At 45.2% G+C, this 144,179-nt stretch overlaps 1 protein-coding gene across 1 annotated transcript; it reads right to left on the bottom strand.

The window, feature by feature from the left end:
* Positions 1-33,660: 33,660 nt before the first annotated feature.
* Positions 33,661-136,175, bottom strand: SLC26A7 (solute carrier family 26 member 7). The gene is made up of 18 exons (XM_069728980.1): positions 135,947-136,175; positions 124,761-124,871; positions 124,459-124,628; positions 121,543-121,707; positions 121,196-121,348; positions 112,946-113,028; positions 95,347-95,494; positions 90,750-90,863; positions 89,447-89,524; positions 89,264-89,359; positions 75,176-75,282; positions 54,852-54,918; positions 53,691-53,804; positions 49,113-49,161; positions 46,432-46,529; positions 40,329-40,383; positions 40,148-40,254; positions 33,661-35,062 (listed from the first exon to the last, which is right to left on the bottom strand). The coding sequence occupies exons 1-18, from the start codon at positions 136,146-136,148 to the stop codon at positions 35,018-35,020; spliced, it is 1,962 nt and encodes a 653-aa protein (XP_069585081.1). The 5' UTR covers positions 136,149-136,175; the 3' UTR covers positions 33,661-35,017.
* Positions 136,176-144,179: the final 8,004 nt, after the last annotated feature.

Here is a 144,179-nt window from a genome sequence, read left to right as displayed (position 1 = left end):
CCACGCAAAGGGGGCAAAAAGACCCACCGTGCCGAACTAACGGCACGGCGGTACACCCTTTGCGTCTCAGAGCTTCCAGCAAAAACGAATAGACAAGCTGGACAGAAAAAACAGCAACAAAAGCAAAGAAGCACTTATCTAAGCAGAGCAGCAGGCCACAGGAAAGATCCAGAAGCTCAGATCCAACACTGGAACATTGACAAGGAGCAAGGAAGACAGAATCAGATGGAGTTAAATAACAAGGCAGCCAACGAGCTCAACAGAACACCTGAGGGAGGAAGCCCAGAAGCTGCAGTACCACTTGTGACCACAGGAGTGAATTCAGCCACAGAATTCACAACAGCCCAAGCAGAGGGGGAGCAGGTGGAGGTCATAAGCCAGGAGAAGTACTGTCGGCAGCAGGCACTCCAACAGGAGCGGGAGGACAGGGAGCAGGAGCTCCGAAACCAGGCCGCAAAAGAGAGAGACTTACAGGCCAAAGCTTGGGCCAGGAAGGTGGGACATGAGGACAGGGGCCCGCCTAGACAAGGTACCATGGTAACATTCCGCCTTAAAGCTGAAAGGGGGTTTATTAAAGAAGATGATCTTTTTCCGGAGGTATTTGCTACCAGACAGGATGTGGAGGCTCACCTAATAGAGGGACACCCGGACAGCTACCTCTACCCCAGTGACCGTGTCACCTATACTAGACATTGGGGAGACAAAGGGTGGTACGCCCTACACGTACACAGATGTGTACCAAAGGTTCTGGAATCTCCCGCTCACGACCTTGAGCCCTCGCTACCAGTGGCTCCACGTAGCCCGCCAATGCCCTCACCTGGCAAGGTGAATTCCACTCCCCACAGAGCACCCATCATCCTGTGCTCAAGATGTTCCAGAACAGTTATTGAGCATAAATCCAGGGGCACTCAGATTCCCATACGGAGCGTGGATGCGATCTATGTGGTACCTGGTTGCCGCCCACCTCCGCAGGGGCTACCTTGGACAATGCCACAGCTAAAGTAAAGTGAAGATTTAAGCCTAACTGTGAATAGTTAAAAGTTAAAAGTTAACTCTTTGCTGCAAGTTCCAAAAATGACTGTTGTAAAAAAAGGTTGTTAAACCTGACCAGGGTTTCTACTTAAACTGGTCCCACGTTTATAGGGATCCTATGTTTACAAAAGCTGCATTCTGCATAAAGAAACTCGAGTCATGGACAGTGAATGGCTCACAAGCTCTCCATTGTAAATAGTTTGCACCTTCTGAAAGGTGCTTCCTACTGGTTTTACAAAGAAGTTTTGAAAAGACTGCTTCTAACATTCCTGTGAAAGTTGCTTTATTTTACAGAGACCTGAAGAAAAACCCTTTTGGCGTGGCAGGATTCCAGGTCTGGATACACGCCTTGTAGCCCGCCTAAGACCAATGTTGGGGGTTAATGACGGGTCCCTCGCTTCGTTGCTGCTGTTCAAAAGTTAAGGATTGACTTGAGTATTAATTGCATTGCCTCAGTAATGAAAGACTTGAATGTTGACTTGCCGCACTTTGCTAGTTAGAATTATATGTTGCATGATAGAAAGTTAATATATTAAATAGTTAATATAGTGAATAAAAATAAAATTGAGATTTGAACTTAGATAGTTTTGTATACAGATAGTTATGAAAAAATCTCGTGATGCACTTTGAAATAAAACAGTGAGCCCGTGGGGGTTGGTTGAAAGTTTTGCACTTGAATAAATAAAATGTTTGCTTTGCACTTGAAGCCTTAAGATAGTATACCCGTAGCGGGTTATAGAATTTCATAATTAGTTAGTTATTATACGGTTTTCTATTCTCAAAAGTATGCATACTATGTAAATAAGTTATTGTAACGTTCAAGTGTTCTCACCTCTCATAAAGGGAAGCTCTAGTTTATTTAGTATTAATTTGTTTCATAGGTTTATAGCATTCCAAAAATTGTATGTCTTTTTGCTAATCTGTATTGTTGTTTTTCTTTTCCCTGTCTGGGAGCGCTGGATTTAACGGGGGATAGTGTGGCACCCCAGGGTCCTTGTCGTCACAGTAGCATTGCTTTCCTCACGGGGAGAGTGATGTTACGCTTGTGGGCAAGAAGGGATAACTGCAACCAGGTACCACAAACATGCAACACATTCACACTCCAGGCCACCAGGGGGAGGTTTTGATCCTACTTGCTTGGTAACTCCCCATATATATATAACTGGTAGTCTGTAGGGAGAGTTAGTTCAGTCTTGCCAAGAAACAGACTGGATCAGTCTGAGGCAGTCTGCCGCAGTGCAGCAGTTCCTGGAAAGAGACATTTAGAAAGCTGAATTGATTGCAGCGAACGTGCAGGAGCGCAAAGCACAGGAGTGAATACCAGGGAAGACCAGCCCTGAGCAGGCTGCCGCCTTCTGAGGCGCAGAGACCGGTGGCCGGAACACCGAGGTTGCAAAGACCTCTGTTATGGCTGGCAATCAGGCAACACAGCGTGCAGTAATCAGCGCACATACAGAGATCTGGCAATAACCCAAAACAATAGGACGAGCTCTGAGACGTGGAATCTCTGTAGACTGCAGTACCTGATCTATCCTCACACAACTGGAAGCAGCAGTGGATTGCGCCTATCACTACCTATGCAACTCGGCACTGCCTGAGGAGCTGACTAGCCTGAAGATAGAAATACAAGCCTGACTTACCTCAGAGAAATACCCCAAAGGAATAGGCAGCCCCCCACATATAATGACTGTTAGCAAGATGAAAAGACAAACGTAGGAATGAAATAGATTCAGCAAAGTGAGGCCCGATATTCTAGACAGAGCGAGGATAGCAAAGAGAACTATGCAGTCTACAAAAAACCCTAAAACGAAAACCACGCAAAGGGGCAAAAAGACCCACCGTGCCGAACTAACAGCACGGCGGTGCACCCCTTTGCTTCTCAGAGCTTCCAGCAAAAGATAATAACAAGCTGGACAGAAAAAACAGAAAACAAACTAGAAGCACTTATCTAGCAGAGCAGCAGGCCCAAGGAAAGATGCAGTAGCTCAGATCCAACACTGGAACATTGACAAGGAGCAAGGAAGACAGACTCAGGTGGAGCTAAATAGCAAGGCAGCCAACGAGCTCACCAAAACACCTGAGGGAGGAAGCCCAGAGACTGCAATACCACTTGTGACCACAGAAGTGAACTCAGCCACAGAATTCACAACAGTACCCCCCCCTTGAGGAGGGGTCACCGAACCCTCACCAGAACCCCCAGGCCGACCAGGATGAGCCACATGAAAGGCACGAACAAGATCTGGGGCATGGACATCAGAGGCAAAAACCCAGGAATTATCTTCCTGAGCATAACCCTTCCATTTGACCAGATACTGGAGTTTCCGTCTAGAGACACGAGAATCCAAAATCTTCTCCACAATATACTCCAATTCCCCCTCCACCAAAACAGGGGCAGGAGGCTCCACAGATGGAACCATAGGTGCCACGTATCTCCTCAACAACGACCTATGGAATACATTATGTATGGAAAAGGAGTCTGGGAGGGTCAGACGAAAAGACACCGGATTGAGAATCTCAGAAATCCTATACGGACCAATAAAACGAGGTTTAAATTTAGGAGAGGAAACCTTCATAGGTATATGACGAGAAGATAACCAAACCAGATCCCCAACACGAAGTCGGGGTCCCACACGGCGTCTGCGATTAGCGAAAAGCTGAGCCTTCTCCTGGGACAAGGTCAAATTGTCCACTACCTGAGTCCAGATCTGCTGCAACCTGTCCACCACATAATCCACACCAGGACAGTCCGAAGACTCAACCTGTCCTGAAGAGAAACGAGGATGGAACCCAGAATTGCAGAAAAATGGAGAGACCAAGGTAGCCGAGCTGGCCCGATTATTAAGGGCGAACTCAGCCAACGGCAAAAATGACACCCAATCATCCTGGTCAGCGGAAACAAAACATCTCAGATATGTTTCCAAGGTCTGATTGGTTCGTTCGGTCTGGCAATGCTAGAAAAATTACAGATGAAGCGACGATAAAAATTAGCAAAGCCCAGGAATTTCTGCAAACTCTTTAGAGATGTCGGCTGAGTCCAATCCTGGATGGCCTGAACCTTAACCGGATCCATCTCGATAGTAGAAGGGGAAAAGATGAACCCCAAAAATGAAACTTTCTGCACACCGAAGAGACACTTTGATCCCTTCACGAACAAGGAATTAGCACGCAGTACTTGGAAAACCATTCTGACTTGCTTCACATGAGACTCCCAATCATCTGAGAAGATCAAAATGTCATCCAAGTAAACAATCAAGAATTTATCCAGATACTCACGGAAAATGTCATGCATAAAAGACTGAAAAACAGATGGAGCATTGGCAAGTCCGAACGGCATCACCAGATACTCAAAATGACCCTCGGGCGTATTAAATGCCGTTTTCCATTCATCTCCCTGCCTGATTCTCACCAGATTATACGCACCACGAAGATCAATCTTAGTAAACCAACTAGCCCCCTTAATCCGAGCAAACAAGTCAGAAATCAATGGCAAGGGATACTGAAACTTAACAGTGATCTTATTAAGAAGGCGGTAATCAATACACGGTCTTAGCGAACCATCCTTCTTGGCTACAAAAAAGAACCCTGCTCCCAATGGTGACGACGATGGGCGAATATGTCCCTTCTCCAGGGACTCCTTCACATAACTGCGCATAGCGGTGTGTTCAGGTACGGACAAATTAAATAAACGACCCTTAGGGAATTTACTACCAGGAATCAAATCGATAGCACAATCACAATTCCTATGCGGAGGAAGGGCATCAGACTTGGACTCTGCAAATACATCCTGAAAGTCCGACAAGAACTCTGGGATGTCAGAAGGAATGGATGACGAAATAGACAAAAATGGAACATCACCATGTACTCCCTGACAACCCCAGCTGGTTACCGACATAGAGTTCCAATCCAATACTGGATTATGGGTTTGTAGCCATGGCAACCCCAACACGACCACATCATGCAAATTATGCAGTACCAAAAAGCGAATAACTTCCTGATGGGCAGGAGCCATGCACATGGTCAGCTGGGCCCAGTACTGAGGCTTATTCTTGGCCAGAGGTGTAGCATCAACATTACTCAATGCAGAATCTCCTGGTGCAAGAGAAAACGCCCAGTCCTGTGGGTCGCCGCGCAAAAAAGAAATAATAATCAAAACCTGTTGAATAGGATTACCAGAAGAATGAGGTTTCAAGGCCAAAAATAGCTTACAATTATTTCTGAAGCTCAGGAACTTAGTTCTGTCACCAAAAAACAAATCAGGAATCGGAATTCTTGGTTCTAGCATCGATTTCTGATCAATAGTATCTTGAATCTTTTGTACATTTACAACGAGATTATCCATTGAGGAGCACAGAGCCTGAATATCCATGTCCACAGCTGTGTCCTGAAGCACTCTAATGTCTAGGGGAAAAAAAAGACTGAAGACAGAGCTAAGAAAAAAAAATGATGTCAGGATTTCTTTTTTCCCTCTATTGGAAATCATTGAATGGCTCCTTGTACTGTTATGGCTGGCAATCAGGCAACACAGCGTGCAGTAATCAGCGCACATACAGAGATCTGGCAATAACCCAAAACAATAGGACGAGCTCTGAGACGTGGAATCTCTGTAGACTGCAGTACCTGATCTATCCTCACACAACTGGAAGCAGCAGTGGATTGCGCCTATCACTACCTATGCAACTCGGCACTGCCTGAGGAGCTGACTAGCCTGAAGATAGAAATACAAGCCTGACTTACCTCAGAGAAATACCCCAAAGGAATAGGCAGCCCCCCACATATAATGACTGTTAGCAAGATGAAAAGACAAACGTAGGAATGAAATAGATTCAGCAAAGTGAGGCCCGATATTCTAGACAGAGCGAGGATAGCAAAGAGAACTATGCAGTCTACAAAAAACCCTAAAACGAAAACCACGCAAAGGGGCAAAAAGACCCACCGTGCCGAACTAACAGCACGGCGGTGCACCCCTTTGCTTCTCAGAGCTTCCAGCAAAAGATAATAACAAGCTGGACAGAAAAAACAGAAAACAAACTAGAAGCACTTATCTAGCAGAGCAGCAGGCCCAAGGAAAGATGCAGTAGCTCAGATCCAACACTGGAACATTGACAAGGAGCAAGGAAGACAGACTCAGGTGGAGCTAAATAGCAAGGCAGCCAACGAGCTCACCAAAACACCTGAGGGAGGAAGCCCAGAGACTGCAATACCACTTGTGACCACAGAAGTGAACTCAGCCACAGAATTCACAACAGACCTCTATGACTTGCATCAGAGACTGACAGGACAGCTGAACTCCAAGTTACCTGTCCGACCTAACACCCAGGAGGCACGGTGGCACCCCTCAGAGGCCGGTGCGTGCTAGAGTCCCTATAAACAGCCTCAAGCCACCAGTCATACGGGTTATGTCCTATCCTATCCAGGGGACAGAGAGAGATAATATCTGTGAGGACTTTATGTGAAGCTTTAAGCAGTAAGGGACTACACCACCACAGTGCTAGAGGAAGGCTTTTGATTTCCACCTTGGTAAGGGGACTCCTAACTTGCCTTCAAGCCGGTCAGACCCTGCCTGCCCTTTGATCTGATGCTCTGGACTGTGGATGCTGAAGTCTTCAGTAAACCAAGGTAAAGAGACTGCAACCTTGTGTCCTCGTTCTTTACTGCACTTCTCACCATCTTCCATCTACACCAAGGGAGCCCTGGGGATATACTTCACCTGTGGGAAGTTATACCATCTAGCTACCATAACATCACCCCAGAGGATCCCTTAAAGCAGCGTCGGTCCCCATTGACCGAACACCAGAGGTGGCATCACGAACATAAACTTTATTCCCTTTAAAGACCTTCCCCTTTCAACGTTGATACCCAGGGCCACGGACCGGGTCACCACCGTGACATCCCCTGTGAACTGCAGGAACCGGTACCGAGTACCCCACGGTCCAGTATGTGCGTCACTTTTATATGTCAAAGTGACGTGTCTAATGCAATATGATAAAATGTATTGTGGTGATGTACAGTATATATAGTGTATAATGTGAGTATAGCATAGGATAGGCTTAAGTCAGCAAAAAGTATATAATAAGGATAATAAGTTACCATGTGTGACGCCCCAGGGTCCTGGTCATCACAGTGGCATTGCTTTCCTCACGGGGAGAATGATGTCACGTTGGAAGCGATGAAGGATAACTCTCACCAGGTAGCACAAACATGCAACATGTTCACACTCTAGGCCACAAGGGGGAGCTTTTGATCCTGTTTCTAGGCGACTCCCCTGCATATAGAAATATATTTGGCGGTTTGGCGGTGGTTTGGCGGGAAATTTAGTCAGATAGTGCCAGAGAGCAGACTGGAGCAGTCTGAGGCAGGAAGAATGTATGATGAGCCATGCAGCTCTGAGAAAGTGCTGCAGCTCCTGGACAGAGATAATATCGAAAGCCAAACAGATTGCAGTGAGCATGTGAGAGAGCGAAGCACAGGAGAAGGACACTAGTGGAGCAGAGCAGTGAATTAGCTACCTCCCTGGCTGGCGCAGATAACCGGTAGCCGGAACACTGAGGTTGTGATGGACTCTAAGACTGACAGCAGAAACCGGCAGGACAGCTGGATTACATATCACCTATCTGCCCTAATACCCAGGAGGCACAATGACACATAGAGCCCGGGTCATGATAGAGATCCTGTAAAAAGGATCGAGTCACCTGCCATACAGGTTTATGTCCCACCTTTATGGAGGACAGAGAGAACTGTGAGGACCTTATCAGAAGCCATAGGCAGTAAGGGACTTCAACACCACCGCGCTATGAGGAAGGCTTTTAACTCCACCTAGGGAGTCTGAATTCGCTTCCAAGCTGGCCAGACCCTGCCTGTCCTGTGATTTGGTGCCCTGGACTGTGGCTGTCTGAAGTCTTCAGTAAACCAGGTAAAGAGACTGTAAACCTGTGTCCTCGTTCTTCACTGCACCATTCACCATCTTCCATCTACACATCGGGAACCCTGGGGATATACTTCACCAGTGAGAAGTTATACCATCTAGCTACCATAACATCACCCCAGAGGACCCCGTAAAGCAGCGTCGGTCCCCACTGACCAAATACCACAGGTAGCGTCACAAACTTTAATCAATTTCCCCTTTTACATGGGCGCCCAGGGCCATGGACCGGGTGGCCACCGTGACATCTCCCTGTGAACACCAGACCCGGTACCCAGGTACCCCACAGCCCTGGCGGGTGGCTCACATGTAAGATAGGAAACGGTTAAGGTTAGGATGAGCCCAGTGGGAGGGCACTAGTGCTGATAAGAAGGGGGGCTCTTCCTGGCTATATACAGTTCAGATTCAGCCAGTGAAGTGTGGAGTGGGTTCAAGTTCAGCTGCGGTGGGTTGCTTGGGGTACTATTTGTTGCTCGTTCCAGGCAGTGGAAGGTATTAATGGGATCCTGAGCATTTTCTCCTGTCATATCCAAAGCCTAAGGTCTTGCATAGAAGCTGCTGGACACATAGTTTCCTTTGGAGCGCGTGGGGAAGATGGACAGGGACCCGCATAGATGGAAGGTGATGGCTTCATCCTGGGTGCACTTGCCAGGTGGAGGAGAATCTCGGAGACTGATAGAATCAGTGGGCTTGGGGGTAGTCCTGGACAAGCTAATGACAGGACTGAAGAAGAACGGTGCTAAGAAGGAGGAAAATGTGAATTGCTGTGCCCTATCCCACTTTTACCCACCTGATGAACTTGGACTGTTTAGTAAAAGTTTGACTGTTTCAAAGAACCTGGTGTCCCATGCATTGTGTGCAGCAGCTCCTGAGGATGGAAGCCTGGAGGCAGCTTTTGCCTGGGGACTACAAGTGAGCACAGTAGAACTGGGACACCCATTGCCTATAAACCAGACAGCAGCTCGCGACTACCGCTCTGCAGCACTTTACATTTCACGCAGCCAGCAGGATCGATCCATGCATCAAGAAAACTTGACAGATGTGGGGAAGGATCCAGCTGGAACAGAGATGGTGCTGAACACCAACGACAAGATGGCGGTAAGTGGCGAAAGGGCTAGATGGACCTGCCTGTTGTGGGTATATCCGAAGAGAAGTGGCGCAAAAATCCATCCAGCCTAGGAAGAGGCTTGACTACAAGATGCCCATGGCCCATGGTGAGCAGTGCCCACCCTCAATGGGCACTACGAAAGAAAACGAAATCTCGCCCGTCGCAGCAAGTCAATGGGGAACAGGCGGAGACTGCCATAAATGGGCAGGACAACTGAAAATGGCCCCACCAAAAGAAGAGCGGATTCCTGGAAAATTACACCTTGAGGAGAACAGCCCAGCATCATTGTTGGTAGGAGAGAGTGGAAGCAGATAAGTCAACATGGAGAGGTTCTACAATGCTGTGGTGGGCCCTGATGTGGCGAATGGTAGCAAAAGCTGCTGGAGCTGGTGATGCGGCCCAGAGAACTGAAGGCGCTGATGGGTCTGGCACAGCCTGTTCGGATTCTCCAGTTCCCGGAACTACACCTCAAGGCTGAAGTTTCCTTGTCAGCCCACAAACACAAGCCTGGACTACCAAAGGAAAATGCCATGTCAGTGTGGTCGAAACCCTGTGGCCAAGCAGTGACGTTGAAGGCTCTGGGGTGGCAGCCATAAGTACACCTCGACTCCCTACCAAAGCCAGCAGCTCAGTCGTGACTATCGCTCTGCAGCACTTTACATGCTTTGCGGTCTAGATAGTCACCCGGTATAAGCCTGCAGCTGTTGTATAATACAACTAATACAACTCGTATAAGTGACTCTCTATTCTGGATCATAGAAAGAGATAGTAAGCAGAGACCCCACTTCCTTCAACTTCCATATGCCCAAAAGGCAAAAATGATTAGGTACATTCTTTGGTGCCACTTCAGCTCCATACCCTTAAAGGGGTTGTCCAGCGAACAAAGTGCATTTTAATCAGCAGTTATTGTAGAATTGGATGTGTAAAAAAATTGTCCATGTGCCAAGATATAGTAACATAGTAACATAGTTATTAAGGTTGAAGGAAGACTTTAAGTCCATCTAGTTCAACCCATAGCCTAACGTAACATGCCCTAACATGTTGATCCAGAGGAAGGAAAAAAAAACCATGTGGCAAAGAGTAAGCTCCACATTAGGGAAAAAAAAATTCCTTTCCGACTCCACATACAGCAATCAGACTAGTTCCCTGGATCAACGTCCTATCAAGGAATCTAGTATATATAACCTGTAACATTATACTTTTCAAGAAAGGCATCCAGTCCCCTCTTAAATTTCAGTAGGGAATCAATCATTACAATCTCATACGGCAGAGAGTTCCATAGTCTCACTGCTCTTACAGTATAGAATCTGCGTCTGTTGTTATGCTTAAACCTTCTTTCCTCCAGACGTAGAGGATGCCCCCTTGTCCCTGTCTCATGTCTATGATTAAAAAGATCATCAGAAAGGTCTTTGTACTGTCCCCTCATATATTTATACATTAAAATAAGATCACCCCTTAGTCTTCGTTTTTCCAAACTAAATAGCCCCAAGTGTAATAACCTATCTTGGTATTGCAGACCCCCCAGTCCTCTAATAACCTTGGTCGCTCTTCTCTGCACCCGCTCTAGTTCAGCTATGTCTTTCTTAAACACCGGAGACCAGAACTGTGCACAGTATTCTAAGTGTGGTCAAACTAGTGACTTGTATAGAGGTAAAATTATGTTCTCCTCATGAGCATCTATTCCTCTTTTAATGCATCCCATTATTTTATTTGCCTTTGCAGCAGCTGCCTGACACTGGTCACTAAATGTGAGTTTGTCATCCACCCATACACCCAGGTCTTTTTCATTGACGGTTTTGCCCAGTGTTTTACAATTAAGCGCATAGTTATACATCTTATTACTTCTACCAAAGTGCATGACCTTACATTTATCCCCATTAAAGCTCATTTGCCATTTATCAGCCCAAGCTTCTAGTTTACATAAATCATCCTGTAATATAAAATTGTCCTCCTCTGTATTGATTACCCTGCAGAGTTAAGTGTCATCTGCAAACATTGAAATTCTGCTCTGAATGCCCCCTACAAGGTCATTAATAAATATGTTAAAAGGAAGAGGGTCCAATATAAGTGTGTCCCAGCTATACACTGTGTAATGGCTGTGTCTGACCATGCTGGAACATGGTCTGATCATACAGCACCTGGGCAGGGAAGGACACAAAAGAGTATACAGACATTTCTATATTTCTGTCTTTCTATAAGGAAGCTATTTTACTGCCTGTTTTTAATCAATGTTTTACCTGAAAGAATGAATCAGCTGTGATCCCTTACTGTCATGTCTGCATACTCTCTTTTGTTTTCTCCCCTCCCCAGTAGCTGTGGTATGATCAGACCATGTTCCAGTACGGTCAGACACATTCATTACTCAGTACACAGCAGGGGCACATATATAAGATTATCTCAGCACAGGAATATTATTTTTAAAAACATCCAATTGTGGAGATTATTATTATTCCAAGATCTATTGATGAAAAATGAGACAACCCCCTTAAACATAAAAGGTTAACCTTTACTGCCAAAAGAATATATCACAGGCGCAGTCAGTTTCAATTACATGGTGGCAAATAATTGCCTATTAGAATCTGCGACTATTTACAAATCCTGTAAAATATTAACGGTGATGGTTGACACATAAGAATAAACTACACATCAGCAGTATACGTGAAAAACGGAGGTGAGAACATCATCCTAATTAAAGCCGTACACCGGGGTCTCCTAGTGGCTTTTAACATGCACAGCCTCAGAGGTTTACGCCAGAAATTGGGGCCTACATGGGATCGTTCTAGAGCATGTATGGCCTAGGGAAAAAAACAGCTGTTTGAAGACTGGCAAAAACAACTACTGTACTTTCAGTCAAAGCTTTGAATGTGGATGTTAGATTTAATGGAACAGATGTTGTGTCTTAAAGCTCCAGAGTTGCCTAAGACTTTGTCTGGTGTCAGCTTTTCACTGAGAGAGGATTTTTTTTTCCTTATAATGAATTCAGTCATTAATAAAAGCAATTAAACCTAACGGTTTCTCTGTGGCTCTACAGCGCAGTCATCCTGTTCTGTTCCGTTGGATGGCAGAAAAGCTTTTTTTTGTGTCTCTTTTTTTTACAAAGCTAATCATTTTCTTTTGAAAATTGTAGAATAAAACCGCTCAGCGCGTAGAGATGGAAGCCAATGCCCCGTCTTGTTTTCAGAGGTACAATTTTAAATCGGTATAGTCTCTTTTGCAGATGGTAGATATTGAGGAGATACAATCCTAGAGGAGTTTTATATACCGGTAATTATTAATTATGCTAGGCGGAAATGGAAATGAAAGTTCAATCGAATCGTCAGTAATTGTTGGAATAGAGTAGAAAGCTGGATATACAGCTCTGGGAAAAATTAAGAGAGCACTGCAAAATGTTCAGTTTGTCTGATTTTTCTCTTTATAGGTATATTTTTGAGTAAAATGTAAATGTTTCATTTATTCTATAAACTACTGACAACATGTCTCCGAATTTCCAAGCCATACATTTTGTATTATTTTTCTGAAAAGGAGAAATGGGCAAAATTACAAAAAAAAAACCTCAGTGTTTTCAGACCTCAAATAATGCCAAGAAAACAAGTTCATAATCATTTAGAAACAACAATACTAATATTTTAACTCAGGAAGAGTTCAGAAATCAATATTTTGTGGAATAACCATGATTTATAATCACAGCTTTCATGTGTCTTGGCATGCTTTCCACCAGACTTTCACACTGCTTCTGGGGCAAAAATGTAAGCAGTTCTTCTTAGTTTGATGTCTTGTGACTATCCAGCATCCACTTGATTACATTCCAGAGGTTTTCATTGGTGTTCAGGTCTGGAGATTGGGCTGCCCATGACAGGGTTTTGATGTCGTGGTCTCTTAATTTTTGCCAGAGCTGTATATGTATAGCATGGTATGAAGCAGTGCTGATCGTGAAGGTGACTATAGTGTGATATTTATGAATTTTTGGCATCTGTCTATTGTGAAGTACTAAAGAGAGTAGAAAAAATGTAAACGGACGTATTACACCTTCCAAAAATGTAAACTTATACAGAGCTGGCTACTGCCAACCATGCGCCCATCGGGCAGTGATTGTGGCAGTGGTAGGTACACAGATTGGCACAGTGTCACTGTAGGTCAATGGATAAAGTGTTCAAGACCACCACATGGATAGTGCTGGGAAGGAGCAAGAGATATAGCTTACTCACTACTTATTTCCTGCCTTTTTTGATAAGGGCTTGATTGCTGTGACCCCCACAATCCATTAAATTAAAGAGCTTCAGCCCTGTTGATTGCAGCCTTATTGAAGACGCCAACCTCCACATCCACTGTTGAGGTATATTAGGAATCCGCTAATAGTGCAGTAATCTATACTAACAAACCTTCACCAAATAAAAAATTGCCTACATGTGTCAGGCGCAAGCACACACACACAGTTTGCTGACATACAATATGTGTGTTTGGACTATGATAGTTGGGAAGCCAATGTCAGACTGGGACTCTTTGGACCAAATGCCATAAGTGACTAATTTAGTACAAACCACTTGCTTTAATCAGAACATGTGCAGATCATCATCCAAGTGCATAGCAGATTTTATTGTTATTATCGTACACACATCATCAAGACAACTGTATCAGGTTATTTATGACCTAATAAGAAATGGGTCCAAGAGAAATAATTAGGAGAGAGACCTCAGATTTCCAGAAGGGTCAGCAAATACATGAAATCGATGAAGAGAACTTCCCTGTCAAATTACTTATTTTACAATTTTCTTTTGGCATCTTAACAGTTTTTAAAAACCTATGGGAAGGCAGCGCTTCTGGAGGATTTCACATATGCACTGCCAGAATAACTACGTCTTTAGATGGTACCGCTGTGTTCACGTGCAAATCCAGCATGGAGGGGCATGGCTTGTAAAACCTGTGGTTATGCAAAAGATTTGTGACCATACTGCACTAAATCCTGTAGACCTATTGCCAAAAGTTGGAAACCATGTAAAAAAAAATTGTCTCTGGGGGTCAATTCAACCCTGATTGGTACAGTGTCTTTATAACAACTATATGCTTACATATTTGACATCACATCTCTTCCAGGACCTGCTACTTTAACGTCTGAAACCAGATGCCACCATATTAATTCTGGTGTTGAAGGAGATGTCAGGACCAGAAACTCTGGGCGGCACAGGCTCCGTATAGCCAGTGAGACTAGGGTAACTGGGACCTGTAGTGCAGCATATCTGTGTGCTCTGTCCAGTCTAAGTAATCAGCTCTCTGTTTTGCCAATGGGACATCAGCACAACCTACTAATACTCCAATCTATCTGCTGTGAACTGCCTGAAAAAGTTTATCTGCTTTAGTTCAGTCTTGTGCTTTCAGCTCCAGCTTAGCTTCTTTGTATTCTTGTCTGACTGTGGTCCGTTTTCTAACCATTTTTTGTGCATTATAATTTTGTTCCTTAAAATTTTTGTTTCCAATCAGTATGTCTTTAGGGTGTGAGAGAAAACACACAAAGGCCAGTCTCACACGTCCAGATAATTCCGGTACCGGAAAAATCGGTACCGGAATTATCCGTGTCCGTGTGCTCACGTGGCACATCAGTGTGGCACACGTGCGGCATCCGTGTGCCGACTGGGTACCACACGCACCGTGCAGGAGACAGCGCTACAGTTAAGCGCTGTCCCCTGCATCTGGTGCTGAAGCCGCCATTCATTTCTTCTCTCCAGCAGCGTTCGCTGGAGAGAAGATATGAAAAATCTTTTTTTTTTGTCTGGTGTTTAAAGATAAGATCCCTGTCCCCCTATGGGAGGTGGAGCCGCATATTCATCACTGTAATGGGCGGCACCACGTGACCGCTCATACAGGAAAAGCTGCGGCGAGGAGAAGAAGCAGCGAGGGAGCCGGGTAAGTATTTTATTAAGGGGACACTGTCACCTGAATTTGGAGGGAACAATCTTCAGCCATGGAGGCGGGGTTTTGCCTTGTGCAGGCATGTACTACGGAGGACAGAGAATGAACTTCAATCCAATATTGCAGCCAGCATGCAGCCAGCGGGTAAGGAAAGGGTGAATCAAAAACCCCAAAACCCCGCCACCATGGCTGAAGATTGTCCCTCCAAATCCAGGTGACAGTGTCCCTTTAACAGCGGGGGGGCGCACAGGGGGTGGGAGGGGGTTGGGGACAGGGATCTTTTTTTTAAACACCAAACAAAAAAAAGAAAAGATTTTTCATATCTTCTCTCCGGCAAACGCTGCTGGAGAGAAGAAATGAATGGCGGCTTCAGCACCACGCTGGAAGGACAGCGCTTACTGTAGCGCTGTCTCCTGCACGGCACACGGACTGCACATGGACAACATCCGTGTGCGGTATGTGTTTTACACGGACCAATTGACTTTAATGGGTCCGTGTAATACGTGCGCTCCCACGAACACTGACATGTCTCCGTGTTTTCCAAACGGACACACGGTCCGTGAAAACATGCTGACATGTGCAGAGACACATTGATTTTAATGTGTTTACGTGAGTCAGTGTCTCCGGTACGTGAGGAAACTGTCACCTCATATACCGGAGCCACTGACGTGTGAAACCGGCCTTAGGCCTGTTTCACACGTCAGTGTCTCTGGTACGTGAGGTGACAGTTTCCTCACGTACCGGAGACACTGACACACGTAGACACATAAAAATCAATGCATCTGTGCAGATGTCATTAATTTTTTGCGGACCGTGTCTCCGTGTGCCAAACACAGAGACATGTCAGTGTTCGTGGGAGCGCACGTATTACATGGACCCATTAAAGTCAATGGGTCCGTGTAAAACACGTACTGCACACGGACGTTGTCCGTGTGCAGTCCGTGTGCCATGCAGGAGACAGCGCTACATTAAGCGCTGTCCCCCCCACTGGTGCTGAAGCCGCGATTCATATCTTCCCTGCAGCAGCGTTTGCTGCAGAGAAGATATGAATAATAGTGTTTAAAATAAAGATCTATGTGCCAACCGCCCTCCCACCCCGTATGCGCCCCCCCCCCCCCCCGCCCCCAGTGCGCCCCCCCCCCCCGTTCTGAAAATACTCACCCTGCTCGCTCCCTCGCCGGCGCTGCTTCCTTTTCTGGCTGCATCTTCTCCTGTATGCGATCACGTGGGGCCGCTCATTTACAGTAATGAATATGCGGCTCCACCTCCCATAGATATTTATTTTAAACACTATTATTCATATCTTCTCTGCAGCAAACGCTGCTACAGGCAAGATATGAATTGGGGCTTCAGCACCAGATGCTGGTACGTGTGGTACCCAGCATGGTGCGTGTGGTACCCAGTGGGCACACGGGCAGGACACGTGTGCCGCATGTGTGCCACACTGATGTGCCACAGAAACGTAGGTCCACACGGACACGGATAATTCCGGTACCGATTTTTTCCGGTACCGGAATTATCTGGACGTGTGAAACCGGCCTTAGACAGGCTGAACATAAAAAACTCCTTGCAGATGTCCTTGGTGGGATTTGAAACCAGGACCCTACTGGCCTACTGCATTAACATGCACCCACTCAAAAGCCACTAGTGAGCCATCAAAAGTAGAGTGTAAAATAGGTGAAATATATAGTATATTCCTGTACGTACAGTGGGGCAAAAAAGTATTTAGTCAGTCAGCAATAGTGCAAGTTCCACCACTTAAAAAGATGAGAGGCGTCTGTAATTTACATCATAGGTAGACCTCAACTATGGGAGACAAACTGAGAAAAAAAATCCAGAAAATCACATTGTCTGTTTTTTTAACATTTTATTTGCATATTATGGTGGAAAATAAGTATTTGGTCAGAAACAAAATTTCATCTCAATACTTTGTAATATATCCTTTGTTGGCAATGACAGAGGTCAAACGTTTTCTGTAAGTCTTCAAAAGGTTGCCACACACTGTTGTTGGTATGTTGGCCCATTCCTCCATGCAGATCTCCTCTAGAGCAGTGATGTTTTTGGCTTTTCGCTTGGCAACACGGACTTTCAACTCCCTCCAAAGGTTTTCTATAGGGTTGAGATCTGGAGACTGGCTAGGCCACTCCAGGACCTTGAAATGCTTCTTACGAAGCCACTCCTTCGTTGCCCTGGCGGTGTGCTTTGGATCATTGTCATGTTGAAAGACCCAGCCACGTTTCATCTTCAATGCCCTTGCTGATGGAAGGAGGTTTGCACTCAAAATCTCACGATACATGGCTCCATTCATTCTTTCATGTACCCGGATCAGTCGTCCTGGCCCCTTTGCAAGAAACAGCCCCAAAGCATGATGTTTCCACCGCCATGCTTTACAGTAGGTATAGTGTTTGATGGATGCAACTCAGTATTCTTTTTCCTCCAAACACGACAAGTTGTGTTTCTACCAAACAGTTCCAGTTTGGTTTCATCAGACCATAGGACATTCTCCCAAAACTCCTCTGGATCATCCAAATGCTCTCTAGCAAACTTCAGACGGGCCCGGACATGTACCGGCTTAAGCAGTGGGACACGTCTGGCACTGCAGGATCTGAGTCCATGGTGGCGTAGTGTGTTACTTATGGTAGGCCTTGTTACATTGGTCCCAGCTCTCTGCAGTTCATTCACTAGGTCCCCCCGCGTGGTTCTGGGATTTTTGCTCACCGTTCTTGTGATCATTCTGACCCCACGGGGTGGGATTTTGCGTGGAGCCCCAGATCGAGGGAGATTATCAGTGGTCTTGTATGTCTTCCATTTTCTAATTATTGCTCCCACTGTTGATTTCTTCACTCCAAGCTGGTTGGCTATTGCAGATTCAGTCTTCCCAGCCTGGTGCAGGGCTACAATTTTGTTTCTGGTGTCCTTTGACAGCTCTTTGGTCTTCACCATAGTGGAGTTTGGAGTCAGACTGTTTGAGGGTGTGCACAGGTGTCTTTTTATACTGATAACAAGTTTAAACAGGTGCCATTACTACAGGTAATGAGTGGAGGAAAGAGGAGACTCTTAAAGAAGAAGTTACAGGTCTGTGAGAGCCAGAAATCTTGATTGTTTGTTTCTGACCAAATACTTATTTTCCACCATAATATGTAAATAAAATGTTAAAAAAAACAGACAATGTGATTTTCTGGATTTTTTTTTGTCTCCCATAGTTGAGGTCTACCTATGATGTAAATTACAGACGCCTCTCATCTTTTTAAGTGGTGGAACTTGCACTATTGCTGACTGACTAAATACTTTTTTGCCCCACTGTTTCAGTGCATGTCCAGACTATCTACCTAAAAATATTAAAATACTAAGGACAAGTTAAAAAATCGAATCCATCTGATTCTTATATACTTGTAGCATTCGTGAAAAAGCACAATATAAAAGTTCATTGTTGGAGGAGGGTCGTTGAATATTTTTCTTAATTAAACAGATAAATTCTCTAACGGGCATCAAGCATCTGATTTTTCCTAATGCATATTGCTTCATAAGAGACATATGGTAATTACACGAAAAACACGAATGGCTTTGAGAATAATTCTCGCAATGTGCAGAAATCTTTTGTAGACTGTATCCCACTGAGGGCAGCTCCGTTATTTTTTTGTTATTTATGTCTCATTTTCGATGTTTTGTTAGCGCACATTTGCCATACAAGTAACCATATGGACATGCAAACATTAATGTGGTAATTTTCTGATGATAACCAAATTATTTATTGAGCTAAGATGAGGATATACAGAGGGAGACTGGGACAACATAAGGTATATCCTTCTGGACAGCTAATTGTGAATCTGAGCACATTTGCCCGTCCTCCCGGGAGAGGCTTGTGTCAGGATATGTACAAATCACAAATATTTGCTCGGGGGCATATTATGAAGAAAACACAGGACAAAGACAAAAAACATACACCTAAATAGCGAGCCTCCCTAGGCAGCAGGGCGCAATTAAATTCTGCGTTCCTCCACGTTGTATTCCCATTATAAGCCCATTGTTTTCTTACATGCTGGTATCTTTTAGCTTTTCTTCTCTGGCAGAATTTTTCTGGAGGAAGAATTATGGGAAATAACATCAAGCTGAGCACAGAGAAAAAGAGAGTACCAAGGTTCAAGGAATATTTATATTCATTTATTATGCGTGTTATGCAGATTAATCTTTCAACATTTTTCTTATTGTTTTTAAATCCATCTAGAAATAATGGCTCGGCTTTTTTGTTATTCAAGCCGCTATGAACAATATTTTCATTATTTATTCTTCTACACTAGTGGAATATTGTCATAGAGATTGTAGTTCCTAGAATGTATTTAGTAGCATTTTTATGAAAAACGGAAAAAAAAAATTGTGTTTTTCTTTTCTGCGTATTTTCCATCAGTAGAAGATGTACGATCAGGTCCCTTCAGCACCCAACTCCCTGTTATCACCATGTTTCTTCACACCAACATGGCAAAAATTGAACTTTACTTGACTGTAAAAATCTTGTCTTGTTTTTGTTTTGTTTTTTTCTTTATTGATGGATGTTATATTCACGTCTGTAGGAAAAAAATGTGCTATTTTGGGAGGTTCTGTGTTTTTGTGGCATGTATGGGTTTTGGTATGTCTGTAAGACTTGAAAAACTATAGAATAAATACATAATACAAATGTAATAAATTAAATAAATGTGATAAAAAGTTAGTAAAAAAACTGAATGAAAACCACTAACGCCCCCATTCATTATTGCATTTGAATCTGTTTTTTGTTTAGTTTTGTTGTATTTTTAGCCTGTTTTTCGAATTCAAGTTTTTTAATTTTTGTATTTAGAAATGACAAGAAAATACAATACAAATAGTACAGGGGGTAAAATATAACTATAAATCTACGTATAACTTCAGTACATTGGGGTATAGGGAGGGTTTTCCATCAATATCCTGATTTTCGCCTGTTTTTCATTTGTATCTAATTCTTCTTATAACAGGAAACAGAAGTATATTCAAGGACTCGGATGAAGGTAAAATATCAAACTTTATACTTCAGTAAAAAAAAACCTGACAAATATGACTAAGGTCTCTTTCACACTTCATTGTTTCCAGTGACAGTTTTCACACGTACCGGAGACACTGACACACGTAGACCCATTCAAATGACCCACTGACCCACAAGTAGACATGTCCGTTTTTGTGCAGCTGCACGGATCACACGGACCCATTCAAGTCAATTAAAATACATACTGTGCATGGATGCCATCCATGTGATGAGTCGGGATCACACGGACCGCCGCCGGGGAAGAAGCGCTACCGTAACTGCTGTTCCCCGGCGGCTGGTGCTGAAGCCTGCTCTGCCGGTGATCGGCGCAAGCAGAGGAGAATGATGTCCAAACTATGACAGCAGGTGGGGGCTTTTGGAACTCTTACCCCCCCATCATTCGACACCTGCTGCCGCTAATAACAGTGACAGCAGACGCGGATGATAGGGGTATTCCACAGCTGCCACCTGCGATCTAACTAAGTAAATGAATGAAAAACCAGATGTGGGTTCCCCCCTATTTTCTTGAACCAACCAGACAAAACTCACAGCTGGGGGCTGCAACCCTCACTGTCAGCTTCTGCAAGGTTGGTTATCAAGAATAGAGGGGTCCCCATGCTGTTTTTTTAATTTAAATAAATAATTTTAAAAAATGGAGTGCCCCCCATATTTGACAACCAGCTGGGCTAAATCTCACAGCTGGGGGCTTCTATTCTCAGGCTGGTAAGGGGCCATGGATATTGCCCCCCCCCCCCCACAGCCTAAAAACAGCAGCCCGCAACTGCCCAGAAAAGGCACATCTATTAGATGCACCAATTCTGGCACTTTGCCCGGCTCTTGGGGTTCATATTTGTCGGGTTGTTGTCACCTCTGTAATGTCAGGGTAAAATCAAGCCCATGACTAATGGAGAGGTATCCATAAGACACCTATCCATTACTAATCCTATAGTTATATGTTAAATAAAGACACAGCCAGAATAAAATCCTTTATTTGAAAAAATGACACAGACACCTTTAATATTCTAAATTAAACCATACTTACTGCAATGCCTAATTCCCCAAAGCCCTCGATCTCCTGTAATAAAATTAAAATAAAAAAACGATATACCATACCTGTCCATCGTTGTTTCCCACGCTGTAATCCCTGTCTTGGAGCTAAATAGTTTTCAACCTGGACGGTGCCAAGATGTGACCGTCCAGGCTGAAAACCACTGGTGAATGAGCTTCTGAGAGCTCAGCATCATTCACCAGCGGTGACATCATCACCGGCATTTTCCCACGGTCCTGAGGTCACCGCAGTTCAGCCCGGCCTCGATGATGTCAATAAAACTGTGTGTGTGTGCATAGCTTTAAAATAGATGGTTGTTAGAAATATTGCACTTCAGAGTTTCCCAGATTAAAAAATACCAGGCCCATGATGAGATTAAATAAAGTTCTCTGGGAGTATGCTATCAAAAATGAATGACACCCTGTGTAGTTTTTTAGTTTATACAGTCTGAACATATCAGTATTTCATCTAAACACTTTTTAATTTTTCTTCTTTCATTTCATTTCTCTTCTTCCAAGAGCCACTTTTTTATTTTCGTATTGACACGGACATATGAAGGTTTGTTTTATGAAGGACGAGTTCTAATTTTTGTATGACATCATTCATGTTCCCATATAATGTATTGAAAAATGAGGAAAAAAAAACATTCTGCAGAGAAATGGTGGGAAATTACAACGATACCAAACATGTATAGTTATTTTTTATAATATTTTGGTTGAAACATTTCAGAACTTTGTAAAAAAAAGTTAAACATGTTTGTGACACCGTTTTCTGAGACCTGTAACTTTTTTTTGTTTTCCGTCAGTGGATTTGAGAACTTGATGTTTGGCAAGCCGCAGTTTATATTGGTAACATTGTTGGTTATATACAACGATTTGTTTAGGTGAATCAAGGTTTTTCTAGCACCCGATGAAAGAATTCAGTTTGATGCCCCTCCTATACATAGCTCAGGCAGATTAAGTAGTCGTCATCTGACCCCTCAGATGCGTTTTGCACTCTTACAGTCACATAACAGAAAGCTGCTCATCATAATTCTCTCAATGGTCAGTGAAAATTATAGCCCCCCCCCCCCCTCGCTTCATTAAAGGGAACCTGTCAGCAGTTTTGGCCGCTATAAGATGCGGCTACTGTCTTTCAGGGCTTACCTATGGCATTCTGTAATGCTGTAGATAGTGAAATCTTTAGACTCATTCTCACTGTTTTTTTCTTCATCTTGTCCAACTGGTCGTCTCTGCAGACTTTCATCTTCTTTGGTCATCTGCAGCATATCCCTATTCTGTACCCTTAAAAAATAACAGCGTGATTATAAGGCTCATCTGCCCTATGCTGTGCCCCTGAATAAATAATTGCCCCTCACTGTGCTTTCTGCCCATAATATAACACCCACACTGTCCTTCTAATGGTACATGCCCTTCACACTCCCCTCTCCTTTCGATACTGGGCCCCCTCTTTACATGCTCCCATCACACTGTATCCCCATACTGCCCAGTCTCTAAACTGTGCCCCTCCTCACACTACCCCTTCTCTGTATGCCATCATTTCTCTATACTGCCACTCACACACTATCCATTCTTTATACTTTGCAGCCTCCTTACAATTCCTCTTCTCGGCATTCTGCCCCCACTCTATACTGCTCCCCAAAGCACACACTACCCAGTCTCTATAATGTGCCCACACACTTTTCTCCCCTCTTACTCTCTTCTTACACTATTTCCCTTAATCCGGTCTCCTCACACATTTCCCCTACCTCCTGATATTGTCTCTTCACATATTTCTACCCTCCCCATATTGATTCCTTACTCATTTCCCCCATTCACCTAACTGTCTTCTCACACTTTTCTTCCCTCCCTTTCCATACTATCTCCTCATACATTTCCCCATTCATCATACTGTTTCTTCACACATTTTTCATTGACCCCTTGCTCTACATACTGTTTCCTCACCTATTCCCCAATATGCTGTATGCTCACCATCAATGCCCCCACATCATATTAACATCTCAAATATCTCCTCCTCCCCGACTCCCCTTATACTGCCCCTCACACACTATCCAGTCTTTATACTGTGCACCCTCCTTACACTTCCCCTTCTCGGCATTCTGCCCCCACTCTATACTGCTCCTCGAAACACACACTACCCAGTCTCTATAATGTGCCCACACACTTTTCTCCCCCCTTACTCCCTTCTTACACTATTTCCCTTAATCCGGTCTCCTCACACATTTCCCCCACCTCCTGATATTGTCTCTTCACCTATTTCTACCCTCCCCATATTGATTCCTTATACATTTCCCCATCCCCCTTACGGTCTTCTCACACTTTTCTTCCCTCCCTTTCCATACTATCTCCTCACACATCCCCCATTCCTCATACTGTTTCTTCGCACATTTTACATCCACCCCTTGCTCTACATACTGTTTCCTCACCTATTCCCCAATATGCTGTATGCTCACCATCAATGCCCCCACATCATATTAACATCTCAAATGTCTCCTCCTCCCCGGCTCCCCTTATACTGCCCCTCACAAACTTCTCCATTACATCTTTGGTTTCTTCAGCTCTATTGGAGCATTTATCAAACTGACGTTCATTACGCCTATGCTGTGCTAGAGAGACTGCCGAGTCCCGCGATAATATTCTCCCACAAAGTGACGCCACACCAGAAAATTCAAACTAATAACTTGTTTATTTTATGAAATAATTTTGTTCCTGTAACGTGCATCTTTTCTTTTGGCTTAAGATTTGGGTCGCAGCTTAAAACCGGCAAAATTTGCCAAACAGTCGGGTGTAGGGAGATTGACTGCCTTCCGGACTCCCGGTGCAGGTATCCTCACCACCATAATCTCCACCCATTCCGCCACGGAGTAGCCCGTACCACGAGCTACAACCCACCCAAAGAATGGAGCGCCTGAACCACCCCTTCTCGAAGACCATCCAGGAATATATCCAGGCCGGCGTCATTCAGATGGACCCCATCTGGCAGGAGAAAACCTGAATTATCCCCTTCTAGCCGGTGGTGCCTCACCACCACACCATTCTTGAACCTAATGAATCGGGATATCCGCTGGTTTAATGTGCGTCGAGATCTTTCCATGGCGCTCAGCTCCCTGGCACCACGCCAGACCAATCTGGGAACCACCTCCGACCACACTAGACGCATTGCTGAAAAGAAACCAGGAAATTTGTCCAAGTCGGCTCTCATCAGGGTCAACAGCTCCGCAAGAGGAAAAGAAGCCAGGTCATTCCCTCCGGCGTGAATAACCACCACTGTCGGCGAAGATGCGACTCTTGCAATACGCACAACTTCCGGAAGGACTTGAGACCAGGTAAGTCCCCTTGTACCGCGCCAGATAACGTCCATTCCTTCCAACGATCGACCTCCTGGTCGCAGCTCTGCACGCCGTGCTGCCCAATAGATGAACGAATGGCCCACCAGCCATATGCTGGGCCGCATACCATCTAAAACAAACAGAACAACATTAATGTCACATACAAGCTTTGTTAGCTAGGGTAAGCGGCGATAAAAACATACGCGACATCCTCAAAAGTGTTATCTTAGCCACAAAAATCTTACATGACAAGTTCAGGCCTGATGTACCTGGTAAAACAGCGGGACCTCCATCTACCAACCCTCTGAATGTCCGCTTCGAAAAACCCCGCCCTAGAGGCTTCGGTCGCTGCGCCGATTCTAAATGAATGGGTACCAAAGTCTGCCGCAGGCAACCCCAGACAAGACAGAGCGTGCCTGAGGACCGCCAAAAACTGACATGACAAAAAAGGGGAACCGTTTTCATGAATGAACAGTTGCGACCCACTACTCCTGACCTGCATGAAGTTTTTAACCAGTGCTAAAGGGCAGACCGCCCCTCCGATAGCAAAAAGAGGGAACCAAGTGCCCCTGCCTTCCCGATCAGTTTTGGATTTGCGCACCCTCACCCTCAATCCGTCGTTGCAAATCACCAAGTCGTCCAGCTGCAGGCCGCCAGCCCTGCAACGGGACGAGGGAAGTATTTCGCTAACCCGCATGGCCCCGAAAAACGCCAAGCCGCCGATATCAGAGTGGCTTCGTAAACAGAGTCGCAAACGTCAACTGAAACCTTGATCAAATTAGATAGCAATTGAAAAGAAATGGGCCTCCTTTGGTCGTTCTGCACACGTTCCCGGCGCCAGCCCTTCAGTACCTGCCCAATCAAAAAATGTTTGGTCGAATCGGGCCACCCACGTAGCTTAAAATGAAAAGCAACCCCGGATAGACGATTACGAGCTACCACTCCCGAAACCCCCGAGGCCTGTAACCGAGCCAGGAAAGCCAGCGTAACCTGAAGTCTCATAGAGCTTGAAGCACCTACCGGTTTCTCCGCTGCCAAGCTGCATCATTCATCCCATGCATTACCATATGCTCTCCAGGTTGAGGGAGCGATGGAAGACCTTATCAGGGGAATCAATTCTCCGGGACATCCCAGACCAAAGGAGGGCATTCCAGGATTCGCTGTAGCTCCTTCGGCTGCCGGCCATATCGCACCTGTGGATCAAACCGATGTGCAACATCCGTAAATTCATCATTCATAGAGGCATAGGTGCTCGCCTTTATCCAAGCGTTGTACTCCAAACATTTTAACACCGTGAAGCCTATGACCTTTACCGCGGGTAAGGAGGAAGATGACAGACAATTAATGGCATGTATAGCCTTCGCTGATCTGAGCTGAATTCTGATACGCTTGTTGCATAAAGACAACTCAACTAGAACCGGATCCTGATGCCATGCTCTGGAAACCCAGGAATCAGGCCACGAACCCGCGCACGTCTGCTCCCCAAAACTAATGCTGAAGCCTGCCGAGTCCGCCAGCCCAAACTTAAGCCCCAAGCTGTCGCTAATGCATTCCTCTTCCTGAAAACATGTTTTGCCATTGTAAGAAATGAGGAAACGCTGCCATATGATCAGATCTCTGCGCAGCTGAGCAGTGATTCTAATCCTGTGGTGAGGTTGCCTCACGCCTCTCGTAGCCAATATCAACCTGCGAGAAAAAATTCTGCCCATTGGCATTATCTTACAGGCAAAATTCAGTGAACCGAGGAGAGATTGCATTTGGACTAAGGAGACCTTACCGACCGATAAAAAACCGTCGATTAGATCCAAAAGCTTTACAATCTTATCTTGGGGCAGCCTGAGCTCCATGGCGACCGAGTCAATTTCAATCCCCAAGAAAGAGATTACAGGAACCGGGCCAATCGTTTTTTCCGGAGACAGGGGAACGCCGAATAGGGACATGATCTCCTTAAACTGTGCCAGGGCCTGGGAACAAGATTCTGAATTGGCCGGGCCTACCATCAAAAAGTCGTCAAGGTAGTGCGTAATTGATGGCAAACGCGTGACCTTACGAGCGACCCATTCCAGAAATGTGCTAAACATTTCAAAATAATGGCAGGAAATTGAGCATCCCATCGGGAGGCATGTGTCGTAGTAGTATCGCCCCTCGAACATGGCTCCCAACAGGTGGTAGCAATCTGGGTGAACCGGAAGCAGCCGGAAAGCGGATTCAATATCGGACTTAGCCATAAGGGCGCCCGGGCCCGCTTTTTTGACCATTTCGACAGCTCTGTCAAAAGGAATATATGTTACCGCAGTGTCGTCACCCGGGATACCGTCATTCACCGAGCTGCCTTTGGGGTAAGACAAATGGTGAATCAGCCTGTATTTTCCCGGTTCTTTCTTTGGAACTTTGCCCAATGGGGAAACCCTCAAGTTATAAAATGGGAGGGCGTCGAATGGCCCCCGAAAACGTCCTGCTTGAATTTCCTTATTCAATTTTTCATAAAGAATGGCTGGAGAGTCCCTAGCAGATTTTAAATTAGGGGACGACTGGGGTTTACTCGAGAAAACAAAGGGAATGAAAAAACCAAAAGAAAAACCAAAACTGAGTTGGGCCGCCGCCGGTTTATTGGGGTATCTGGCCAGCCATGGTTCCATGTTTTTTGCGTTCACCGGTGTCAGATGGTTCACCCCCCGCGGGAGTCTTATTGTTTCCCGTTTTTTGAGGGGGTCTGGAGCATTTTGAAGCCGAATGGGTTCCCCCGCACGCAGAACATTCGTGTTTATATTTGCATAATCCGTAGAATTTGCAGTGACCCTCGTTGAAGAGCCAACAGGTGCCTGGTCTTCGAACCACCGATGACCCTGAACTATTGGGCGGGCCGGCGGGGGACCCGGGAAAGGGCTGCAGAGTTTTTTGCGCCATCATCAAACGCAACCATGAATCGGTGGCTTTGACCCCCCACCCCAATTGTGGGTTAATGGCTAGCCGGCGGCGGAAATCTTCGTCATATTTCCACCACGCCGAGCCGCCGTGTGACTTGTAGGAATTGTATATACTGTCTAGATAAATGAAAAGCTCGGAACAACGTTCCGGATACTTCTCCCCCATAACACACCCTAGAACTGCAAAAGCCTGAAGCCAATTGTTAATAGTGTTGGCTACTTTCGGTTTCCTGTCGTACACTTTTTCGCCTACCCTTCTCTCCTTGTCCACCGAATGCTGTTCGGTGGATACAAGGGACCAAATGTCGATGAATTCGTTAGTCCAAATCTGTTCCTTCACACTGATATCTAAGTGCGACCCTAAGGGTGGAACACCGCAAAAAAGTCCATCCTTGTAAATGTCCGGGCGGGGAGGGGGGATAGATGGTCTAGGCGGTGCCGTTTGCAGTAACCTGGGATTTACAAAAATCCTCCCACTGCCTGAGCCAAGCTGGATTGCATCCGTTAAATTCAAGGTCGTACCCCTGTCGCCACCCCAGGCCCCCGTAAAAGTGTACTCACCGGGTTGCATGCTAGGTTCCGGGCGACTCTGCTCCTGAACTCCTTGGGTATCTGCATTTCGCCGATCCCCCCGGGATGCGGACCTGCGTCGTGATGAAACATGTCGGCGAGATCTGCTGGAAGAACTATCCGACGATGATGGAGATCGCCACCTCGATGACCTAGACCGCCTGCTTCGGCGACTGGATTTGGGCCTGTGGGAATGCCCCCTGCTAACGTAGTGTTCCCTACGTCTTTTTCTGCGTCGTCTATAGTGTCCTGATGACGAGGAGGAGGATACGCTGCGACCGGGGCGGTTACCCGCACTCTGAACGCCAACCAGAGCCGAGGTGCCAGCACCCTGCGTGGGAGGTCCAACACCGGTTGCCACCAGCGGTATAGCTGCTGAAGCGTTCTGATGTTCTCCCGCTCCTACAGATAAATGCGGTGTCACTACTTGTCCCCCGGGGGTTAAAGAAGGTGGTGTTGTGAAAATCACTGGGCAAGAGGGAAAGCGGGAATCCACTCTAGCTCCTGCGTGCCCTCCTACTATTTGCTGCCCTAGTATTGACGCAGATTGTATCTGTTGCTGGGCTGTTATTAATGTCCCCCATCCTCTCCCCGTGTCATTGCTGCTTTCCCCCATTGGCTGTGGTGTCGGGGAAATTAGCTCCTGTGAGCCTTCTACCCCTTCCACCTCTTGTGACGATGTGGATGACCCCTGTGCGCCTCCCATGTTAATCGCAGTTGTGGGACCTGACCCAGCTATGGTGCTCAGCGTCTGCTGCTGTGAAGCCCCTTCCCACACAATACTAAACGCTGAAGGAGCGGCGCTGGAATAGTGTCCCAAATCCCCCTCCCGCACCTGCCCGACTGCAGCTGCTGAGCCGCGCTGTCTCCTGCCCACGTGTGAGGAAGCGCGCGCACTCGCGCCGCGCGCGCTCCTCTTTGCTACTAATGGCGGGCTCAGGCGAGCCGGCGGCCGGGAGGCTCTGCCAGAACGCCGCCCGCCCGACGGCATCGCCTGGCTCGCTGCAGGGAGGGAGCCGCTCGCAGCCAGTAGTGCCGCTAGCCAGTCGCTACCCTCCCTGCTGATTTTTTGTCTCACCGCCTCCTGGAGCGGGTCCATAGCGCCGGCAGCCCCAAACAGGTCCGGGTCCAAGTGAGAGGATCCGGAAGCTCAAATCGGCGCCAACCCCCTTTTCAAATGAGGCCCCGCCCCCCGGCGGCGTGGCCTCCAATCAAAGCGCCGTCACCCTGTGGGAGACCGGGGAGGAGCCATACAGAGGCCCCGCAGTCAGGTGACAGCGGGCTATGCCGCAGTGTTCCTCAGTCACGTCAGCAGCGTGATGCCAGCAATGTATCACTTAATTGGCTGCTCGCTGTAGTTTTGATAAACATCACTCTTTTCTCTGCGTGAGATTTACCAGTTATCTGAATGCTTAGCACTGTATAACCTGCTCACACCATTGATTGGCTGCTTTCTAGGTACACTGTGCATATGCAGAAAGAGGCTAATCACTGGTGGGGGTGTGGTTGGACTACATGTCATCAAGTTTCTATTCATATAGTGATAATTTTCTGCGGCTAAAACAGTGTTTTTTTATCAAAACAACAGCAAGCAGCCCAGTAAGTGACACATCGCTGGAATCAGGGACTCTGTGTCTACATCATGCTGAACTCAGATTAAGTGCTGACAGATTAATTTTAAAAGGCAGATGCTAGAGTTCTAATATTAGTTACAATGTGATAGGCTGTAGTATGTGTAGGAAGGAAAGCAGCAGGCATAGCTAGAAATAACCTGGATGAACAGAGCCAGACTGGATTCTCTCGTGCCCAGAATGATAGTACACAGCAAATGGAAGCAAAGTCAGAAGTGCGGACAGGAGGACCTTGTGACCGAATAGTTGGTATTGAGAGACGAGTGAGGACCGGGCGGGTTCTGGAAATTTCGGTGAACACAGAAGGGAACTCTCACTGGTGTTGGAGGCTTCAGCCTGATCTTCAGCTCATGCACTCCTTGCACATTTTTGAAATCCATACGAATAAGAAAGACACGCATGCTCGGCCACCTCTCCGTACACCTCTGTGCCACAAGGACCCATTCTCCACATATCAGACATTTATGGCATTTCTTGTGGATAAGTAAGAAATGTACGAGATTACAATATCCCTTTATTCCGGCATCAGTGGGATATTGCTGACAAGTGTCCTGCTAAGTTACAGTCTAAAATAGGGTGACTTTATACTAATCCCTTAGCAATTAGGTAAATGCAGCAATTATGAAGGACAGACAGTAAAAAAAACTGTAATTCTAATATATCTACTAATACTTTATCAATGAACGAAACGCTTTTGTCTCAAAATTATAACGTAAAATAGAAAACGATGAGGAAATCTTGTGGAGCCTCGATATTGGAGAGGACCAATGGAGACATCTGCTGACAACAACAAGGTACTACACCCAAACATGATATTACATTATATTTTTTTACTAATGTTTTTTATTCTGATTTTTATGAACCATATAGAAAATATTTAAAACAGGAAAAATCATGACATTTAAAAGGAAAAATAGACACCATAAAATGCCGGGAAAAAGTAAACAAGGTAGTAAAGAAGAATAGACAGCATGCACCTTCATAGATTATGGATTTCAGTAGGATGAGGTGGACAAAGGAAATCAAGGGCATGTAGCAGATAAATCCAAGTGTTAATGCAAGTAGGAATAAATGTGCATAGAGAAAGAAAAAGTTATGTTTTTCCTTTCTAATTAAGTTTACAGATACATATAAAGTGTGTATATTTATGAGAAAAAATAGAGAAATGATACAGATGAAATATAGGAATCGCCACATGCCCCAAAACGATGACAGACACAATATGGAGCAGTGCAACCATCATACACTGGTTTCACATTTGCATTTTTTTTTTGCGTTTTTGCGGTAAGGAACGCAAAAAACGCATGCGTTTTTTTCCCTATATTTAACATTAAAAACGCATGCGTTTTTTGCATGCGTTTTGACGCGTTTTTGCATGCGTTTTTTCTCTGCATGCGTTGTGTTGCAGAAATGCAACATGTAGTAATTTTTGCGGCGTTTTTTTTGCCGCAAAAAACGCATGCGTTTTTTGGCTGCAAAAAAAACGTATTGATGTCTATGTAAACACATGCGTTTTTAAGCACATGCATTTGCATGCGTTTTTATAGAAAAACACAAGAAAACACCCTAGCCCTAACCCAAACTCTAACCCTAACCCTAACAAAAACCCTAACCCAAACCCTAACACAAACCCTAACCCTAACCCAAACTCTAACCCAAACTCTAACCCAAACTCTAACCCAAACTCTAACCCAAACCCTAACCCTAACACAAACCCTAACCCTAACACAAACCCTAACCCAAACTCTAACACAAACTCTAACACAAACCCTAACCCTAACCCAAACTCTAACCCAAACTCTAACACAAAGTCTAACACAAACCCTAACATAAACCCTAACACAAACCCTAACACAAACTCTAACACAAACCCTAACCCTAACACAAACCCTAACCCAAACTCTAACACAAACTCTAACACAAACCCTAACCCTAACCCAAACTCTAACACAAATCCTAACACAAACCCTAACACAAACCCTAACCCAAACTCTAACACAAACTCTAACACAAACCCTAACCCTAGGGATCCTAACCCTAACCCTAAGGGTTAGGGTTAGGATCCCTAGGGTTAGGGTTAGGGTTAGAGTTTGGGTTAGGGTTTGTGTTAGGGTTTGTGTTAGAGTTTGTGTTAGAGTTTGTATTAGGGTTAGGGTTTGTGTTAGAGTTTGTGTTAGAGTTTGGGTTAGAGTTTGGGTTAGGGTTAGAGTTTGTGTTTTAGGGTTAGGGTTAGAGTTTGTGTTTTAGGGTTAGGGTTAGAGTTTGTGTTTTAGGGTTAGGGTTAGAGTTTGTGTTTTAGGGTTAAGGTTAGAGTTTGTGTTTTAGGGTTAGGGTTAGAGTTTGTTAGAGTTTGTGTTAGGGTTAGGGTTAGAGTTTGGGTTAGGGTTAGAGTTTGTGTTTTAGGGTTAGGGTTAGAGTTTGTGTTTTAGGGTTAATGTTAGGGTTAGGATCCCTAGGGTTACTAGGGATCCTAACCCTAACCCTAGGTATTTCTGTTTATAGTGGGTTTTCTAGTTGATTTTGATGATTGGCAGCTGTCACACACTTCTCATCATGCGTATCAAAAACGCAAACGCAGGAAAAAACGCTTGTAAACGCGTCAAAATGCCGCGTTTGCGTTAAAACATGCAAAAACGCATGCGCCTAAAAACGCAGCGTTTAAACGCGTTTTTGCACCAAATGCGTTTAAATGCGTTTGCGTTTAAAATGCTGAAGATCAAACCGCAAGTGGGAAACCAGCCTTAGTGGCACAAACAGCGCCCATATCATTGTTACCCACAGTGTGTCTGTGTGCCGACACTGAGGTAATATAGAGGGACGCAGATTAGGATACTCAACACTTGGTCAAGGGAATGGACAGTGGCAAAGAGGGTTTCTCGCCTTGGAGGACTTGTCCTGCCCTACATTACACAGACTCCTCATTGATATGAATATATCTTGGGCAATGCTTAATTTTCTCTGTGGTTGTGCTGCGGGGTAAACGAATACCTAGTGCAAGGTTTCCTCACAGATGATAGCTGATTGCAGAGGGTCTCATCAGGAACGTCTTGTGAGCTGCCTATTGTCAAGATCCTCTGCTAACAAGTGGAAATTGTCCAAAGCAGAGAACACATTTTAAGAAGTTTAGATTTGGTCACTTCTGGACTGGGAATTAAAAACTTCACTGGCCCACATAGTAAATTAATTCTCCCAACTACTTCTTGCTGGGGCAGCAAAGATTCACTCCTAATGATTGACAGTTCAGACTAATGACTTGTTTGAGCCACTGGGCTGAACTGTGATCTCTCTTGCTGCTAGCAGAGGCAGCCTTTCCACTGCAGCATCAGAGGAGAACAGGGTCAATGAAGCTATCCAGCGATCCGGAGAGCTTCAGTGCAGTACTTACAAGATCTATGGCAAAGAGCTTTCAAGCTCTGCACTCCAACAACTGACAGACTGCTGTAGTGGCCGGTAACCTAGGCAATGAGCAGTACAGAATAGAAATGAAAATCCCTCCATTCTTGTGAGTGGGGGGATTTTTAGTAAGAGGTACACTGCAAAATTACTTATTTTACAAACACTATTTCAATTTTATCCATTTATGATTATGGAAAAAAAAATATTTAAATGCCATAACAGATGTGGGCTTCCAATGCATGTGGGGACTTGTAGTTTCAGAAATTAAGGAGAACGCTGAAGTGGAGAATCAGTTGTCTGCTCTGATTGCTGTAGTATATTTTACACATCAATCTTTGCTCTCTGTATTGGGGTGCACTCGCGCTTCTGGATTGGTAGTGGAAAGCAGAGGTGATGTTATGTATCAGTGCCTCTGTCTCCGCTGTCAATCAAGAAGTGGGAGAAGCAAAGTATTGCCACAGACTACAAGTGAACAGTGCACTGATATAGCACCATTGATTCACAAGGGCACTGGGGACGTAATTGGTGTCTTTCATAATATTTTGCACTGCCCCGTCCCACACATTACTGACAATTCAATTTAACCTGTTTAACAATCACAAATGTGAACAAATAGGGTTCAGTGTATAGAACAAAATTAAAAATGGTGCAGGTGACTAATAAACATGAGACGTGTTCCAGTTTGTGAACTGGATATAAACTTTAGTGCTTTTTATGCTATTTGCTGCTAATACAAAGGCAATAAAAGGCTGCCTACAACCACGTAGGTTAAGTTACCAATGCTACATCTGTAGTTACACATATCACATAGTAATATTGTTTTCACACGATGCACCGTTTTTCTGTGCAAACAGATGGTGTTACAAGTGTTACAGGACACAGCAGTTCTTCCTCTCATTATAATGGAAGTATAATGTACAGTTCCTAAGGTTAGCTGTATATACCATAGATCGCGCATATGGGGCCTTGGCAGAAAGGATCCTGAGAAAATGCGCAAGGATCGTCTCCACAGGCTCTAAAATATAAGCAAACATGGGTTTGATATAGGAACAAAATAGGGGGCAAACTACACAACACTGAGAGGAGGACACAGCGGCTGACCCTTTCACTGCCATCAGATGTACTCCAAATGTGTATGATCTGATATCAGGATAATGCAAGGGTTTGGAAGCCATTTATATGCAATGGGGGTTTTTTCAACAGAAGTGAAGACAAATCCCCTAATAAAGTGATTTGCAACGCTTCCTAACTTTCCATAGAGGATAAGAAATAAATGAAAGTTTAGTTACAATACTCATTAGGAAAACTCCTCAAGAGCGGTGATGAGGACGGCCATAAGAGGTGACCTCAGCACAGAGAAGGATGGAGGCTTGATGCTTTTGCAAAGCTGAGAATATTCATGAGGGTCCGGCTTTAGTGATAACAGATTAATTCCAACGTATGGTTACGGAGCTGGGTATCTGATGATGTGTGAGGTTATGGCAGACCCTTGTCATGCTATGACCATTGCACTGGTCCAAACGATGGAATTCATCTGTTTTCACTTATGCAAGATCCTAATAAATATTCTCACCTTTGCAAAAGCATCAAGCCTTCATCTCCTCCTGTGCGGACGTTGCCTTTCATTGACAAGACCACCGTCCTTTGCTGCTGAAACCTTTACTGCTGTGTTGCCAATCCCTTCACCATTTGTGGGCTTTGATGAGGAGACATGCTGGAGTGCTGGAGGAGACGCAGGCTTCTCCATGAGTCCGGTGCATCTGACGAGTGGCGAGCTGCTCGGTGCTCTATGCCAGAAATCTTACTGCAGTCTGGTACCGGAGTGACATTTCTGGGGTAGGGAATGGCACAGCTCGTCATGAGTGAGAAGAGCTGGGGAGTCGCGTCTCGGCCACGCCATCGTCGTGCAACAGCTCTGTCCACTTCGGTGAAGCTCAGAGAAAGGGGCATGAAGAGGCTAGAAGTCGCACAATTTAGGCACCACTCCGAGTTGGGCATAAATTTTGCAACTTTTCAAAGCTTTTGCGCCAGAAAGCTTTGATGAATCGGGCTCATTGTTTTTCACGTTCACCCAGTGGAAAATCACAGAATAAATAACGTCCATTATTCTCCAGCTCTTGTCCTATGCGTCAGATGAGTCGAGAACTTCCAGACTGGATCCACCACACTAGAGAAAGGTAACGTGGTAAAATCAGTCACATAACAAACCCAGGTAACATTTGTCTCCACACTTAAAGCTCCACTCCAGCGTTTTCTTCTTATTATTTTATCGCTGGAGTGCTGCCATTAATCTAAGTCCCCTTCCCCTAGTGTTCTACACGCCAGCCTCCATCTTCATCAGTTACCGGCGCCGCTCCGGTCGTCTTCTGCAGGTTGTGACCGGACAGATCTCTCCAGTGTCTGCGGGGCGAGCCGGGGGGCACAACCCAATGTAAGTCCATGGGAGCCAGAACAAGGCCCATAGACTTACACTGAGAGCTTGTGACCGTTACATAGGACTTCCGGTCAGTTAAAGGGACAAGAGCGGCGTCGGGAAGAGCTGAAGACGGTCACTGGTGAGTATAATACTAGGCTTGGAGAATTTGGCACTGAAATAAATAAAAAAGGTTGGTTCGGTGCTTTAAGGTCAATTTAAAGACGTACGTTAATTTCCGTCCATAGCAGAGAAAGTAATGAAACAATTAACATCAAATTGTCCATGGTATCCACTTACCGTATGTTACCATTTGCTCTTTGCTGACAAATTTAACCCTCCACCTTAAGAGTATGTTATGGAATTGTACTATGAGCAATTCTCCAACATATTTCTATTGTCATCTATTCTCTCTGTGTAATCCATAGGCTTAACCCCTTCTACCTTCAGCTTTGGGAGCCCATACCGGCTACTATGGCGGCTACATCCCTAGAGTCACCTGGTACAACTGTCAAATGCAATGTTGTAGACATCCTGGTGTTGGAGAATAGGAAATATAATGTAACGTGCATTTCTCTATTACTACCACTAGATGGCACTGCATTCCAATAAACAATACCAGAATGTCATTTATTTATATCAGCAATATCTGACATGGGCACAAGGTGGTTCGGTGTCTTGATATATATATTATTATAATATATATTTATATTCCTACAATATTGCTTAATAAGCACTAATTTGCATTAAATAAAAAAAAGATGACTTCTCACAGTAGAAAACGTACATTGAATTATTATAATATCCTGCTCGGGCATGTTTTCGTGCACTGGGATACATGTCACTTTACACTTTAGTAAAAGGAAAGAGTTGCCTCATTATAACAAGCGTGTCTGACACCAAGAAGGACCCTCACAAATTGCTGATATTCAATAGTACAGATGATGGCAGCTAGAAATCCCCCTTCTTGGGGCAGCTTACAGCCTTTTAAATTACCGTGTTTGGCTCATTTAGGAGGTCCCAAAGAGAGGACCCTCCTTTACACTCTCCCTATTCCCTAGTAGTAGAGATTGTCAAGATGAGACAACTTAGGAAGTCCAGTCAAAATATGATGGCACACAACCTTATAAGCTAATAAATAAGACACGTTCCTATAGTAATTGTGGAAGATAAATTGCCATCTCATAAAAAAAAGTCCCCTGTCCTGCTGATTGGTGGTGGTCTCAACGGTCAGACCCCAACTAATCTAGTAGTTATATATGATAACTTTTTGTGTCTAAAAACCCCTCTAAGCATTTAAAGTGGCATGTAAATGTTTGGGCACCCCTGGTAAACATTACTGTTATTGCGAACAGTTAAGCAAGTTGAAGATGACATGATCTCTAAAAGGCCGGAAGTTAAAGATGACACATTTCCTTGGTATTTTAGGCAAAAAAAATCTATGTATTTAGTTTTGTTTTGTTTTGTTTTTTTTGTTTTTTCATTTTAAAATTACAAAAAGGAAAACGGGCCGATGCAAAAGGTGTGCCAAAAAACAGCAGCATTTTCTAGTTGCTCTTTCCTCAGTTTAAAATGTAATTAAGAAATGGCAGTTAACAGAAACAGTGGAGGTCAAGATAAGATCTGGAAGACCAAGCAAAATTTCAGTGAGAGCTATTCATACGATTTCTAGAGAAGCAAATCAGATCCCCCGCTTCACTGCAAAACACCTTCAGAAGATTCAGCAGACTCTGGAGTTGTGGTACATTGTTCTACTGTTCAGAGACACCTACACATATATGGAAGAGTCATCAGAAAAAAACATCTCCTGATGCTGAATTTTCTGATTAGGATGCAGAACTATGCAAAATAACATCTAAACAAGCCTGATGTACAGTTATATGAAAAAGTTTGGGCACCCCAATTAATCTTAAGTTTAATGTTTTATAAAAAAAAATTGGTGTTTTTTTTGCAACAGCTATTTCAGTTTCATATATCTAATAACTGTTGGACACAGTAATGTTTCTGCCTTGAAATGAGGTTTATTGTACTAACAGAAAATGTGCAATCTGCATTCAAACAAAATTTGACAGGTGCACAAGTATGGGCCCCCTTATCATTTTCTTGTTTTAAATACTCCTACCTACTTTTTACTGACTTACTAAAGCACTATTTTTGGTTTTCTAACCTCATTGAGCTTTGAACTTCATAGCCAGGTGTATGCAATCATGAGAAAAGCTGCTTAAAGTGGCCACTTGCAAGTTGTTCTCCTGTTTGAATCTCCTCTGAAGAGTGGCATCATGGGCTCCTCAAAACAACTGTCTAATGATCTGAAAACAAAGATTATAATTATTCAACATAGTTGTTCAGGGGAAGGATACAAAAAGCTGTCTCAGAGATGTAACCTGTCAATTTCCACTGTGAGGAACATAGTAAGGAAATGGAAGAACACAGGTACAGTTCTTGTTAAGGCCATAAGTGGCAGGCCAAGAAAAACATCAGAAAGGCAGAGAAGAAGAATGGTGAGATCAGTCAATGACAATCCTCAGACCACCTCCAGAGAGCTGCAGCATCAACTTGCTGCAGATGGTGTCACTGTGCATCGGTCAACTATACAACGCACTTTGCACAAGGAGAAGCTGTATGGGAGAGTGATGCGAAAGAAGCCGTTTCTGCAAGCACGTCACAAACAGAGTCGGCTGAGGTATGCAAAAGCACATTTGGAGAAGCCAATTTATTTTTGGAAGAAGGTCCTGTGGACTGATGAAACCAAGATTGAGTTGTTTGGTCATACTAAAAGGCGTTATGCATGGTGGCCAAAAATCACAGCATTCCAAGAAAAACACTTGCTACCCACAGTAAAATTTGGTGGAGGTTCCATCATGCTTTGGGGCTGTGTGGCCAATGCCGGCACCGGGAATCTTGTTAAAGTTGAGGGACGCATGGATTCCTCTTAGTATCAGCAGATTCTTGACAATAATGTTCATGAATCAGTGACAAAGTTGAAGTTACGCAGGGAATGGATCTTTCAGCAAGACAATGATCCAAAACACCGCTCCAAATCTACTCAGGCATTCATGCAGAGGAACAATTACACTGTTCTGGAATGGCCATCCCAGTCCCCAGACCTGAATATCATTGAACATCTGTGGGATCATTTGAAGAGGGCTGTCCATGCTCGGCGACCATCAAACTTAACTGAACTGGAATTGTTTTGTAAAGAGGAATGGTCAAAAATACCTTCATCCAGGATCCAGGAACTCATTAAAATCTACAGGAAGCGACTAGAGGCTGTTATTTTTGCAAAAGGAGGATCTACTAAATATTAATGTCACTTTTTCTGGTGGGGTGCCCATACTTATGCACCTGACAAATTTTGTTTGAATGCAGAGTGCACATTTTCTATTAGTACAATAAACCTCATTTCAAGGCAGAAACATTACTGTGTCCAACAGTTATTAGATATATGAAACTGAAATAGCTGTTGCAAAAAAAACAATTTTTATAAAACATTAAGCTTAAGATTAATAGGGGTGCCCAAACTTTTTTATATAACTGTATTTTGGAAACAAGTCCTGTGGACCCATGAGGTTAAAATAGAACTCTTTGGCCACAATGATCAAAGGTATGTGTGGAGAAAAAAGGGCACAGAATATCAGGAAAAGAACATCTCGCCAACCAATAAGCATGCGGGTGAATCAATCATGCTTTGGGGTTGTGTTGCAGCCAATGGCACGGGGAACATTTCCCAGGTAGAGGGAAGAATGGATTTAATGACATTTCAACAAATTCTTGATGCAAACATAACACTGTCTGTGAAAAAGCTGAAGTTGAAAAAAGGATGGCTTCTACAAATGTATAATGATCCTAAAAACATGTCAAAATCCACAATAAACTACCTCAAAAGTCACAAGCTGAAGGTTTTACAATGGCCCTCAGAGTCCCCTGATCTGAACATCATTGAAAATCTGTGGCTAGACCTCAAAATAGCAGAGGATGCAAAACGACCCAGGAATCTCACAGGAGTTGAAGAATTTTTCAAGGAAGAATGGATGATAATCCCTCAAACAAAAATTGAAAGACTTGTCTGGCTACAAAAACCGTTTACAAGCTGTGATATTTTCAAAAGTGGGTGCTTCTAGGTACTCACCATGCAGGTGCCCAAACGTTTGCATCAGCCCATTTTCCTTTTTGTAATTTTTAAAATGTAAAACATGAAAATATTTTTTTTTTTTTGCCTAAAATGCAAAGAAATGTGTCATCTTTAACTTGAAACCTTTTAGAGATCATTTCTTCTTCAACTTGCTTAACTTTTCACAATAACAGTAATTTTGACCAGCGGTGCCCAAACTTTTCCATGCCACTGTACTAGAAATGATAATAAAAGGTGAAAAATGTTAAAGTGTTATTCTCATCCTCTTGTATAATGGGTCGTATAGTAAAGTGTTCGTAAAATCTTAAAAACAAGAAACTTTGCAATTTATTTGTAATTACAAATCCGCTTCATTCTCAAGAACAGAGAGATTTTTCATCTTATTGTTTACTGCTTATTTCCCTGCTTACTGGCCACTTCTGCAGTCTATCACAGGTGGCCGGTTACCAAGACAAGGAGTGCAGCGCTTACAAGTACTTTACGAAAGAACTTGTAGTCGCTGCTCTAAAGCTGGCCAGGATCTCTTGATCCAGACAGACTCAGTGCTGCTGCTCTCCACTGATGCTGCAGAGGCAAGGCAGCCTTTTCCTGCAGAATCAGAGAGTGCACCCGAAATGTCACCCCAAAAAGTAGACAGCTGGAAGGCAGACGAGTAGTATGCTCCTGAACAAAAAGTTGAGCATTCCTTTTAAAATGAAATGTTTTACCTGTTTTAGTTTCACGGCATCGAGTGCAGTTCTTATGGTACTGAAGAAATGCTTCTGCTTTGGACCACAGTCTGAGCCACAGAACATCAGGGCCTTCACTAGTGACGCTGCAGGAAAAGTATATCTGGTAATATAGGAGAATACCAAGAAGACACTGCGCCATACAATGGATGTCACTTACCACTGCAGCCTGAGTACAGCACATTGGTGTCGTAATCTCCCAGATCCTGGAAAATCTGAAAAGACACAGAAAGGCCAGAGTCACATTAGCGTATGGCATCGGATGCAATATGCTAATGACCCTCGGTTCCTGCTCTATTGCGAGTGTTGGTGCTCTTTGCTCCTATCCGCTTGCATGAGAAAATTGCAGCACAGGCTCAGAGGGGACAGAGAATCACAGTGCACTTCGATGGATTCCAAGCACCGAGGTATATGTGGAGAAAAAAGGGCACAGAATCTCAGGAAAAGAACATCTCCCCAACCATTAGGCAGGGGGTGGATCAATCATGCTTTGCGGTTGTGTTCTTGCCAATGGCACGGGAAATATTTCACGGATAGAAGTAAGATGGATTCAATGAAATTTCAGCAAATTCTTGATGCAAACATAACACCATCTGTAAAAAGCTGAAAAGTTGAAAAAAGGATGGCTTCTACAAATGGAAAATGATCCTAAACACATGTCAAAATCCACAACAGATAACCTCAAAAGTTGCAAGCTGAAGGTTTCACAATGGCCCTCACAGTCCCCTGATCTGAACATCATTGAAAATCTGTGCATAGACCTCGAAATAGCAGTGCATGCAAGACGACTCAGGAATCTTACAGAACAGGGAGAATTTTCCAAGAATGGATAAAAATCCCTGAAACAAGAACAGAAAGACATTTTTCTGGCTACAAAAAGCGTTTATAAGCTGTGATACTTTCAAAAGGGGTGCTACTAGGTACTAATCATGCAAGGTGCACAAACTTTGGCTTTCCTTTTTGTAATTTTTAAAAATGTAATAGATAAAAAATAATATATATATACAGTACAGACCAAAAGTTTGGACACACCTTCTCATTTAAAGATTTTTCTGTATTTTCATGACTATGAAAATTGTACATTCACACTGAAGGCATCAAAACTATGAATTAACACATGTGGAATTATATACTTAACAAAAAAGTGTGAAACAACTTAAATTATGTCTTATATTCTAGGTTCTTCAAAGTAGCCACCTTTTGCTTTGATGACTGCTTTGCACACTCTTGGCATTCTCATGATGAGCTTCATGACTTAGTCACTGGGAATGGTCTTCCAACAATCTTGAAGGAGTTCCCAGAGATGCTTAGCACTTGTTGACCCTTTTGCCTTCACTCTGCGGTCCAGCTCACCCCAAACCATCAAATAACTTACCCAAGACTAACACTTTTATTTTGCATTGCAATCACAACAATGCCTGTGACTACAATGCACTCCTGCGGCCTCAACATGCTTCTCAGCGCATCCTGGGGGACACATAGTGACCCTTGTGTATAACACTGGTCACTGCCTCACAATAAATATATACCCCTTTAAAATTTCTATTTCCAATAGGTGGCACTAGAGTTTAAAGGTACCGTCACACTAGACGATATCGCTAGCGATCCGTGACGTTGCAGCGTCCTCGCTAGCGATATCGTCCAGTGTGACAGGCAGCAGCGATCAGGCCCCTGCTGTGCTGTCGCTGGTCGGGGAAGAAAGTCCAGAACTTTATTTGGTCGCTGGACTCCCCGCAGACATCGCTGAATCGGCGTGTGTGACACCGATTCAGCGATGTCTTCACTGGTAACCAGGGTAAACATCGGGTAACTAAGCTCAGGGCCGCGCTTAGTAACCCGATGTTTACCCTGGTTACCATCCTAAAAGTAAAAAAAAACAAACACTACATACTTACCTACCACTGTCTGTCCTCCAGCGCTGTGCTCTGCACTCCTCCTGTACTGGCTGTGAGCGTCGGTCAGCCGGAAAGCAGAGCGGTGACGTCACCGCTCTGCTTTCCGGCCGCTGTGCTCACAGCCAGTGCAGGAGGAGTGCAGAGCACAGCGCTGGAGGACAGACAGCGGTAGGTAAGTATGTACTGTTTGTTTTTTTTTACTTTTAGGATGGTAACCAGGGTAAACATCGGGTTACTAAGCGCGGCCCTGCGCTTAGTTACCCGATGTTTACCCTGGTTACCGGCATCGTTGGTCGCTGGAGAGGTGTCTGTGTGACAGCTCTCCAGCGACCAAACAGCGACGCTGCAGCGATCCGGATCGTTGTCGGTATCGCTGCAGCGTCGCTAAGTGTGACGGTACCTTAAGTCTTCTATCTCTCTAAACAGGCAATTTGTATATTGAATTGCTGGGAGGAACATTGTGTGACCTATAAGTCTTCTTACACTGGCATGACAGGTGAGTCGCCCGCCAGGGCCGTGGGGCACTCTGTACCGGGTCCGGTACTCACAGGGGGATGTCACAGTGGTGGCGACCCAGTCCGTGGCCCTGGGCGCCCATGTTAAAGGGAATGTCTTTAAAGGGGTTTTTGAATAAAGTTAGTGTTCGTGACGCCACCTGTGGTAATCGGTCAGTGGGGACCGACGCTGCTTAAAGGGGTCCTCTGGGGTGATGTTATGGCAGCTAGGATGGTATCACTTCCCACAGGTGAAGTAGGTGTCCAGGGCTCCTGGTATGTAGGTGAAGATGGTGAATGCCGGAAAATAAATGGAGGACACAGGACTGCAGTCTTTACCTGGTTTACTGAAAATGTAGTCAGCCTCAGTCCAGGGTACCAGATCACAGGTACAGGCAGGGTCTGGCCAGCTTGGAAGCAAGTTCAGAGTCCCTTTTACCAGGTGCAGATGAAAGCCTTCCTCATAGCGCGGTGGTATTGTAGTCCATTACTACCTATGGCTTATAGCAAGGTCCTCACAGTTCCTCTCTGTCCTCCATAAAGGTGGGACACAAACCCGTATGACAGGTGGCTCGAGCCTTTTTATAGGGTCTCTATCATGACCTGGGCTCAATGCGCCACTGTGCCTCCTGGGTATTAGGGCAGATGGGTAACGTATAGTCCAGCTGTCCTGCCAGTTTCTGCTTTGCCTCCTAGAGTCCAATACAACCTCGGTCTTCCGCCTATCGGTATCTGCGCTCTGCCAGGGAGGTAGCTCAGTCACAGCTATCCTTCCCAGATGTCACTCTCCTGTGCTTTTGTTGTGAATTCCGCTCTTGGGCTCCCTCCGGTGGTTGTAAGTGGCACTTTTGTGAGTTCTGCTCTTGGACTCCCTCTTGTGGTTTCTAGTGGTATGGCTGCTCCTTGGAGTTAGCTGTCTTCAGCTGCCTCCACTTATCGTCTCTTCTGCTCGGCTATTTAGGTCTGGCTCTTTCTTCAGCCAGTGCCACTTGTAAATGGTTCCTGGTTGGATTCACATCAACAAGAAGGACGTGGAGTCCCACCTGTGGGAAGGACACCCGGATAGGGATCTGTACCCAGGGGATCACGTCACCTACACCAGACACTTTGGCGAAAGGGGTTGGTATGTCTTAAATGTCCATAAGCACAGGGACTCCATGCCCAAGTCACCCAGCTCCATGGCACCAGCAGTGTCGCCTCACGCGGTAACAGCGCCCCCTTGTGCTAAAGCAGCTGCCACTACCACTACCCCTACTGTCACCCATGCTTGCACTACTACAAAGACTATGGTGTGCACCATTACTACTACAGAGACTGCAGTAGCCACTGTACCAGCCATCACCTACACCAAAGCTGTTGTGAAACAAAGGTCAGTAGGCACCCAAACCCCCATCAGGAGTGCAGGCGCACTCTATGTAGTACCTGGTAGCCGCCCATACCTGAAGGGACTGCCTCCGCCAGTGCTACCTCCGGAACTGCTATAGTAGAAAGTTTGAAAGCTGACTGTAAATAGTTCACAGTTGCCTTTTTGCTGCTAAACCCTATCAGGGCTTCCATTGAAAGGGGTCCTCAGTTCTAAGAGGATTCTATGTTCTGCACATGTTTTGCACCTTCTTAAAGGTGCTTCCTACTGGTTTTACAAGAGGAAGCTTTTACAGAGACTGCTTCTAAAGAGACTGTTTCTAATTTTGCTGTGAAAGTTACTTTGTTTTACAGAGAAAAACCCGTTTGGTGTGGCAGAATTCCGGGTCTGGATACACGCCTTGTTGCCCGCCCAAGTCCAACGTTGAGGGTTAATGACGGGTCCATCACATCGTGCTCTTGTTTCTGAAAGGTTTATTTAATTAGAATATTGATGATTGACTTGCGCACTAATTGAACTACCTCAGTGTTGAAAAGACTTGAAAGTTAATGTGTTGCTCCTTGGTGAGCCAAAGCCAGATAGTTAGTGTTGTGTGTAGAAAATAGTAAAAACGTTTGATGCTGTACCTTTGAATCTGATGGAGGTGATGTAGTATAACCGTAGGGGTAAGAGAATTTTGCACTTTTGAATAAGCCTAGAAGATACAGTGAGCCCGAGGGAGTTGAAAGAAAGTCCCTGTACTTGAATAAAGAAAATAATTGTTTGCACTTGAAGTTCTAAGATAGTATACCTGTGAGGGTAATCGCATTTCATGGTTAGTTAATGTACTGTTTGGCTAAATTGTTCTATTTCTAAAAGTAGGCCTACTATGTAAATATGTTTATGCAACGTTAAAGTGTCCTCACCTCCCATAAAGGGAACCTTAGCTATAGTATTAACTTGTTTCATAGCATTCCAAAAATGTGTATGTCTTTTGCTAACCTGTAACTGTAGTTTTTCTTTTCCCAGTCCAGGAGTACTGGATTTAATGGGGGGGGGCGGCACCCCAGGGTCCTGGTCGTCGCAGTGGTATTGCTTTCCTCTCGGGAGAGTGATGCTACTTTGGAGGCAAAGAAGGATAACTGCATCCAGGTATCACAAACATGTAACACATTTCACACTCCAGACCGCCAGGTGGAGCTTCTGCTCCTATTTATTAGGTCATTCCCCATATATATATATCTGGTAGTCTGTAGGGAACATTAGAAAGTTCCAGACAGTAGTTTGAGGTGGACAGAGGGTCCAAGGAGCTGTGCATGTCCTCAGAGCTGCAGCTCCCAGAAAGAGACATTCAGAAGGCAGAACTGTATTGCAGCGAGCGTGAAGGAAGTCGTAGCAAAGGAGAGGACACTAGAAGGGGACCAGCCCTACAGAGGCTGCCTCCTTCTGAGGCTCAGAAGCACGGTAGCCAGACACCGAGGAATTAAGGACCTTTATGCTTTGCTCCAAAGACTGGCAGGACAGCTAATTGCAAGTTACCTGTCCACCCTACACCCAGGAGGCACGGTGCAACCCATGGAGACCGGGGCATGCAAGAGTCCCTAAAAATAGCCTCAAGCCACCAATCATATGGGTTTGTCCTATCCTATATGGGGGACAGAGAGAAAAACATTACATCTGTGAGACCCTTATGTGAAGCCATAGGCAGTAAGGGACTACACCACTGCAGCGCAATGGAAGGCTACTGATTTCCACCTGGAGAAGGGGACTCTGGACTTGTCTCCAAACCGGCCGGACTCTGCCTGCTCTGTGATCTGGTGTCCTGGACTGTGGATGCTGAAGTCTTCAGTAATGGTAAAGAGACTGCAACCTTGTGTCCTCCTTCTTCTCTGCGCCTCTCACCATCCACCATCTACACACCGGGAAGCCGTGGGGACATACTTCACCTGTGGGAAGGAATACCATCTAGCTGCCATATCATCACCCCAGCGGACCCCTTAAAGCAGCGTCGGTTACCCTGACCAAATACCACAGGTGGCATCACAAACACAAACTTTATCCCTTTAAAGACCTTTCCCTTTTACACGGACGTCCCAGGGCCATGGACCGGGTCAGCCACCGTGACATCCCCCTGTGAACCGCAGGACCCGGTACCGAGTACCCCACGGCCCCATGGGGGTGATCCATGAACATGTTGCATGTTTGTGTTTACCTGATAGAAGAGATCTTCCCTTGCTTCCAAGCATGGCATCACTCTCCCCGTGAGGAAATCAATGCCACTGTAACAACCAGGAGTCTGGGGTGTTACACTGGCATGTCACACTCCACAAGTAGAGACATTACCACTTAAACAACATCTCCTTGTTTCACCAAATAAACTTATTCTTGCTTCTGTTTTGTGGTGGAATATTTTTTATACACTGACCCAATGCTGCCACCGATAAGGAATTTTCACTTAATGTGAATTCTGATTGTGCGTCCAGCTCTATTTCCAAGAAATCACAACAAGCAGCTAATGACTTTTATGATTACCTGGGTGAGCGCAGTCACTCCCGTACAGTCCAGAAATGGAATTCTACTGCAGTCTAAGATCAAAATCACGCTGAGACTTCTGTCACTCTGGAATTTTCCTAAAACAGAAATTATCACTTGTATGGAAAATAGGTTCCTGTTAACTTCTTCACGCTTTTATTTGCGCATTTGTTTTTTCCTTCCATTCTTCCAAGAGCTATAACCATTTTTATTTTTCCAATAACATAGCCATGTGAGGGATTGTTTATTGTGAGACTAGGTGCAGTTTTGAATGTCCCCATTCACATTACCATATAACGTACTAGAAAACAAGAAAAAAAAAACAAGTCTGATGAAAGGGAAAAAAAAATACAAATCCAGCATTGCTTTTTGGATTTTGTTTTCACGGATATCTAGAACCACAAGCACAAGGTGAGGCCAATGTATTGATGGCCAGCACAACGCCTCTGCAGTCAGAATGAAGCCGATTTCGCCGATTTGACAACCGTGGACCCCACACGAAAACTGCAACCAAAATGGCAAAAATTTTCAAAAACATCCGATTCCTGGTGAAGGAAATGCCCGACGGTCACCGTTCTCAAACCCATTGGCGGTTCCAGGAAACCACGAAACCCAAACTGAGTCGGTAGATAAACCAAAAGCTGGCACTTCAATAAACGTCATCTGAACGTAACACCATCCATTGAGAGACTCCAAAAACTGCAACCATACTTTTAGATCGGATTGCAGCGTTTTTGACATCTGAATATGCGCAAAGGGTGAAGACAACCCTTTAGTATAATCGTACAAACAACGACAAAATGCTCTTGCCATGGGCATGATCTTCAGTGCAAAATTCAACTTCCCCAACCAGGATTGCAGCTGTTTCAGTGTAATCGTCTCCTTCCGGAGAACTTCCAAAATCATAGCATAAAGGATAACAACTTTATCCTTTGGCAATCTAAGCTCCATCCGAACCGAGTCAATAACGATGCCCAGAAACTCCAAACATTCCACTGGCGCCACTGTTTTATCTTCCACAAGCGTAACACCAAAAGAAGACATCAGCTTACAAAAAGTACGCAATAAGGCACCACAGTCGCTCAAATTCGGGGAGCTGAAAAACAAAAAATCATCCAAGTAATGGATTAGACCCCCGCCTTTGCAGTATGTTCTATCGCCCATTGTAAAAATGAAGAAAACGGTACGAAATAGAAGCATGACAAGCTGAAGCCCATCGGTAGGCATTTATCGAAAAAAAAACTGGTCCCGAAAACAAAAACCCAATGAGTTGAAGCCATTAGGGAAAACAGGGAAAAGACGAAATGCAGATTTGATATCCGCCTTAGCCAAAAGACAACCAACTCCAAACCTCTGGAGAAGGGGAAAAGCAGCATCAAAAGAAGTGTAAGTCACTGTCACCGGAAAATCCGCGACCTCATCACTCAAGGAGCTGTCCAGACGATATGATAGGTGATCTATCACCCGAAACGCTCCAGGGTCCTTCTTGGGCACCACCCCAAGTGGGGATACCTTGAAATTCTGAAATGGAGGTTCCAAAAATGGGCCAACTATACGGCCCAGCGATAATTCCTTAAAAATATACTCCCCAACCGAGGCCTCATGTGAAAAAAAGGAACGAAGGTTAACAAAACACCTGCAACCATTTCCTAAAAACTCCAGAACTAAAAATAAGGTTGAAAACCCCTCAATTAATTATTTAATCCTTGCTCTGCCTCCTGTCTGTCACTGCATCACGCAACCTGCTCACATAGTTATAGGCCTATACAATTTATGAGGACTGAGATCCTGATCCTGGACGAATCAGGTGTCAACCAAATTAAACCCAGCCCCAATGTCCAAAAAGACTGAAATAACCACCTTACTTTTGCCTAAATGGATCTGGGTGGATTAAAATAATTACAACTTGCCCACATAGGAAATATGTACACCCTCCCCACAACCTGGGCTTTTTAGTTTTCCCTAAAAACCACAAATGTATTACTATCGCAGTGAACCTATCTGGCAACGCTATCTTGGGTTCCAACAGGGGTTGCCCAGAGGCAGTGGACCCCAAGCCTGGAGTCGATGGATGTGGCAAGCCAGTTGTGTGCAAGTCTTCCATTTCTAGGCTAAGTGTTTGTAACTGCCCAGCCAGAGCAGCCACAGGATCCATAGATGACTCCTCACACTTCCCACCCCCTAACAAATGTCCTGCTGTACTGTTCTTTAAATATTGTGCTTTTTTCTTATTAATCTATCTGTAATCTTGCCTGAAGAAGGAGCCTCTGTGCTCTGAAAGCTTGCAAACATATTATTTTCTGGTTAGCCAATAAAGTTATCACTCCCAGAATACTTCTGTCATCATTGGGCAGAAAAGTATTCACATCGAGAAAAATATTAAAATTTGAGGGTCCTCAGCGGTTGATACCTTTTAATGGCTAACTGAAAAGATGGTAACAAATTGCAAGCTTTCGAGAGTAGCCACTATAAGGTATCAACCACTGAGGACAAATTTTAATAATTTTCTATCTACTGCCTAACACGTTACAAAGATATTTTTTTTTCTGAAAGACTGAAGGCTAATTCTTTACAAAACAGCAATACCTCTAATCAATATGTATATGTCACCACCATACAGTGCCCTGACTTTCTCTTATTAACTGGTCCACTGATCTTAAAGAAATAAAACATTTCCTTACCTTTGTAGACTCCTCTGGGCATTGTCATCAGTAAAGCTCCAGTTTTATGCTAAAATACAGATCAGGTTATTCCATATTATGACAGACAGACAGATAGATCATACAACGTAAACCTTTCATGTTGAAATAATTACAGCAATCTTTTGTGTCTAAAATCTGGTTAAGGGTGCTATTGCACCAGAAACGCGTTGTTGATACTATGTTTTCAATTTTATTTTTTCCTTGAATATTTTAATTGTACCTTGTACATGGCAATTCTTTTGTACTCTTCTACTGAATAAATAGTCTTGGAGCTGAACATTTTCTCCTTTTCCTCTCTATCTACATACTGGCATAGACGGTTTTCTTGCTCTGATTGCTGCAATCATTTATGCGGGTGAGCTGGACTCTCTTTTCGTATTTTCTAAAATTTGTCTTTGCAGACATACAGGCAGCTACCATATGGAGAGAGCATTTCTCCTTCATTTTTTTCCCCAAAGATATTACTTAATTTTGCACAATACAGAAAGGCCATATGTCTGGCCATATGCTGCTATATCATGATCTGTCTGCTGTTGTCTCTACAGAGCTTTATAGCACACGTATACGCCATCCAATGTACCTAGTAGTAATACCACCATGTGCAGGAGGCCTAAGCTCATTCACTCTGTCCTGAACCCCTGCAGTGTAAAGAATAGAGGCAGAGCAGTAGCCTTGGCCAAGGATTAGACAGGAGGTAGATTTATAGTATCTTACATTTATTTGGACAGTGTCGCTAAACTAGAATCGGAGTCGCTAATCATATAGGTGTCCTAAAAGAACCAAGCTAAACACAAGGTAAGAATGGAATATGAATAGGGAAAAATAAATCTTTAAAGGAGTTGTCTGTTATTAGGATAACCTCTTCTTAAACTAAATGTTTGGCCCCGATAAAATAATAAAGCCTATACTCCCCTCCCATGCCGGCGTCGTTCCCGTGGTGTCAGTACGCTCCCTCCCCGGGGCCGTGATGCGGTGTTGTGAGGCCAGCGCCCAATGAGCCCTGACGTCACTGTCTCCACCTTCGGACAAACTGAACATGAAGAGGCAGTCCGGGATCAGCTGCAGCCTGGCTTCCTCTTCATGTTCAGTTTGTCCGAAGGAGGAGACAGAGATGCCAGCGCTGATTGGGCATTAGGCATCATGTGTCAGAGCAACCGCATCACAGCCCCTGGACCGCAAATGCCAATGGATCGCCCCCGTAGGGCCGTGGGGTACTCGGAGCCGGGCCCTTCGGTTATCAAAGGGGATGTCACGGTGGTGGACCCAGTCCGTGGCCCTCGGGAGGTCCGTTGTAAATGGAGAAAGTGTTGTGAATTTTGCTCTTGGGTTCCCTCCGGTGGTTATGAGTGGTAGTGCTGCTGTCTTTGGATCGCAGCATTTATCAGGTGTGTCCACTTATTGCAATTTGGACTGGGCTATATAGTCTTGCTTGATCCTTTAGTCAGTGCCAGTTGTCCATTGTTTTTGGAGGATTCACATCCCTCACTGGTCTCTCCTGTTTTGCTGTTCTTTTCAACAAAGATAAGTTCTGGCTTTGTTTTTGCTGTCCACATGCTGTGGGCCTTATAGTTCTGTGCATTTTCATGTTTTGTCTTGTCCAGCTTTGTCTGTGTAAGGATTTTTTGCAGCCAAGCTGTATCTCTGGAGATGCAGATATACCCTCCATGTCTTTAGTCAGATGTGGAGATATGTATTTTCTGTGGTGGATATTTTTTAGTGTTTTAATACTGACCGCATAAGTACTCTGTCCTATTCTTTCTTTTTAGCTAGAAAGGCCTCCTTTGCTAAATCCTGATTTCAGTCTGCGTATGTCATTTCCCTCTCCTCTCACAGTCAATATTTGTGGGGGGATGTCTATCCTTTGGGGATTTTCTCTGAGGCAAGATAGTTTTCCCGTTTCTATCTTTAGGGGAAGTTAGTCCTTAGGCTGTGTCGAGGTGTCTAGGGAGTGTTAGGTACATCCCACGGCTACTTCTAGTTGCGGTGCTAAGTTTAGGGTCTGCGGTCAGTACAGGTACCACCTTCTCCAGAGTACGTCTCATGCTGCTCCTAGGCCACCAGATCATAACAGTACAACTGGCCAACAATGAGTTAAACGCATCTCAGAAGAAGGGAAGGAAAGTGCTGAGCCATTTTTTTTTCTGTAGTCTGTTGTGTCTTTCCTTCCCTCTTTTTCTCTCGGTGGCTCAGGAGTTAGGCGCTGGCATGGAGGTTCAGGAATTGGTTTCTCGTGTGGACCAACTTGCTGCTAGAGTACAGGGTATTTCCGATTATATCGTTCAGACTCCGGTTTTAGAGCCTAGAATTCCAACTCCTGATTTGTTTTTTGGGGACAGGTCCAAATTTTTGAGCTTTAAAAATAACTGTAAACTGTTTTTTGCTCTGAAACCCCATTCTTCTGGTGATTCCATTCAGCAGGTTAAAATTGTTATTTCCCTGCTGCGTGGTGATCCTCATGATTGGGCATTTTCCCTGGAATCTGGGAATCCTGCTTTGCTTAATGTAGACACCTTTTTTCAGGCGCTAGGGTTATTGTATGATGAACCTAATTCAGTGGATCATGCAGAGATGCCACCTTCTCCAGAGTACGTCTCATGCTGCTCCTAGGCCACCAGATCATAACAGGTAAGGTCTTTAAAGGGAAAATGTTCGTGATGCCACCTGTGGTATTCGGTCAGAGGGACCGACGCTGCTTAGGGGTCCGCTGGGGTGATATTATGGCAGCTAGATGGTATACCTTCCCACAGGTGAAGTATGTCCCCAGGGCTTTCCAGTGTGTCGATGGTGGATGCTGAAAGGCGCAGTGAAGAACGAGGACACAAGGTTACAGTCTCTTTACCTTTACTGAAGGCTTCAGCGTCCACAGTCCAGAGCACCAGATCACAGGTCAGGCAGAGTCCGGCCGGTCTGAAGGCAAATCCAGAGTCCCCTTATCCAGGTGGAAATCAGTAGCCTTCCACTAGCGCCTGGATGTTGTAGTACCTTACTGCTAAGCTTCTCGGTAAGGTCCTCACAACTGTTGTAGGTGTTCTAGATGTTATGTCTTTCTCTCTGTCCTCCAGATGGATAGGAACAACCCGTATGACTGGTGGCTTGAGGCTTTTTACAGGAGCTCTTAGATACCCCGGCCTCCCATCGTTGCCACCGTGCCTCCTGGGTAAAGGTCGGGCAACTAATTTGGAATTAGCTGTCCTGCCGGTCTCTGGAGCCAGGCTTGGAGACGATGACTCCCTCGGTGTTCCGGCTACCAGATCCTGCGCCTCAGAAAGGAGGCAGCCTTTTACAGGGCAGAACTCCTTCTGGTTTCCTCTCCTTTTGCTATGACTTTGCTTCTCACTCTCTGCAACACAATTCTCCTTCAATGTCTCTTTCTTAGGATGCTGCCGCACGTCGTGCCGACGCAGCTCCATGGCCTTCTGTCTAGGCCTCTGACAGGATCCCACCCCTGTCAGGACCCACTACCTGAGTGGAGCTCAGATAGCAGCTCACTGGGTGAAGCCCAGCTCGCTTCTGCCTAACTTCCTATCCAGACCACCAGTTTTACCTAATTGTGAAGAGTGCCCTACTAAATAGGAGCATAGCTCCCCCTGGTGGACTGGAGTGTGAAGTGTGGTGTGTGGTTTGTGATACCTGGTAAAGAGATCTCCTTTATTGCCTCCAGACATAACATCACTCCCCCTAGTGGAAGAAGACATTACTGCAACGACCAAGACCCTGGGGCGCTGCACCAACACCCAGGCAACGGAGGCGGCACAGGAGGTGAGTATAGTATTATTTTATCAGGGACACACATTTAGTTTAAGAAGGAGTTGTCCTAGTAATGGACAAGCCCTGAGTAACTGCTGTTTTAATAATTTTTCATAATTGAATAGTACACCTGAACATAAGAAACGTGATAATATATCTTATATGAAAAATCTGTTTCTTTCTCCAGAACTGACCTTTCACTCTGTAAACTTTGTATTCAGTGATAAATTATGTCTTCAGTGAATACAGATTTTCCCATTACTGTCGTTTCAGCACCAATTGTTGTCTCTTAACTCCGTAATGTGAAAATCTGTATTCACAGAACACTGACTATATCACTGTATACAGAGATTGTGGAGCATGTGTAAGAAGACAATTGTCTTGATGGACATGGATGACGTCATCCACCTAACTCTGCAATTAACTCTGGGTGGATGATATAGGAGACATCACCCATGTCCTACGAGTCAGGAGGGCTGATGATTGCACAGAGAGAGAAGGCGCCAAGCACAGACCTGCATCACACCAGCTGCGCCAATTAGCATACAGCGCAGGAGAATTATAAAGGGTATTTTCATGGACCTGCAGTGGAGCGGGAGATTTATACAAAGACTGCTGGACGGATATGTAAAACTTCTTAAAGGTGGTGCTTTTAGTTTATATGAGGAAAGCCTGGTGACAGGTTCCCTTTAAGTTATGTCCTACTGGAGATACATGAAGAATGGAGCTCAGAAACCCTGGTCTAGTAGGTAAAGGGGCCTCCACCTATGACCTACATCAATGGTTTACTTATAAAGACAATTCCCTCACCGCGCAGGAGCCTCTTCTTGTTACACATTTACCGATCATCTCTAGGATGTTCGTGTGGAACCTCCTGGCGTTGAGAAAGAACAGTGGTGACCCAATAGAGATAATTTTCAATCCCTGTAGGAATGATAGAAAAAGGAAGTTTAGTATTTCAAATACAGCAGTTCCTATAATGAGTTACATCTCTTGGATATGCCAATATGTTGGAAGTCTGACTGTAGGTACCAATGAGGTGCCCTAAAATGCAAAGCTAAAATGCATGGGCTAATGCAAGTATAACACTTTTTGGGTATTTGTGGTCTTTGTCCATGCCCATCATTTTAAAACCCCTTATTCTCATACAAAATAGAGTCTTAGCAGTTGGACCCTAGGGATCTAGGGACTATTGTTTATGCCTCTAAAAGCCTCATAGAAGCTGTGGATTTGAAAAAAATAATTTTCCATATGTTAGTGATTACCTTTAGTTAATAAAATTTCACCAATTTCTCAGTCTGGAATCTTTGTTTCTTTATTAGCTCCTTTATCAGATGAGGTTTTCATTAGCTTAAAAATCAGCACAACTTCTATCTTGCATGTATTTACTATTCATGTACTTTCCTCCTTATCCACAGCCTGTTTTCTCTGCCCTCCCTGAGACTGCAAATACTTTCCTTTCCACTGCAGATCTGTGTACATCTCCTCCCGCACCCTGCTACTATCTCTAGCATTAAAGAAGTGATGTGGACAGGGTTGTCAACGTGACTTTTTATTTTATCCGGACAGGTTAATAAAAAATCACAGACTGACAATATTTTTTATGGACGCATTGGAAAACCATAAAAAATTATTATGATTACATGTGATACATGTCTATAGCCCATAATTCTGATATGAAAACATCAGCTGCATTCACTGTAAAATTATGATAATTGCAGTCAAAATAATCTGTAGAAATTTCTTCAGCTTCAAAAAATATGGACACCTTACTTTTTTTTTTTTTTTACAGTGACAGCAAGAAGGTGACAAATCTTTACGGACTGTCCTGGAGGTTCTGGACAATCCAAAATTGTACAAACATTTTTACTATAGACAATTAGAATGTTGCTTAATTTTGAAAATAAAATCTGTGCAAAGGTGTAGACAACTTTTAAATATGGATTTGAGTGTGAGTTGTGAATTCCTTACTGGGTACTTATCTTCAGTTATTGCGGAATATTCTTCATGCATGTATACGATATGTAGTATCTTTGATCTGTTAAGGTAAGGAAATTTGTATTAATTCACAGACTATTTATCCTGTAATGTACAAGCAAACAAACAGATTCTATTGTGCATTTAAATATGTGAAGACTATTTTAATAAATTAGTTTATATGAGGAACTTTTATCTAGAGATACATGTAGTTCCATGATAACTCTGCACCTGGAAAAGAAACAGGAAAGATATATATCTTGGTACCGTGTTAGCCAGTAGATAGAAAATTTTTTAGAATTGAGAGTCCTCAGTGGTTGATACCTTTTAATGGCTAACTGAAAAGATGGTAATAAATTGCAAGCTATCGAGACTACACAGGTCTCTTCATCTCGTCTTTGCCTGATAAAGAGACCTGTGTAGTCTCGAAAGCTTGCAGTTTATTACCATCTTTTCAGTTAGCCATTAAAAGGTATCAACCACTGAGGACTCTCAATTCTAAATATTTTTCCTGGAAAAGAAAGACATGATGATGATGTTTGCATCTTTTAGTAGTGCAGCCTCAGGTTTTTACCCTGTAAGTTCATGCTATCACGAGCCAGGAATTTCCCCTTGATGAAGCAGCTACACGAAACGCGCGTCAGGGCAGCATGCAGTATAGATCTATTCCCTGACATTATAGGTAAGCTCAATTATTGGCATTAATCTGTGCATCTCTTCATGGCACGTACACATACATCGGTTTCTATTAACATTTACTGTATGCATTATATGACCTATACAAGTTATAGCACTTGCTTTTTACATCATCAAAACTTTTTTGATGCAAGTATGGGTCTCTGAGAATATCATGTGTATTATGGATCTGGATCGCCCCCAGGGCAAGGGCAATGGGGTACTCGGTACCGGGTCCCTCGCTTCGGGGAATGGGATGTCACGGTGGCCTGACCCGGTCCGTGGGCCTTTGAGGGGTGTCCAATAAAAGGTGTACAGTAGTTTATAGGATAGTGTTCGTGACGCCACCTGTGGTATTCGGTCAGGGTGACCAACGCTGCTAAGGGGTCCGCTGGGGTGATGGAATGGCAGCTAGATGGTATACCTTCCCACAGGTGAAGTATGTCCCCAGGGCTTCTCAAAGTGTAGATGATGGATGGTGCAAGGCGCAGTGAATAACGAGGACACAGGGTTGCAGTCTCTTTACCTTTTACTGAAGGTTCAGCATCCACAGTCCAGGGTAGGGACCACAGGGTAGGCAGAGTCCAGAAGGTCTGAAGGCAAATCCAGAGTCTCCTTATCCAGGAGGAATTCAATAGCCTTCCCCTTGCGCACAGTAACGTAGTAGGTCCCTACTTGCATAAGCTACCATAAGGTCCTCACTTTTGTTACTTCTCTCTTTGTCCCCCAGATGGTACGGATAGGACAAAACCCGTATGACTGATGGCCTGAGGCTTGTTTATATGGACACTAGAGACTCCCCGACCCCCACAAGTTGCCACTGTGTCTTCTTAGGTATAAAGGTCGGACAGCAAACTTGGATTCAACTGCCCTGCCAGTCTCTGAAGTAACGGCATAGAGCTCTTTACTCCCTCGGTATTCTGGCCACCGGATCTGCGCTTCAGATGGAGGCAGCCTGCTTCTAGCTGGTCTCCCACTGATGTTTCACTCCTGTTGCTATGACTTCTTTTCTCACTCACTGCAACACAATTCCTTTCTTAGGATGCTGCCGCATGGGTTGCAGGTGCAGCTCCGTGTCCTTCTTTCCTTTCTCCTGAGACTTCAGTCTGGATCTGACCAGGGATCACCCCAGCCAGCTCGACCGGGAGACCAGCCAGGAACTCTCCTCTCCTCCTTCTGATACTGACTAACTTCCTAACCAACCCTCCAGTTTTACCCTATGTGAGGAGTGGCCTAATAGATAGAAGAACCCTTAGCTCCCCCTGGTGGACTGGCGTGTGAAGTTTGTGTGTGGCTGTGATACCTGGACAGAAGTTCTCCTTCATTGCCTTTAGACGTAACATCACTCCCCCTGGTGGAAGAACAACATTACTGCAACGAACCAGGACTCTGGGGTGCTGCAGATCTCTATAGACTCTATAGGTATTTGTCTTTTTCATTACTGCATGCTGTTCCTGATGTTGCTATGCTTTCCCTACAGTAGAATGTAAAGGTTTGGGCACCCCTGGTCAAAATTACTGTTATTGTGAACAGTTAAGCATGTTGAAAATGAAATGATCTCTAAAAGGCCTAAAGTTAAAGATGACACATTTCCTTTGTATTTTAGAGAAAAAAATTATATACCGTATATACTCGAGTATAAGCCGAGATTTTCAGCCCATTTTTTGGGGCTGAAAGTCCCCCTCTCAGCTTATACTCAAGTTATACCCATGGGTCGTCAGGGGAGGGGGAGCGGGGGCTGTCTAATTATACTCACCTGCTCCTGGCACGGTCCCTGCAGGTCCCTGCTTCCCCGGAGGCCCAGCTTCTTCCTGTACTGAGCGGTCACATGGTACCGCTCATTACAGTAATGAATATGCGGCTCCACCTCCCATAGGGAGTAACGGTGACTGCTCAGTACAGGAAGAAGCTGCGGCGCTGGGGGAAGCAGGTGAGTATAATGGGGAGGGGAGTGCTGCGCAATATTCACCTGCCCCCGTACCGGTGCCGCTCCATCTTCAGCGTCTTCTGCAGTGATGCTTAGGTCAGAGGGCGCGATGACGTGGTTATTGTGCGCCCTCTGCCTGAATGTCAGTGCAGAAGACGCTGAAGATGGAGCGGCGCCGGAACGAAGTCAGGTGAATATTGAAAGTGCCGGGGCCTGAGCGACGGAGAGGTGAGTATGTGATTTTTTTTTATCGCAGCAACAGCAAATGGGGCAAGTGTCTGTATGAAGCATCTTATGGGGACATAATCAGCATTTGTGCAGCATTATATGGGGCAAGTGTCTGTATGGAGCATCTTATGGGGCCATAATCAAGGTTTGTGCAGCATTATATGGGGCAAATATCTTTATGGAGCATCTTATGGGGCCATAATTAACATTTGTGCAGCATTGTATGGGGCAAATGTCTATATGGAGTATCTTATGGGTCCATAACGTTTGTGCAGCACTATATGGGGCAAATATCTTTATGGAGCATCTTATGGGGCCATAATTAACATTTGTGCAGCATTGTATGGGGCAAATGTCTATATGGAGTATCTTATGGGTCCATAACGTTTGTGCAGCACTATATGGGGCAAATATCTTTATGGATCATCTTATGGGGCCATAATCAACATTTGTGCAGCATTTTATTGGGCAAATGTGTCTATGGAGCATCTTATGGGGCCATTATTAACCTTTATGCAGGATTATATGGGGCATATTTTAATATGGAGCATCTTATGGGGCCATCATAAACCTTATGGAGCATTATATGGGGCTCCTGATTCAATATGGATATTCAAAAACACTTAACCTACTGATGTCTCAATTAATTTTACTTTTATTGGTATCTATTTTTATTTTTGACATTTACCGGTAGCTGCTGCATTTCCCACCCTAGGCTTATACTCGAGTCATTAGGTTTTCCCAGTTTTTTGTGGCAAAATTAGGGGGGTCGGCTTATACTCGGGTCGGCTTATACTCGAGTATATACGGTATTTTCATCTTTTACATTTTAAAAATTAGAAAAAGGAAAATGGGCCAATGCAAACATTTTGGCACCCTTGGCCTGTTAGGGCTTGTTCACCATCATTGTTAGGAAAGGCCAGGTGTTGCAAAGTTCCCAGCTTCATAAAAACCCAGCCTCCTCTAACCTTGTGACAAAAATCAGTAGCGATGGGTTCTTCTAAGCAGCTGCCTAGCACTCTGAAAATGAAAATGGTGGAGACCCACAAAGCCGGAGAAAGTTATAAGAAGATAGCAGAGCGTTTTCAAGTTGACCTATCCTCAAATCAAAATACAATTAAGAAATGGAAGTAAACAGGAACCCTGGAGGTCAAGATAAAATCTGAGAGACCAAGCAAAATTTTAGTGAAAACTGCTTGTAGGATTGCTAGAGAGGCAATTCAGAACCCCCGCTAGACTACAAAAGACTTTTAGAAAGATTTAGCAGACTCTGGAGTTGTGGTACATTGTTCTACTGTTCAGAGACAACTGCACAAATATAGCCTTCATGGAAGACTCATCAGAAGTAAAACTCTCCTGTTTCTATGGATCGCCCCCACGTAAGGGCAATGGGGTACTCGGTACCGGGTCCTTCCGTTCCCTCAGCGAGGATGTCACAGTGGCCCGACCCGAACCGTGGCCCTATGAGGGGCGCCCAATAAAAGGCAGAGTTCATAGATAATGGTAGTGTTCGTGACGCCACCTGTGGTATTCGGTCAGAGTGACCGACGCTGCTCAGGGGTCTGCTGGGGTGATGTTATGGCAGCTAGATGGTGTACCTTCCCACAGGTGAAGTATTTCCCCAGGGCTTCCCAGAAATGTAGATGATGATGGTGGATGATGTAAGGCGCGGCGAATAACGAGGACACAATGGGTGCAGTCTCTTTACCTTTACTGAAGGCTTCAGCATCCACAGTCCAGAGTGCCGGATGACAGGGTAGGCAGAGTCCGGCCGGTCTGATGGCAAATCCAGAGTCCCCTTATTCAGGTGGAAATCAGTTGCCTTCCCCTTGCGCACAGTAACGTAGTAGGTCCCTACTTGCATAAGCTACCATAAGGTCCTCACTGTTGTTACTTCTCTCTCTCTGTCCCCCAGATGGATAGGACAAACCCGTATGACGGTGATGGCTTGAGGCTATTTTATAGGGACCCTAGAGACGCCCCTCCTCCACAATTGCCACCGTGTCTGCTTAAGTGTTTAGGTCGGACAGCCAACTTGGAATTGACTGCCCTGCCAGTCTCTGAAGTAAAGCTTAGAGTCTATTACTCCCTCGGTGTTCTGGCCACCGGCCCGCGCTCCAGAAGGAGGCAGCCTGCTTCTAGCTGGTCTCCCACTGATGTTTCACTCCTGTTGCTATGACTTCTTTTCTCACTCACTACATCACATTTCCTTCCGTGTCCTTTCTTAGGATGCTGCCGCATGGGTTGCAGGCGCAGCTTCGTGTCCTTCTTTCTCTCCTCCTCAGACTTCAGTCTGGATCTGACCAGGGATCACCCCAGCCAGCTCCACCTGGAGACCTTTCCTCATCGGTCCCCAGCCAGGAACTCTCCTCTCCTCCGACTGACTAACTTCCTAACCAACCCACCAGCTTTACCCTATGTGAGGAGTGGCCTAGTAGATAGAACCCTTAGCTCCCCCTGGTGGACTGGAGTGTGAAGTGTGTGTGTGGCTGTGATACCTGGTAAGGTGAATTCCTTTGGTGCCATCAGACGTAACATCACTCACCCCTGGTGGAAGAATGACATTACTGCAACGACCAGGACTCTGGGGTGCTGCACACCCCCCCGTTAAATCCAGCACTCCGGGGCTGGGAAAAGAACACAACAATTACAGGTTAGCAAAAGACATGCAAAATTTTTGAAATGCTTTGAAACAAATTAATTTAACAGTGCTTCCCCTTTATGGGAGGTGAGAACACCTGAACGTTACAAACAAATACATATTTACATTGTGTGTATTACCTTTTAAGGCAAAATAGAAACGAGACAATTACTATCTTACTATGGAACGTAATTACCCATACAGGTATTCTATCTGCTAAGTGCAATTACCCTCTAAGGGTATACTATCATTAACCCTTAAAGTGCAAATCAACATTTTCCTCATCTTTCTTCTTCATATGCAGGACTATCTGTCTAGCTCTACGGGCCTACTGCATCTTTCTTCCTAAGACCTCAATTTTATTTAAAGTACATCATGTAAATTATTTCCTATTCTGAACACTATAAAACATTCTATACTAACTAGCTTCTTAAGGTGACATTATTACCCTTTAGCAAGGTGCAACAAGTAAACATTCCCTTTAAGAGGGAAACTCAAGTCTTCTCTGAGGTAGTGCAAACAATCAACAAGTCACTTATAAACTTTAAGACAAGAGAAACTTTCACATCATCATCAGAAACAGTTTCTTCGCAAAGTCTTCTTTCTTGTAAAACCAGTAGAGAGCACCTTTAAGAAGGCGCAAACTATGTACAACGGAAAGTTTGTGAACCATTCATCGTCCATGATTCCAATGTTCTTTAGAAACAATGATAAAACTTGCGCAAAACTTGAAACAATAGGGATCCCGGGTAAATAAAGGGATCCCTTTAAATGTTAACCCTGAACAGGTATTGAAGCAGCAAAAGAGAATGTTTTTTTAAACTATGTACAGTTTTTCAGGGCTCCGAGGTTTATTGATGCCACTGCATCCAGGGCTCGGTACAAGATCTAGTAACCTTTGGCCTTGGACGATCTATGTATATGTCCTCGTCTATGTCGACCCCATGAATAAGTTGTTCAGACACAGTTAGGTCAGGGGCTGCCATCGCGGTCTGGGTGCGCAGACCAGTCACCGCATCACCTTGTGCTGCCACGTCCTGCGTGGCTGCGTGGGTGGTCAAGTCAGTCTGCCAGGCACTGGGTGACAACATTAAACGGGCACTCTTACTCACTTCCCATGCACACCAACCGCCATCTTTCCAGTAGCGGGTGTACGTGACTAAGTCCCCCTTTTGCGCCTCATAGACAGTACAGTCTGTCCCCACGGGAGATGATCTTTCTTGGTCGGTGGCAGGGGCCCCGATTGGTGGCTCTATCTCCTGTATATACCCCGTTCCAGTCTGGTGGGGAGAGACCACCACTACCCCCCATCGCACCGGAAGCGCAGGTGTCAGGTCAGATGCGGGGCGACGAGCAACCTCTGGAGTCGGCCTGGTCTCTGGGGTGCTGGCACTCTCCATACCTGCACTGGATATGGTCCCTTCGGCACCGATCCGCTCCGTCATCCGGGATGCTGGAACCGTTGACTGCCAGGCCGTCAGCCCCACCTGGGTGTTCTCCCGGTGCAGGGTAGGTCCCTCTTCCCTCGGTGCCATAAAGCTGTCGTGTCATGGCAGTCGATGCAGCTGCTCTACCCATAGCTGTAGGAAATCGATTTCCTCTAGCGGCGGCATGTCCGAGTAGTCCTCCTCTGATGACTTGAGGCTGCAAGGAATCAGGTCGCTCTCTCCCAGTTCCCCGCCGGTAGCCATCTCTGCTCCGGGACCTTCGCTCGCTCTCACATGCTGCTCCTCCATTTTCTGGTGTCTGAGCTCCTGCATTCCTGAGCTTGTCATCCTGCAGCCATAGTCAGAGGGGCGGTCGCTACTTTTGGCGCCACTTTCGCGGTCTCCTCCCATGGCACGCCCTCCTTCTTCTCCAGCGCTCCTCGTGGTGCGGTAATGGCGGCCGTTTGGGCGGGAATTTTGGCGGTAACTAGCAATACACAGTCTTTAAGCAATTCACAGTTCTTAGGCGCACATGACCCGATTTTTCAGGCTTAAGTCCATCCTGTTCGTGACGCCAAAAAGTTGGATCACCCCCACGTAAGGGCAATGGGGTACTCGGTACCGGGTCCTTCAGTTCCCTCGCGAGGATGTCACAGTGGCCCGACCCGAACCGTGGCCTATGAGGGGCGCCCAATAAAAGGCAGAGTTCGTAGATAACAGTAATGTTTGTGACGCCACCTGTGGTATTCGGTCAGAGTGACCGACGCTGCTCAGGGGTCCGCTGGGGTGATGTTATGGCATCTAGATGGTATACCTTCCCACAGGTGAAGTATTTTCCCAGGGCTTCCCAGTGTAGATGATGATGGTGGATGATGTAAGGCGCGGCGAATAACGAGGACACAATGGGTGCAGTCTCTTCACCTTTACTGAAGGCTTCAGCATCCACAGTCCAGAGTGCCGGATGACAGGGTAGGCAGGGTCCGGCCGGTCTGATGGCAATTCCAGAGTCCCCTTATCCAAGTGGAAATCAGTTGCCTTCCCCTTGCGCACAGTAACGTAGTAGGTCCCTACTTGCATAAGCTACCATAAGGTCCTCATTGTTGTTACTTCTCTCTCTCTGTCCCCCAGATGGATAGGACAAACCCGTATGACGGTGATGGCCTGAGGCTATTTTATAGGGACCCTAGAGATGCCACTCCTCCACAATTGCCACCGTGTCTGCTTAGGTGTTTAGGTCGGACAGCCAACTTGGAATTGACTGCCCTGCCGGTCTCTGAAGTAAAGCTTAGAGTCTATTACTCCCTCGGTGTTCCGGCCACCGGCCTGCGCTCCAGAAGGAGGCAGCCTGCTTCTAGCTGGTCTTCCACTGATGTTTCACTCCTGTTGCTATGACTTCTTTTCTCACTCACTACAGCACATTTCCTTCCGTGTCCTTTCTTAGGATGCTGCCGCATGGGTTGCAGGCGCAGCTCTGTGTCCTTCTTTCTCTCCTCCTCAGGCTTCAGTCTGGATCTGACCAGGGATCACCCCAGCCAGCTCGACCTGGAGACCTTTCCTCGTCGGTCCCCAGCCAGGAACTCTCCTCTCCTCCGACTGACTAACTTCCTAACCAACCCACCAGTTTTACCCTATGTGAGGAGTGGCCTAGTAGATAGAACCCTTAGCTCCCCCTGGTGGACTGGAGTGTGCAGTGTGTGTGTGTGGCTGTGATACCTGGTAAGGTGAACTCCTTTGGTGCCATCAGACGCAACATCACTCCCCCCTGGTGGAAGAACGACATTACTGCAACGACCATGACTCTGGGGCGCGGCATCTACACCATAAAATTCAGCGTCAGAAGTATGCAAAAGAACATCTAAACAAGCCTTGTGAATTTTGGAAACAAGTCTTGTTGACCGGTGATGTAAAAATAGAACTCTATGGCCACAAAGATCAAAAGGCATGTGTGGAGAAAAAGGGCACAGAATTTCAAAAGAACATCTCGCCAAACATTAAGCATGGGGGTGGATCAGTTATGCTTTGGGATTGTGTTGCAGCCAGTGGCACAGGGAACATTTCACAGGTACAGGGAAGAATGGATTCAATGAAATTTCAACAAATTCTTGATGCAAGCATAACACCATCCAGGGCCGTATTTGCCACTAGGCACTCGAGGGCACGTGCCTAGGGCGGCGACATTGCGGGGGGGCGGCACCTGGGCAAGGATTTTTTTTTTTTTTTTTAAGTCACAAACGCGACCGACGCAAAACCCCGCCCCCCCGCCTGCCTCCCCGCGCCCCTCCCCGCCTCCGCATATGAAGAGAGATGATACTCACCTCCTGCTCCAGCCTCCAGCGATGCCTGTTCTCACCGTCTGTAGCGCGTCCTGAGTGAGCGGTCACATGGTACCGGTCATTAAGGTCATGAATATGCGCATATTCATGACCTTATTGAGCAGTATCACATGACCGCTCACTCAGTCAGGAAGAAGCCGCTGCGGCGGGACAGAGCGCCAGAGGGATGTCGGCGGCTGTGGCGCGCGCAGTGTGTGGGACAGGCAGCTGAGCTGAGTGACAGGTGAGTATGAGGACGGACGGGGGCGATGTTCTGCAGGGAGGGGGGGGGATGAAGCTCTGCAGGGAGGGAGGGAGGGGGGGCGATGAAGCTCTGCAGGGAGGGGCGATGAAGCACTGCAGGGAGGGGCGATGAAGCTCTGCAGGGAGGGAGGGGGGGCGATGATGAAGCTCTGCAGGGAGGGAGGGGGGGCGATGATGAAGCTCTGCAGGGAGGGAGGGGGGGGGCGATGATGAAGCTCTGCAGGGAGGGAGGGGGGGCGATGATGAAGCTCTGCAGGGAGGGAGGGGGGGCGATGATGAAGCTCTGCAGGGAGGGAGGGGGGGGCGATGATGAAGCTCTGCAGGGAGGGAGGGGGGGGCGATGATGAAGCTCTGCAGGGAGGGAGGGGGGGCGATGATGAAGCTCTGCAGGGAGGGAGGGGGGGCGATGATGAAGCTCTGCAGGGAGGGAGGGGGGGCGATGATGAAGCTCTGCAAGGAGGGAGGGGGGGCGATGATGAAGCTCTGCAGGGAGGGAGGGGGGCGATGATGAAGCTCTGCAGGGAGGGAGGGGGGGGCGATGATGAAGCTCTGCAGGGAGGGAGGGGGGGCGATGATGAAGCTCTGCAGGGAGGGAGGGGGGGCGATGATGAAGCTCTGCAGGGAGGGAGGGAGGGGGGGCGATGATGAAGCTCTGCAGGGAGGGAGGGAGGGGGGGCGATGATGAAGCTCTGCAGGGAGGGAGGGAGGGGGGGCGATGATGAAGCTCTGCAGGGAGGGAGGGGGGGGCGATGATGAAGCTCTGCAGGGAGGGAGGGGGGGCGATGATGAAGCTCTGCAGGGAGGGAGGGGGGGCGATGATGAAGCTCTGCAGGGAGGGAGGGGGGGCGATGATGAAGCTCTGCAGGGAGGGAGGGGGGGCGATGATGAAGCTCTGCAGGGAGGGAGGGGGGGCGATGATGAAGATCTGCAGGGAGGGAGGGGGGGCGATGATGAAGCTCTGCAGGGAGGGAGGGGGGCGATGATGAAGCTCTGCAGGGAGGGAGGGGGGGCGATGATGAAGCTCTGCAGGGAGGGAGGGGGTTGCGATGATGAAGCTCTGCAGGGAGGGAGGGGGGGCGATGATGAAGCTCTGCAGGGAGGGAGGGGGGCGATGATGAAGCTCTGCAGGGAGGGAGGGGGGGCGATGATGAAGCTCTGCAGGGAGGGAGGGGGGGCGATGATGAAGCTCTGCAGGGAGGGAGGGGGAGCGATGAAGCTCTGCAGGGAGGGAGGGGGGGCGATGAAGCTCTGCAGGGAGGGAGGGGGGGCGATGAAGCTCTGCAGGGAGGGAGGGAGGGGGGGCGATGAAGCTCTGCAGGGAGGGAGGGGGGGCGATGAAGCTCTGCAGGGAGGGAGGGAGGGGGGGCGATGTTCTGCAGCTGTCACGGTCCTGTAGAGTTATCGGACATGTTTGTCTTCTCTGTTGGGCGCAGATGGAGCAGATAACGGCAGACGACCCCCATCCTCCGCGGAGTCCCGTCCACACTGGGAGATCCCGCGTCCGCAGTCGCTTGTGCCGGTGTCACCCGCGCGGATCAGCGCCGTCCTCCCGCGGAAATATCCGGTGATCAGACAGCGAGGCTTCTACTCTGATATTCTGACCTATAGCGCCGCTCCTCTGGTGAAAGTGAGTGCAGGCGTCACATGACCGGCAGCCGCGTGTTATACTGCACGTGTCCACGGCTACAGAGCGCTCTGTCCCCGCCGTTCTCCGGTGTCTCCTTGTGCTGCAGCTTCAGCCGCCATTTCCATTATATTGCAGGATGTCAGCGCCGGACCGAGCCTTCAACCGAATCTCCTGAGACAAGTGGACGAGGAGCGCAACACCCCGAAAGGTGAGCGGAGGATACTTGTAACAACCACAGGAAGGTAGACCCCGGCAACCAGATCCAACAGTCACAATAGGAGATGTCACAGCTCACCTCCTCCTCCTCCTTAAAGGGAACCTGTCACCGCCAAAATCGCGGGTGAGGTAGGCACATCGGCATCAGGGGCTTATCTACAGCATTCTGGAATGCTGTAGATAAGCCCCTGATGTATCCTAAAACATGAGAAAAAGACGTTATATTATACTCACCCAGGGGCGGTCCCGCTGTTGGTCCGGGTCTGGCGCCTCCCATCTTCATCAGATGATGTCCTCTTCTGGTCTTCACGCCGCAGCTCCGGCGCAGGCGTACTTTGCCTGCCCTGTTGAGGGCAGAGTAAAGTACTGCATTGCGCAGGTGCCGGGAAAGGTCAGAGAGGCCCGGCGCCTGCACAATGCTGTACTTTGCTCTGCCCTCAACAGGGCAGGCAAAGTACGCCTGCGCCGGAGCTGCGGTGTGAAGACCAGAAGAGGACGTCATCTGATGAAGATGGGAGGCGCCGGACCCGGACCAACAGCGGGAACGCCCCTGGGTGAGTATAATATAACGTCTTTTTCTCATCTTTTAGGTTACATCGGGGGCTTCTCTACAGCATTCCAGAATGCTGTAGATAAGCCCCTGATGCCGGTGGGCTTACCTCACCCGCGATTTTGGGGGTGACAGGTTCCCTTTAACACCCTCCCATAGAAGTGAATGGTCCCCACAATACAGTCTGATGTTACTTACATATTACAGTGTCACCCGGGCTCAGTACATGGGGTGTCTCGCCCGTCACTCGGGCTCAGTACATGTGGTGTCTCGCCCGTCACTCGGGCTCAGTACAGTCATGGTCAAAAGTATTGACACCCCTGCAATTCTGTCAGATAATACTCAGTTTCTTCCTGAAAATGATTGCAAACACAAATTCTTTGGTATTATTATCTTCATTTAATTTGTCTTAAATGAAGAAACACAAAAGAGAATGAAGCAAAAAGCAAAACATTGATCATTTCACACAAAACTCCAAAATTGGGCCAGACAAAAGTATTGGCACCCTCAGCCTAATACTTGGTTGCACAACCTTTAGCCAAAATAACTGCGACCAACCGCTTCCGGTAACCATCAATGAGTTGCTTCCAATGCTCTGCTGGAATTTTAGACCATTCTTCTTTGGCAAACTGCTCCAGGTCCCTGATATTTGAAGGGTGCCTTCTCCAAACTGCCATTTTTAGATCTCTCCGCAGGTGTCCTATGGGATTCAGGTCTGGACTCATTGCTGGCCACCTTAGAAGTCTCCAGTGCTTCCTCTCAAACCATTTTCTAGTGCTTTTTGAAGTGTGTTTTGGGTCATTGTCCTGCTGGAAGACCCATGACCTTTGAGGGAGACCCAGCTTTCTCACACTGGGCCCTACATTCTGCTGCAAAATTTGTTGGTAGTCTTCAGACTTCATAATGCCATGCACACGGTCAAGCAGTCCAGTGCCAGAGGCAGCAAAGCAACACCAAAACATCAGGGAACCTCCGTCATGTTTGACTGTAGGGACCGTGTTATTCTCTTTGAATACCTCTTTTTTTTCTCCTGTAAACTCTATGTTGATGCCTTTGCCCAAAAAGCTCTACTTTTGTCTCATCTGACCAGAGAACATTCTTCCAAAACGTTTTAGGCTTTTTTAGGTAAGTTTTGGCAAACTGCAGCCTGGCTTTTTTATGTCTCGGGGTAAGAAGTGGGGTCTTCCTGGGTCTCCTACCATACAGTCCCTTTTCATTCAGACGCCGACTGATAGTACGGGTTGACACTGTTGTACCCTTGGACTGCAGGGCAGCTATAACTTGTTTGGATGTTAGTCGAGGTTCTTTATCCAACATCCGCACAATCTTGCGTTGAAATCTCTTGTCAATTTTTCTTTTCCATCCACATCTAGGAAGGTTAGCCACAGTGCCATGGGCTTTAAACTTCTTGATGACACTGCGTATGGTAGACACAGGAACATTCAGGTCTTTGGAGATGGACTTGTAGCCTTGAGATTGCTCATGCTTCCTCACAATTTGGTTTCTCAAGTCCTCAGACAGTTCTTTGGTCTTCTTTCTTTTCTCCATTCTCAATGTGGTACACACAAGGACACAGGACAGACGTGGCCATTATACAGTATGGAGCACTGTGTGGCCATTATACAGTATGGAACATCATGTAGGGCCATTATACAGTATGTGGAGCACTGCATAGCCATTGTACAGTATGAAGCATTGCGTGGCCATATTTTTTTTTTGTTTTAATGTATATGAAACAGTGTGATTAGCAGTGCTAAATGGGTGTGGTTGGGACTTGGATATGGGTGTGATTAGTTGTGAAATGGGTGTGGTCAGAGGCGTGGCCTAAAATTTGCCGCGGCGCACTACGTGCGCCGCAACCTTTAGACCTTTTTCCCTTCAAAAGTTGGGAGGTATGGCACCGCATTTCCCAGATCACATCAAGTACCGCAAATCCCATAAGGAATGAATGAAACCAAATGCAGTGTTGCCAGTAAGTGATCCGTTACGTGGCAGATGCAGAAAAACTGCCTGATCTGCTGCAAACGGCAACTTTCACATCAGTGATTCTTCCCAAAGTCACTGCCGATAGTGTCATACTCACCAGAGGGGGAGGCAGCGCTAAAAGTGCCTAGGGCAGCAGAAACTCTAAATACGGCCCTGACACCATCTGTAAAAAAGCTGAAGTTGAAAAGAAGATGGCTTCTACAAATGGATAATGATCATAAACACAAGTCAAAATCCACAAAAGGTGCAAGCTGAAGGTTTTAAAATGGCGCTCACAGTCCAATGATCTGGACATCAGAGAAAATCTGTGGCTGGACCTCAACATAGCAGTGCATGCAAGACGACCCAGGAATCTCACAAAACTGGAGGAATTTTCCAAAGGAAGAATGGATGAAAATCCCTCAGGCAAGAATTGAAAGACTGTTGTCTGGCTACAAAAAGTGTTTACAAGCTGTGATACTTACAAAAGGGGGTGCTACTAGGTACCCAACATTTTGCATAGGCCCATTTTCCTTTTTTAATTTTTAAAATGTAAAAGATGAAAATATATTTCTTTTTTTGTTTGCCTCAAATACAAAGAAAATGTATCATCTTTAACTTTAGGCCTTTTAGAGATCACTTAATCTTAAACTTAAGCAATTCTGATCAGGGGAGCCCAAACTTTTACATGCCACTGTATACTGTATACTGTATTAGATTATGATGTCTCTCCACTTTCATGTTCGTCCTTTTTAGACCTCAATATTTTGCATGATAGGTACAGTATTTTTAACTTGTCTTAATAAATGTATATATTTGAATTATTTTAAGGTTTTGTGACTACTCCAGTCATGGTGGTTTTTACAAGTTTCCAGTAATCTATAGGAATACTCCACCCCAGTAATCTGCTTATTAAAATGAAGGGGGGGCACCTAAATTGATTATGTTACCAACCTGGTTGCATAGTTTGTGCTCTATGAATATTTTGATAGTGACAATTCAGTTTTTTCAGCAGGAAAATCTGCAGCAAATACTGGAGTATTGGCAGGAAAAACGCTGCTTTTGTTGCATTTTATTTCCATTCAGCTGAATGGGTAAAAAACACCCTAAAAACACTGAAATAATTGAATATGTTGCAGGTTTGAAATTGTTTCAAAACAGCAAGGAAAAAAAAGCAGCATGAGATTTCAGAGATCTCCTTCACTTTGCTGGAACAGTAAAACGCTGCATTGTTTGTGGCAAAAAAGCACACACAAGAAACGCAACACAAACTCAATGTGTGAACACACCTATATATGGATCGCCCCCAGGCGCAGGGCAATGGGGTACTCGGTACCGGGTCCTTCGGTCCCTTCTGTCTGGGGATGTCACAGTGGCCCGACCCGGTCCGTGGCCCTGCTAAGGGGCGCCCAATTAAAGGTGATGTAAGTTTGTCAAGTGTTCGTGACGCCACCTGTGGTATTTGGTCAGGGTGACCGACGCTGCTTAAGGGTCCACTGGGGTGATGTTATGGCAGCTAGATGGAATACCTTCCCACAGGTGAAGTGTTTCCCCAGGGCTTCCCAGTAGTGTAGATGTTGATGGTGGGTGATGCGAGACGCGGTGAATAACGAGGACACAGTGGGTGCAGTCTCTTTACCTTTACTGGAGGCATCAGCATCCACAGTCCGGGGTACCGGGTTACAGGGTCGGCAGAGTCCGGCCGGTCTGATGGCAATTCCAGAGTCCCCTGAGCCAGGTGGAAATCAGTAGCCTTCCCTTTGCGCACAGTAACGTAGTAGGTCCCTACTTGCATTAGCTCCTAATAGGGTCCTCACTCTTGTTACTCTTCTCCTGTCCCCCAGATGGATAGGACAAAACCCGTCTGATGACTTGAGGCTGCAAGGAATCAGGTCGCTCTCTCCCAGGTCCCCGCCGGTAGCCATCTCTGCTCCGGGACCTTCGCTCGCTCTCACATGCTGCTCCTCCATTTTCTGGTGTCTGAGCTCCTGCATTCCTGAGCTTGTCATCCTGCAGCCATAGTCAGAGGGGGCGGTCGCTACTTTTGGCGCCACTTTCGCGGTCTCCTCCCATGGCACGCCCTCCTTCTTCTCCAGCGCTCCTCGTGGTGCGGTAATGGCGGCCGTTTGGGCGGGAATTTTGGCGGTAACTAGCAATACACAGTCTTTAAGCAATTCACAGTTCTTAGGCACACATGACCCGATTTTTCAGGCTTAAGTCCATCCTGTTCGTGACGCCAAAAAGTTAGATCACCCCCACGTAAGGGCAATGGGGTACTCGGTACCGGGTCCTTCAGTTCCCTCGCGAGGATGTCACAGTGGCCCGACCCGAACCGTGGCCTATGAGGGGCGCCCAATAAAAGGCAGAATTCGTAGATAACAGTAATGTTTGTGACGTCACCACGTATGACGGTGGTGGCCTGAGGCTATTTTATAGGGACCCTAGCGTCGCCCCTCCTCCGCGTTGCCACCTTGTCTGCTTAGGCTCTTAGGTCGGACAGCCAGCTTGGAACCGACTACCCTGCCGGTCTCTGAAGTAAAGCATAGAGTCTATTACTCCCTCGGTGCTCCGGCTACCGGATCTGCACTCAGTGGGAGGCAGCCTGCTTCTAGCTGGTCTCCCACTGATTTGTTACTCCTGTTGCTACGACTTTGTTTCTCACTCACTACGACACGTTTCCCTTCTTGTCCTTTCCTAGGAGGCTGCCGCAATCAGGTGCAGGCGCAGCTCCTTGTGCCTTCTGTCCTCGTCCTCAGACCATAGTCTGGATCTGACTGGGCCTTGCTCCAGCCAGCTCGGCCTAGGGACCATTCTCGTTAGTCTCCAGCCAGGAACTCCTTTCTCCTCGTTCTGCTCCACTTCCTAACCAACCCAACAGTTTACCCTAATGTGAAGAGTGGCCTAGTAGATAGAACCCTTAGCTCAACCTGGTGGACTGGAGTGTAAAATGTGTGTGTGGCTGTGATACCTGGCAGGGTTTAACTCCTTCGGTGCCATCAGACGTAACATCACTCCCCCTGGTGGGAGAGCAACATCACTGCAATGACCAGGACTCTGGGGCGCTGCATATACAGCCAGCAAGCCCCTGTCTCTACCGTGGTGGATTAAGTAAGCTGATGTTTAACCACTTAAATGCCGCTGTCATTCAAGTGGTGCAATCAGAATGATGCAATAAGGGGGTGCCGAAGGGATGACATGGCAACCGGGAGAGTTCATTTTTGTATTCCTATAAAGCCCGGACTATGCTCTCAATGTCACAAGAGATCATAAACTTCTCCATATTCTGCCATGCTAATGTGTTGTATTATATACTACAAATAATCCATCGTAGGTTTAAGTATCCCAGGGAGACTAAAAGACATGTAAAAAAAATACGATATATAACAAACATGAAAATCAAGAGTTTGAGTCATCCCCTTTTTTCCAATTAAAATTAAGCAAATAATTTGGTATTGATAAGTCTGCATAAATCCAATATAACAAACTATAAAATTATTTAACCCATAAAGTAAACTGTGAGGAAAACAAATCAGTGACAGAATTACAGTTTTTCAACTGCCGCGCCTCCCTAAATAATGCTGTAAAAGGGCTCATTCCCACTTCCGATGAAATTGGACGAATGCAATCCAATTAAAAAAGACGGCAATTCAACAGCCGTGTACAGTAAAATCACAGCATGACCCGACAGGATAGAAAAGATAGATTACACACAGTATATACACATAGAAAAGATAGATATAAAGTTGTAAATGACATATACAATTAGTATATTTTATACCATATCACTATGGGGTTAGTAATGGGGGTGTCTTATAGACACCTCTCCATTACTAACATCTTGGCTTGATGTTACCTGCCAATACAAAGGTGACATCAACCCCCACAACTATCACCCCACTTGCCACCACATGAAGGCAAGTGGAAAGAGCAAGGCTAAGTGCCAGAATTATAGATGCACCTTTTCTAGGGCGGCTGAGAACTGATGTTTTTAGACTGGGGGTCCAAAAACAATGGCCCCTTCCTAGCCTATTAATATCAGCCTGCAGCTGTCTGCCTAGCCTTTGCTGGTTATTAATTATAGGGGGTCCCTACATCATTTTTGAGGGGTCCCCCATTTTAATAGCCAGTAAAGGCTGAGAATACAGTTGTGAGCTTATATAAAAAGCCTGTGAAGCCCCATGGGTATTACCCCTTTCCCAGGCTATAAACTTCTGAACCCAGCCATCGGCGTTCCCTCTGCTGGTTAAGAAAATTACGTGGGAGTCCACGCCATTTTTTTTCAGAAAAATAATCTTTTAACAATTAAATACATGTACAGTAAGCTGCACACACACTCTACTACTTGAATGTCACTGACATCTATATATCTACCTATTCTATTTGTATTTACTGTATGTAATCTATCTATTCTATCCTGTCGGGTCCCACTGTGATTTTATTGTAAGCGGCTGCTGAATTGCTTGCTTTTCATCTATATCTATCTATCTATCTATCTATCTATCTATCTATCTATTATACATATCCATCTGTCTTTTTGTGTTTTGAAGAATATTTCCTTTGAAAATTATGTATAAATGACAGAGAATTTATCTATTTAAAAACTCATGTTGATATCACATTGCAATCGGATAGCAATCGCACTGCATTCAAATGTAAATCAGATGCTAGGTGTGAAAAATCGGATTGTAATTGCATGAAAAATGTATGACACTTGCATGATATTCGTCCGACTTTGCAGGATCAAAATTGGACCGATTTTAAAATCGCTAGTGTGTCTTCGGCCAAAGCATGATACGCACCCTCAAATGATAGCAAAGAAACTTCAACTTGAAACACAAAGACCAAGCTCTCTTAACTTTCTAATTCTTCCATTAGTGGAGCTGATTGAGTCTCAGAAAATAGCGATATAAAAAGAAATTTTATTTTACAGTCAAAAATTTTGTGGGGAAACACTAAAATATAGTAGAAAACCTAAACCAGTAATTGTAGTTGTGGCGCCCTAGGGTCCTGGTCATCACAGTGGTATTGCTTTCCTCCCGGGGAGAGTGATGCTACGTTTGGAGGCAATGAAGGATAACTGCATCCAGGTATCACAAACATGCAACACATTCATACTCCAGGCCACCAGGGGGAGCTTTTGATCCTATTTGCTAGGTGACTCCCCATATATATAACTGGTAATCTGTAGGGAAAGTTAGTTCCAGACATCCATCTGAGGAGGACAGAGGGTCCACGGAGCTGTGCATGCCCTCAGAGCTGCAACTCCCAGAAAGAGACATTTTGAAAGCAGAATTGTATTGCAGCGAGCGTGAAGGAAAACAAGGCACAGGAGAGGATACCAGAAGGGGACCAACCAGCAGCAGGCTGCCTCCTTCTGAGGCGCAGAACACCGGTAGGCGGAACACCGAGGTAGTAAGGACCTCTATGCCTTACTTCAGAGACCGGCAGGAAAGCTAATTGCACGTTACCTGTCCGCACCTACACCCAGGAGGCACGGTGGCACCCCTCAGAGGCCGGGGCATGCTAGAGTCCCTATTAACAGCCTCAAGCCACCAGTCATAGGGGTTTTTGTCCTATCTGACCATGGGGGACAGAGAGAGAGACACCACATCTGTGAGGCCCTTATTTGAAGCTTATGCAGTAAGGGACTACACCACTACAGTGCAAGGGAAGGCTATTGATTTCCACCTGGACAAGAGGACTCTGGACTTGCCTCCAAACTGGCCGGACTCTACCTGCCCTGTGGTCTGGTGCCCTGGACTGTGGATGCTGAAGTCTTCAGTAAAGGTAAAGAGACTGCAACCTTGTGTCCTTGTTCTTCACTGTGCCATTCACCATTCACCATCTACACACTGGGCTTGCCCTGGGGATATACTTCAGCTGTGGGAAGGCTAGTGCCATAACATCACCTCAGCGGACCCCTTAAAGCAGCGTCGGTCACCCTGACCAAATGCCACAAGTGGCATCACAAACACAAACTTTATCTCTTTAAAGACCTTTCCCTTTTATACGGACGTCCCAGGGCCACGGACCGGGTCAGCCACCATGACATCCCCGCAGGTCCCGGTACTGAGTAACCCCTTGCCCTGACGGGGCGCTCCATAGTGATCTGGACAATCATACTACTAGGTCATTTTTACTGCACATGGAAAGCTGGGGGGAGGAAACAATGGTGCCATTGCATTTTTTTTGCTATTTTACCACATTTGGAATTTATTTCACATTTTTCAGTATATTATGTGCTAAAGTGAATGGTATTATTCCAAACTACATCTTGCCTCCCAAAAAGCAAGCCTTCATATGGCTTTATCATACAGAGAATGGTTATGGTCCTTGGAAAAAGACTTTGAAAAAATGGTTTCAAAAATAAAAAAAAGAAAAGCAGGAAGATGTTAAAGAAAACAATATCTAACAATACAGAGTCTATGAATGCAAAAATGTCTAAAAGAAACACAAAATCAATTAATGATACACCGTAGTTCTTACCTGGTTAATCTGAGCACCCCAACTGCTATGCTGAACACAACTCCAAATAAGAGGCCAATATTTGCGGCAAAGCAGATTGTAACCAGATAAGTGCAAATCCAGATCACCTGCAAATAAAATCCAGAACCAGAGGAATCAGAAATAATAAGGTTACAAAGTGTTCTGCCTATTCTTGTGTGGCAATGAGTGGCAGCACATTTCATTCTAGGTTCATTTTAGAGTATTGACAGATGCTTAAGGCAACATTCACAAGATCAGTACAGTATTGTTCACCCCTGGAGTGGGTGAACAATCCAGAAGTAGTGACATGCTATTATACATTTCCTCTGATTGTTCCACTCCTGATGTTTGCTTACAAATACTGAGATAAAATAGTGACCAAATACTGAACGTGGCCTAATAGGGAGCGGAAACCACCCGTTCTGCCTATTTTGTGGCTTTGTCCCTATATCATTGTCCTTTATTGCCTATCTATTGCATATTGTATTTGTGCTAAAGGTACCGTCACATTTAGCGACGCTGCAGCGATCTAGACAACGATGCCGATCGCTGCAGCGTCGCTGTGTGGTCGCTGGAGAGCTGTCACACAGACAGCTCTCCAGCGACCAACTATGCGAAGTCCCTTGGTAACCAGGGTAAACATCGGGTTACTAAGCGCAGGGCCGATGTTTACCCTGGTTACCAGCGTAAACGTAAAAAAAAAATAACACTACATACTTACATTCCGGTGTCTGCCCCCCAGCGCTGTGCTTCTCTGCACTGACTGTGAGCGCCAGCCGGAAAGCACAGCGGTGACGTCACCGCTGTGCTCTGCTTTCCGGCCGGCGCTTACACAGTACAGAGAAGCACAGCGCCAGGGGACAGACACCGGAATGTAAGTATGTAGTGTTTGGTTTTTTTTATGTTTACGCTGGTAACCAGGGTAAACATTGGGTTACTAAGCGCGGCCCTGCGCTTAGTAACCCGATGTTTACCCTGGTTACCAGTGAAGACATCGCTGAATCGGCGTCACACACGCCGATTCAGCGATGTCTGCGGGAGTCCAGCGACGAAATAAAGTTCTGGACTTTCTGTGCCAACCAGCGATGGCACAGCAGGATCCTGATCGCTGCTGCATGTCAAACACAACGATATCGCTATCCATCGTTCAGTGTGAAGGTACCTTTACCAATATGATAACCAACTTGATATTTTAAGGTGTTGTAAAGGATTATAGAAAGAATCAAATTTATTTTGTAAAAACAGTAACTGCTTTGTCCATGGGTTGTACTTGGTTTTGTCCCTAGTCTTATTCACTTGACACAGCCCTCGGACAGATATAGCACTGTTGAAAAAAACATTGTCCCTTTTTTCTAATCCTGGACATGCTTTTTAATTAATTGTATTGTATTATACTGATAAAGAAAAATGTTGAATGAAAGATTTTGGTTGGACTCGTTTGGAAAACAGATTTTCTTAAAGAGGTTATACTTGTTTTGACCACTTCTGATCCCATATTTTGTAGAGTAGAGTATCTGTCATGTAGTGAGTAGGGATGTTGGGCGCCTACCTGATCACTCAAACTAGGGGGCACCCTAATCTATCCCTGTCCCCTAGATTACCACAGGAAGTGAAGACACTAGGGTCATGTACTTTGCTATTCTCTTATCTTAAATCTCATCTGTTCCCTCCCCCACCCAGGAACATGTGAGGCTGAAGTGTATAGGATTACTTTTACCAGATTACCAGACAGACAGGGATAAAATAAAACTACAATCAGACAAATATACTCACAAAACAACAGAGTGGAACACAGGGGAGGGATGGGTAGGAGAAACCAAATTGGAGAGGATGAGGATAAGCATGCAAACCAACTTCACCAAGAAATCTCTTGAACAACTGTCCAACCGCCTACTCCAAACACTGAATTTTTCCTCCAACACGTAAACAGGAAGTAAGAACTATCACTGGCAATTCCCAAGTGCCAATGACGAGCATATACAAGAGGAGGAGTGGCCAAAACAGAACAGCTGAGACAATTCAGGATGGATCTCGAATCAGATGCCATTGGCTAGTGCTAGTGTGACTCAGGCCTTAGAGATCAAGGATTCAGCAAAATGGTTATAAAATACCCATGAAACTGAAATCCTCCAGGCTCCAGTGCTTAGAAAAGATAAGGTGTGAATTTATTGTTTTTAATAAGATGTTTTGTGGAGAAAAGACACCATCTTCAGACATACAAGACAAGAATGCATACACCACATTTGGTAGACATCAAATACATGTGGGATGAGAAAAGGGGAAGGTAACATCATGACTGAAATCACAATAAATAAACAACATAAAATTAAATAAACTGATATAATGTTAAAAAGTTAAAAACATGCAATGATAAAATAAATATTCCATAAAAATTATACATATTATATCATGAAATACATGAAATATCTTCCCTGGATTGAAATAAAAAATAAAATACAATTAGCGATTCAGGGGTTTCTACTCAAAGTCCCTTTGAATATATGGGACCCATTAAGACATATAAACATTCTCACACAAGTCCTTACAACCCACTAATTCCAATTCTTTTCAATCCTGAATTTGCACCAGGTTTCATTAGAGACAAGTTCCTGAGTTGATTATACACTCTGACCAATGCCTTTGTCATATATTAAAAGGATCAAATGTCCACTCTTTTGATGAACTACAAACCTTGGATCCCCACAAAAACTCTCTTGGTTAGAGTATGTACAACTGAGATCTTTTGTAGACACGCGAAAAAAAAAGGGGACAGCACTCTTTACCTTCTACACAGACCAAATTCAAGGGGATTATTTCCTTTGGGACTTGCCACCACCTCATCTGATCTCTTGTATATGGTCTTTTGAGTTAGACACTCCACTTTGTGGAGCTCCAATTTTGTTCACTCTTGGGAGACGGAATGGGACACTACCTTCTCGGAAGAAGACAGGTATAAGGCATTTTTGTTTACCCATAAAATGTCAGCAGCTGAATATGCACAAGAAAGAAAATATACAGTGGAATGTAAAAATGTGGGCACCCCTGGTCAAAATGACTGTTATTGTGGACAGTTAAGCAAGTTGAAGATTAAATGATCTCTAAAAGTTGTAAAGTTACAGATGACACATTTTCTTTGTATTTAGGCACAAAATATATACTTCATGTCTTTTTTTTTATTTTAAAATTTACAAAAAGGAAAATGGTCCGATGCAAACGTTTGGGCATCCTTAGAGATTTGAGTGCTCTGATAACTTTGACCAAAGTTTCAGACCCTAATTAGCCTGTTGGGGTTATGGCTTGTTCGCTGTAAGATCTTGATATCTTGATGGAGTTAGGAAACTAGGGTGCCAGTATAAGAATAGTTAAAGTAGGGGATTTCCAAGTTGGGTGGGGTAAGAGTGAGTTTGTCAGTGGGACACTTCCTGATTCTTAGTCAGTGGGAGCATTGTACAGTAGTGTATTATAGTTGTAACATTAAGAAAGTGCTGGAGAGTGACTTGGGAGAAGATAGAACAGGTCAGAGGGCCACACAGTACAGAAAGACACATGGTATGGTGATATCCCTTAGAGAATCCAGGGCCTGTGGCTCGAATCATGACAGAGGAACCTTTTTCATCTTCCAGTGAAGGGGAGCCAGAGTGAGAACCAGACGGGAAAATGGGCGCAGGAATATGGGGACTCCAGAGCCAGGACAAGCATCTCAGAAGCTAGAGGAGCCAGCATTGAGAGGGAAAGCTCAGGCTAAAAATGGGACCACAGAACCAGTAACAGCATCTCAGAGGCTAGAGGAACCAGCATTGAGAGGGAAAGCTCAGGCTAAAAATGGGACCGCAGAACCAGTAAGAGCATCTCAGAGGCTAGAGGAACCAGCATTGAGAAGGAAAGCTCAGGCTAAAAATGGGATCACAGAACCAGTAAGAGCATCTCAGAGGCTAGAGGAGCCAACATTGAGAAGGAAAGTTCAGGCTAAAAATGGGACTGCAGAACCAGTAAGAGCATCTCAGAGGCTAGAGGAGCCAGCATTGAGAGGGAAAGCTCAGGTTGAGTATGGGAGCGCAGAGCAAGGATGAGCATCTCAGAGGCTAGAGGAACCAGCATTGAGAGGGAAAGCTCAGGCTAAAAATGGGATCACAGAACCAGTAAGAGCATCTCAGAGGCTAGAGGAACCAGCATTGAGAGGGAAAGTTCAGGCTAAAAATGGGACTGCAGAACCAGTAAAAGCATCTCAGAGGCTAGAGGAACCAGCATTGAGAGGGAAAGTTCAGGCTAAAAATGGGACTGCAGAACCAGTAAGAGCATCTCAGAGGCTAGAGGAGCCAACATTGAGAGGGAAAGTTCAGGCTAAAAATGGGACTGCAGAACCAGTAAGAGCATCTCAGAGGCTAGAGGAGCCAACATTGAGAGGGAAAGCTCAGGTTGAGTATGGGAGCGCAGAGCCAGGACGAGCATCTCAGAGGCTAGAGGAGCCAACATTGAGAGGGAAAGCTCAGGCTGAAGATATGAACTTGCAGTGCTGAAACTGCCATGGATTCTTTGCTATCAAGTAAAGTTACACTGTTTAAAGCGGAATACGGTGTTGGTTCCTGAGTGTGTGATATCGTCCAGAGAGGGGACTACGGGATCAGCAGGATCTGCCAACGTGAGTTTTGTGCAATACTCCCACATCACACATCAGACAGAACATTATATTCTCTTTGCGGGGTGCCAGGGTTTGGGAGCACAACAGCCCCTCTCCATGACTACCACCCTGGCCACCTCACAGTGGTAACAATTCCCAACAAAATTACATGCCATCTTTCCCTCTGTACCAGATTCACGTTGGCGCTGTTGATCAGAGAAAGGTATGATGCTCCGTATCTCTCCTCCTGTACCAGTTGTGACTTGTATTGTTCAAGATTATTGTACCTGTTTTTATTATGTATACCCCTCCTCACATGTAATGCGCTATGGAATAAATGGCGCTATAATAATAATAATAATATTTGATGGGATTGTGATAAAATAAAACCTTTTTGGAAAGATGTATTCTCAACATACTTTAAGATTACTTAAGATAGAATCATTCTTTCCCCTCAGATGGCACTCGTAACTATGCTTCCTGGATCTATTGGAGCTTAAAAATGTTGCCTCTTGAGATTTTTCCCCTTGAAATTCTGCTTAACTGTCACATGGAGGAATCAATTGTCAGAGCTAATTTAGACGACATGAAATTTCTCTCGCTTTGTCAGCCCTGGATTCTCTTTAGAGGTTACTCCAACTTCAAATCCCAATTCATATGAGAACTTAATGAAATTACCCAGGGCCGGCCCGAACGTATAGGCAAACTAGGCGGCCGCCTAGGGCGCCGACCCTAAGGGGGCGCCAGAGAAAAAATAGAACAAATTATAAAAAAAACCTTTTCAAAAGGCAAAAAGTTTTAGGGATGGAAAGAAAGTGTACATAAATGTTTTTACCATAAATTTAAAAGAAAAACCGTTGAGCTTCAATTTACGCACGGAAAGGAGGCGCTAAACTACGGATGTGAGTCGTTTGCATCGTCTGCTGACAGGTGTTTGATCCCGTGCATTTATTTTGCTCCTAAGTTTTCAAATGTTGGCAAAGCAAAGCAAGCAACCAAAAATGCACACTTAGCACACACTACACTAAGGGGGCGTCTGAGAGAAAAAAATACGTATACTTAAACCTCCATCAGGAACAATGGATCTGACAGGCGCAGCTCTTCTACTTTCATTTCTCCCTTCTCACCAGACTTTCAGGAAACCCTCTCCCTCTAGATAGTCTCCTGGCTCTAGCTGCTGTGTGAAACCTGATACCACAGTTGGTCTGCAGAGCTTCAGGAAGGAAGATATAGCTGTGCTGGCTTCTCAGGCTCATTGGTCCCGAACACATCACACTTTATAAGGTTGGTATGTAATGTTTTTAGTCATTACTATTGTTTCTTTAGCTTGTTTTATGAATTGATAGAGGAAGGTTTGTGGATATCATATTTCATATAAATAAGGCAGATTTTCTTACAAATGAAAGTGTGCTTCTCATGCACATTGTTCCCTAATGCATATTCTCTTTCTTGCTTCAGATTACTTTTATGTTGAGTAAATGGGTTTGTTTTGCACCTGATAATGTATAGTCTCTTTTATCACATCCCTATGAAGGTCTCTGATCACTTTTAGATCACTGATATTGAGAAAATTAGATATTCTAGGTATTTTTCTAGCCTGCGCTTGACAGGCACATTGTTCCATTACGAGTTAGTGCGAATATTGTTCCTGACGGAACTTCTCAGAAGATTAAAGAGTTAGGAGAGAGTTAATCATTGTTGTTGTGGTTTATTTTGCTCCTAAATTTATATCCCAAGTTTTCATCTACTGCCAAGAATAGTAGGGGCGCAACAAAATAGTTTCGCCTAGGGTGCCATAATCTCTCGGGCCGGCCCTGAAATTACCTAAGCTAAGCTGAATATTGATAAACCGACCCCCTCTTCATCTCACTTTAAAATAATCTTTATCTTTATATAGCGCTAACATATTCCGCAGCGCTTTACAGGTTGCACACATTATCATTGCTGTCCCTAATGAGGCTCACAATCTAAATTCCCTATCAGTATGTCTTTGGAATGTGGGAGGAAACCGGAGAACCCGGAGGAAACCAACACAAACACGGAGAGAACATACAAACTCTTTGCAGATGTTGTCCAGGGTGGGGCTTGAACCAAGGGCTCCAGCGCTGCAAGGCTGCAGTGCTATCCACTGAGCCACTGCGCTGCCTTTTTTTTCTTATTTCCCTTCTTTCACCCCCCCAGCCCACTTTTGGTCTGTACTGTATCTTCCCTTCACATACTGTGCCAGTGACTCTGTCACGCTAGCAGTGCAGTCAGACAGGGAATAGGAGTTCACAGGGAGACACTGAGCACACGGTGCTCAGTGTCTCTGCTGGATGACAGGTTGTATGGTTGCATCATGCAACCTGCCTTCCAGATGTAGCAAAGCTAGACCCATCATGGGACAAATGGATTAGCAGCATCTCTGCGGAAAGCTGAGGAATATTTTTGTTTTTAACTCTTTTGCAGATGATTAGGATGTCTGTGGAATGGGCGAGGTCGTAAGTATGGTTTCATTAAGATTTATTAACCCCTTCATGACCCAGCCTATTTTGACCTTAATGACCTGGCCGTTTTTTGCAATTCTGACCAGTGTCCCTTTATGAGGTAATAACTCAGGAACGCTTCAACGGATCCTAGCGGTTCTGAGATTGTTTTTTCGTGACATATTGGGCTTCATGTTAGTGGTAAATTTAGGTCAATAAATTCTGCGTTTATTTGTGATAAAAACGGAAATTTGGCGAAAATTTTGAAAATTTCGCAATTTTCACATTTTGAATTTTTATTCTGTTAAACTAGAGAGTTATGTGACACAAAATAGTTAATAAATAACATTTCCCACATGTCTACTTTACACCAGCACAATTTTGGAAACAACATTTTTTTTTGCTAGGAAGTTATAAGAGTTAAAATTTGACCAGCGATTTCTCATTTTTACAACGAAATTTACAAAACCATTTTTTTTAGGGACCACCTCACATTTGAAGTCAGTTTGAGGGGTCTATATGGATGAAAATACCCAAAAGTGACACCATTCTAAAAAATGCACCCCTCAAGGTGCTCAAAACCACATTCAAGAAGTTTTTTAACCCTTCAGGTGCTTCACAGCAGCAGAAGCAACATGGAAGGAAAAAATGAACATTTAACTTTTTAGTCACAAAAATTATCTTTTAGCAACATTTTTTTTATTTTCCCAATGGTACAAGGAGAAACTGAACCACGAAAGTTGTTGTCCAATTTGTCCTGAGTACGCTGATACCTCATATGTGGGGGTAAACCACTGTTTGGGCGCACGGCAGGGCTTGGAAGGGAAGGAGCGCCATTTGACTTTTTGAATGAAAAATTGGCTCCACTCTTTAGCGGACACCATGTCACGTTTGGAGAGCCCCCGTGTGCCTAAAAATTGGAGCTCCCCCACACGTGACCCCATTTTGGAAACTAGACGCCCCAAGGAACTTATCTAGATGCATAGTGAGAACTTTGAACCCCCGGGGGCTTCACAAATTGATCCGTAAAAATGAAAAAGTACTTTTTTTTCACAAAAAAATTCTTTTAGCCTCAATTTTTTTCATTTTCACATGGGCAACAGGATAAAATGGATCCTAAAATTTGTTGGGCAATTTCTCATGAGTACACCGATACCTCACATGTGGAGGTAAACCACTGTTTGGGCACATGGTAAGGTTCGGAAGGGAAGGAGCGCCATTTGACTCTTTGAATGAAAAATTATCTCCATTGTTAGCGGACACCATGTCGTGTTTGGAGAGCCCCCGTGTGCCTAAACATTGGAGCTCCCCCACAAATAACCCCATTTTGGAAACTAGACCCCCCAAGGAACTTATCTAGATGCATATTGAGCACTTTAAACCCTCAGGTGCTTCACAAATTGATCTGTAAAAATGAAAAAGTACTTTTTTTTTCACAAAAAAATTCTTTTCGCCTCAGTTTTTCATTTTCACATGGGCAATAGGATAAAATGAATCCTAAAATTTGTTGGGCAATTTCTCCCGAGTACGCCGATACCTCATATGTGGGGGTAAACCACTGTTTGGGCACACGGCAGGGCTCGGAAGGGAAGGCGCGCCATTTGACTTTTTGAATGGAAAATTAGCTCCAATTGTTAGCGGACACCATGTCGCGTTTAGAGAGCCCCTGTGTGCCTATGCATTGGAGCTCCCCCACAAGTGACCCCATTTTGGAAACTAGACCCCCCAAGGAACTTATCTAGATGCATATTGAGCACTTTAAACCCCCAGGTGCTTCACAGAAGTTTATAATGCAGAGCCATGAAAATAAAAAATAATTTTTCTTTCCTCAAAAATGATTTTTAGCCTGGAATTTCCTATTTTGCCAAGGGTAATAGGAGAAATTGGACCGCAAATGTTGTTGTCCAGTTTGTCCTGAGTACGCTGATACCCCATATGTGGGGGTAAACCACTGTTTGGGCGCACGGCAGGGCTCGGAAGGGAAGGCACGCCAATTGGCTTTTTAAATGGAAAATTAGCTCCAATCATTAGCGGACACCATGTCACGTTTGGAGAGCCCCTGTGTGCCTAAACATTGGAGATCCCCCACATATGACCCCATTTTGGAAACTAGACCCCCAAAGGAACTAATCTAGATGTGTGGTGAGGACTTTGAACTTCCAAGTGCTTCACAGAAGTTTATAACGCAGAGCCATGAAAATAAAATAAAAATTTTATTTTCTCTAAAATGATTTTTTAGCCTGCAATTTATTATTTTCCCAAGGGTAACAGGAGAAATTTGACCCCAAAAGTTGTTGTACAGTTTCTCCTGAGTACGCTGATACCCCATATGTGGGGGTAAACCACAGTTTGGGCACATGTCGGGGCTCGGAAGTCAAGTAGTGACATTTTGAAATGCAGACTTTGATGGAATGCTCTGCGGGCGTTACGTTGCGTTTGCAGAGCCCCTGATGTGGCTAAACAGTAGAAACCCCCCACAAGTGACCCCATTTTAGAAACTAGACCCCGAAAGGAACTTATCTAGATGTGAGGTGAGCACTTTGAACCCCCAAGTGCTTCACAGAAGTTTATAACACAGAGCAGTGAAAATAATAAATACGTTTTCTTTCCTCAAAAATAATTTTTTAGCCCAGAATTTTTTATTTTCCCAAGGGTTACAGGAGAAATTGGACCCCAAAAGTTGTTGTCCAGTTTCTCCTGAGTACGCTGATACCCCATATGTGGGGGTAAACCACTGTTTGGGCACACGTCGGGGCTCAGAAGGGAAGTAGTGACTTTTGAAATGCAGACTTTGATGGAATGGTCTGCGGGCGTCACGTTGCGTTTGCAGAGCCCCTGGTGTGCCTAAACAGTAGAAACCCCCCACAAGTGACCCCATTTTGGAAACTAGACCCCCCAAGGAACTTATCTAGATATGTGGTGAGCACTTTGAACCCCCAAGTGCTTCACAGACGTTTACAACGCAGAGCCGTGAAAATAAAAAATCATTTTTCTTTCCTCAAAAATGATGTTTTAGCAAGCAATTTTTTATTTTCTCAAGGGTAACAGGAGAAATTGGACCCCAGTAATTGTTGCCCAGTTTGTCCTGAGTACGCTGATACCCCATATGTGGGGGTAAACCACTGTTTGGGCACATGTCGGGGCTCGGAAGTCAAGTAGTGACGTTTTGAAATGCAGACTTTGATGGAATGGTCTGCGGGCGTCACGTTGCGTTTGCAGAGCCCCTGGTGTGCCTAAACAGTAGAAACCCCCCACAAGTGACCCCATTTTGGAAACTAGACCCCCCAAGGAACTTATCTAGATATGTGGTGAGCACTTTGAACCCCCAAGTGCTTCACAGACGTTTACAACGCAGAGCCGTGAAAATAAAAAATCATTTTACTTTCCTCAAAAATGATGTTTTAGCAAGCAATTTTTTATTTTCTCAAGGGTAACAGGAGAAATTGGACCCCAGTAATTGTTGCCCAGTTTGTCCTGAGTACACTGATACCCCATATGTGGGGGTAAACCACTGTTTGGGCACACGTCGGGGCTCGGAAGGGAAGGAGCACCATTTGACTTTTTGAATAAAAGATTGGCTGGAATCAATGGTGGCGCCATGTTGCGTTTGGAGACCCCCTGATGTGCCTAAACAGTGGAAACCCCTCAATTCTTACGCCAACACACCCCTAACCCTTATCCCAACTGTAGCCGTAACCCTAACCACAACCCTAACCGCAACACACCCCTAACCACAACCCTAACCCCAACACACCCCTAACCCTAACCACAACCCTAATTCCAACCCAACCCTAACCCTAAGGCTATGTACCCACGTTGCGGATTCGTGTGAGATTTTTCCGCACCATTTTTGAAAAATCCGCGGGTAAAAGGCACTGCGTTTTACCTGCGGATTTACTGCGGATTTCACCTGCGGATTCCTATTGAGGAATAGGTGTAAAACGCTGCGGAATCCGCACAAAGAATTGACATGCTGCGGAAAATACAACGCAGCGTTTCCGTGCGGTATTTTCCGCACCATGGGCACAGCGGATTTGGTTTTCCATAGGTTTACATGGTACTGTAAACCTGATGGAACACTGCTGCGGATCCGTAGCGGCCAATCCGCTGCGGATCCGCAGCCAAATCCGCACCGTGTGCACATAGCCTAATTCTAAAGGTATGTGCACACGCTTTGGAAAACGCTGCGGATCCGCAGCAGTTTCCCATGAGTTTACATTTCAATGTAAACCTATGGGAAACAAAAATCGCTGTACACATGCTGCGGAAAAACTGCACGGAAACGCAGCGGTTTACATTCCGCAGCATGTCACTTCTTTCTGCGGATTCCACAGCGGTTTTACAACTGCTCCAATAGAAAATCGCAGTTGTAAAACCGCAGTGAAATGCGCAGAAAAACCGCGGTAAATCTGCCATAAATCCGCAGCGGTTTAGCACTGCGGATTTATCAAATCCGCTGCAGAAAAATCCGCAGAGGACCAGAATACGTGTGCACATACCGAAACCCTAACCCTAACCCTACCCCTAACCCTACCCCTACCCCTACCCCTAACCCTAACCCTACCCCTAACCCTAACCCTACCCCTAACCCTACCCCTACCCCTAACCCTACCCCTACCCCTACCCCTAACCCTACCCCTAACCCTAACCCTAACCCTAGTTCTAACTCCAACCTTAGTGAAAAAAAAAAAAAATTCTTTATTTTATTATTGTCCCTATCTATGGGGGACAAATGGGGGGGGTCATTTACTGTTTTTTTATTTTGACCACTGTGATAGATTATATCACAGTGATCAAAATTCACATTGGAACGAATCTGCCGGCCGGCAGATTCGGCGGGCGCACTGCGCATGCGCCCGCCATTTTGGAACATGGCGGCGCTCGGGGAAGAAGACTGACGGACCTCGCCAGGATCGGTAAGTATAAGGGGGGGAGATCAGGGCACAGGGGGGGGAGATCAGGGCACGGGGGGGCGTCGGAGCACGGGGGGGAGGGATCGGAGCATGGGGGAGAGTGATCGGTGTGCGGGCGGGTGGATCGGTGTGCAGGGGGGGTGGATCGGTGTGCAGGGGGGGTGGTTCGGAGCACGGGGGGGATCGGAGTGCGGGGGGGTTTGATTGGAGCACGGGGGGGTGTGATTGGAGCACGGGGGAGCGGACAGGAGGACGGGGGAGCGGAGCACAGGACGGAGGGGAGCGGACCACCGATCGGGGGGCTGGGGGGGCGATCGGAGGGGTGGGGTGGGGGCACATTAGTATTTCCAGCCATGGCCGATGATATTGCAGCATCGGCCATGGCTGGATTGTAATATTTCACCATTTTTTTAGGTGAAATATTACAAATCGCTCTGATTGGCAGTTTCACTTTCAACAGCCAATCAGAGCGATCGTAGCCACGAGGGGGTGAAGCCACCCCCCCTGGGCTAAACTACCACTCCCCCTGTCCCTGCAGATCGGGTGAAATGGGAGTTAACCCTTTCACCCGGCCTGCAGGGACGCGATCTTTCTGTGACACAGCATATGCGTCACAGGTCGGATTGGCACCGACTTTCATGACGCATACGCTGTGTCACAGGTCGGGAAGGGGTTAAATGAGTCTGTGTCATTCTTTCAATTAAAGGACTTTATTCTGGGTGTCTTTGCTTTTATACAATATGACTATGGGGTAAGTATTGGAGGTGTCTTATTGACACCTTTCCATTACTAACCTCAGAGCTTCTTGTCACCTGTCAAAACAAAGGTGACATCAACCCCCCAACTATCACCCCACTTGCCATCGCTACAGGGCAAGTGGGAAGAGCGAGGCTAGGTGCCAGAATTTGATAAAGCCTACGCAAAACGCGTGTCAGGGGGTGGACTGGGCTCCTCGGCATCAAGTTACTTCCATCATGGCTAAGCGATTTAGCTACTAAGGGCACTTTCTTCCCTTTTGTGGGGGGCATTGTCACTGTGGCAGCCTCAGGGAACTCATTATGAACGGTGTGATTTCATTATATGGTTGTTAGCATTACAGGATTACATAAAATTCAAACTCAAATTTGTTTCTTACATATATGGTTGACATTACACACTTTTAGAAATTATAGTGCCCTCGCAATAATACAATGATGATGCTCATCATTATTAACATTTTTTTTCCATGCATTGTTTCTCACTAGGGTTTTATATTCCTTGTTTGTGCTTCATTCAGACATTTTGTTGTAATTTTGATTATGTGTAATAAAGTATTATTTTTTTCTAATTCTATTACTTGTGTACAGAACTCCAATTTTTTTGTTTCTAAGTGTACCATGTGTTGTCCAATCATGTACTACCTTACAATCCCTATGTTTTAACGAATTGATATTGTGTATAATAAAGATTTGTTCATTATTTTAAATAGAGGTCTCCAGTATTTTTGATAGGATGATTGGGTTACATAGGGGACAGCTAAAAAAAAGAGTACCATGAAACTTGTATCTCTAGAAATGTACCCTGGTGATAACATCATATATGAATAGGTGGAAAACTAGGTGCCAGATGGCCTCAAAATAAAAAATAAAATGGTCAAAAAGACTGATATAGATACAGATGGAAGCTTGAATGGAATATTGGTGAGAAAATAAGCTTTGGGGTCACGGAAGTCAGACCCAGGGTTGATTTCCAAGTTATTTTTTGCGTACAAGTCCTCTCTGTGTTTTTCGCACTTATGACAGTCTATGTTGCTGTACAAATATCAGCATTTTTTTTTGCGGATGGAATGGTCAGTGAAGATTCGCAGAGAAACGTCTGATATTGATTTGAGTGTTGGATCAAACACGGCAACGAAAGTCTATGGGTCCACAAGGGGTCCAATTGGGATATGCACAGTGTAACATTTCATTTTCTGCCTTAAGGGTGGACCATGGGGAGTTACAGTCTGCTTATTATTATTATTATGTCACTGATTGTATAATAATTGGAATATAATGGTGAAACTGAAATGAATATTTGTTTAATATCCCAAATCAATTTTTCCCATACTTACCCAATCACACTTATCAACATTCCAGTATTTCTTCAGATCTCTGAACTGTATGAGCATGCCCTTCAGGCCCACAACTATTATCGCGGCCAGGACACACTGCAGTGAAAATGTGGATAATATTAGTAGTTTTCTATTTCAAGGAGCAGGTAAAGGATTGACTTCTCCAATCATAAACTCCCTCACCATAGGAAGCCAGTATAAGAGCGGTGCTACAAAATAAATGACGATCAGGACCAATGCGCATGATATCAGGGAGGCCACCTGAAGAACAAAGAAAGACATTCACCTACAGCATTACAATAGATGTTACATCTATAGTTGTCAGTTAAAGAGAGTTTATCACCAAAGTTCTGCTTCTTCTAACCTTAGCTGACCCTCATGGAATACAGAATTCACTAGGTGATTGAACTTTCTCGCTTTCAAAGAAACTAAAGGCTTTTTACTTGCTCTGACCAGGTCCAGCGCTGAGTCTCTGTTGCTGCCCCAAATGTCATGTCGATAGGGCTAAAATCCATGAATTGAGCAGCTCTACCTGATTAGACGACACGAGCCGCTCAGAGCCACTGAGCTTACTGATTGTCTGCAGCCCTGGCAATGTGAAGTCAACATTGGAGGCAATAATAGTCACCGGGAGCAGCAGTGGAGTCTCTAAGCTGGACCTATAGAGGGTGCGTAAAGCGTAGTTTCTTGGGTTTTTTTTTTTTTAAAGAACTGGGGACATGAGTTTCTTGAAACCAGAACTTCCCTTTAGTACAGATCAAACTGTCTATATAAATCTGAATGGCTCTCATACGTAGTTCTACTAGCCAACATTGGAAACAGTCAACAAGATGATGGTCAGTTATGCCTTAAACGGCTTATGGACAATCCAGACACAAAATGATAGACATCTGCGCTAAAAGCCTTCAAAGAAGGACAGTCTATGGGAGAAAACGGCTTAAGGACAATCTACCAAACCACAAACGGAAGACTTTTCAGGAAACTCACAGGTGAGGTGTATGTGGCTATAATAGTGGTTAGATTGCTATGGGATCTATCACCCCAAGTTTTTGCTTACTTTTGGTAGAGGACCGTTACTTCTCTAAACTGTAAAATATGTTTTTTTCCTAAAATTAGTCATTGCTGGTCCATAAATCTGTAGTAAACTGGACTGTGCGCATAATGTTTTGCTATGCTGGAAACAGTCCACCAAGCGTGAGCCCTAATCATATGGAATGATATGCCAATAACTCACTCTGTGCACAATCACACTGGAAAGCATAGCTGTGCATGTTGTATAGTATATTTAGGGCTGAGAGATCCTGATGTAATCCAGCCAAATATATCCTAATGGACACTGTTTTGTTTTCTGCTTGGCTATGGAAGTCTGTGGGCATATTGGCATGTACATCAGGAGGTCTTTCTGTCGAATGGGCACCACTTGGTCTGTCCTGAGCCTTAGCTTTACATATTCATCCACATAACACTGACAACAAAGGATGCTGACCTGGGTTTTCGATCCCATGCTATATAACAGAAAAGTACGGACAGGGGCTCCTGAATTTGGAATGCAAAAGAAAAATGATGGGATAATATTGCTGAGTCCATGGGCAAAGAGTTCCTGCAAGAAAGAAAGGGTTAAGTCTTCCCAACCAGATGTTGGCAAAATGTTCTAATTCCTCTAAACATTCAATCGAGATGAATGATGATGTCCTAGGTACATGATGGACTTTGTAATCGATCTGTGATCTCATTATTTAGAATATAAAGGGAATCAGTCACTAGCACCAACCCTCTTAAGCTGTCTATGTGGGCATGCAGGTCATAGGAAGCCGAATAAAATGATACCGTCACAGGGAAACTGCCACAGAGTTGGGTCAGACGATAGCGGTGTCTGGTGACACATATACCTGCAATAGTTAGAACGGCTTCACCATCCTATTAGCAGTTCTGACTTTCTTTGCTCTGGTGTTGCAAGGGTTAAACTGCTTAGTTGGACTCCTGGAGTTCCCTTTCTTGGGTTGTATGAACTGTTCTGAGTTCCTTACTCCCTGCAGGTTTACGAAAACTCCTCCTGGCTTCTGACCTTGTCAGTGATAGTTTACCACTTCCAGGTATGGAGTTGTTGGAGTGTTCAGAGTTTGTATCACGTGATTGAAGTTGTAGTTAGGACAATTCTCCGTGTTTTGGTTAGAGTGTTTCCTCCTAATCCTCTTCTCATTTTTTTCCCACTTTTTTCTTCCTTGTTTCCCACTCTGTGTTTTTGTATTATTGTAGTTTACCCCTGTTTGTCTGGTTTGGGTAACCACATACGCTTCTGTCCCAAACCTTCCTGGGTTTTGAAGGAAACAGATAAGTGTTTAAACAGGAGCTTAGTGAGGAACGAGACCCCAATATCTCCACCATCAGGTGTAACCCGGGAGACAGGCATAGCCTAGGGTTCCTCTAGCTCGAGGGACAGGATAGGAGCCCATTGTCCCTTGCTTTACGTGACAGATATCTTAATGTCTATAATCCGATGTTTTATTCCAGAGAATGCCACATTTTTCTTCATATGTAAATGAGCTGTTAAGATCTATGGGACAGACATAGATCTCCCTGAGGACTTGCTTCAAGGCTCATTTTAAATGAAAGGAGGTGTTACCAGTGTGAGACATGTAATGACAGACAGTCTGTTCTCCTGATCTACATGTTTCACACTTGTAACACCCCCTTTCATTTACATTAAGCCCTGGAAACACATTCTCAGGGAGATCTATGTCCGGCCCAACTTGTGTACATAATGCATAATGTGAGTAGAGTATAGTGCAGGGTAAGCACAGGATAAAACAAAGTTTAGTGCTTAGAATAAAGATAATGACTGTCGGTAAGCTAGGACATTAGTACAGGATACAGTTAATGTTTGGGACTAACCCACAGGGGGAGGGGATAGTGCCAGGTAAAGCAGACTGCTTCCTGATTGAAGGCAGTTGGAGTTTGTTAGTGATAGTGACAAGGTCAAGTTCAAGATGCAGTGGGCTGATAAAATACGGAGGATTAAGGAGTAGAAATATTTGGAAAATCTGGACTGCACAGACAAATCAGTGGGTTCGAAATAATCTAATTTCTCCAAAGTTGTCTCACTTTGCATCAGGAGGAGAGAGACATTATTGATGTGGTGTCTCTCAGCAACTTGCCAGGCATTGGCAGTTATAACGCACTCGTCCAATTCTAATTATTAGGACAGAATACACAATACCTGCTGACCATGCCTGACACCTGGCATTATTTCACTAGCACCTCTTAACTCCCAATGCAAAAAAGGGGGAAATGCTGAATAAATTGGTTATACTACATTCCCACAATGAGTATTTGGGGAGTTTTTGATGTTGTAGATTTTCTGCACCTATTATCTAAATTATGTTACTTGTGTTTTTTCATTGCATTTTTGACGCTGCAGTTTTTGTCTTTTTTCATATGTCTTGTTTTGAATAAAGCTGCTTTTGTTTTTGATAAGTCCTGGTATTTGGCTTTGATAATACTTTATTGATACAGTCGTGCAGATTACATGGGTTTATTAATTGTGGATTTTCCTCAGCTGATGCAATGTAATGAGAAAAATTCACACATAAAACTCAGTATATTCAGAAGAGAAGAAACTGACATTTTGCAGATTTGAGACATGCATCGCGGATCATTTTGCGCTGTATAAAAAATTTTAAAAAAGCACACGGGGCAGAAGAATTCTATAAATCTCATCCACGTTGGAAGACGCTTTGTTTTTTGCTCAATGAAAATAAGCAGCATCAAAAACTCATCAAAAACTCATTGTGGAAACGTAGCCTTATTGTGACATTTGTTAATCCAGAAATGTTGTGGCATTCCCATAGACAATGAACAGAGCAAAGATCCAGTTAATGGTGATAACTTTGCATTCTGGGAATATTCCTTCATGTAATCTCCTAGTCCCCAAAAAAATTAGCAACAGCAGAACAATGTAATAAGATGACTACAACCCCTGGCAAAAATTATGGAATCACCGACCTTGGGGGATGTTCATTCAGTTGTTTAATTTTGTAGAAAAAAAGGAGATCACAGACATGGCACAAAACTAAAATCATTTCAAATGGCAACTTTCTGGCTTTAGGAAACACTAAAAGAAATCAAGAACAAAAAATGTGGCAGTCAGTAATGGTTACATTTTTAACCAAGCATAGGGAAAAAATTATGGAATTGCTCAATTCTGAGGAAAAAATTATGGAATCACCCTGTAAATTTTCATTCCCAAAACTAACACCTGCATCAAATTAGATCTGCTCATTAGTCTGCATCTAAAAAGGAGTGATCACACCTTGGAGAGCTGTTACACCAAGTGGACTGACATGAATCATGGCTCTAACACGAGATATGCCAATTGAAACAAAGGAGAGGATTATCAAACTCTTAAAAGAGGGTAAATCATCACGCAATGTTGCAAAAGATGTTGGTTGCTCACAGTCAGCTGTGTCTAAAATCTGGACCAAATACAAACAACATGGGAAGGTTGTTAAAGGCAAACATACTGGTAGACCAAGGAAGACATCAAAGCGTCAAGACCGGAAACTTAAAGCAATATGTCTCCAAAACAGGAAATGCGCAACAAAACAAATGAAGAACAATTGGGTGGAAACTGGAGTCCACGTCTGTGACCGAACTGTAAGAAACCGCCTAAAGGAAATGGGATTTACATACAGAAAAACTAAAGGAAAGCCATCATTAACACCTAAACAGAAAAAAAACAAGGTTACAATGGGCTAAGGAAAAGCAATCATGGACTGTGGATGACTGGATGAAATTCATATTCAGTGATGAATCACGAATCTGCATTGGGCAAGGTGATGATGCTGAAACTTTTGTTTGGTGCCGTTACAATGAGATTTACAAAGATGACTGCCTGAAGAGAACATGCAAATTTCCACAGTCATTGATGATATGGGAATGCATGTCAGGTAAAGGCACTGGGGAGATGGCTGTCTTTACATCTTCAATACATGCACAAGTTTATGTTGATATTTTGGACACTTTTCTTATCCCATCAATTGAAGGGATGTTTGGGGATGATGAAATCATTTTTCAAGATGATAATGAATCCTGCCATAGAGCAAAAACTGTTAAAATATTCATTGAAAAAAGACACATAAGGTCAATGTCATGGCCTGCAAATAGTCCGGATCTCAATCCAATCGAAAATCTTTGGTTGAATTTGAAGAAAATGGTCCATGACAAGGCTCAAACCTGCAAAGCTGATCTGGCAACAGCAATCAGAGAAAGTTGGATCCAGATTGATGAAGAGTCCTGTGTGACACTCATTTAGTCCATGCCTCAGAGACTGCAAGCTGTTATAAAAGCCAGAGGTGGTGCAACAAAATACTAGTGATGTGTTGGAGTATTTTTTTGTTTATTGGTTTTTCATGATTCCATAATTTTTTTTCCTCAGAATTGACTGATTCCATATTTTTTTCCCAATGCTTGGTTAAAAAAGTGACCATTACGGACTACCACATTTTTTGTTCTTGATTTCTTTTAGTGTTTCTTAAAGCCAGAAAATTGCTATTTGAAATGACTTTAGTTTTGTGCCATGTCTGTGATCTGCTTTTTTTCTACAAAATTAAACAACTGAATGAACATCCTCCAAGGTCGGTGATTCCAAAATTTTTGTTAGGGGTAGTATTAGTAAAATCAGTGCTGCTTTTCTATCCTGGCAAGTTTATGCCTTTTTATGACAATCTAAACTCCATAATAACCAGGCAGCTATTTCAACCTCCTACCTTGACTTTGTGAAGTTTTTGTCATGTTCTGGGCTATTGCCGTACTTTTTTCATGATCACAGCATAATGTTACATTTAGGCGATGTTCACACCTTCGGTATTTGGTCAGTTTTTTAGGTCAGTATTTGTAAGCCAAAACCAGGAGTGGGTGAAAAATCCAGAAGTGGTGACATGTTTCTGTTATACTTTTCCTCTGATTGTTCCACTCCTGATTTTTGCTTAAAATTACTGATGTAAAATACTGACCGAATACTGAACGTGTGAACGTGACCTTAATCACCAAATACATCACTTCAATAAAACATAAGTGCGGTTTACCTGATTTTCACACACTGGGTATTTAAACTTTTTGGATGAGTTGTAAGCAAGAAATATCGACACTGCATATCCAACAATGGCCACCCCAAAAGCTTCCACAACCACATGCTGGAGGGTGTCCATTGGTGGTGCTTGAGGAAGGGGTATTCTAAGATGATAAGAGAGAAACAGCAATTACTGTGAAATTCTGACTTATCTCAGTCTTTAGTAGAAACATTAAAGGGGCTTTCCTCAAGGTGACCAGCTCTTCTGTCCATAAAGGTGATGGAGGACCTTGTGACCAAACCTGTCCATCAGCCTCATCCAACAGAAAAGCAGCATTCCTATGTGAGATACTTTTCTACTGGTGGAGGCTGATGGACAAGCTCCTCTATCAGCAAGCACTTTATGGACTGGAGAGCTGTACAGTCTGTGAGGAAATCTGCATTGATGAGAGAAGAACATGTCAAACTATTGTGAGGGGGACACTATTACATAGGTAAGTACCAAAAAATTATGTCCCCAACACATCTGTTAATATAAAGACAAAATGGCCAACCCCTTAGAGCCACTCACTATTGCCTTGGTGCAACCTCTGCAGTTTGTTCGGTAACGCCCATGCAAATGTAAAGCCAAGAACCTTCATTGAAGCCAATCAGAAATTTTCATCAGAGACACAAGACACGAGTTCTACTCCATTAAGCCACTCATTCCCACAGCCTTTTAGTTTCTTTGCTCCAATACACATCTAATTTGTGCATTTATGGCGTTTCCATGATTCTAAGATCTCCTTGCCTTTACTCTCCTTATTTCTGTGAATACTGATGACACATGACTGGAATGGTCAATAGCGTCCCACCAGCCACAGTGGCATTGAGAAGTCACATAGGTCGCAGGGGTCAAAGTCACATAGTATTGTTATAATTAGAGATTAGCAAACCTTTCAAGGTTGGTTGAATATACCCGAACCCCATTGAATTCAAAGGGAGGCAAAACCAAACTCAGAGGTAACACCCTTGGGGGGGAGGAAAAATCTTCCCAAAAAAGGTAAAATTAAGGGCAGACACAAGGAAAAGTGGCATCAATTGACCCAGAGTACAAATAGTATAATTGTGCAGCATGGATGCATGGGACAGGGCTTGGATCAGTATTTCTAGGTGAAACATTGATCAGTAAAAGGTGGATGAGTGACGGATATCACCCTGGTGCACTGAGTGTCCTTCAAAATTCAGCCAACACACATGAAGGAGACCCAACTTGGAGTCCAAACATTTTCAAAAATTAGGGGCAGACAACAGGAAAAGTGGCATCAATTGATAATGGCACAGCAGTCGTCTGCCATGGGTCATGCATGAGGTATCAGGGTCTGGGCAGGCATTTACAGATTTGAATTTAAGTTTCAATTAAGAAGAGGTGGGTGAGGGACTGGTGTAGGCCTGCTTTGCTGGAAGCCCTGATAACTCATGCAACAGCTCAAACTGCCTTTTTACTCAACCACACTCAAGTGCCACAAACATCAGATTCGTATACTACTCTTGGTATAAAAATGTAAGGATAGCAACACAGGTAGTTGACTGTTCAATTAACCCACCGTATAAATTTGATAATGACACAGCAGCAGACAGCCATGGGCCATGCCTGATGTATCAGGGTCTGGGCCAGCATATATAGTTTTTAATTTAAGTTTAAATTAAGATGTGGTAGGTGAGGGACCAGTGTAAGCCTGCTGTGCTGGGAACCCTGATACCTCATGCAACAGCTCAACCTGCTTTTTAGGTCAGCCACACTCAGGTGGTACAAATATCAGCTTCGTAGACTACTATTGTTAGAAACATTTAAGGATAGTGTCACGCTCATGCCCTGACTGTTGGGAGTGAGCTAGGGGGTTTATGGCCCCACTGTGCCACGAACCAAACTACCCTGGAAGGGGCGTGACTATGACAGCTGCCTTAGTCTTCTCTGGAGCCTCTGATGGTGAGGTCAGACTTGTGCGGGTGCTACTCCAGGGTGGTGTCTGGCTGTGGCTACTGATTTCACTTGGAGAACACTAAGACAGGTGCGGGCATCAGGCAGGACTGGCAGATGAGCACAGATGAAACTCAGATGAGTAGGCTGGCACGGCTGAGACACAGGGCTGGCAGAGACACAGGGCTGGCAGGTACGGCAGAGACACAGGGCTGTGTTGTGAATTCTGTGGCCAAGCTCCCTCCTGTGGATGAGAGTGGTACTGCGGCTTCTGAGGTTCCTTCCTCAGGTGATGAGGTTAAGTCGTTAGGTGCTGCTCTATTTAACTCCACCTGGTGCTTTGATCCTGGCCTCCAGTCAATGTTCTAGTATTGGTCTTGCTTCCTCCTGGATCGTTCCTGTGGCCTGTCTATCCTGCATAAGCTAAGTTTTGCTTGTGTTATTTTTGTTTGCTATTTTTTCTGTCCAGCTTGCTATATTGGTTTTTCTTGCTTGCTGGAAGCTCTGAGACGCAGAGGGAGCACCTCCGTACCGTTAGTCGGTGCGGAGGGTCTTTTTGCCCCTCTGCGTGGTTGTTTGTAGGTTTTTGTGTTGACCGCAAAGCTATCTTTCCTATCCTCGGTCTATTCAGTAAGTCGGGCCTCACTTTGCTAAATCTATTTCATCTCTGTGTTTGTATTTTCATCTTACTCACAGTCATTATATGTGGGGGGCTGCCTTTTCCTTTGGGGAATTTCTCTGAGGCAAGGTAGGCTTATTTTTCTATCTTCAGGGCTAGTTAGTTTCTCAGGCTCTGTCGAGTTGCATAGGGAGCGTTAGGCGCAATCCACGGCTACCTCTAGTGTGGTGTGTTAGGATTAGGAATTGCGGTCAGCAGAGTTCCCAAGTCTCAGAGCTCGTCCTTTGTTTTTGGCATTTGTCAGGTCACTTTGTGTGCTCTGAACTTCAATGTCCATTGTGGTTCTGAATTACCTGTTCATAACAGTACTGGAGGCCCAAAGTACTAATGCTTCTCAATAGAGGGAAAAGAGAAGTTCTGAGACCATTTTTTTTTTCTTTGCACTGTGTTCTGTCTTTCTTTTCCCCTTTATATCAGGATGGTTCAGAACACAGGTGTGGACATGGACATTCAAGGTCTGCTCTCTTTGATGGATAATCTCGCTATAAATGTACAGAATATTCAAGATTTTGTGGTTCAGAATCCTATGTTAGAACCTAAAATTCCTATTCCTGAGTTATTTTCTGGAGATAGAGCTAAATTTTTGAATTTTAAAAATAATTGTAAACTATTTCTGGCTTTGAAACCCCGCTCCTCTGGTGACCCAGTTCAACAAGTTAAGATCATTATTTCTTTATTACGTGGCGACCCTCAAGACTGGGCATTTTCCCTTGCGCCAGGAGATCCTGCATTATGTAATATTGATGCGTTTTTTCTGGCGCTCGGATTGCTGTACGACGAACCTAATTCAGTGGATCAGGCAGAGAAAAATTTGCTGGCTCTGTGTCAGGGTCAGGATGAGATAGAGATTTATTGTCAGAAGTTTAGAAAGTGGTCCGTGCTCACTCAATGGAATGAATGTGCGCTGGCAGCTATTTTCAGAAAGGGTCTCTCTGAAGCCCTTAAGGATGTCATGGTGGGATTTCCTATGCCTGCTGGTCTGAATGAGTCTATGTCTTTGGCCATTCAGATCGGTCGACGCTTGCGCGAGCGTAAATCTGTGCACCATTTGGCGGTATTATCTGAGCATGAACCTGAGCCTATGCAGTGCGATAGGACTTTGACCAGAGCTGAAAGGCAGGAACACAGACGTCAGAATGGGCTGTGTTTCTACTGTGGTGATTCCACTCATGCTATCTCCGATTGTCCTAAGCGCACTAAGCGGTTCGCTAGGTCTGCCACCATTGGTACGGTACAGTCGAAATTTCTTTTGTCCGCTACTTTGATCTGCTCTTTGTCTTCCTATTCTGTCATGGCATTTGTGGATTCAGGCGCTGCCCTGAATTTGATGGACTTGGAGTTTGCTAGGCGCTGTGGGTTTGTCTTGGAGCCCTTGCAGTGTCCTATTCCATTGAGAGGAATTGATGCTACACCTTTGGCCAAGAATAAGCCTCAGTATTGGACACAGCTGACCATGTGCATGCCTCCTGCGCACCAGGAGGATATTCGCTTTCTGGTGTTGCATAATCTCCATGATGTGGTCGTGTTGGGGTTGCCATGGCTACAAGTCCATAACCCAGTATTAGATTGGAAATCTATGTCTGTGTCCAGCTGGGGTTGTCAGGGGGTACATGGTGATGTTCCATTTCTGTCTATCTCATCATCCACCCCTTCTGAGGTCCCAGAGTTCTTGTCTGATTACCGGGATGTATTCGATGAGCCCAAGTCCAATGCCCTACCTCCGCATAGGGATTGTGATTGTGCTATTGATTTGATTCCTGGTAGTAAGTTTCCTAAGGGTCGACTGTTTAATTTATCTGTACCTGAGCACGCCGCTATGCTGAGTTACGTGAAGGAGTCTTTGGAGAAGGGTCATCTTCGCCCGTCATCGTCGCCATTGGGAGCGGGGTTCTTTTTTGTGGCCAAGAAGGATGGTTCGCTGAGACCTTGTATTGATTACCGCCTTCTAAATAAAATTACGGTCAAATTTCAGTACCCCTTGCCGCTGCTGTCTGATTTGTTTGCTCGGATTAAGGGGGCTAGTTGGTTCACCAAGATAGATCTTCGTGGTGCGTATAATCTTGTGCGTATTAAACGGGGCGATGAATGGAAAACAGCATTTAATACGCCCGAAGGCCATTTTGAGTACCTGGTTATGCCTTTCGGACTTTCTAATGCTCCATCAGTGTTTCAGTCCTTTATGCATGACATCTTCCGAGAGTACCTGGATAAATTCCTGATTGTATACTTGGATGATATTTTGGTCTTCTCGGATGATTGGGAGTCTCATGTGAAGCAGGTCAGAATGGTGTTCCAGGTCCTGCGTGCTAATTCTTTGTTTGTGAAGGGGTCAAAGTGTCTCTTTGGTGTTCAGAAGATTTCATTTTTGGGGTTCATTTTTTCTCCTTCTACTATCGAGATGGACCCTGTTAAAGTTCAGGCTATTTATGATTGGACTCAGCCAACATCTCTGAAGAGTCTGCAGAAGTTCCTGGGCTTTGCTAATTTTTATCGTCGCTTCATCGCTAATTTTTCTAGCATTGCTAAACCGTTGACTGATTTAACCAAGAAGGGTGCTGATGTGGTCAATTGGTCTTCTGCTGCTGTGGAAGCTTTTCAGGAGTTGAAGCGTCGTTTTTCTTCTGCCCCTGTGTTGTGCCAACCAGATGTTTCGCTTCCGTTCCAGTTCGAGGTTGATGCTTCCGAAATTGGAGCAGGGGCTGTTTTGTCGCAGAGAAGTTCTGATTGCTCGGTGATGAAACCATGCGCCTTCTTTTCCAGGAAATTTTCGCCTGCTGAGCGAAATTATGATGTTGGCAATCGAGAGTTGCTAGCCATGAAGTGGGCATTCGAGGAGTGGCGTCATTGGCTTGAAGGAGCTAAGCATCGCGTGGTGGTCTTGACTGATCACAAAAACTTGACTTATCTCGAGTCTGCCAGACGGTTGAATCCTAGACAGGCTCGTTGGTCGCTGTTTTTCTCCCGTTTTGACTTTGTGGTTTCGTACCTTCCGGGCTCTAAAAATGTGAAGGCGGATGCCCTGTCTAGGAGTTTTGTGCCCGATTCTCCGGGTTTGCCTGAGCTGGCGGGTATTCTCAAAGAGGGGGTAATTTTGTCTGCCATCTCCCCTGATTTGCGGCGGGTGCTGCAAAAATTTCAGGCTAATAAACCTGACCGTTGCCTAGCGGAGAAACTGTTTGTCCCTGATAGGTGGACGAATAAAGTGATCTCTGAGGTTCATTGTTCGGTGTTGGCTGGTCATCCTGGAATCTTTGGTACCAGAGATTTGGTGGCTAGATCCTTTTGGTGGCCGTCTCTGTCGAGGGATGTGCGTTCTTTTGTGCAGTCCTGTGGGATTTGTGCTCGGGCTAAGCCCTGCTGTTCTCGTGCCAGTGGGTTGCTTTTGCCCTTGCCGGTCCCGAAGAGGCCTTGGACACATATCTCTATGGATTTTATTTCGGATCTCCCCGTCTCTCAAAGAATGTCGGTCATTTGGGTGGTTTGTGATCACTTCTCTAAGATGGTCCATTTGGTGCCCTTGTCTAAATTGCCTTCCTCCTCTGATTTGGTGCCGTTGTTTTTCCAGCATGTGGTTAATTTACATGGCATTCCAGAGAACATCGTTTCTGACAGAGGTTCCCAGTTTGTTTCGAGGTTTTGGCGAGCCTTTTGTGCTAGGATGGGCATTGATTTGTCTTTTTCCTCGGCTTTCCATCCTCAGACAAATGGCCAGACTGAACGAACCAATCAGACCTTGGAAACATATCTGAGATGTTTTGTTTCTGCTGATCAGGATGATTGGGTGTCCTTTTTGCCTTTGGCTGAGTTCGCCCATAATAATCGGGCCAGCTCGGCTACTTTGGTTTCGCCGTTTTTCTGCAATTCTGGGTTCCACCCTCGTTTCTCTTCAGGGCAGGTTGAGTCTTCGGACTGTCCTGGTGTGGATACTGTGGTGGATAGGTTGCAGCAGATTTGGACTCATGTAGTGGACAATCTGACTTTGTCCCAGGAGAAGGCTCAACGTTTCGCTAACCGCAGGCGCTGTGTGGGTCCCCGAATTCATGTTGGGGATTTGGTTTGGTTGTCATCTCGTTATATTCCTATGAAGGTTTCCTCTCCTAAATTTAAGCCTCGTTTCATTGGTCCATATAGGATTTCTGAGGTTCTTAATCCTGTGTCTTTTCGTTTGACTCTTCCAGCTTCTTTTTCCATCCATATTGTGTTCCATAGGTCATTGTTGCGGAGATACGTGGCACCTGTGGTTCCATCAATTGATCCTCCTGCTCCGGTTTTGGTTGAAGGGGAATTGGAGTATATAGTGGAGAAAATTTTGGATTCTCGTGTTTCGAGACGGAAACTCCAGTATCTGGTTAAGTGGAAAGGTTATGGTCAGGAAGATAATTCCTGGGTCTTTGCCTCTGATGTCCATGCTGCCGATCTGGTTCATGCCTTTCATGTGGCTCATCCTCGTCGGCCTGGGGGTTCGGTGACCCCTCCTCAAGGGGGGGTACTGTTGTGAATTCTGTGGCCAAGCTCCCTCCTGTGGATGAGAGTGGTACTGCGGCTTCTGAGGTTCCTTCCTCAGGTGATGAGGTTAAGTCGTTAGGTGCTGCTCTATTTGACTCCACCTGGTGCTTTGATCCTGGCCTCCAGTCAATGTTCTAGTATTGGTCTTGCTTCCTCCTGGATCGTTCCTGTGGCCTGTCTATCCTGCATAAGCTAAGTTTTGCTTGTGTTATTTTTGTTTGCTATTTTTTCTGTCCAGCTTGCTATATTGGTTTTTCTTGCTTGCTGGAAGCTCTGAGACGCAGAGGGAGCACCTCCGTACCGTTAGTCGGTGCGGAGGGTCTTTTTGCCCCTCTGCGTGGTTGTTTGTAGGTTTTTGTGTTGACCGCAAAGCTATCTTTCCTATCCTCGGTCTATTCAGTAAGTCGGGCCTCACTTTGCTAAATCTATTTCATCTCTGTGTTTGTATTTTCATCTTACTCACAGTCATTATATGTGGGGGGCTGCCTTTTCCTTTGGGGAATTTCTCTGAGGCAAGGTAGGCTTATTTTTCTATCTTCAGGGCTAGTTAGTTTCTCAGGCTGTGTCGAGTTGCATAGGGAGCGTTAGGTGCAATCCACGGCTACCTCTAGTGTGGTGTGTTAGGATTCGGGATTGCGGTCAGCAGAGTTCCCACGTCTCAGAGCTCGTCCTTTGTTTTTGATATTTGTCAGGTCACTTTGTGTGCTCTGAACTTCAATGTCCATTGTGGTTCTGAATTACCTGTTCATAACAGGGCTGGCAGGTACGGAAGAGACACAGAGCTGGCAGGTACGGCTGAGACACAGAGCAGGCAGCCATGGCTGAGACACAGGGCAGGCAGGCACGGCTGAGACACAGGGCAGGTTGGTGTGGTGTATGAAGGAACAGGTAGAGACCTGTTCACACAGCAGATGCTAGTACCAGAACAGACAGGAAAGAGTGATGTATGACGGAACAGGTTTGGACTTGTTCACACAAGAGGTGCAGGTACGGAAACAAGCAGGTAGGAAAGAAGTAAGGCGGAACAGGTTGGGACCTGTTCACACAGGAGGTGCAGGTACGGATACAAGCAGGAGGGAAATAAGTATGAAAGAACAGGTTGAGACCTGTTCACACAGGAGGAGAACCGCAAGGCTGCGGATAAGAGCTGTAGAGCAGCAAGAGATTCTGCAGCAGTAGAAGTAAGACAAAGCGGAACCGCAGGGCATGCGGAGAGGAGCTGCAGCAAGAGATTGCTGCAGCAGCACAAGTAAAGCAGAGCGGAATCGCAAGGTGTGCGGAGAGGAGCTGCAGCAAGTGATTTCTGCAACAGCAGGAGTGGAGCAGAGTGGAATGGAGCAGAACCGCAGGCGTGTGGAGCAGAGGTAAAGCTGCAAGAGAGCGGAGGAGCACAGGCAATGTCACAAGGGTACAGAGCAGGCAGAGCCGCATGAGTGCAGAGCCGCAAGAGTGCAGAGCATAAGCAGATAGAGGACACAAAGAAAGACACAGCAGGGAAAGAAGCCACAGACAAGGAGACAGAGGTAGGACAAAGTTCAGACAAGGGCAGACAAACAAGATCAAGGAGAAGCCTCCAGAGAAGGAGGAACACACAATGCCTGGCCGCTCAGAAGCTAGACACTGAGTTTAGACATTGCACAGGTCCAGTCCACAGGGTAGAGCTGCCCTAAATACTGGAGACCTCTTGGTAATTGGTCAGGAACACATTAGACAAGTGTGCCCTGATTCTATAAGAAACAGAGTTCTGGCGCCTCCCCCCTATGCACACAGCCAGGAAGCATGCAGAGAGCAGGCAGAAAGTAAGAGACACAGAGCATGGAGCCGGCAGCAGAGACCACAACATGACCTGGAGCAGTGGGTAAGATGGTGTGTGAGAAATGAGAGGCCATGCCGTGATGCCAGCAGAGTTGTTACACATAGTAACACAGGTAGCTGACAGGTCTGCCGGTCTGGAAAGCCCTACTGCTACAGGCAACACACATGAAGGAGACCCAACTTGGAGTCCAAACATTTCAAAAAATTATTGCCACTACCACTAAGGTGGCATCAATTTCCCCAGAGTAGAATTAGTATAATGGTGCTCTGACACCCCATCCACTACAGACTACCCACCAGATGGAGACCAAACTTGTAATCTCCACATTTCCAAAAATTGTCATACACCACTAAAATGGCATCAATTTCCCCAGAATTCAAATAGTATAATGGAGCTCTGACACCCCTTCCACTACTGCCAACCTACCAGATGGAGACCCAACTTGGAGTCTCCAGATTTTCAAAAATTATTGTCACACACCACTAAAGTGTCGTCAATTTCCCCAGAGTAGAAATAGCATAATTGGCCTGTGAAACCCTTTGTACTACAGGCAACCAACCAAATGGAGAACCAGTTTGGAGTCTGCACATTTCAAAAAATTGTTTGTAACATCAGCAGCAGTAGCAACAGCAGGCATAGAAGCCACGACAAAGGCGTAACAGGCTGCAATAATGCGTGATCAATGCATGACACTAAAAATTACACCATCGCCTAGTCTGCCCAGTCTGCGACTGGGGTGCAATAGTTATTGGAGATCCATGACTTATTCATCTTGATGAAAGTTAGGTGGTCTATACTTTCAGGGAACAGCCGGATGAGCTTATCAGTTCGGACACCACCAGCAGCGCTGAAAACTTGTCCTGAGAGAACGCTGGCTGCCGTGCATGGCAAAACCTGCAAGGCGTGACAGGCGAGTTCAGGCCACTCTTACATTTTTGAAGACCAAAATGCAAAAGGGTCCAAATTCCCCTGATGGCATTGATATTGAGCTTGAGATACTCCTGAACCATCCTCTCTAAACAGGTATCATGTTGCAGATAGTGCAGCAAGAAAGCGCTCATGTATCAGGCGTTTACATGGGGTCCAAGTCCATGGTGTGTTGGTAACATAGTAACATAGTTAGTAAGGCCGAAAAAAGACATTTGTCCATCCAGTTCAGCCTATATTCCATCATAATAAATCCCCAGATCTACGTCCTTCTACAGAACCTAATAATTGTATGATACAATATTGTTCTGCTCCAGGAAGACATCCAGGCCTCTCTTGAACCCCTCGACTGAGTTCGCCATCACCACCTCCTCAGGCAAGCAATTCCAGATTCTCACTGCCCTAACAGTAAAGAATCCTCTTCTATGTTGGTGGAAAAACCTTCTCTCCTCCAGACGCAAAGAATGCCCCCTTGTGCCCGTCACCTTCCTTGGTATAAACAGATCCTCAGCGAGATATTTGTATTGTCCCCTTATATACTTATACATGGTTATTAGATCGCCCCTCAGTCGTCTTTTTTCTAGACTAAATAATCCTAATTTCGCTAATCTATCTGGGTATTGTAGTTCTCCCATCCCCTTTATTAATTTTGTTGCCCTCCTTTGTACTCTCTCTAGTTCCATTATATCCTTCCTGAGCACCGGTGCCCAAAACTGGACACAGTACTCCATGTGCGGTCTAACTAGGGATTTGTACAGAGGCAGTATAATGCTCTCATCATGTGTATCCAGACCTCTTTTAATGCACCCCATGATCCTGTTTGCCTTGGCAGTTGCTGCCTGGCACTGGCTGCTCCAGGTAAGTTTATCGGGGTAACACTGAAGCTTGTTGGCTAGGTCCCCTCCCACCAACCACGGACAACAGAAGGGATCATTATCTTCTCCTGACTGTTTCACGCCCATCATCTCTTCCTCCTTGCTGTCCTCCATTTGTTCCTCGACTCCTACACTTTCACTAACATTTTGTCTGGTACCATAAGTCCCCCTTGATGACTGTAATCCACCCTCCTATGGCACCCGCCTGTGTAACGACAGTCCAGAACTTAGAGATATTGCTATCTCTTCCGCATCATCCTCTACTTCCTCCTTTCCCTCTGGAACCCTCAACCTCTCCCGCAGACTGTTCAAAATGTGCTCAAGCATGTAGATGTCCAGAATAGTGATGCCGACGATGTCATTGTCAGCACTTAACATATTAGTAGCCATTTTGAACCTGTGCAGAAGGGTGCAGAGGTCCTTCATCTGTGCCCACTCTGCAAGCATGATTTGCACCACGTCCATACTGCATTGTCCCAGGCTATGAAAAATAACATACTGCACCAGGGCTCATCATTGCTCCCACAGTCGCTGCAACATGTGCAGAGTGGAATTCTACTGTGTTGGCATATCGCATATCAACCGGTTAACTGGAGCCAGAAAGACCTCTGTAGCGATGCAAGTCAATGACCAGTGGGGTGCAAAAGGCGGAAGAGAGCACACAGTGACAGTGCTTTCTGCAGCAGTGCAGCCAGGCAGAGATAGTGGCAGAGAAATTGCTGTACCACCAGGTTGAGGACATGAGCCATGCAAGGCACATATGTGAGGTTTCCCGGTGTAGGGCTGCCACCAGGTTCGCAGCGTTATTGCACACAGTCTTCCCTGCCTCCAGGTTCAGTGGAGACAGTCAATGCTCAAACTTGGCCTGGATAGCTATCCATAACTCTTGAGCTGTGTGACTGCAATCTCCAAGGCAAATTTGTTTAAATGCTGCCTGATTGCAGTGAGCCCTGGCTGTGCATTAGGGATGATTTAGTTCTCCAAACTTAGGTATTTAGTAGTTTAGCTCTCCAACCCCAGTTCTCTAGTAGTTTAGTTCTCCATTTCTGGTGTGTAGTGGTTTGTTCTCCTTCTCTTGGTGTCTAGTGGTTTAGTTCACCATTCCTTGGTGTGTAGTGGTAAAGTTATCTAAACCTTGGTGTTTACCAGTTTAGATCTCCAACCCCTGTTGTCTAGTAGTTTGGGCAGCACGGTGGTGCAGTGGTTAGCACAGCAGCCTTGCAGCGCTGGAGTCCTGGGTTCAAACCCCATCAAGGACAACATCTGCAAAGAGTTTGTATGTTCTCTCCGTGTTTGCTCCGGGTTCTCCGGTTTCCTCCCACATTCCAAAGACATACTGATAGGGAATTTAGATTGTGAGCCCCAACGGGGACAGCAATGATAATGTATTCAACCTGTAAAGCGCTGTGTAATATGTTAGCGCTATATAAAAAAAAAAGATCATCATTAGTTTAGTTCTCCATTCTTTGATGTGTAGTGGTTTAGTTCTCCATCCCCAAGTGCCCTGCAAGTCTTGTGGAGCAAACCCTTCCCTGCCTGACCCCACTGCCACAAGAGTCACCCAGTGCCCAGTCACCGATATGTAACGCTCTTGGTTATGGTTGCTTGTCCAGATGTCAGTGGTGAAATGCACCACCATGGCAGATATAGATTTTTTGAAGGAATGGGTGATGTTGGCCATAACATGCTTGAGTAGCACAGGCACATATTTCTTAAAGAAGTAATGGAGACTTTGTTCAACTGGTACCGGGAGACTGCAACTGCCATCAGCTTTCGGAAAGAGTCTCTGCACACCAAGTGAAAAGGCAGCATTTCCATGGTGGCTAACAGATGGGACATGGTGAAGTTCAAGCTCTTAGCTTTGGCATGTGTAGGAGGAAACAATCTTTCACATGACTACAACTGCAGGACCGAGGGCTGGCTGCCATGGTGAGAGAGGGTGGAGTAGGGTGAACACGACAAATTGCTGGACTGTGAATGAGGTGCAGGAGGAGATGTTATGGTCGGTTAAGAAAGATGTGATGTGCACGGTGTCTGAGATGAGTCAAAAACAGCAGGCATATTCACTTCCATAACAGCTTAGGGGCTATCAATCACTCCGACTGTAATGGTTAAGCAAGTGGAGGTTCTGCGACCAGATATCTATGTGAGGACACTTGCCACTGTGACGGTGGAGGAAAAAGCAGCAGATGCAGTTAATGGGGCGGACGGAGGTTGACGAGGCCCACTAGGCCACATTTTAGTGCAGTGTGACTCCCAGACTAATGCATGTTGATAGCGCATGTGCTGATTTATGCATGTAGTAGTCAAATTTTTATATTTTTTTGTCTACTGAGTTTTTTTTTACAAAATCGGCAGATAACGTGAGTTGGGTCATCCTTGTCGGACTCAAAAAAGGCCCAGTCTAGGCAACCCTTGTCGCCCATGCAAACTGCAGACTTGCAAGGACTGCTGGCCACAGCCAAAGTTATGGCTGAGGATGCAGTGCTTGCCGTGGGTAGATTACTCCATGTCTGTGCGGGAAGCTGCAATGTAAGCTGTTCATCTTCCTCCTCCTTCACCTCCTCTACTGAGCTACTCAGCTGCGTGCCTCTGGTTTCACACCAAGTGGGATCTACAACTTCATCGTCATCCTCTCTGTTCTCCTACTCCTCGCCCTGAAAGTCACCCTCCTCCTCTTCCTGCACAGTACAGCACAGCGCAGTACAGTCATCGTGCGTCTCAGGTACCGGAGTCTCATCAGGATCACCTCCACCCCGGGGCTTAACGTATGGTGACAAGGTACTGGATTCTGCTCAGACTACTTCATCTGGCCCCAGATCCAACTAAAAAAATTTGGGCATTGGTGCAGATGTTTTCCTCCTCTTGAGTCTGAGAATCTTTGGAGCAGACCTCTGATGTCCATGGAATAGAATGTGTGAACAGCTCTGCCTATCTGTGATTCCCCACAGTCAGTTGGTCGCTTGGAGAGTTATGATGTGAGGGGTAACAAGAGTTACTGGGGTGCCATCCCTGAGAACTGTACTGTGTGTGATGTTAAAGTGGAGGAAGAAAAAAGAGACCACTTGATGCAGCGCTTGCCATCCACTGGAGCACATGCTCTTTCTGGCCCCCAACTACAAGGCATAAATGGGGGCATCCTGCAAGCTTGCTGCCACGGGTTAAACCCGGACTCTGGTCTCTCCTTCAAAACACATTTCCATGCCCTTTCCACTTCCTGCCAACTACAACTCAAAAATATTTCCTGGATCCATACATCCCTTAATCAAGAATATGGAAAAACCCTAGTCCATGCACTCATCATCTCCCGCCTCGACTACTGCAACTTCCTGCTTTGTGGCCTCCCTTCTAACAGTCTCGCACCCCTCAAATCTATCTTAAACTGTGCTGCCCGACTAATCCACCTTTCCCTCCATTATTCCCCAGCCTATCCTATCTGTCAATCCCTTCTCTGGCTCCCCATTACCCAGAGACTTCAGTTCAAAACCCTAACCATGGCATACAAAACCATCCACAACCTGTCTCCTCCTGTAACATGTGATCTGTAGTGTTGAGCGATACCGTCCGATACTTGAAAGTATCGGTATCGGATAGTATCGGCCGATACCCGAAAAATATCGGATATCGCCGATACCGATACCAATACAAGTCAATGGGACATCAAGTATCGGAAGGTATTCTCATGGTTCCCAGGGTCTGAAGGAGAGGAAACTCTCCTTCAGGCCCTGGGATCCATAGGGATGTGTAAAATAAAGACATAAAATAAAAAATATTGATATATTTACCTCTCCGGCGGCCCCTGAACTCAGCGCGGGTAACCGGCAGGCTTCTTTGTTCAAAATCAGCGCTTTTAGGACCTGAGAATCACGTCCCGGCTTCTGATTGGTCGCGGGCCGCCCATGTGACCGCCACGCGACCAATCACAAGCCGCGACGTCACCGCAAGCTATTAACGCGCTCATTTTTAAAAATGAGCGCGTTAATGACTTTCAAAGACGTAGCGGCTTGTGATTGGTCGCGTGGCCGCGACCAATCACAAGCCGCGACGTCACCGCAAGCTATTAACGCGCTCATTTTTAAAAATGAGCGCGGTAATGACTTTCAAAGACGTAGCGGCTTGTGATTGGTCGCGGCCACGCGACCAATCACAAGCCGCGACGTCACCGCAAGCTATTAACGCGCTCATTTTTAAAAATGAGCGCGTTAATGACTTTCAAAGACGTATGCCGCGACCAATCACAAGCCGCTACGTCTTTGAAAGTCATTAACGCGCTCATTTTTAAAAATGAGCGCGTTAATAGCTTGCGTTGACGTCGCGGCTTGTGATTGGTCGCGGCCACGCGACCAATCACAAGCCGCTACGTCTTTGAAAGCCATTAACGCGCTCATTTTTAAAAATGAGCGCGTTAATAGCTTGCGGTGACATCGCGGCTTGTGATTGGTCGCGTGGCGGTCACATGGGCGGCCCGCGACCAATCAGAAGCCGGGACGTGATTCTCAGGTCCTAAAAGCGCTGATTTTGAACAACGAAGCCTGCCGGTTACCCGCGCTCAGTCCAGGGGCCGCCGGAGAGGTAAATATATCAATATTTTTTATTTTAATTCTTTATTTTACACATCTCTATGTATCCGATACCGATACCCGATACCACAAAAGTATCGGATCTCGGTATCGGAATTCCGATACCGCAAGTATCGGCCGATACCCGATACTTGCGGTATCGGAATGCTCAACACTAGTGATCTGTGATCTAGTCATCCCTCCTATTTTAGAACTCTCTATGCCAACAGACTCTCGCATACCATGGAAACGTTCAAAAGAAACCTGAAGAACCACCTCTTTTGACAAGCCTACAACCTACAGTAACCATTGTTCCACCATACCGCTGCACAACTAGCTCTACCCTCACGTATTGTATACTCACCCATCCCTTGTAGACTGTGAGCCCTCAAGTGCAGAGTCCTCACTCCTCCTGTACCAGTCGGTGACTTGCATTGTTTAAGATTATTGTACTTGTTTTTATTACGTATACCCTTTTTACATATAAAGCGCCATGGAATAAAAGGCGCTATAAAAATAAATAATAATATCGCTGTGCGGAAGCCAAAGAAGGAGAGTCAAGTAGCCCGTCCAGTATCAGAAGTTATCAAAATGCTGTGCAATTATACTATTTCTACGCTGGGAAAATTAATACCACTTCAGTGGTGTATGGCAATAATTTTTTGAAATGTGAAGACTCCAAGTTGGGTTTCCATCTGGTGGGTTGCCTGTACTGGTAGGGGTGTCAGAGCCCCATTAAACTATTTCTATTATGGGGAAATTAATGCCACTGTAGAGGTGTCTGCCCCTAATGTTTGCACTCCTAGTTGGGTCTCCTTCATGTGTGCTGCATGAATTTGGCAGGGCTCTCAGAGGCACTAGGCCTACACTTGTCACTAGGGTTGAGCGACCTTTACTTTTATAGGATCGGGTCGGGTTTCACGAAACCCGACTTTTGAAAAAGTCGGGTCGAGTGAAATCGGCCGATCCTATAAAAAAGTCGGGGTCGGGGTCTGACGAAACCCGAAACCCAATGCAGTGCATTGGGTTTCCATGGTTCCCAGGGTCTGAAGGAGCGGAAACTCTCCTTCAGGCCCTGCGATCCATATTTTAGTGTAAAATGAAGAATTAAAATAAAAAATATCGCAATACTTACCCTCTGACGCGCCCTGGTACTAACCGGGAACCTTCCTTCCTTAGAATCAGCCTTCCAGGACCCTGCGGTGACGTCGCGGTGACGTCGCGGCTTGTGATTGGCTGCGCGGCCGCCCATGTGACCGCTCGCGCGGCCAATCACAAGCCGCGACGTCCTAATACCTAATAGGAATATACTCACCCTCAGACGCGCCCTGCTTCTTTCCGGCAGCCTTCCTTCCTAAGAATCAGCTCTTCCAGGACCTTCGGTGACGTCACGGGTGACGTCGCGGCTTGTGATTGGCCGCGCGAGCGGTCACATGGGCGGCCGCGCGGCCAATCACAAGCCGCGACGTCACCGCGACGTCACCGCAGGGTCCTGGAAGGCTGATTCTAAGGAAGAAAGGTACCCGGTTAGTACCAGGGCGCGTCAGAGGGTAAGTATTGCGATATTTTTTATTTTAATTCTTTATTTTACACTTAAATCTGAATTCCGATACCAATTCCCGATATCTTAAACATATCGGGAATCGGTATCGGAATTCCGATTCTAGATTCAAAAGATCGCCGACTTCATGGCCGACACCACACTGGGGTCGGGTCGGGTTTCATGAAACCCGACCTTGCCAAAAGTCGGCGACTTTTGAAAAATTTCGACTCGTTTCGCTCAACCCTACTTGTCACTCATCCACCTGTTACTGATCAATGTTTCAGCTGCTCCAAGCCCTGTCCCAGGCGATGTCCCATGTATCCACGCTGCGCAATTATACTATTTGTACTCTGGGTCAATTCATGCCACTTCCTGGTGTCATTCACTAATTTGAGCTGTTTTGGTAGCTTTTTGGCTCCCCTGATGGTGTTGTCTATGCGTCTGGTTTTGCCTCCCAGTGAATTCAATGGGGTACGGATATGTTCGACAAACTGTTCGGCAAATATCGGGACGTTTACTAATCCAAACGGAACCAAACCTTGAAAGGTTCGCTCATCTCTAGTCGGCAACTAACAATGTGAATGTGATACATTAAGTGTAAAAGAGAAATGTACTAGACTTAGGCTTTTAGGATTATATCCAAAATGAAAGTTCAATGCAAGAATTAATTTTGTGCTCATTTAAAAAGGTGAAAAGTCACCAATTTAGTCACATCCTCAAAAATTGACATCAGTTTAAGAAAAAAATTACCCTTTTGGAATATATCCAATAACATCAGTTCCAATAGATTTAGGCATATCAGCAAAGTAACAAGCAAGAGAGGTTGAAACTATCTGTAGGAGAAACAGAGCATATCACAGTTACCAGAGTATAAAATCAATAAGGTGAAATGGAACAAAAAATAAGCAAAAGTAAAATATTTATACACAGGTAAATAAAAACAAAGTATTTGTGATAACTCAGTATCAGTAAGGAGCAGCTTACAAGTATTTTGAGTGACACTCCAGCTAAATATTTCATAATCAGGAAACCGACAGAAGTTTTAATGTCCCCTTCTTCTGACCATTTTCACCCTTTTTTATTGAGTTTTGTTTCTGGTTTTGTAAAATTCAATAAAATATTTGAAAGAAAAAAAATAAAGGGCCCGATACGTCAAATCTTTTCCAGCAGTATTCTGGAATAAAATGTTTTGAAAAGTCACATAATTTTAGCGTAGCCACCAGTTGCACCAAATTTATGTGACTTTTGTCATTCTCGTGCCATTTTTGCCCAGCTCCAACAAAGTGGGCATGACGACAGCCGCTTGTCAGGCCATGTGCACACGTTCAGTATTTTTTGCGTTTTTTTCGCTATAAAAATGTGATAAAAACACGAAAAAACCGCTTACATATGCCTCCTATTATTTACAGTGTATTCCGCATTTCTAGTGCAAATGTTGCATTTTTTTCCCGCGAAAAAAATCGCATTGCGGAAAAAAAAGCAACATGTTCATTAAATTTGCGGAATTGCGGGGATTCCGCACACCTAGGAATGCATTGATCTGCTTACTTTCCGCATGGGGCTGTGCACATCATGCGGGAAGTAAGCAGATTATGTGCGGTTGGTACCCAGGGTGGAGGAGAGGAGACTCTACTCCATGGACTGGGCACCATATAATTGGTAAAAAAAAAAGAATTAAAATAAAAAAAATAGTGATATACTTACCCTCTGATGGCCCCGGAGTCTTCCCGCCTCTCATCGGTGCACGCTGCCGCTTTCGTTCCTATAGATGCTCTGTGTGAAGGACCTGCGATGACGTCGCCGTCTTGTGATTGGTTGCGTGACCGCTCATGTGACCGCTCATGTGACCGCGACGTCATCGAAAGTCCTGCACACACACCATCTATAGGAACGGACGCCGCTGAGGAGATCGGCTGTTTGCAGGTAAGTATAACCATTTTTTTTTATTTTTTTAAATTATTTTTAAACATTCTATCTTTAACTATTGATGCTGCATAGGCAGCATCTATAGTAAAAAGTTGGTCACACTTGTCAAACACTATGTTTGACAAGTGTGACCAACCTGTCAGTCAGTTTTCCAAGCGATGCTACAGATCGCTTGGAAAACTTTAGCATTCTGCAAGCTAATTTCGCTTGCAAAATGCTAAAAAAAACGCGAAAAAAACGGGGAAAAAACGCAAAAAAAAAATGCGGATTTCTTGCAGAAAATTTCCGGTTTTCTTCAGGAAATGTCTGCAAGAAATCCTGACGTGTGCACATACCCTCAGATTCATGACAAGCGGTGATGCTCACTACGCCTCAAATCTTACTCTTGAGTAGGATTTGTGGAGATTTGTAGGATTTGTGGTGTACGCCGCTCATCTGGCAGTCCTGATTTATTGATCAAAAGCATCTAACTCCAGTCCATCTTTTCATCAAGACCAGCGTGAACAAGACCAGTCTTGAATAATCAAGCACAAAGTATTTATTTACTTTTATACAGTGGGGAATAAGTATTTGTAACACTGCCAATTTTGCAAATTTTACCCCCTACAAAGAATGGCGAGGTCTGTAATTTTTATCAGAGTTACACTTCAACTGTGAGAGACAATCTTTTAAAAAAAAAATCGCATTGTATGATTTTTACATAATTAGATTGCATTTTATTGCCTGAAATAAGAATTTGATACAATAGGTAAACAGAATTTAATATTTGGAACCGAAAGCTTTGTTTGCAATTACAGAGGTCAGACGTTTCCTGTAGTTCTTGACCAAGTTTGTAGACACTGCTGCAGGGATTTTATCCCAATAAATAGTAATACAATTGGCGCACAGCAAAATGGAGCAAATCTCACAATATCAATGGGGGTGCAAGCCAAGTTGACAAAAAGCAGGAAATGGCAAAAGAAAAAAAGGAAGTCATTTATAAGGTATGCACACCACCCAATATCATATAAAAACAGCAAACTTTATTGGTAACAAAATTTTAAAACCAATTAAAAACAATGCAACACTCCACCACATGAACCCCCCTACATGTGTGAAAAATAGCAATACACAGTGTTATACACTAAAACAATAAGTAATGGCAGCCAGAGAAAATACACTCATGGAGGTATGCGAATATATAATACTACCAGCACACCCACCAGGGGAATAATACGCAGCACTGAGTCAAAGAAATGTACACAAAACACCTTGAATCCAATAACCACAATAATGTGGTAGAGATCCACACGGAGGACAGATGCTTAAGATCCACAAATAAGATCCAACCTGTCAGGTGAGTAAAAGTACTGCTGAAAAAGGCAAGTCACCTAAAGAGAACTACCATGCTGGCAGCCAGACACAGGAGCGGGAAGTGGAGGAGTGGACTCCTTTTATCCCACTCCACTCTACAGATCTTCTCCAGATCTTTCAGGTTTCAGGGCTGTTGCTGGGCAACATTGAGTTTCAGCTGCCTCGAAAGATTTTCTATTGTGTTCAGGTCTGGTGACTGGCTAGGCCACTCCAGGAGCTTGAAATGCTTCTTACGGGGCCACTCCTTAGTTGCTCTGGCTGTGTGTTTTGAGTCATTGTCATGCTGGAAGACCCAGCCACGACCCATCTTCAATGATCTTACTGAGGCGATATATCACCCCATCCATCCTTCCTTCAATATGGTGCAGTCGTCCTGTCCCCTTTGCAGAAAAGCACCCCCAAAGCATCATGTTTTCCCCACCATGCTTCATGGTCGGCATGGAGTTCTTGGGGTTGTACTCATCCTTTTTCTTCCTCCAAATAGGGCAAGTGGCGTTGATACCAAAAGGTCCTATTTGGTCTCATCTGACCACATGACCTTCTCCCAAGCCTGCTCTGGATCATCCAGATGGTCATTGGCAATCTTCAAACATGCCTGGACATGTGCTGGAGTGAGCAGGGGGACCTTGCGTGCCCTGCAGGATTTTAATCTATAACGGCGTATTGTGTTACTAATGGTAATGTTTGAGACTGTGGTCCCAGCTCTCTTCAGGTAATTGACCCAGACCTCCCATGTAGTTCTGGGGTGATAACTAACCTTTTTCAGATTCATCCTTACCCCACGAGGTGAGATTTTGCATGGAGTCCCAGACCGAAGAAGATTGACAGTCATCTTGTGTTTCTTACATTTTCTAAAAATTGTGAGGAACAGTTGTTGCCTTCTCACCAAGCTGCTTGCCTATCGTCCTGCAGCCAAACCCAGCCTTGTGCAGGTCTACAATTTTGTCCCTGATGTCCTTAGACCGCTCTTTGGTCTTGGCCACATTGGAGAGTTTAGAGTGTGATAACGGGTGTGTTTTATAAAGGTAGCGAGTTCAATTAATACAGGTAATGAGTGCAGAGTAGGAGGCCTCCTTAAAGAAAAAACAACAGGTCTGTGAGAGCCAGAATTCTTGCTGGTTGGTAGGTGATCAAATACTTATTTCATGCAATAAAATGCAATTTAATCATTTAAAAATCATACAATGTGATTTTCTGGTTTTTGTTTATAGATTCTGTCTCTCACAGGTGAAGTGTACCTATGATAAAAAATTACACACCTCTCCATACTTTGTAGGTGGGAAAACTTGCAAAATATGCAATGTATCAAATACTTATTTTCCCCACTGTAGGTGAATATATGAATTTTGAACTGCATTACTGCTATATAGACTATACTATAATGGAGGTACTTAGAGCAAAAGTTGGCCAATTCATGTGTACCCATTTACCATGACGAGGCATTCCCCAATGTAGATGGGAATCTACGCTATCAAACTTTCCTCTCCTGAGCCAAAGCCTAAAAATGTATAAGACAGATAGGTTTCAGCTTTAATTAACACATCCCAGTTTTGCGGCCTGTGTACAGACCACAATGCATGGACCAGCCGGGGGTCTCCTGACTAGTGATGAGCAAATATACTCGTTGCTCAGGTTTTCCTGAGCACGCTCGGGTGATCTCCGAGTATTTGTTAGTGTTCGGGGATTTAGTTTTCATCGCCTCAGCTGAATGATTTACAGCTACTAGCCAGCTTGATTACATGTGGGGATTCCCTAGCAACCAGGCAACCCCCACATGTACTTATGCTGGCTAGTAGCTGTAAATCATTCAGCTGAGGCGATGAAAACTAAATCTCCGAGCACTAAAAAATACTCGGAGATCACCTGAGCGTGCTCGGGGAAACCGGAGCAACGAGTATACTCGCTCATCACTACTCCTGACATAAACTCAATAGGCTCAATGACATATACTGTATGAGGCTGTCAGGTTTGAGTCAGGAGACATATTGCCGATCCACGCATCACAGACTGCAAAAAAACAGATGTGTGAATCTGGCCTTAGCAGGTTCAACTAAACGTAGCAGCAAACACCACTTCTTTTATATATCCCTAACTAAAATGTTGTAATTTAATTATAGGTAATGGTCTTTAAATGTTATTACCTGTCAGCACAGCTATACAAGTAATAGGTATGACATAGATTGGGTCTGACCTCAATGGACCCCACAATCCCAAAGTTCTTGTTGATTTGGGTCCGAGCAAAATATTTATGGCATACAGTGTGGATATTCCATCAATGTCTGATGTTGGAATACCCATTTAAGTAGAATATCTATACATAGTGCATGTCCTCAAGTGAATGACTGATATAAAATTATAGGTAATGTTTGACTGTTGTTATTGCCACTATAGGTATTATTTTTTTTAATTAGATGAACACTACTACAGTGTTGGACTGGAGTGTCAAGGGCCCACCAGTAACCAACTCCAGGGCCCCACTTTTCAGCTACTTACAAAAGTGACATTGTCCTGAATCACAAATTTATATAACAATGATCTGCGTAGATTTTTAAATGAATAAGATGCTACCTCAGTCTGTACATAGAGATCCAAGTACAGTGATGAGTAAAAGGGTAACAATGATTTGAACTTTTGACTTTCACACTCCATATCTCACCATCCACTACTGCTTCTAATGTGAGACTACCATCATTTTATAGACAATCATCTTGGCTATTTCATACATAAATTTGACCTCCAACTATTTAGCATATGATTAGTTATGCAGATTCTTGTCATGTCCCTGCATTGTTACTGTTTTGCTTCTAAAGATCTCATTTTTTATTTTTATTATTTTGTTAGTATTTTGTAAATCAATACTGCCTGAATCGTTCTGGGCTGCTCTGGATCAGATGCAAACATGTGTCGACCGATATTTGATCTCAGGTCTCTTCTACACGTTCCCAAAGTTGGTGCATACTGGTGGACTTGTGAGCAGGTTGTGGGATGAAGTGATGGACAGAAGACAGAGCAAGGGTTAACATATTTACTTTAACAGAGATGTACTCTGCACAGGGAAATAAAACAGTTCAACAGGGGTAATATAAAATCGAGGATATGCGGGGTGGGGGATAATGCAGGTTTACAATAGCAGTAAAAGTTCTTAAGGTGCAACTTATCCTTTCAGACAACTTCCAAATTGTAGAGTTCACGAAACAAGTGATGGCGCCAACAACAGTCAGCGTGGAGTTGATCCGGTGTAGTCCTGAAGACAACGTCTACCTGGGTCCTGGCGGCAGTGGTTATTCTCCGATGTCCTCTGCAGGATCCTTAGTCCAGGGATAGCTGTGGTGAGGGGTAAGGCACTGACCACAGCGTTGTTGGTACCCAACGTGGCCCGACAAATATGCACTGGGAGGTCTGATTACAGTTCACAGTCACATACCCAATGCTTCTCAGGCGGTACGCGCACAGCAGTCACGGGCCTGAGGCGTCTGGCACTTTGCTTTGCAGGAGTCAACGTGTGCATGGCACGTCTCTGCTCACAGCCTCTCTGGCTGACAGCGGGGACACACGGGTGCTGGCCTTCGCTGCTACGGTGCTCGGAGGATGGAGCACTCACCTCCCTGTGCTACGCGCTGTCTGTTTTCCACCGAGTCTGATTGCTTCCGCACGTGGTTTCTCTTTTTATCCTCAAACACACCCCCTGCTGTCAAGTGCAAAGGTTGGTCCGGTTCTTTTAGCTTTTCACCGGACAACAGGGGAGACAGCCCCGACAGTTCCGGACTCGGCGCAAGGAAGGTACCCCCAGCCCGGTCCTTCTGCTTACAGACTCACTTTGGTATGTATACAAATTTTCCTTGACATCTAGCCAAAGTGTTTGATTGGGTTGAGGTCTGGGGACTGTGGCGGCCAATCCAGCACCAGTACTACATTGTCATTGAATCCTTTTCCAATGTCGACATAAGCTTTGTGTTGTTGTCCTGTTGGAACACTATGTCACCCTTTTCATGCACATAGTACTTGAGTGTGTGAAGTAACTCATCTTGTAGGATACTCAAATATAGCTCAGCATTGAGACAACCATCGATCCTGGTCAAGTATCCAATGGCTTCGGCTGTGAAACTCGAACCAACGCTTCTTATGACAATATTGAAGTTGATATTTCTTCCCCTTTTTTTAGGCCACCATTCCAGACTTGTGTAACGTGCATCACACGATGCTTGCATGGATGTCTGTGATGTCATTACTATGAAGCATACGAGCCACCTCCACTGCTGTTTGTTGCGCCGGAACTGATAGACCTTGGGATAAGCTGACTTGTTGACTCTGATATTTTGCCTGAATGTCCACCTCTCCATTTAGTGTTCTTCCAACTGTCATGGCACTTGCATGATGCCATTTGGCATTTTTTTGGGGCAAAGAGACGGCTATCGATGAGCTGGATGATGCAGTTTCCCTTTTCTTGGCACAACAAGAATCTGCATAACTAATCATATGCTAAATAGTTGAAGTCAAATTTATGTATGAGATAGCCAAGATGATTGTCTATAAAATGATGGTTTGTCTCACGATTAGTGTTGAGCGATACCGTCCGATACTTGAAAGTATCGGTATCGGATAGTATCGGCCGATACCCGAAAAGTATCGGATATCGCCGATACCGATACCCGATACCAATACAAGTCAATGGGACACCAAGTATCGGAAGGTATCCTGATGGTTCCCAGGGTCTGAAGGAGAGGAAACTCTCCTTCAGGCCCTGGGATCCATATTAATGTGTAAAATAAAGAATTAAAATAAAAAATATTGATATGCTCACCTCTCCGGAGGCCCCTGGACATCACCGCTGGTAACCGGCAGCCTTCTTTGCTTAAAATGAGCGCGTTTAGGACCTGAGAATGACGTCGCGGCTTCTGATTGGTCACGTGCCGCTCATGTGACCGCCACACGACCAATCAGAAGCCGCGACGTCATTCTTAGGTCCTAAATTCCTAGAATGAGGAGTTTAGGACCTGAGAATGACGTCGCGGCTTCTGATTGGTCGCGTGGCGGTCACATGAGCGGCACGCGACCAATCAGAAGCCGTGACGTCATGGAAGTCCCTAAACGCGCTCATTTTAAACAAAGAAGGCTGCCGGTTACCAGTGGTGATGTCCAGGGGCCTCCGGAGAGGTGAGTATATCAATATTTTTTATTTTAATTCTTTATTTTACACATTAATATGGATCCGATACTGATTCCCGATACCACAAAAGTATCGGAACTCGGTATCGGAATTCCGATACCGCAAGTATCGGCCGATACCCGATACTTGCGGTATCGGAATGCTCAACACTACTCACGATCAAAGCTGTAGCGGATTGTGAAATATAGAGCCTGAAAGTTCAAAACATGCCAAGCACTGCTCATATAGGAGGGTGGTAGCTCACTCTTGCACAGGGACCCACCAGAGGATTCTGCTGTTCTCCTGTGGGTCAGTCCAAGCCTATGGCCAAATCATAGAGGGGGTTTCTTATGTTTTTTAAGTAACCTAATACTGTATTTAAAAGGGGTTATCTTCATTACACAACACCTTTAACCCTTTCATTACCCCACACCATTCACTACAGCAGCCCACTAGGAACATTAGATATCAAGGACAAAATGTATTAACCTCTAAACCACGAGAGGCCCTCCAAAAGCATAAAAGGTGCAGAATGCATCAGTGTTTCAGTTAGCAATCCCCCTGTTAGAACTCACCAGTGCCAAGTCAATGGGGATCACAAATCTGATTTTACTTTTGTACTTTTCATTAAGTTCTTTTGTCAGAATCAGCACCACAAGGGAGAGAAGGGATAAAAGCAAAGCTCCGATATTGACCAGATGGATGTTTTTAAAAACATAGATATAAATCTATAAAAAAAATATAGAAAGGAACCTAAATATTACAAAGAAATTAAACAAAATGTAATAATATTAACATAATACAAGTAGTGCGTTCCCACAAGCAGCACAGGAGGCGAGTGTGTGCTGAGTTCTGCAGGACATATTGGATGTGTCAGGCACCCTGGAGCCACTAGGCCCTTATAATACTGCATGATACTCACATAAAACATTCCTAAAGGTCCAGAGATGTAGGGCATCTTCATTCCTAGAAGGAACTTTACTTGTGACGTCACCACATGAGTCGCTGCACCTGTTGTCATTGCACTAACTACAGGTTCAGACAATAGGATGGTGGTACAGCCCAAATTCAACAGAAACATGGATACCTGTTATAGAAACAGCAATGAGGACATTTTTTGTCATCTTGGTTTAACTTCTGTATAAGGATCCCACTTCACATGTTTAATGAGGTTGTTCTATCTGACAAGAATGAGGTTGAAGGAAATGAAAATGTGGCCGCTCTCTATAGATTAGCATGGGAGTGTGCTCAGTCACTCACTTCTCCATATGCTGTGGAAATGGGAGTAATTGCAATTAAAGGGGATGTTCTATACCCCATTCTCATGCTCCACAGAAGATAGTTGCAAACTTCTGTCTGCGCTATGGAAAAAAAATGCAAGAAAAAGACCGCGAGATCATGTTTATTCTTCTTATGAATTCTGTTGGGGAAAAAAATGAACAATTTATTAATCGGGGTTATTCATTGTGCACAACGAGGTGAGGTCAATCAGCGAGCAGCACTCAGCATGGAGATTATAAAGCTTGCTGTGCCAGTAACAATTACCAGTCCAAGTCACAGGGCCCACCGGAGAAGCCTACAGTACTCCGATGCGCCAGTCCGACCTGTCACATTAATGTCTCATCAACAGCAGAAATCCACGCGTCAGCCTTGAATACTTGCATTTCTGCTATGGATCCTCTTGTTCAATACACATCAGATTGCCTGCAATGTGTCACCATATCCTAACACGTCTCTGTCCCATACCATAGTGATCCAAGTCATAGGAGATGTCCAGAGTGGTCAATTCCATAAATATGGACCATAGCAAGAAAGTAACATAAATAGAACAAATGTGTTCCAAAAATATATCAATTATTGTATTACCTATATACTGTAAGAGTGTAGATTGGTTTCAGCAGTCACAGTTCTAACCCTAAATGTCCTTCATTCTGTGCTTTGTCCTTTATATTTATCTAATCAGCCCCTGATTAGATCAACCTGCACTTATTAACTCTATTACATCCAGTGTGCCAAACATCTAGCTCTGCGCCTTATAGGCCCCGATTCATCAAAGCAATTTCTTCAGAATTCTGGTGTAAATTGCAGGGTGAAGTCACTAAATTTTGGCTCAATTTTTGCTACTTTTGGTGTTTTCACGCCAGTTTCTCTGAGGCTGGGGAGAGATGGGAGCCCAATGGGGATTTGACGCAACAGCTTGTCTAATTCTTGACAAATGTGGTATTCCTTACTCTAAAATCTTCATCCAGGACAGGCTGACTTCAACACACCACCTTTCCAAGACCAGTGAGAAAATCGCCAATCTTAATAAATTGGGGCTATAGTTCATACTAACGATGTCGACGGAATAAAGTGATCCATGCAAAAATAGATTGATGATAATGTTAAGCAATCATTTCAAGGATTTCTGGTTAAAAATCTCTTTTATGACCTTGTTGATATAGTTGTATGACTGCTTTTTTTGTGACGCTAGTCACTACTCACAAATGAGCCGTGAGGTTGGGTAGTCTAGAGATCCAAGATCGAAAGCCATGAGGGTACGACATAGACAGAGGGGTGAGACAAAGGTGTAGTCAGGACACAGTCTGAGGTAAGAATTCTAAGAAGGTAGCGGATCACAACAAAAGGGCTAGGCAAACGGATGGTCAAGGCAAATCCAAGGTCGAGCAGCAAAGATAAGAATGCAAGACTATGAGGACACAGCAAACACACACCACTTGAGCAAAGCTACAATCGTTAGCAATCTAAGGCAGAGAGCTGGTAAAATAGCCAGGTAATTACTCTGGACAAGAGACATATGCATGAAGCCCCGCCACACCCTTGTCGTGATTGGAAGGCTAAACTGTCACTCAAGACACTGACAGCTCAGAACGCCTCCAAATCCGATTGGATGGCTGAACTGTCAGTCACCATACTGACAGCTCAGCACGCCCCTGTCCTTGATTGGACGGCAAAACTGTAATTCACTGCGTCAAGAAACACTGATAGGAGGAATCGTGACACTTTTCTTAGGCAAATAGCCTCTTCACAGAGGAAAAGGACTGGGCCTCTAGCGCCTATTGGATGTAGCAATCTTAAAAGTGAATCCTGGCCTTTAAATGACCCTTGCCACATGACTTAGGATAAAGAGCCAAACCAAAAACTCCATTTTCAGACACGTGTTTTGGGGTGTTTGTGTTTTTTATTGTGAAACAAGTTGTATTTTTCATTATGATGTGCTTCACGTTTTTAATATTTACATTTTATTATATTTTTAGTAATATTAGTATTAGCATTATTATTATAAATTATTTATTTTTATTGTTATAAAATTAATATCTCTGGAGAGGAAATAAAAACAAGACAGTTCCACTCTTTTTATGTTGCTTATATCATGTAATATAAATAACATATTAACTTTTCAGGTTTTTACGATCACCTCTCGGTTATTTTGCCCAATAAAAGCATGTTTTATGGAAACAGATTAAATTTTGTGTCAGAACCATAATTAATATTGCGTCAGTCTGTGGATTAGTTATATTTTTCTATTTCTACTATTTTGGGTTACATATAATATTTTGATTAACTTTTGTACATTTATGGAGAGAGGCAGCAATATGCCATGTTCATCTAGTGGATCAACCAATTGACCACAAAGAACCAGCGGCTCCACTAAACTTTTTTTTTCAAATGCTACATGGTTAGCCGATTATAGTCGAGAAAGCAAATGGCTACGCTCTTTCTATAGCCCGAAGATATTTTAGGGGTCACTGGCTGAGTCAGCATCCCTATGTTACAGTAGCATGACATGTATGACAAATAACTACAAATGATATATGAACATCTATGAGAATGTTACTTGGATGACTCCGCCGAGAAACGTCACCGCTGCCGCGACTCCTATTCTTTGCATGTCAAAGTCAGATAAGCCCAGATCGCCCAGCGAGGTATTGGTGACATTGCTGCTGTTTAGTGGAACCAGTCGCTCAACGGCCGCACAAGATATCAGGGAGGTGATAGCAAAAGTCCCTGCAATACAAGCAGAACGTGAGACTGACTTATTAGAAGTATATAGTAGTGTAGTAGAATTACGATAACGACTGGGGAAGGGGTCATTTAAAAAATTGTTGGGTTTTTTGTTGTTTTTTTGTTTGTTATTACCTGTTATAACATGGCGACTCATCCCAAAAATGGCATATATCAACGGGGCGAAGAAAGACCCATACAAACCAAAAACAGGGTGAACTGATGACATCACTGCAAAGGCAAGACCTGCAGGTAAGAAGAAAATGTATAATGACTATGGAAAGGGATCTGTAAGGTCATGAAAACAGTGACAAATGCTTAAACTGGACTTTCAACAAACTTTTCACCAATCAATAGCACAAGCAAATTTATGGAACTTGGAAATGTATCCCATCAGAGGAATCTGCTTCTTTTCCCAAGTAAGGGCTGCTTCTTCTTCTTCTCCTCCCCTCCATGTTTCCTAGACTTGCCATCCACTCTGAAAAAAAAAACAGCTCAACGCTGTCTTGCTCAAGACAAGATGGAATACCATCACAGTTACACATCCTATTATACTAAGGAGAAGAGATGTGTGAGAGCAGAGAGATAAATCATTTGAAGGGTGACACCTAAAAAATTGCGATGAGCTTTCTAATAAGTATTTTGCCTCACTCCAGAGCTGGATCCCATCTACACTGCTCAGAACTTCAGTATAATTTCCTGTGTGGTAGAAAGGAAATTAGAGCATGAAGCCATCTCTGTGTGTAAATGAGATATCACAGCAGCAAGTCTTATCCCACCAGCTCAGAGTTAATTGCAAATTGAGAGATAGAGCCTTGAAAGGGGAGAAGCCATATAATGAAAAGTTATAGAGTAACTCCTTATATATACACTCAGGAGGACCACTTATTATGAAAAGTTAGTTGACAGTATGGTTGCTCTTGGAATATGGATTTTGCTGCAGATTTATCTTGTATTTCACACATGCTACACTGAAGAGAGAGAAATGTCCCATCGAATCCGGAATAGAAATTGACATGTCTTGGTCTTGACCAAGCAAATAAAGATCACAGCATGTGAAACATCTTGTTCAATTGCACGGTACTGATCTGCTGGGAATACACATAAATTCTCGTGTGGATTGACTCCATGGCAGCCCACGGGGGAATTACAATAGTTATAACAAGGAAACATATCAGAAACAAGATATTATTCACGTTCTACACCAGGGGTGTCAAACTGCATTTCTCGAGGGCTGCAAACAGGTCATGTTTTCAGGATTTCCTTGTACTGCACAGGTGATAATTTAATCACCAACTCATTATTTGTGTAGGTGATTAAATTATCATCACCTGTGCAGTACAAGGAAATCCTGAAAACATGACCTGTTTGCAGCCCTCAAGGAATGCAGTTTGACACCCCTGTTCTACACCACAGTAGCATTGATGTCATCAGGGGGGAACATGGCAGATGGTCCACCTCCTCGCACCCAATTACCACTACTTTTCCTGGCGAGCCATCCCTGCCCTGCACAAACATGTTGCTGACCAAATCAAGTGTGCACTGTGCAAAGCCATCAGTGGCAAGGTCCACATAACCACCGATACATCGACCAGTAAGCACTGACAGGGATGTTACATCTCCCTAACTGCCCACTGGGTAAATGTAGTGGCAGCTGGGGCACCGGCGGAAGTCTTCTAGCTCATATCCCACCATCACCTAGTATTGCTGGACGTTTATCTGTCCAGGTTTCCTCCTCCTCCTACTCTGTTTCCTCCACCGCCTCCTCATTCTGTCACAGTGTAAGCAGCTGGCGGGATGCAGTGATGCATGAGAGGAAGAGCAAGGGTTAACAATTTAATTGAACAAAAACAGTACTCCTCGCAGGGAGATAAACAGTTAAATTGCAAATGCAAGGAAAGAATAAAGGTGAATAGCAAAAATAGCAACAGTTCATTCATTAAACTTATCGTGTCTATGGTTTCCTCAGCCGCAAATGTTCCGATGAGGGCAGTAGCCCTTATAGCTGTCGAAGAAATGTCCTCAAGGGGGGTCCAAGGTTAGCGATCCATCTTCTCGCGGCAGCGGTCGGTCTCCGGTACCTTCCGCTGAGCCCCTAGTCCATAAGCTGGTGCAGCCAATGCAACAATAGCTGCAGCAATCCAGGGGTTAAAAGAAGGCTGTGGTATGCTGTCTGCTGCAGTCCATCACAGTGCAGGTACTTCGGTCCTGAGCACTGCTCACCTTGCTGCTCGACTGCTGACGGCGGGAAAACCACTGCACCATTTTGCGCTTTTCTCCCAGCTTCCGGCCGGGTTCACTGTCTCAACACGCCCCCACTGCCTGGGTCATGGGGCCTGTCCGGTCCCCTATTCAAGGTAACCGGTTGTTACAGTGATGTTGCCTTCCCTTCGGGGAGGGTGATATCATGCTTGGAGGCAAGGAGGATTGTCTTTACCAGGTAAGCATCTACATTCAACACATTCTGACTCGAGGCCAGAAGGGGGAGCTCTGAACCCGTATTCAGGGGAGCTTCCCCAACTTTATGCATTCTGGCCCAGAGGAGGAGCTAAGGAGTCTGTTAGAGGGAGAGATAGGAGAAGGATGTCTGGAACAGACAGTGGGGCCGAGCAGCCACGTGGAAGCTGCAGCCCCTGGAAAAAGAAGAGATAACCTGAAGGGTTGGATTGTAGTTGAGCTTGAGAGGGAAGAAGCACAGTGGAGGAAGAGTCTCAGCAGGGGAACGGCAACCTGACACGCTCAGAGCCAGAGCGGAGAAACCGAGCAGCGGGAGCCCGAGGTCGTGTTGTTCTCCAGGACGCACGGCAGAACCGGAGGGCAAAGGACTGTATGTTTATTGCCCACACCAAGTCTGAGGTGAAGCAGTAAACTGAAGAGCCCAGGTTGTGATAGAGACCCTATAAAACAGCTCACACTGCCCACCGTGCAGACATCTGTCTCAGGACAGGAGAGAGGGGACTTTGCCAGCAAGCTACAAGCTGCAGGGACCTCGACAACTAGCGCAAGTAGGAAAGGCTTATGAACCTCACCTGGGAGAGGGATCCTCTATTGCCTCCAAGCCAGCCGGACCACAGCTACCCCTGCAAACCTGTGTCCTGGTTCTTTACTATACCATCCACCACACTATCTGTACCAAATACCACGGGAACCCTAGGGACCCCGCTTCACCTCTGGGAAGCGTCACCATCTTGCTGCATAACATCACCACAGAGGACCCCTTTAAGCAGCGTCGGTCCCTACTGACCGAAAACCACAGGTGGAGTCACGAACATAGACTTTTCAAATCCCCTTTAAGACCTTTCCCTTTAATTGGGCGCCCAGGGCCACGGACCAGGCCGCAGCCACCGTGACATCCCCTTTAAGTACTGGACCAGGTATCGAGTACCCCACGGCCCTGGCAGGCGACTCAGTGGAGTCTCAGCTGCAGCACACACAGGCGAGTCGCACTGCCAAACAATACTACTTTACCACCAATGAGTGGGCCTCCATGCAGGACGTGTGTGCCGTGTTGTGCTGCTTTGAATATTCCACCTATATGGCCATAATCAGCGTTACTATATCACTTATATGCCTGCTGGAAAAAAAACAATTCAGGCCATGATGGAAGAGGTGATGGCTCAGGAGGAGCAAAGCTAATTCACACCGTTATCCCGTTATCAGACGTCCACACATGGCTTGGAGGGTTAAGGTACCGTCACATTACGCGACGCTGCAGCGATATAGGCAACGATGCCGATCGCTGCAGCGTCGCTGTTTAGTCGTTGTGTGGTCGCTGGAGAGCTGTCACACAGACAGCTCTCCAGCGACCAACGATGCCGAAGTCCCCTGGTAACCAGGGTAAACATCGGGTTACTAAGCGCAGGGCCGCGCTTAGTAACCCGATGTTTACCCTGGTTACCATTGTAAATGTAAAAAAAACCAAACAGTACATACTGCTGTGCTTTACGGCTGGCCGGCGCTCACAGTCAGTGCGGAAAGCTGACAGCGAGGGGACAGACACCGGAATGTAAGTATGTACTGTTTGGTTTTTTTTACATTTACAATTGTAACCAGGGTAAACATCGGGTTACTAAGCGCGGCCCTGCGCTTAGTAACCCGATGTTTACCCTGGTTACCAGTGAAGACATCGCTGAATCGGTGTCACACACGCCGATTCAGCGATGTCTGCGGGAGATCCAGCGACGAAATAAAGTTCTGGCCTTTCTGCTCCGACCAACGATGTCACAGCAGGATCCAGATCGCTGCTGCGTGTCAAACACAACGATATCGCTATCAAGGACGCTGCAATGTCACGGATCGCTAGCGATATCGTTGTTAAGTTGTTCAGTGTGAAGGTACCTTTACTGTACCAACAGCGGCCAGATATCCAACTGTACATCCAGCGGACTGTTTCGGAGGATGAGGAGGAGGATAAACAATCGTGCTCACAGCATGGTGGCACTCAGAACAGGTCACAGGCAACACTGGAGCTTGGCAGGGGGATAAGAGTACCCAGGTAATATACCTCCTATCGAGGTCAGCTTTTCATTGTCTCTGGGCAGCCTGTAACACATGAGCCAATACATGCTGCAGTGCCTGCGGAATGACTGCAAATTACCCGTATTGTTACCAATGCAGATTACTAGGTGGCCACCCTGATGGATTCTTGCTACAAGGACAATTTACCATCATTACTTCTGTCACTGGAGAGGGATCGCAAAATGCATGAATACAAGCGCACACTGGTACAAAAACTACTGATGGCTTTCCCTCTTGACATTGGGGGCTCAGTGGAACTACACGACAGAGTCGGAGGAGGAAGTTACCAACATAGCTGGGGCACCACCAGCACCACAGAAGGCAGGGTTAGCATGGTTGAAGTGTGGCAAAACTTTATGAGCGTGCCACAACTTCTGGCACCACCAGCTAATATGGTCCATATTACCAGGAGACAACATTACAACAACAAGGTGAAAGACTACCTGTCCACACGTCTCCACGTCCTAGCTGATGGGTCTGGGTCCATTTATGATATGTCTCCAAATTGGACAAATGGACTAAGCTTGCTCTTTATGCCTTGGAGGTGCTGGCCTGCCCTGTGGCAAGTGTACTGCGGGGACGTGTGCTTAGCGTGGCAGGGGGTGTCATCACACACAGACCTGTCCATATCCAACATGGGGAATCTAACTAGAACCAAACTTTTTACTGCATGTTTGTTAACTTTTTACTGCATGTTTGTTGACGAAAACGAACATCTACTGGTTCGCTCATCTCTAGTAATAATCCCAAGTGTCCCTGTAGCCAGACTAGTATTGGAACGCCATAACTCATCCTTGCATGTCACTGGAATTAGACCCACAGTGTAAGGATTTCGGACTGTCCTGGTGTCTGTTTGCCCTGATTCAAGATGGAGTCTTGGATCTCGCCCGGTCATGGAACTTCCTGTCTGTCCTGACTATTTAAGTCCGGGTCTTGTGTTCACCTGTGCCTGAGTATTTTGTGCTGCTGGCTCTTGAGCATCTGCCTGTTTTGGTCGTCGGGCCAATGGATTCCCTGTGCAGCTATGGTGGATTCAGGGGCAGGAGGAAATTTTATGGACTTAACATTTGCCCGGGAACATGGCATACGGACCCAGCAGAGAGCCTCCCCGGTAACTATGGAAATGGTGGATGGCTCCCCTCTAGTCTCTGGACCAGTAGATCAAGAGACTGTACTTCTGAAAGTCTTCATAGACCCTGATCATCAGGAAATGCTGTCATTTATGTTGATCTCTTCACCACATTTATCTTTAATTTTAGGGATTCCATGGCTGCAGTCACAAAATCCTATTATCAACTGGGAGACCAAGGAAATCACTTTCCCATCAAAGAGACACCGGTAACAGGCCAAGTGAGTCCTCGAGATATGAAATGTGCCACTGAGGTATCTACTCTACCATCTGTGTATTGTGAATTTTCGGACATTTGTGAGAAGAAGATGGCAGACCAGCTTCCTCCTCACAGACCGTATGATTGTCCCATTGAGCTGCTTCTGGGGGCCGCTATTCCTTTTAAGAATGTTTACCCACTTGCAGCTCCGGAGCTGAAGGCTTTAAAGGAATACATCGATGAGAATTTGGCTAAGGGTTTAATTCGCCCCTCCTCATCACCGGCAAGAGCACCCATCTTTTTCGTTAAGAAGAAGGATGGAACTCTTAGACCTTGTATCGATTATCGGGAGCTCAATAAGGTGACCATTCGGAATCGCTACCCATTACCATTGATCCCTGAACTGCTGGAAAGAGTGCGACAGGCCAAGATCTTCTCCAAGTTAGATCTTCGGGGAACATATAATTTAATTAGGATCCTCTCTGGAGATGAATGGAAGACTGCATTTAGATGTCGGTATGGGCATTTTGAATCTCTGGTGATGCCTTTTGGTCTCTGCAATGCTCTGGCAACCTTCCAACATCTGGCTAATGATATTTTCAGAGATCTATTGGACCATTTTGTCGTGATCTATCTGGATGACATCTTAATTTTTTCTGACTCTTTGCAGGAACATCAGGAGCATGTGAAGACCGTACTGAGGCGTCTAAAGGAGAATCACCTTTAATTAAGCCTGAGAAATGCGAATTCCATCGCACAGAGATTCAGTTCCTGGGGTATGTCATCTCGCCACAGGGGCTTAACATGGAGGCAAGTAAGATCCAGGCTATTCTTGATTGGCCCGCACCTAAAAATGTCAACGAGGTACAGCGTTTCATCGGATTCGCAAATTTCTATAGACGTTTCATTCGTAATTTCTCTGAAATTGTGCGACCCATTACACAGCTAACTAAGAAGGAAAAGACTTTCTTGTGGTGCGCACAGGCTCAGGAAGCTTTTGATTGTCTTAAATCCCGGTTTACATCTGTACCTGTAGTAATTCACCCAAACCCAGCACTTCCTTTCATCGTAGAAGTGGACGCTTCGGACTGTGCTCTGGGGGCCATCCTCTCACAAAGAACAGGAGAGAAAAGCTTGTTACATCCATGTGCTTTTTTTCCCACAGACTCTCCACTGCAGAAAAGAAGATGTGGGAGATAATTAGCTTCTTGCCATTATCGCTGCATTTAAGGAATGGAGACATCATCTGCAGGGGGCAACACAACAAGTTATTATGCTCACGGATCATCGCAACCTGGAGTTCCTTAGATCTGCAAGATGTCTTTCTCCACGGCAGGCTCGTTGGAGTCTATTTTTGAATCAATTTAATTTTGTCATTTCGTACCACCCAGGTTCACGTAATGGGAAAGCGGATGCTTTGTCCCGAATCCATGCCACGGATTCCATACCTGGGACCCTGTCTAAGACCGTCCTGTCTGATGCCAACTTTTTCGGAGTCATTCAGAATAAGGACTTATGGAAGACCATTAAGGAGGCCTACGACGCAGACCCATTTCTCGCCAACCCAACTGCTGATGTGAACTTGGTTCTCAGCAACAGTATGTGGGTCTGGGATCAACCTTTATACGTTCCAGAGGCCGTAAAGCTGCAGGTCCTCAAGTTTGTCCATGATTCGAAGTTGGCGGGTCATCGGGGGTACAGAAGACACAGGAGTTTCTGAGCCTTTTTTTGGTGGCCTACCTGTCTGAAGGACGTGAAGAGTTATGTTCTCTCTTGTGAGGTATGTGCATGTTTCAAGACTCCTCGTGTAATACCTACTGGACTGCTTCAACCACTACCTGTCCCCTCTCGTCCTTGGGGGTCTATTTCAATGGACTTTAGAGTTGGAGTTGAATTGCCCACCTCTGGGGGAAAAAATTCTATTCTGGTGGTTGTAGATAGCCCACTTCATTCCCTGCAATGGTCTTCCTTCAGCCAAGGAGACGGCGGATCTGGTCATCCAGAATATGTTTCGGCTGCATGGAGTTCCGGACGAAGTCATCTCAGATCGGGGAGTGCAGTTTACATCCAAGTTCTAGAAAGGATTCTGTAATTCGCTTGGTGTTAATGTTTGTCTGTACTCTGCATACCATCCTCAGACTAATGGGCAGACAGAACGGACGAATCAGACTCTGGAACAGTATCTTCGATGTTATATCAACCATTCTCAGGATGACTGGTTGGAGATGCTCCCGCTCGCAGAATTCTGTTATAACAACTCTCAGAGTTCTTCTACTAAGGTAAGACCTTTCTTTGCCAACCTAAGTTATCATCCAAGTATTCTTCCCAGATCCCCGATCAACGCACCGGTGCCTGCAGTTCATGAGAGATTGGCGGCAATGAGACAGAATCTGGAAACCCTGAAGGAATCACTGTCTACTGCACAAGAGAGATATAAGAGATCTGCCGACAGTTTTCGGAAGCCTGCACCTATGTTCAAGGTAGGGGACTCTGTGTGGTTATCTACTAAAAATTTGAGATTGAACATTCCATCACAGAAACTCGGACAAAAGTTCATCTGCCCATTCAAAATCTCTGGGATCGTGAGTTCCGTTGTCTGTCATCTGAAGTTGCCAAGAACCTTGAAGGTACACCCTGTGTTTCATGTCTCCCTGTTAAAACTGGTGTCTCCAAATACATTTCAGGGTCGGATTACACCTCCTCCTCAGCCTGTGTTAGTAGACGGACAAGAACAGTTTGTGGTAGAGAAGATTCTGGACTCAAGGATCCGCAGGAATCAACTGCAGTACTTCATCAAATGGCAAGGATATCTGTCTGAGGAGAACTCTTGGGAGACGGTGGGCAATATCTGTGCTCCTCAAAATATCACTCTGTTCCATCAGAAATTTCCTGACAAGCCTGGTCCTGGATCGTCCTGAGGCCACTTCTGAGGTGGGAGTAATGTAAGGATTCCGGACTTTCCTGGTGTCTGTTTGCCCTGATCCAAGATGGAGTCTTGGATCTCGCCCTGTCATGGAACTTCCTGTCTGTCCTGACTATTTAAGTCCGAGTCTTGTGTTCACCTGTGCCTGAGTATTTTGTGCTGCTGGCTCTTGAGCATCTGCCTGTTTGCTGGTTAACTCCAAGAAAGATCTACTCATCTACTACACTTAGATAGCGCTCTCCCTCTTTCTCCCCTCGTCCTCTATTTTCCAGGGCGCCATTCACATGACGCATCATCTGTGAACAATTGGTCTTCTACTAACAAGTACTGTGCGCACGTGTGAGCAAGTTTTGCTGGATTTCATCATTTAAGTACTGTGTGCATTCGCACTAATAACCTTATTGGATTTCCTCGTTAAGTGTCTTGTTTGCTTCCACATCATTTCCTTGCTGGACTGGTTCACATTAGAGGTCGCGCCCCGCTACTCTGTTTGCTGTGATTTTCTATATAGAGCTGAGGACCTCGTTACAATTTCAGAAATATCTGTTCTGTTTTTGAGTAAATACATCTTTTGTTGCAACTTTGCTTTCAGACTGGCTTTATCCCATGCTATCAGATTCCGTAGTACCCATATAATTGTTACACACAGCAGTGTGGTTGACAAACTATTGTTTTGTCGTTCCCCTTCACCTCCTCCGTACCCTCCCTGCTCACGCTGGTTAGTTAATCACGCTGCTGTGGGCATGATACCTTCAAAGTGCAAGGATTTGTGACTGCGGTTTGGGTATAGGTGAAATTAAACTTTAGCTTTGCAGTAAATACATGATTACAAATGTTGTTAGGAGGCTGATACAACTAACATATTATAGGGGTTAATCTTGCTGTCAGGTTCCAGTTAAGTTGCCAGATCCATTGCCAGATTTCCCAATATAAATTGCCTACATAATTAGATAAATATCTTGGATCTGATGAGGCTGGTGTACTTAATCTGAAAATCCATGTCAAAACGGCTATATAATCCTTTGTGAGAGATTAAACTCCATCTCCCCTCACCTAGCCTGAGTGACAGCTCCTCAGTGTCCCTCCTCTCTGCTGAGATCTCACACTGCTCAGTATAAGCTGTCAGGCTGGATGAGTGGAGATGGGATACACTTGGACTCATGAGTTACTTCATTTTATAACTGGATTCATACATTACTTGTTTTAATATCAGGATTAGGTCAGTTTAATGTGTTTGTTTTTCTCTTATAGAACATATACCCATTGTAGTCTTTGTGGATATTGACACCTCTGTTTTGGGGGGTTTTGTTGGGGTTTTTTGCGGATTGAGCATTTGCAAAAAAATAACGGAGATATGATTTTGATCCAAACCTCTATTCAATATCTTCCATGCTAGTCTAAGGGTTGGGGAATACCTCGGATAGCAGACAGATGCACCCTACTGCTTCCCACTGACAGATTAATAGGAGAAACTTGGAAACCTGCATCAAGTTGTTTTTTTTTATGGAGATGATACACTGATGGCGAAAACTGATCCAATACACTGATGAAAACTGGACCATTTTTTATGTACGCATAAAAAAACTCACATGTGAAACAAGCCTGATATAGACATTCTGACATGGATTTTCACAGTAAGCACACCGGCCTCATCAGGTCTAATATTTATTTTGTAATATGTGCAATTATACTGTGAGATATGCTGACAAATCCACTTTAATTAAAATGAAAAAAATGTATATATTCGATGTCCACTTCTGTATGCCCAATGTTTAGTGTTTAGGAGCAATTTAAAGGGAACCGGTCACCAAGTTTTTGCTATGTAATTGAGAGCAGCATAAAGTAGTTGCAGAGACCCTGATTCCAGTGTGCATCACGTACTGGGCTGCTTGCTGTAGTTTTAATAACATTATTATTTCATTAGTAGATTATCACTAGAAAACTAGTAAACCTGCTGCCAGGCCCTCACCAGTAATTGTTTGTTTTCTGCCTATGCACAGTGTATGCAGGAAGTTGCCAATCAGTGGTATGGGCGGGGTTATACAGGGTTCAGCATTCAGAGAACTGATAGATCTGCATCAGTGAAACGTTATTTCATCAAAATGACAACAAGCAGCCCAGTAAGTGACACATCGCTGGAATCAGGGTCTCTGCCTCTACATCATGCTGCTGTCAGATGAGGTAACAAAAATCTGGTGACAGATGTGGGAGGAATGTACTAAAGTACGATTGACACCTATGCTCTCAGAAGAGACAAGTGACAGAGTGCAGAGATCTCCCCCAGGGCTCCATCCCCCAATCATAAAATGAAATATATGATCAATCAAATGTGTATTCGCATTACGATTGGCGTACCATGCTGTATGGTCTCATAAGTCTGCTTCACAGACAATGAATTGAGCAGTAATGCCCATGAGGGACCACCACTCCGTTCAGATGGGGTACTAAGGATCTCTGTTCTCGTGATTGGGACCACCACACAATCATAAGTTTGTAATTTTGTTGCAAGCCCTTTAATACACAAATTCTGATAGATAAATGGGTTTTCTTACCTTGCGCTACCTGCTGGACCGTCAGCATCATCCCCGAGATGAGGTCCGGAATAAAGCTGTCCTGCAGTTTGTACCCGGGAGCCCACTCCAGTATGGGGACTCTTCTCAGCCACCATCGTCGCACCTCCGAGGAGCTGATCCTAGATAATCGCTCCCATAGTGTTCGCAGGTAACTTTTCCTGCCTGCTTTCTCGCCCGCCATCTCTCCGGTCGTGCGAATAGATGTGTGCAGTACCGTCCCCAGCTCCCTGCACTCTGCGTCCTGACAGCAGGAGCTGCTGAAGTACCCAGTGACATTTCCGTATTTGCATGTGTAAGTGTCCTGAACACATTGTGCACTGACTGTAACCGAGCTCTGTGGGAAGACTGACTGCAAGCACCGGACATTATAATACTTTACTAGGTAGTAGATCCTGTTCTTCATGGTGTAGACAGGTTTTGTAACACCAGCTACATGGATACAGCGTCTCAGTTACATATCCTCAGCAGAGGAGCCCTCTGATTATTAATGGGTCCCGTTATGTGGCAGATTTTTGAATGAAAATAACAGACACATAACAGAACCCAGATTAACTCCATAACAATCAATGCTGCCCCCTTAATTCTATCACCAATCTTTACACAATTTCTACTGAGTACGCCGATACCCCATATGTGGGGGAAAACTACTTTTGAGGCACAGTGCAAAGCTCAGAAGGGAAGAGGCGCCATATTGGAGTTCAGATATTGCTGGAATGGTGTGAGGGTGCCATGCCACATTGGCAGAGCCCCTGAGGTGCCAGAACAGTGGAAACCCCCAATAAGTGACATCATTTTAAAAACTGCACCCTCAATGAATTTATTCAGGGTAGCAGTGATCATATTGACACCACAGATAGGTAAAAAAAATTTAGCCCCAGATTTTAGACTTTCACAAGAGCGAATGGGTAAAAATGGCACTAAATTTGTCCTACAATTTCTGCTTAAATTTCTGCTTAATGTGGAAATAGCCTGCCATATGGAGAGACTCGGGAGGGACAGAGTGCTGTCTCCAAAAACAAATTTTCCTAGAATAGTTTTTGGGTAAATATACAAAGCCCCTAAGTGCTAGAAGAGTGGAGTCTCTCCCTCAAGTGACCCCATTTTGGAAAATACACCCCTCTGCGAATTTATTTCCAGGTATAGTAATGATTTATTTCCATGGTTGTTTTCCAGAAACCAGCAGTAGTGGATGTTCCTGAGTGAAAATTGCAAATCTGCCGTTGCCGTGCTCAGTACGCTGTAGTGTCCAGTACATTGCAGTGCCCAGTACGTTGTAGTGTCCAGTACGCTGTAGTGCCCAGTACGTTGTAGTGCCCAGTACAATGTAGTACTCAGTACGTTGTAGTGCCCAGTACGTTGTAGTGCTCAGTACGTTGTAGTGTCCAGCACGTTGTAGTGCCCAGTACGTTGTAGTGCCCAGTACGTTGCAGTGTCCAGCACGTTGTAGTGCCCAGTACGTTGTAGTGTTCAGTACGTTGTAGTGCCCAGTATGTTGTAGTGCCCAGTACGTTGTAGTGCTCAGTACGTTGTAGTGTCCAGCACGTTGTAGTGCTCAGTACGTTGTAGTGTCCAGCACGTTGTAGTGCCCAGTACGTTGTAGTGCCCAGTACGTTGCAGTGTCCAGCACGTTGTAGTGCCCAGTACGTTGTAGTGTCCAGTACGCTGTAGTGCCCAGTACGTTGTAGTGTCCAGTACGTTGTAGTGCCCAGTACGTTGTAGTGTCCAGCACGTTGTAGTGCCCAGTACGTTGTAGTGCCCAGTACGTTGCAGTGTCCAGCACGTTGTAGTGCCCAGTACGTTGTAGTGTTCAGTACGTTGTAGTGCCCAGTACGTTGTAGTGCCCAGTACGTTGCAGTGCCCAGTACGTTGCAGTGTCCAGTACGTTGTAGTGCCCAGTACGTTGTAGTGCCCAGTACGTTGTAGTGCCCAGTACGTTGCAGTGCCCAGTACGTTGCAGTGCCCAGTACGTTGTAGTGTCCAGTACGTTGTAGTGCTCAGTACGTTGTAGTGCCCAGTACATTGTAGTGCCCAGTACGTTGCAGTGCCCAGTAAGTTGTAGTGTCCAGCACGTTGTAGTGCTCAGTATGTTGCAGTGCCCAGTACATTGTAGTGTCCAGTACGTTGCAGTGCCCAGTACGTTGCAGTGCCCAGTACGTTGTAGTGTCCAGTACGTTGTAGTGCTCAGTACGTTGTAGTGCCCAGTACGTTGCAGTGCCCAGTACGTTGCAGTGCCCAGTAAGTTGTAGTGTCCAGCACGTTGTAGTGCTCAGTATGTTGCAGTGCCCAGTACATTGTAGTGTCCAGTACGTTGCAGTGCCCAGTACGTTGCAGTGCCCAGTACGTTGTAGTGTCCAGTACGTTGTAGTGCCCAGTACATTGTAGTGTCCAGTACGTTGCAGTGCCCAGTACGTTGCAGTGCCCAGTACGTTGCAGTGCCCAGCACGTTGTAGTGCTCAGTACGTTGTAGTGCCCAGTACATTGTAGTGCCCAGTACGTTGTAGTGCCCAGTACGTTGTAGTGCTCAGTACGTTGTAGTGCCCAGTACGTTGCAGTGCCCAGTACGTTGCAGTGCCCAGTAAGTTGTAGTGTCCAGCACGTTGTAGTGCTCAGTACGTTGTAGTGCCCAGTACGTTGTAGTGCCCAGTACGTTGTAGTGCCCAGTACGTTGTAGTGCCCAGTACGTTGCAGAGTCCAGCACGTTGTAGTGCCCAGTACGTTGCAGTGCCCAGTACGTTGCAGTGCCCAGTACATTGCAGTGCCCAGTACGCTGTAGAGCCCAGTACGTTGCAGTGCCCAGTACGCTGTAGTGTCCAGTACGTTGCAGTGCCCAGTTCGCTGTAGTGCCCAGTACGTTGTAGTGTTCAGTACGTTGCAGTGACCAGTACGCTGTAGTGTCCAGTATGTTGTACTGTCCAGTACATTGCAGTGCCCAGTACGTTGTAGCGCCCAGTACATTGCAGTGCCCATTACTCTGTAGTGCCCAGTACGTTGTAGTGTCCAGTACGCTGTAGTGTCCAGTACGTTGCAGTGCCCAGTACGTTGCAGTGCCCAGTACGTTGCAGTGCCCAGTACGTTGCAGTGCCCAGTACGTTGCAGTGCCCAGTACGCTGTAGCGCCCAGTACGTTGTAGTGTCCAGTATGCTGTAGTGTCCAGTACGTTGTATTGTCCAGTATGCTGTAGTGTCCAGTACGTTGCAGTGCCCAGTACATTGTAGTGCCCAGTACGTTGCAGTGCCCAGTACGTTGTAGTGCCCAGTACGTTGCAGTGCCCAGTACGTTGCAGTGCCCAGTACGTTGCAGTGCCCAGTAAGTTGCAGTGCCCAGTACGCAGTAGTGCCCAGTACGCTGTAGTGCCCAGTACGTTGCAGTGCCCAGTACGTTGTAGTGCCCAGTATGTTGCAATGTCCAGTACGTTGCAGTGCCCAGTATGTTGTAGCGCCCAATACATTGCAGTGCCCATTACGCTGTAGTGCCCAGTACGTTATAGTGTCCAGTAGGCTGTAGTGTTCAGTACGTTGCAGTGCCCAGTACGCTGTAGTGTCCAGTACGCTGAAGACACAAAAGAGAATAGTAAAACCAAAAACACTCAGTTTGAAAAAATGTTGCAGTAATCCGCAAGTGCTAGTAAAAGATGTAAAAAACAGGGTATTTGGTTGATACGTTTTTTGCAAAAAATGTATACTAAGCTGCTCTACCAATCTTCACGGTATACCCTTATCAGAGCAGTCCTAACTAATGTATGCAATCCCTATCTGATGTATTTAAAAACCTGATCATCTGTATATAACCTGTGTGAACAGGGTTCAGAGAGGAAAAATCAGGTTTCTTGGTGGTGTGTTATGTTTGCTAATGACAGGTATTATGAAGGCAATACAGAAACACAGTGTGCTTAGCGATCAGAGCGCACACAGTGATCTGACAAATACCCAAAAATACAAGAACGAGCTCTGAGACGTGGAAACTCTGTAGACTGCACACCTGATCCTATCCTAAACACAACTAAAAGCGGCTGTGGATTGCGCCTAACAACTACCTAGGCAACTCGGCACAGCCTAAGAAACTAGCTAGCCTGAAGATAGAAAAATAGGCCTGACTTGCCCCAGAGAAATTCCCCAAAGGAAAAGGCAGCCCCCCACATATAATGGCTGTGAGCAAGATGAAAAGACAAAACGTAGGGATGAAATAGATTCAGCAAAGTGGGGCCCGATATTCTAGGACAGAGCGAGGACAGTAAAGCGAACTTTGCAGTCTACAAAAAACCCTAAAGCAAAACCACGCAAAGGGGGCAAAAAAAACCCACCGTGCCGAACTAACGGCACGGCGGTACACCCTTTGCGTCTCAGAGCTTCCAGCAAAACAAAAGACAAGCTGGACAGAAAAAAAGCAACAAAAAAAACAAAAGGCACTTAGCTATACAGAGCAGCAGGTCACAGGAACAATCAGGAGAAGCTCAGATCCAACACTGAAACATTGACAAGGAGCAAGGATAGCAGCATCAGGCGGAGTTAAGTAATGAAGCAGTTAACGAGCTCACCAGAACACCTGAGGGAGGAAGCTCAGAAGCTGCAGTACCACTTGTGACCACAGGAGTGAATTCAGCCACAGAATTCACAACAGTACCCCCCCTTGAGGAGGGGTCACCGAACCCTCACCAGAGCCCCCAGGCCGACCAGGATGAGCCGCATGAAAGGCACGAACAAGATCGGAAGCATGAACATCAGAGGCAAAAACCCAGGAATTATCTTCCTGAGCATAACCCTTCCATTTAACCAGATACTGGAGTTTCCGTCTAGAAACACGAGAATCCAAAATCTTCTCCACAATATACTCCAATTCCCCCTCCACCAAAACCGGGGCAGGAGGCTCAACAGATGGAACCATAGGTGCCACGTATCTCCGCAACAACGACCTATGGAATACATTATGTATGGAAAAGGAGTCTGGGAGGGTCAAACGAAAAGACACAGGATTGAGAACCTCAGAAATCCTATACGGACCAATAAAACGAGGTTTAAATTTAGGAGAGGAAACCTTCATAGGAATATGACGAGAAGATAACCAAACCAGATCCCCAACACGAAGTCGGGGACCCACACGGCGACTGCGATTAGCGAAAAGTTGAGCTTTCTCCTGGGACAAGATCAAATTGTCCACTACCTGAGTCCAGATCTGCTGCAACCTATCCACCACAGAATCCACACCAGGACAGTCCGAAGACTCAACCTGTCCTGAAGAGAAACGAGGATGGAACCCAGAATTGCAAAAAAATGGAGAAACCAAGGTAGCCGAGCTGGCCCGATTATTAAGGGCGAACTCAGCCAACGGCAAAAAGGACACCCAATCATCCTGGTCTGCAGAAACAAAACATCTCAGATATGTTTCCAAGGTCTGATTGGTTCGTTCGGTCTGGCCATTAGTCTGAGGATGGAAAGCCGAGGAAAAGGATAGGTCAATGCCCATCCTACCACAAAAGGCTCGCCAAAACCTTGAAACAAACTGGGAACCTCTGTCAGAAACAATATTCTCAGGAATGCCATGCAACCGAACCACATGCTGAAAGAACAAAGGTACCAAATCAGAGGAGGAAGGCAATTTAGCCAAGGGCACCAGATGGACCATTTTAGAAAAGCGATCACAGACCACCCAAATGACTGACATCTTTTTAGAAACTGGAAGGTCAGAAATGAAATCCATCGAAATATGTGTCCAAGGCCTCTTTGGGACCGGCAAGGGCAAAAGCAACCCACTGGCACGAGAACAGCAGGGCTTAGCCCTAGCACAAATCCCACAGGACTGCACAAAAGTACGTACATCCCGTGACAGAGATGGCCACCAGAAGGATCTAGCCACTAACTCTCTGGTACCAAAGATTCCAGGATGACCAGCCAACACCGAACAATGAAGTTCAGAGATAAGTTTATTAGTCCACCTATCAGGGACGAACAGTTTCTCTGCTGGACAACGATCAGGTTTATTCGCCTGAAATTTTTGCAGCACCCGCCGCAAATCAGGGGAGATGGCAGACACAATGACTCCTTCCTTGAGGATACCCGCTGGCTCAGATAAACCTGGAGAGTCGGGCACAAAACTCCTAGACAGAGCATCCGCCTTCACATTTTTAGAGCCCGGAAGGTACGAAATCACAAAGTCGAAGCGGGCAAAAAATAACGACCAACGGGCCTGTCTAGGATTCAAGCGCTTGGCAGACTCGAGATAAGTCAAGTTCTTATGATCAGTCAATACCACCACGCGATGCTTAGCTCCTTCAAGCCAATGACGCCACTCCTGGAATGCCCACTTCATGGCCAGCAACTCTCGATTGCCCACATCATAATTACGCTCAGCGGGCGAAAACTTCCTGGAAAAGAAAGCACATGGTTTCATCACTGAGCAATCAGAACCTCTCTGTGACAAAACCGCCCCTGCTCCAATCTCAGAAGCATCAACCTCGACCTGGAACGGAAGAGAAACATCTGGCTGACACAACACAGGGGCAGAACAAAAACGACGCTTCAACTCCTGAAAAGCTTCCACAGCAGCAGAAGACCAATTAACCAAATCAGCACCCTTCTTGGTCAAATCGGTCAATGGTTTGGCAATGCTAGAAAAATTACAGATGAAGCGACGATAAAAATTAGCAAAGCCCAGGAACTTTTGCAGACTTTTCAGAGATGTCGGCTGAATCCAATCCTGGATGGCTTGGACCTTAACTGGATCCATCTCGATAGTAGAAGGGGTAAAGATGAACCCTAAAAATGAAACTTTCTGCACACCGAAGAGACACTTTGATCCCTTCACAAACAAAGAGTTAGCACGCAGGACCTGAAAAACCATTCTGACCTGCTTCACATGAGACTCCCAATCATCTGAGAAGATCAAAATGTCATCCAAGTAAACAATCAGGAATTTATCCAGATACTCACGGAAGATGTCATGCATAAAAGACTGAAACACAGATGGAGCATTGGCAATTCCGAACGGCATCACTAGATACTCAAAATGACCCTCGGGCGTATTGAATGCAGTTTTCCATTCATCTCCTTGCCTGATTCTCACCAGATTATACGCACCACGAAGATCTATCTTAGTGAACCAACTAGCCCCCTTAATCCGAGCAAACAAGTCAGATAACAATGGCAAGGGATACTGAAATTTAACAGTGATCTTATTAAGAAGGCGGTAATCAATACACGGTCTCAGCGAACCATCCTTCTTGGCTACAAAGAAGAACCCTGCTCCCAGTGGTGATGACGATGGGCGAATATGTCCCTTCTCCAGGGATTCCTTCACATAACTGCGCATAGCGGCGTGTTCGGGCACGGATAAATTAAATAATCGACCTTTAGGGAATTTACTACCAGGAATCAAATTGATAGCACAATCACAATCCCTATGCGGAGGTAGAGCATCGGACTTGGGCTCTTCAAATACATCCTGATAATCAGACAAGAACTCTGGGACCTCAGAAGGGGTGGATGACGAAATCGACAAAAATGGAACATCACCATGTACCCCCTGACAACCCCAGCTGGATACCGACATGGAATTCCAATCCAATACTGGATTATGGGTTTGTAGCCATGGCAACCCCAACACGACCACATCATGCAGATTATGCAACACCAGAAAGCGAATAACTTCCTGATGTGCAGGAGCCATGCACATGGTCAGCTGGGCCCAGTATTGAGGTTTATTCTTGGCCAAAGGTGTAGCATCAATTCCTCTCAATGGAATAGGACACCGCAAAGGCTCCAAGAAAAACCCACAACGTTTAGCATAATCCAAATCCATCAGATTCAGGGCAGCGCCCGAATCCACAAACGCCATGACAGAAAACGACGACAAAGAGCATATCAAGGTAATGGACAGAAGGAATTTGGACTGTACAGTACCAATGACGGCAGACCTAGCGGACCGCTTAGTGCGCTTAGGACAATCAGAAATAGCATGAGTGGAATCACCACAGTAGAAACACAGACCATTCAGACGTCTGTATTCCTGCCGTTCAACTCTAGTCATAGTCCTATCGCACTGCATAGGCTCAGGTTTAACCTCAGGCAGTACCGCCAAATGGTGCACAGATTTACGCTCGCGCAAGCGTCGACCGATCTGAATGGCCAAAGACAAAGACTCATTCAAACCAGCAGGCATAGGAAATCCCACCATGACATCCTTAAGAGCCTCAGAGAGACCCTTTCTGAACAAAGCTGCC

Source organism: Ranitomeya imitator, chromosome 6, assembly GCF_032444005.1.
Source record: "Ranitomeya imitator isolate aRanImi1 chromosome 6, aRanImi1.pri, whole genome shotgun sequence".
In the NCBI taxonomy this organism is placed as follows: Eukaryota; Metazoa; Chordata; class Amphibia; order Anura; family Dendrobatidae; genus Ranitomeya; species Ranitomeya imitator.
This window is presented reverse-complemented; position numbering and strand designations above follow the sequence as displayed.

Excerpts from the sequence above, each read along its gene's own strand:
- SLC26A7 (XM_069728980.1), bottom strand. The coding sequence starts at position 136,148 with ATGGCGGGCGAGAAAGCAGGCAGGAAAAGTTACCTGCGAACACTATGG. Across the intron at positions 124,629-124,760 it reads GAGTCGCCATGTTATAACAG|GGACTTTTGCTATCACCTCC; the intron begins GTAATAACAAAC and ends CTTGTATTGCAG. Across the intron at positions 40,255-40,328 it reads GCTGTACTCAGGCTGCAGTG|CGTCACTAGTGAAGGCCCTG; the intron begins GTAAGTGACATC and ends CTTTTCCTGCAG.